The sequence below is a fragment of the Phyllobates terribilis genome, unplaced genomic scaffold (assembly GCF_046119375.1).
Source record: "Phyllobates terribilis strain yellow unplaced genomic scaffold, ASM4611937v1 Scaffold_99__1_contigs__length_5935540, whole genome shotgun sequence".
NCBI classification, from domain to species: Eukaryota; Metazoa; Chordata; class Amphibia; order Anura; family Dendrobatidae; genus Phyllobates; species Phyllobates terribilis.
In genome coordinates this window covers 2554432-2698610 of record NW_027362859.1, presented here as the reverse complement: position 1 = coordinate 2698610, position 144179 = coordinate 2554432, and the positions used below count along the sequence as shown (strand labels likewise).

General features: G+C 45.4%; 2 protein-coding genes across 2 annotated transcripts; one reads left to right on the top strand and one right to left on the bottom strand.

The window, feature by feature from the left end:
• Positions 1–59917: 59917 nt before the first annotated feature.
• Positions 59918–85388, bottom strand: LOC141198706 (uncharacterized). Its single transcript, XM_073663123.1, has 7 exons — positions 84732–85388; positions 81362–81496; positions 81053–81232; positions 80839–80962; positions 80658–80755; positions 80369–80459; positions 59918–61700 (listed from the first exon to the last, which is right to left on the bottom strand). The coding sequence occupies exons 2-7, from the start codon at positions 81437–81439 to the stop codon at positions 61015–61017; spliced, it is 1257 nt and encodes a 418-aa protein (XP_073519224.1). The 5' UTR covers positions 81440–81496; positions 84732–85388; the 3' UTR covers positions 59918–61014.
• A 16938-nt stretch (positions 85389–102326) lies between these two features.
• Positions 102327–122255, top strand: LOC141198701 (uncharacterized). Its single transcript, XM_073663111.1, has 7 exons — positions 102327–102385; positions 107490–107639; positions 107769–107948; positions 108032–108155; positions 108239–108336; positions 108535–108625; positions 119395–122255. Exons 2-7 carry the CDS (start codon positions 107547–107549, stop codon positions 120840–120842), a joined length of 2034 nt encoding a protein of 677 aa, XP_073519212.1. The 5' UTR covers positions 102327–102385; positions 107490–107546; the 3' UTR covers positions 120843–122255.
• The last annotated feature ends 21924 nt before the right edge of the window (positions 122256–144179 follow it).

Genomic DNA, 144179 nt, shown 5'->3' with positions numbered 1-144179 from the left:
CACTGAAGGCATCAAAACTATGAATTACCACATGTGGAATTATATACTTAACAAAAAAGTGTGAAACAACTGAGAATATGTCTTATATTCTAGGTTCTTCAAAGTAGCCACCTTTTTCTTTGATGACTGCTTTGCACACTCTTGGCATTCTCTTGATGAGCTTCAAGAGGTAGTCACCGGAAATGGTTTTCACTTCACAGGTGTGCCCTGTCAGGTTTAATAAGTGGGATTTCTTGCCTTATAAATGGGGTTGGGACCATCAGTTGTGTTGTGCAGAAGTCTGGTGGATACACAGCTGATAGTCTGTCACGGGTGTGTTGCCACGAAGATCGTCACGAGTACACAGCCTGACTTCTCGCAGCTGACTTGTTGGTGCTTTGTGTTTTTTCGGCAGTGAAGGAGTTAATTCTCTCTCTCTCTGGGCTAGCTGAGGTCCAGCCTCGCCCAGCTGCAATCAATGCTTCTTTAGTGAGACTCCTTCATATTCCTGCAGGTCTGTTTGAGAGGTGTCGGTGAAAGCTTTTCATTCAGACTTACAGAGCGGATCGTGGTGTTTGGAGTTGCTGAGATAAGTGTATTTGGAAGTGTTTTTTCCCTTTCCTCGCTTTATCATTTATCTCCTTTCCCGTTGGTGTTCCCTCTGTTGTAGTTGTGTAGAAGTTGTATGCAAGGTGGTTTTGGTTTTTCCCTTGTACTGTCTCGTTCGTCTAAATACTGTGTGTGGGCATATTATTTCTGGTTCCCAATTGTTGTGATCGGGGTCCTTCTCAGGACTAGATTACTGAGGTGCAGGGATCCTCAGGAGGTAGGGGTTACGCTGGCGGCCTGGACCTCTGTACCTTTAACAGTACCTCCAGGTTGAGGGATTAGTCAGGGCCCCAGCTTAGGGTCAGCTTAGGCCCCCTACCTCCAGTATTCTGTGACAGTGTGACATTTTCACCGACCAACTTAGTTTTTCTCCAGCTACCATGGATCCAGTAGCCGGTCTAGCTCGGCAGTTGCAGAGTTTGTCCATGGGGCTGGCGGACGTTAGGTCCAAGGTTTTGCATCCTCTGGAGCAAGCCGGACCAGAACCTAAAGTAGCTCTCCCTGACAGGTTCACTGGGGGGCGGGACAAGTTTTTTGTTTTCCGGGAGGCATGCAAATTGTACTTTCGGCTGCGGCCTCGGTTATCGGGCAGCGAAGAACAAAGGGTGGGAATTGTCATCTCGCTCCTACAAGGGGACCCACAATCTTGGGCGTTCTCTCTTCCCCCAAGCTCCCCGGTTCTCCAGTCAGTGGATAGGTTTTTCGCTGCTCTGGGACTCGTATATGATGACCCAGATCGGATCTCCCTTGCTGAGTCTAAGTTACGTAGGATTCAGCAGGGAGATCGTCCGGCGGAGGAATTCTGTTCGGAGTTCCGTAGGTGGGCCACGGACACCCAGTGGAATGACCCGGCTCTTAGGAGCCAGTTTTGTCATGGTTTATCCGACAAATTACAGGATGTGTTGGCACAGTATGACTCTCCCGCGTCACTGGAAGCCGCTATGGCCCTTGCCATTCGCGTTGACAGACGGCTTCGGGAGAGGTGCGGGATAACTCTACCCCCTGTAATGTCTCCACCTCCTACAAGGTCCCCTCATATGGTGGTTCCCCTGGTCAGTCCAGAGGAGCCTATGCAATTAGGAGGGACATCATTTCGGGGAAGGGGACCGGTGGAGCGCCATAAGACAGGAAGGTGTTTCCTCTGCGGGAAAAAGGGACATTTTATTGGGGGGTGTCCATCCCGTCCCTTGCAGAGTAAAGAGTCGTCGAAAAAACTGTTGATCCCAGGTTGTGTGGTGGACGGCAATCTGGGAGTAGGTATTTCGTCCCTAGGTTCGTCTCAGTTTCTCGTACCGGCGGAGGTGGTGGTGGGTGCGAGAACTGAGAGGATATCTGTTCTTCTGGATAGTGGGGCCGGGGCTAATCTGGTTGATGCTCGGTTTGCCCGGGTTCAAGGTATGCGATTGAGTGAGTTGGCTAAACCCATCCCCATATTCTCGATCGATGCCAGGCCTCTCGGTCAGGGAAGTTTTTTGCAAGCTGTGCATGGCGTAAAACTTCAAGTGGGGGCAATACATAAAGAACTGTTGTCTTGCTACGTGTTGGAGGGTCTTCCCACTCCTATAGTGTTGGGCCTTCCTTGGTTAGCTAAGCATAACCCGGTTATTAATTGGCAAACCAGAGAGATAAGCCAATGGAGTAAATTCTGTAATAAAAACTGCATGAACACGGTCATCGGTGCGGTTACTCCTTGGGTCTTACCTCCATTTCTGGCGGACTTTGAGGATGTATTCTCGGAGAATGGGTGTCAGGAACTACCTCCTCATCGCGAGTATGACTGTTCTGTAAAACTGCTCCCTGAGGCCAAGTTACCTAAAGCTAGGTTGTATAACCTTTCTGGTCCTGAGAGGCAGGCCATGAAGGATTATATTTCTGAAAGTCTGGCTAAGGGGCATATTAGACCTTCATCTTCACCGGTGGCCGCGGGGTTCTTCTTTGTTAAGAAGAAAGATGGAGGCCTACGCCCTTGCCTGGATTTCCGTGAACTTAATCGGATTACGGTCCGAGATCCGTATCCGCTCCCACTTATTCCCGATCTCTTTAATCAGATCGTGGGCGCCAAATGGTTCTCTAAGTTGGATCTCAGGGGGGCGTACAATCTGATTAGGATGAAGGAGGGGGATGAGTGGAAGACGGCTTTTAACACTCCGGAGGGGCATTATGAGAACCTTGTCATGCCATTCGGTCTGACTAATGCCCCGGCGGTGTTTCAACACTTTGTTAATGATATTTTTCGCCACCTGGTGGGACAGTTTGTTGTCATATATCTAGATGATATCTTAATTTACTCGCCGGATCTGGTGTCTCATCAGGAGCACGTTAGACAGGTGTTACAGATCTTGCGGGATAATAAACTGTATGCCAAGTGGGAAAAGTGTGTGTTCGCCGTACAGGAACTCCAGTTTTTAGGCTTCCTGGTTTCAGCGTCCGGTTTTCGTATGGACCCTGGGAAAGTGCGGGCAGTTCTTGAGTGGGATCGGCCGGAGAATCTTAAGGCACTACAACGTTTCCTGGGGTTTGCTAACTATTACCGGAAGTTCATTCGTAATTTCTCGTCCATGGTTAAGCCTCTCACAGACATGACTAAAAAGGGGACGGATTTTTCTAGGTGGTCTGACAAGGCTTGTCAAGCATTCTCCTCCTTGAAAAAATGTTTTGCCTCGGCACCCATACTCATTCAACCTGATACGTCTCAGCCATTCTTTGTAGAGGTAGACGCTTCCGAGGTAGGGGTGGGAGCAGTATTGTCACAGGGTTCGTCCCCTGGTAAGTGGCATCCGTGCGCCTTTTTCTCTAAAAAATTGTCGTCCGCTGAGAGGAATTACGATGTCGGCAATAGGGAACTCTTGGCCATTAAGTTAGCTTTTGAGGAGTGGCGCCATTTTTTGGAGGGGGCAGTTCATCCGGTCACCGTCATCACCGATCACAAGAACCTGCTATATCTGGAGTCCGCTAAACGTCTGAATCCCAGACAAGCTAGGTGGTCATTGTTTTTTACCAGGTTTAATTTCGTCGTTACATATCGTCCTGGGTCTAAAAATGTAAAGGTGGATGCCTTATCTCGTAGTTTCCCTGGGGCCGGGAATACGGACGACCCGATTCCTATTCTTCAGGAGGGGGTGGTGGTTTCGGCAGTATGCTCTGAGCTGGAGGAGGAGATATTGGAGGCTCAGGGGGACGCCCCTGTTGGACCTCCGGGGAGACTGTTCGTTCCAGATCAGTTGCGACAAAAGGTGATCGAGGCACACCATAACTCAGTTTTTGCAGGACACCCGGGGAGTAAAGCAACTGTGGATCTCCTCTCGCGTCGGTTTTGGTGGCCTAACTTACATAAAGAGGTGGTAACTTTTGTCGCGTCCTGTGGGGTTTGTGCGCGCTCTAAGACCTCACATACCCGTCCGTCTGGGGCCCTTTTACCTTTGAAGATCCCGGAGCGTCCTTGGACTCATCTGTCTATGGACTTTATTACGGACCTCCCTCCGTCTTCGGGTAAAACGGTCATACTCGTTGTAGTGGACAGGTTCAGCAAGATGGCACATTTTATCGCTCTTCCGGCTCTCCCTAATGCTAAAACTCTTGCGCAGGTGTTCATTGGGGAGATTGTGAGGCTTCACGGGGTACCCTCCGAGGTGGTGTCTGATCGGGGGTCTCAGTTTGTGTCCAAGTTCTGGAAGGCGTTTTGTGCACGGCGGGGGATGCATTTGTCATTCTCGTTGGCTTTTCATCCTCAGACCAATGGTCAGACGGAACGTATGAACCAGAGCTTGGAGACATATCTTCGGTGTTTTGTGTCAGAGAACCAGGAGGACTGGGCTTCTTTCTTACCTCTGGCAGAGTTTGCTCTCAATAATAGGCGGAGCGAGTCCACTGGTAAGTCCCCGTTTTTTGGGGCATATGGTTTTCACCCCCAGTTTTGTACTTTCAGTAGGGGGGGCTCTTCGGGGGTTCCGGAGGAGGAACGATTTTCCTCATCTCTCGCTTCAGTATGGAGAGGGGTGCTGAAGAATCTGAATACTATGGGGAACCGATACAAACGTATGGCTGATAGGAGGAGAGTGTCTGGTCCGGACCTAAGTGTGAACGATCAGGTATGGTTGTCTACCAGGAATATTAAACTTAAGGTTCCCTCCTGGAAACTGGGTCCCAGGTTCATCGGGCCGTACAGAATCAGTTCTGTTATTAATCCGGTGGCATTCCGTCTTGACCTCCCCCCTACGTTTAAAATTCACAACGTGTTTCACAGATCATTGCTTAAGAGGTATGTGGCGCCGGTGGTACCGTCACCTTTACCTCCCCCTCCTGTGGTTGTCAATGGTAACTTGGAGTTCCAGGTATCGAGGGTCATTGATTCACGCTTTAATCGCCGGTCCCTTCAGTACTTGGTTCATTGGAAGGGGTATGGTCCTGAGGAGAGGATGTGGGTTCCTGCGTCGGATATTAACGCAGACCGATTAGTTCGGGCCTTCCACACGACTCACCCGAATAAACCTGGCCCTGAGGGTCCGGAGGCCCCTCGTAGAAGGGGGGGTACTGTCACGGGTGTGTTGCCACGAAGATCGTCACGAGTACACAGCCTGACTTCTCGCAGCTGACTTGTTGGTGCTTTGTGTTTTTTCGGCAGTGAAGGAGTTAATTCTCTCTCTCTCTGGGCTAGCTGAGGTCCAGCCTCGCCCAGCTGCAATCAATGCTTCTTTAGTGAGACTCCTTCATATTCCTGCAGGTCTGTTTGAGAGGTGTCGGTGAAAGCTTTTCATTCAGACTTACAGAGCGGATCGTGGTGTTTGGAGTTGCTGAGATAAGTGTATTTGGAAGTGTTTTTTCCCTTTCCTCGCTTTATCATTTATCTCCTTTCCCGTTGGTGTTCCCTCTGTTGTAGTTGTGTAGAAGTTGTATGCAAGGTGGTTTTGGTTTTTCCCTTGTACTGTCTCGTTCGTCTAAATACTGTGTGTGGGCATATTATTTCTGGTTCCCAATTGTTGTGATCGGGGTCCTTCTCAGGACTAGATTACTGAGGTGCAGGGATCCTCAGGAGGTAGGGGTTACGCTGGCGGCCTGGACCTCTGTACCTTTAACAGTACCTCCAGGTTGAGGGATTAGTCAGGGCCCCAGCTTAGGGTCAGCTTAGGCCCCCTACCTCCAGTATTCTGTGACAGTGTGACATAGTCCTCCTGAATAGACTGTTAGAATTTGTATTATGGCAAGAAAAAAGCAGCTAAGTAAAGAAAAACGAGAGGCCATCATTACTTTAAGAAATGAAGGTCAGTCAATGCGAAAAATTGGGAAAACTTTGAAAGTGTCCCCAAGTGCAATTGCAAAAACCATAAATCGCTACAAAGAAACTGGCTCACTTGAGGACCGCCCCAGGAAAAGAGGACCAAGAATCACCTCTGCTTCTGAGGATAAGATTATCCGAGTCACCAGCCTCAGAAATCGCAGGTTAAGCGCAGCTCAGATTAGAGACCAGGTCAATGTCACACAGAGTTCTAGCAGCAGACACATCTCTTCAACAACTGTTAAGAGGAGACTTTGTGCAGCAGGCCTTCATGGTAAAATAGCTGCTAGGAAACCACTGCTAAGGACAGGCAACAAGCAGAAGAGACTTGTTTTGGGCTAAAGAACACAAGGAATGGACATTAGACCAGTGGAAATCTGTGCTTTGGTCTGATGAGTCCAAATTTGAGATCTTTGGTTTCAACCACCATGTCTTTGTGCGACGCAGAAAAGGTGAACGGATGGACTCTACATGCCTGGTTTCCACCATGAAGCATGGAGGAGCAGGTGTGATGGTGTGGGGGTGCTTTGCTGGTGACACTGTTGGGGATTTATTCAAAATTGAAGGCATACTGAACCAGCATGGCTACCACAGCATCTTGCAGCGGCATGCTATTCCATCCGGTTTGCATTTAGTTGGACCATCATTTATTTTTCAACAGGACAATGACCCCAAACGCACCTCCAGGCTGTGTAAGGGCTATTTGACCAAGAAGGAGAGTGATGGGGTGCTACGCCAAATTACCTGGCCTCCACAGTCACCAGACCTGAACCCAATTGAGATGGTTTGGGGTGAGCTGGACCTCAGAGTGAAGGCAAAAGGGCCAACAAGTGCTAAGCATCTCTGGGAACTCATTCAAGATTGTTGGAAGACCATTTCCGGTGACTACCTCTTGAAGCTCATCAAGAGAATGCCAAGAGTGTGCAAAGCAGTCATCAAAGCAAAAGGTGGCTACTTTGAAGAACCTAGACTATAAGACATATTTTCAGTTGTTTCACATTTTTTTGTTAAGTATATAATTCCACATGTGTTATTTCATAGTTTTGCTGCCTTCAGTGTGAATGTACAATTTTCATAGTCATGAAAATACAGAAAAATCTTTAAATGAGAAGGTGTGTCCAAACTTTTGGTCTGTACGTGTATATTCCATGCATTATAATCAGAGGTGTATATACCATGGTTTTTTTTCTATATAATATTATACATTATAACCTTTTCTTTTTCTTTTGTTATTTTAATCTCAATTTTTCAATATTATTTGTTTTTATTCTGTTATTTCGACAATCTATAATTTCTTTACTTTGAAAAATTGGGCGTGAGGAACTATCAACACGCCCATATGATGGGGCAGTCGAACATATAAATTGTAACTCCCTACATGTATTTGTATACTAGGATTAAGAACTTTTGGTGTTCGATACGCGTAGGTTTCACAGTGTCTCTTTTTCGTTGAAGAGAAGGTGATTCCTACAGGATGAGATAGAAAAATGCAATGTGCCTAAGAACTAACAGGCAGGTAATTGCTTACTATCTGCCTGTTCTACCCTGTGGCGGCTCTGATCACACGTGAACTGCTCCTAACAGCGATTCTGCTGCTTCACGTCAACAGAACAGCTCTTCCTCTTCCCAGCTGCTCTGTCAATGAGGCGAGACTGCCAACTTCATTCTCATTGACAGATGGCTCCCTGCAGTTAGGCAGCAGGGAGCTAGCTGTCAAGTCAGCATTACATCGGCAGTCACACCCCATCAACAGAGCAGAGAGGGAGCTGCAAAATCACTGGCAGGAGCGATCCGTGACCTCTCTGAAATGGCAGAGATCGGCACCGGGCCCAACAGGCATATAGTTAGCAAATACTTACCTTTTAGTTCTTAGGCCCATGGTAAAAAAAAAATAAAATAGTCGCGGACAACCCCTTTTAATAATTAGGAGCAGGAATTCTCTGAATGATGCTATAATCAAGAAAACATGAAATTCTCTCCTGCCCAGTCAGTCTGCCCGGTCTGTTACACCATGATTACCGAAACCTCGACTCAGTCCACCACCCATTTGTATTACCACTTACCCGGCTCTGCTTGGCCTCTGTTACCAGGCCATTGGCTTGTCTGACTGCACTTACGTTTCGCCCTGGTACCACTTATCTGCATCTCCAGAAGTTTCCCATTTCTCTATTATACTTTTCAAATTACATTTTGAGACTTTCTCCTCCTGTTGTTGCACATATTTTTTTTCCCTTCATCTGCACAGGTATCATTAATCTATCAACTATAATGGCCGTACCAGGTCCTGCAGGTCCTGTATCCCGTACACATGACGTGGGCAGTGCACGGCATGCCGCTAGTTTTTATTCTGAGTGCTCTTATATACGGTGGTAGTTTTACACAATGTTGAGCCTGTGATCTGCAGAGTGAAATGTCTGACTGCTAGAACAGAAGTATACGGCAGATTCTACAGCATGGATACTTAAAGGACGTCCTGGGGGAATATACCTCCCTCCAACACTCGTCCAGTCCCTGCCTCACACTAGAGACATTTACAATAACTCCAGGACTATGGAGCTGGTCATTTTCTCATAATCTGTGGCCATTATTAGTGATCTCGCATTGTACGGTAATATCACCCTGGAGGTTGTGATGTATTTAGTGTAATAACGCCATCTAGAATATACAGTATATATCAGGCGATACCATGCTTTCTATAGTTAGTCGTCTTCTGTGCCCTCTATAGCTATCTATTATACTTTATATTTCTTTATAATAATTTATAATAAATTACTCGACAGTTTTACAGCTTTATGATGTTTATTAATCTGCTGTAATTATAAAAGAAAGTCCAACCTTACAGTGGACACAGGTGGAAGTGTCCTCCATGATGGTATAGGCTGAGGTGGAGCAAGTATATAGTCAGTGGGGGATCAGAATGATCAGTATTCACTAGGGTCCCTTGTAATCAGGGAGGGACGCGGTGTATGCAATCAAAAGATCTTATCCTCTGACCGACTGTGTGCCATCAACAGGTAATGATCCTCTGTCCGGCTGTGTGCCATCAACAGGTAATGACCATCCGGCAGTGCACCATCAACTGGTCATCACCCTCCAGCTGTGTGCCATCAACAGGTAATGACCTTCCGGCAGTGCGCCATCAACAGGTAATGACCCTCTGGCTATGGCCATCAATAGGTCATCACCCTCCGGCTGTGTGCCATCAACAGGTAATGACCATCCGGCAGTGCGCCATGAACAGGTAATGACCATCCGACTGTGTGCCATCAACAGGTAATGATCCTCTGTCCGGCTGTGTGCCATCAACAGGTAATGACCCTCTGGCTATGGCCATCAATAGGTCATCACCCTCCGGCTGTGTGCCATCAACAGGTAATGACCATCCGGCAGTGCGCCATGAACAGGTAATGACCATCCGACTGTGTGCCATCAACAGGTAATGATCCTCTGTCCGGCTGTGTGCCATCAACAGGTAATGATCCTCTGGCTATGGCCATCAATAGGTCATCACCCTCCGGCTGTGTGCCATCAACAGGTAATGACCATCCGGCAGTGCGCCATGAACAGGTAATGACCATCCGACTGTGTGCCATCAACAGGTAATGATCCTCTGTCCGGCTGTGTGCCATCAACAGGTAATGACCCTCTGGCTATGGCCATCAATAGGTCATCACCCTCCGGCTGTGTGCCATCAAATGTTTTAATCTTCTGTCCAGTTTTGTGCCATCAAGAGGTAATGACCCTCCAGCTGTGGGCCATCAACAGGTCATCACCTTTCGGCATTTAGGCTTCTTGTCTTCTGTAAGATGCGATTCTTGAGTCTCCTGATGTTAAAAAATATTTAAAAAATCACCGATTAAACTAATAATCTATCTAGTACATAAGCATCACAATTTATAATCTATCTAGTGCATAAGTATGACAATTTAGCTCACAGAACATACACTATGCTAAAACATTAGACCATACAAGCAGAAATTTGCTAAACTAACATAAATATAACTGACAAATCAGTAGAAAAATCGCTACCAATGGCACAGCTCTCATCACATCAACCTGTAACCATAGTAGATAAGAAATAGAGGACAATGCTCATAGTCAGTTATCAACAATTCGGCATGGGGCATCCCACCAGACATTATAATATCTAGTAGATTATAGATGGCAATAGAATTTACCAACAAGCATATAGTACGCCAAACTCAAGTACATAGTATGCCAAACCTCGACACGTTTTCCTAAAATAGGTTCATCAGAAGCACATACTAGACAGTGATACTTAGCAAAGCGTTCATAGATATATGCGCCATATGATAAGGTGCTAAAGTGCAAGTGTGTGAAGAAATATCCATTCGATTTCAGGTGCAATGCTGCATTGTATGTAGTAAGATGGTGCCCATCAGACAGCATGTATAGGACTAACCTGTGCTGAAAACACGAGCAATGGGAAAGTTCAAGCAGTTGCCTTCTCAATCTTCCTCGCCTCTAAGACATCTAAGGAAATATCTTCTCCTCTTGATTTTGGGTGGAGGTGTTGTAGGCATTTCAGGCTCTGGCATTCTAGGTTCTGACATACTAGGTTCTGACATGGTAGGTTCTGGTGTTCTAGGTTCTGGTGCTCTTGGCTCTGGAATTCTGGGTTGTTGGCTTCTCTGAAAAATCAGCAACCTCTCTTTATGCTCCGTGGAACTTCGAGCTCTTCTTCCTATATTGTTGTGAGGGATCGTTCTGACCCAGACAGTATCACTGAACGCCACTTTATAGTTGCAACTAGGAACCTTTTTCGCATCCTGCGGTGCAGGAGCCATGGATGGAGTAGAACATTTGCCATTGGGCAGGACAGGTGTTCTCCTGGAGTCTTGCTCCTGAATCTGAGGGATGCAAATCGGCTCCTTACAAGCACTTTGTTCCTTCAGAATGGTTTTGTTCTCAGGAGTTTTCTGATTGTTTCACCAGGTTCAGACATTGCCCACTTGCTCAGGACAAGACTTAAGGCCAAATACTCTAGTATTGTCAGTAGTGTCATCACCGCAACAAAAACTGCGTCACGGAAGAGCCAAAGAGGAAGATTGATGGAAGCTTGATAGGTGCTTCTCCTGAGATCCACGGGTAGTGGGTCATCCTATAATAAAAAAAACAAAACATAATAAAGTCCTGTATATTTATACCCAATCCAGTCAAACAGAGAGCCCTTGTTATTATACAGTGATGGATACATTATCAAGCAACTTTCAGAAATATCCCATTGAGAAGATCAGGAAGAAGTTTGGGATTCACCTCCAGGGTCCATGGAATATTATTTACAGTTGGACTTTCATATGACGGACGGTCACGTGTCCAGTATGAGAAGTCCTGCAAGAGGCGATATTCTCATTAGCTGATCCTTGTGACCTCCATATTGATGAGAACATACTCGCCCTCAGTGTACTGTAATGTGGGGGGTAGAGCAACGTAAAGCACAGAAATGATAGGATGATACTCATCATCTCCAGAGGTCTCTCAGCACCAAGGTATGGTCAATGAGATACAAGCTGCAGATGGGCCGAGGCTTCTAATATTCCCAGGGGTGACATCACAAAGCCCTCTGTGACATCATTGCACAGTTCTATCCATCATGTCACTGATACTTTGGACCTAACTAAATGTCTAAAAGAGAACCCTTCCACATGATTTCCAATCACGGAGCAGCTTCAGTTTTTCAAGAAAAGTTTAAAAAATATAATCTGTGCTGTGATTGGTCACAATGGCACATGAAGCAGAACGTCTTTAGATCTTTTAAAGGGAAAGTGTCAGCAATTTTTTTACAATTGTAAAATTGTAAAGTATTTATATTTATATATAAATACACATATATATTTAAAAAGGTTTCAATGGTATAAAATCTGAAAAAAATATTTTAACTCTTTTGATGTTTTCATCTTGTAAACACTAGGGGGAGCAGCTGCTGACATTTCCATGAAAACAGAATACAGCTAGCTCGCATTACGACTGCAGTAAAAGTGGGCGGGATCTGCTCACATGGGTGTGATGTCACTCCTCCCCTTCTGGGCGTTTGCAAAAAGGTAAATGAGACTGTAGTTTAGGATCACAGTGCGGAGCGATCACTGGTGACTGCAAAGTGATATATAAGGGACAACACCAAAGTCATTAATCACTACAAGGACAAGGCAGGAATGTGGGAGTCAGAGGGGTCACCCCACACTTATATCCCCTCTGACTGTCACTTCCTAAGCTCCTTTCCTTGCCATAACCTCTTATTCCCGCAGGTAAATTCTTACAGGACCCCCCTCCCCATCCCCTTCCCCTGCCGCAGCTGATTCTAAACGTCCTCCATATGTAATAATAGACAGGTACTCACCGGCAGCCTATGGTAATTCACAGGGTAGAACAGGGTACAGCACAGAAACAATATGGCGATCCTCATTGTCTCCAGGGGGTATCTCAGCACCAAGATATGGCCAATGAGATATGAGCTCCAGGTGGATGGAGCCCCCTTATATACCCCAAGGGTGACATCACAACGCCCTCTGTGACATCATCACCCACAACATTCCGTCACATGACATCACCCAGCACCAGCATCATGTGACCCAGCATAAATAGAAAGTCCTTGTTGCCTATAGCAACTATTCCAAACTAAGTTTAAACTTTTCCAACAGCTAAAGGCGGCTCTGTGATGGCAGTTTCTTCTTGTGGACGGTTGTGATAAATCTGCAGAACATCTACATAACGCGACATGTAGAAAATCCTGTCTTTTCCCCTCTGTTCTTCCTCTGGTGCTACAGAGACGGATAGAAGGAGCTTTTCCAGACCTTACAGTGCACAATATGGGACCTAATCACTGATATCCCAGATCTCCTCAGTACAAGCATACCGCCAACCTATGAGGACTAGAAAGAGGGCGAAACCATGCGGCACGCGTAGTCTGACCACGCCCCTATCCACACACCAAGCCACGCCCTTTTACCATGTCTTTCTCCCCCGGCAGGAAGAGTTATCAGAGGGGCGGTGGCAGTGAGGGACATTCAGCAGAAACTCGGGACTGCAGGGCATAGACCTAAATCCGGGACTGTCTGCTGTATCCAGGACGGCTGGGACTAGAGATGAGAGGAGCGACTCATGGGACTCAGGTCCAGCATCCAGGTCAGTGGTAATTGGTGGCTGGACGGGAGGCCCTGTCGCGGCTTTAGATTAGCCCGGGCAGCTGCAATATCATCTGTGCGTCCTGCTCTTCTCTAGTTGGGACCTGTGGATTATTTTTTGTTCCCACATTCACAGTCGGACCCTACAGAACTTTCTCTTCTCTGTGTAGTTTCACTATATGACATCTGGCTTTTTTGTGTCTGTAAGGCCGTGTTCACACGTAGCATAAATACTGTGCACCAATCTACACAATAACAATCTCCTCTGGTTATTGCATCTTTGGTGCACTATTTTAGGCTTTTTCCCCCTTATTTGATGCATTTTGGTGCAGATGTGAAGCCGCGTTTTTAATTGTTTTTTACAGTACAGAAAAGCTTTGATTCTGCACTTAAAAAAGTATCAGCAGTTTCTTACAGACGTGTTTTTATGCTCCACATAGAAGTCTATAGAGGAAAAAAATCACCAAAACCGCACAGGGTGGGGGCAGGGTGAGGGACACTGAGGGCAGAATGGAGGCATGGGGGGGTCGAATGGGAAACATGGAGGCAGAATGGGAGACATTGGGGGCAGAATGGAGTCACATTGGGGGAGAATGGAGTCATATTGGAGGCAGAATGGAAACACATTGAGGGCAGAATGGAGACATGGGGGGCAGAATGGAGACGGGGCACAATGGAGACAGGGGAGAAGAATGGAGACAGGGGTGCAGAATGGAGACCGGGCAGAATAGAGACCGGGGGGCAGAATGGAGACAGGGGGCAGAATGGAGACGGGGCAGAATAGAGACCGGGGGGAAGAATGGAGACATGGGGACAGTATGGAGACATTGGGGGCAGAATAGAAACCAGAGGGCAGTATGGATGGAGACAAGGGTGGCAGAATAGAAACATTGGGGAAGAATGGAGACAGGGGGGCAGAATGGAGACAGGGCAGAATAGAGACCGGGGGACAGAATGGAGATAGGGGGCAGAATGGAGACATGGGGACAGTATGGAGACATTGGGGGGCAGAATAGAAACCAGAGGGCAGTATGGATGGAGACAAGGGTGGCAGAATAGAAACATGGGGGAAGAATGGAGACAGGGGGGCAGAATGGAGACGGGGCAGAATAGAGACCGGGGGACAGAATGGAGATAGGGGGCAGAATGGAGACATGGGGACAGTATGGAGACATTGGGGGCAGAATAGAAACCAGAGGGTAGTATGGATGGAGACAAGGGTGGCAGAATAGAAACATGGGTGCAGAATGGAGACAAGGGGGACAGAATGGAGACATGGAGGGAAGAATAGAAACATGGGGGGCAGAATGGAGACGGGGGCAGAATGGAGACATTGGGGGCAGAATAGAAACCAGGGGGTAGTATGGAGACAAGGGGTACAGAATGGAGACAGGGGAGCAGAATGGCGTCACATTGGGGGAGAATGGAGTCATATTGGAGGCAGAATGGAAACACATTGAGGGCAGAATGGAGACATGGGGGGCAGAATGGAGACGGGGCAGAATGGAGACAGGGGAGAAGAATGGAGACAGGGGGGCAGAATGGAGACGGGGCAGAATAGAGTCCGGGGGGCAGAATGGAGATAGGGGGCAGAATGGAGACAGGGGGCAGAATGGAGACGGGGCAGAATAGAGACCGGGGGGCAGAATGGAGATAGGGGGCAGAATGGAGACATGGGGACAGTATGGAGACATTGGGGGCAGAATAGAAACCAAAGGGCAGTATGGATGGAGACAAGGGTGGCAGAATAGAAACATGGGGGAAGAATGGAGACAGGGGGGCAGAATGGAGACGGGGCAGAATAGAGACCGGGGGGCAGAATGGAGATAGGGGGCAGAATGGAGATAGGGGGCAGAATGGTGACGGGGCAGAATAGAGACCGGGGGGCAGAATGGAGATAGGGGGCAGAATGGAGACATGGGGACAGTATTGAGACATGGGGAACAGAATGGAGACATGGAGGGAAGAATAGAAACATGGGGGGCAGAATGGAGACGGGGGCAGAATGGAGACATTGGGGGCAGAATAGAAACCAGGGGTAGTATGGAGACAAGGGGGGCAGAATGGAGACAGGGGGGCAGAATGGAGATAGGGGGGGCAGAATGGAGACAAGGGGGGCAGAATGGAGACATTGGGGCAGAATAGAAACATTGGGGCAGAATGGAGGCAAGGGGGGCAGAATGGAGAAAGGGGAGCAGAATGGAGACATTGGGTGCATAATAGAAACATGGAGGCAGAATAGAAACATGGTGGCAGAATGGAGACGGGGCAGAATGGAGACATCGGAAGCAGAATGGAGAGACATTGGGGGCAGAATGGAGACGGGGCAGAATTGAGACGGGGCAGAATGGAGACATTGGAGGCAGAATGGAGAGACATTGGGGGCAGAATGGAGACATGGGGCAAAATAGACACATGGAGGCAGAATGGAGACGTGGGCAGAATGGAGAGACATTGGCAGAATGGGAAGAAATGGGGACTGAATGGAGAGACATTGGGGCAGAATGGAAAGACATTGGGGCAGAATGGAGAGACATTGGGGACAGAATGGAGAGACATTGGGGGCAGAATGGAGACATGGGGTAAAATAGACACATGGAGGCAGAATGGAGACGTGGGCAGAATGGAGAGACATTGGCAGAATGGAAAGAAATAGGGGCAGAATGGAGAGACATTGGGGCAGAATGGAATGACATTGGGGCAGAATGTAGAGACATTGGGGGCAGGATGGAGAGACATTGGGGGCAGAATGGAGTCACATTGGGGGAGAATGGAGTCATATTGGAGGCAGAATGGAAACACATTGAGGGCAGAATGGAGACATGGGGGTCAGAATGGAGAGACATTGGGGGCAGGATGGAGAGACATTGGGGGCAGGATGGAGACAAATGGAAACATGGGGGCAGGATGGAGACATTGGGGGCAGGATGGAGACAATGGGGGCAGGATGAAGACAATGGGAGTAGGATGTGGGACATTATTACTGTAGGGGCTAATTAAAGGATATTATTACTGCTGTAATGTATTTTATTTTTGAGGATACTGTTTTCTGTGGGGGGTTCATGTTACTGTGCAGGGCGGCACTATATCACTTTTTTTCTTCATCTGGTGTAGTGTAGAAGTTGGGGAAATATTGGGGAATGTGCTCTGTAAGCTGCTCTAGATAACTGTGTTATTTTATGCAGAGACGAGTCCTGGCGAGAAGAAGTGATGGCGGTCTGCGATGGATGAAGAGGAAAAGTGGAGATGAAGGACTTCAACTAGAGACATCACCAGTGAGTCAGTGTGTTATCTGTACACTGACACTATACACTGTATACTATACACAGAGCTCCTGTGAATAATGGCACTATTAGTAATGGTAATATTAGTATTCTGTTTTTGTATTAATGCTCAGTATGGTAGTATTCGGTCACTATGTGGTGGTAATATGTGATCTGGTCATGGTGTGGCGGTATTTGTCCCTTGTCCACTACAGGATATTGGCCCCTCATGCCGTCCACATGGAGTTTGTTTCCATCCTCTTGAGACTGTGCTGCGAGATATAGCAAACCTTCTTGTGACGGCACGTATGGATGCCGTCCTGGCAGAGCCAGACCACCTGTACAACCTGAATGGGCCGCCTCATGTTACCCACAATTACCAAGACACAACAGGAATGGAAAACTACAGAAGTCAGGGAGGAGGAAGAGAGAGGAATTGTCTGTGGCAATGTCATGCTCCAGGATTTGATCCCTTCAGTTTGTGTTCTGTGGTCGGCTTCTCTTTCTGCCGAGCCACAGGACACACACCTTTTCACTGGGTGTTTGGGTTCTGCTTTTCTGGCTGCAGCCTGCTTAGCTTTACACATTTGTAGTCTTCGTTTCCTGCTGGTGATAGATTCATTTGGATATTCTGACATTCTGTTGATATTTGGAGCTAGGGTTTTTCGCTTTGCTGTTTATTTGCTATACTTTGCACTTTTCTTCTTTTTATCATTTGAAAATAGGCAGTATATTTGTTAACAGTACTTGCTGTATTCTTTGTTTGGTATTTTGTTTCTTACTTTACTTGCTTTGGGATTATTCCTTTGTTCAGCACACTTCTCTTCTTTTAGATAATTCACACTCTGCTCTGCCCTCTGGTTCTTTAGGAGGAACGTGAAGCAACTTGTCTGCCTTTTAGGCAGTTTAGGCCATAGTTGCCATCTCCTAGTCTGTGGTTAGGTCTATCTCTTCACCCGCAGGTACCGCTGGGGACTGTGTAGTCAAGGTATCTAGTCTGTACAGGAGCAAGCAAGGTCAGTTGTAGTTTTTAGTGTTTAACCTATTTTCCAAGTAAGTTACTACACAAGCATAGATAAACTAGGAGTTGTTAGGAGCATTCAGGGTGAGCCACCATTGATAGGGGGCGTCATTGCGTTATCTTAGGGTGCCAACCTCCACCATCATGTAGGGACAGACCAGGGTCAGAGTAGTGCTTCTACCAGTCTGAATTTGGATCTGCCAGGTTCAGGTATTTGTTCCCCTTGTTTGTACGCTACCAATGTACATGGGCTTGTGCAGTCATAATAGGCCACTATCTGCACCATTCCCTCTTTCGGGGTGTCTCGCTGTTCCTCTCCCGGGCTCCTGTTGTCACTTTCATCTGCACCAGAAGAGGTGACATTGATTCACAATCACTTCTGCCCCTAACTAGACAGATCGATGTCCCTGACATTTAAGTGACTCGTGGTTATACAGTAAAAGTGTGTGAAGATGTCGGACATCGTCCCAGAAGACTTTTACAGTTTGTGTCATTATAACATGTATAATGGTTGAGCAATGTTTAATGCTGAATTTAATGTAATATCTCCCATCAGAGCTGTAGTAGATTGGACAACTGGGTAAGGAAGACTTAACAGTCAGCTGGCCCTACAGATGGGAGGAGTGTTTGGAAGTAAGAAGAGAGTTTCTTCCTGCTTAGAGAAGTCAGCACTGGAATGAGTAGTGAGGTGACGCCAAATACAGAGAGTGTGACAGATGAGGCCGCATAGTGAGGAGTGTGAGACTGGAAGGAAGCAGAACAGAGATAGCAAGATTCTGTAACTGGATCCAGTGGCAGAGTAATATGGCCAGAGCAGCCTGTACCCTGTGTGGTGAAGTGGACTATAGACAGAAAGAGGTCAGCTGCACTGGATACGACCAGGAGCTTAAGGAGGTAGAGCTGTGGGTTAGCGGGTAACCCTGAGACAGCACAGGCATAGTAACATAGTAACATAGTTTTTAAGGTTGAAGGAAGACTAAGTCCATCTAGTTCAACCCATAGCCTAACATGTTGATCCAGAGGAAGGCAAAAAAAAAAACATGTGGCAAACACTAAGCTCCACATTGGGGAAAAAAATTCCTTCCCGACTCCATACGACAATCAGACTAGTTCCCTGGATCAACGCCCTATCAAGGAATCTAGTATATATAACCTGTAATATTATACTTTTCAAGAAAGGAATCCATGCCCTTCTTAAATTTTATTAGTGAATCACTCATTACAACATCATGCGGCAGAGAGCTCCATAGTCTCACTGCTCTTACAGTAAAGAATCCCCGTCTGTGATTATGATTAAACCTTCTTTCCTCCAGACGTAGAAGATGCCCCCTTGTCCCTGTCTCTGGCCTCAGAGTAAAAAGATCAGTAGACAGGTCTTTGTACTGTCCCCTCATATACTTGTACATAGTAATAAGATCACCCCTAAGCGTTCGTTTTTCCACAGTAAATAACCCCAAGTGTAATAACCTGTCTTGGTATTGCAGACCCCCCAGTCCTCTAATAAGCTTTGTCGCTCTTCTCTGCACCCGCTCTAGTTCAGCTATGTCTTTCTTATACGCCGGAGACCAGAACTGAACACAGTATTTTAAGTGTGGTTGCACTAGTGACTTATATAGTGGTAAAATTATGTTCTACTCATGAGCATCTATGCTTCTTTTAATGCATCCCATTATTTTATTTGCCTTTGCCGCAGCTGCCTGACACTGGCCACTAAACGTGAGCTTGTCGTCCACCAATACACCCAGGTCTTTTTCAGTTACAGTTTTGCCCAGTGTTTTACAATTAAGCATATAATTATACATTTTATTTCCTCAGCCCAAGTGCATTACCTTACATTTATCCCCATTAAAGCTCATTTGCCATTTATCAGCCCAAGCTTCTAGTTTACATAGATCCTCCTGTAATATAAAATTGTCCTCCTCTGTATTGATTACCCTGCAGAGTTTAGTGTCATCTGCAAATATTGAAATATTACTCTGTATGCCCCCTACAAGGTCATTAACCCCTTACTTACCGGGGACATATTAGTACGCATATTTGCGTACCCCCCGTTCAGTGAGGGCTGCTGCGCTGAGCCCTCACTGAACGGAGCACATGTCAGCTGATTCTTACAGCTGACATGTGCCCGCAACAGCCGCGGGTGGAATCGCGATCCACCCGCGGCTGTTAACCAGTTAAATGCTGATGTCAATCTCCGACAGCAGCATTTAACGCGCGCTTCCGGGTAGCGCGTCATAAGCCCCGCCCACCGGCGACCCCGTCACGTGATCGCGGGTCGCCGATGGGCGTGCATGACAACCCAGGGTCTGCAGCAGACGCCTGTGGTTGTCATGATCTTGTCGCTATGAGCGCCACCTAGTGGTTGGCGCTCATAGCACAGGACCATTTCTGCTGCATGCAGGGGACCTGCTCGTCCCCTGTATGTAGCAGAGGCGATCGGATAGTTGCTGCTTCTAGTCTCCTATGGAGACAATAGAAGCATGCAAAAAGTAAAAAAAAAAAGTTTTTAAAAATATAAAAAAAAAAAAAATATATAAAAGTTTAAATCACCCCCCTTTCTCCCCATTCAAAATAAAATATATAAAAAAAAAACCCACATACACATATTTGGTATCGCCGCGTTCAGAATCGCCCGATCTATCAATATAAAAAAAAAATTATTCCGATCGGTAAACGGCGTAGCGAGAAAAAAATTTTAAACGCCAGAATTACGTTTTTTGGTCGCCGCAAAATTGCAATAAAATGCAATAACGGGCGATCAAAACATCGGATCTACCCCAAATGTTATCAATAAAAACGTCAGCCTGGCACGCAAAAATAAACTATCAACCAGCCCCACATCACGAAAAATGGAGACGCTACGGGTCTTAGAAAATGGCGCTATTTTATTTTATTTTTTTTTACCAAATTTTGGAATTTTTTTTCACCACTTAAATATAAAAGAACCTATACATGTTTGGTGTCTATGAACTCGTAATGACCTGTAGAATAAGAAGGGCAGGTCAGTTTTAGCATTCAGTGAACATGGTAAAAAAAATAAATAAAAAACAACTGTGGTATTGCACTTTTTTTCCAATTTTACCGCACTTGGAATTTTTTTCCCGTTTTCCCGTACAGGATATGATAAAACTAGTAATGGCGTTGAAAAGTACAACTCGTCCCGCAAAAAATAAGCCCTCACATGGCCATATTGACCAAAAAATAAAAACGCTATGGCTCTGGGAACAAGGGGAGCAAAAACGAAAATGCAAAAACGAAAAATGCTCCGGGGCTTAAGGGGTTAATAAATATGTTAAAAAGAAGGGGGCCCAATACTGACCCCTGTGGTAACCCACTGTTAACTGAGACCCAGTCTGAGTGTTTTCCATTAATAACCATCCTTTGTTTCCTATCACTGAGCCAATTCTTAACCCACATACATATATTTTCCCCTATCCCCATTGTTCGCATTTAATGTATCAACCTTTTGTGTGGAACCGTATCAAAAGCTTTTGAAAAGTCCATATACACAACATCCACTACATTTCCTCGGTCCAGTCCGGAACTTGCCTTCTCATAAAAGCTGATCAGATTAGTTTGACAGAAACGGTCCCTCGTAAACCCATGTTGATATTGGGTCATGAGGTTATTCTTCTTCAGATACTCTAGTATAGCATCTCTTAGGAAACCCTCCAGGATTTTACCCACAGTAGAGGTTAAGCTTACTGGCCTATAATTTCCAAGTTCAGTTTTTGTCCCTTTTTTGAATATTGGCACCACATTTGCTATATGCCAGTCCTATGGTACAGACCCTGTTATTATGGAATCTTTAAAGATTAAAAATAATGGTCTATCTATGACGTTACTTAATTCCTGCAGTACTCGCGGGTGTATCCCATTCGGGCCCGGGGATTTGTCAACTTTATTGATTTTTAGACGCCGCCGTACTTCCTGCTGGGTTAAGCAAGTGACATTTAATGGAGAATTTTTGTTATCACTGATCATGTTTTCTGTCATGCGATTTTCTTGTGTAAATACGGTTGAAAAAAAATCATTTAGCATATTGGCTTTTTCCTCATCCTCATCCACCATTTCCCCCAGACTATTTTTAAGGGGGCCAACACTATCATTTTTTAGTTTTTTACTATTTATGTAGCTAAAGAATATTTTGGGGTTATTTTTACTTTCTCTGGCAATGATTCTCTCTGCCTCAATCTTTGCTGCCTTGATTTGATTTTTACAGAATTAATTTAATTTTCTATATTTATTTAATGCCTCATCACTATCTACTTGCTTTAGTTCTCTAAATGCTTTATTTTTGTCACATATTGCGCCCCTTACAGCTCTATTTAGCTATAGTGGTTTCCTCCTATTTCTAGCATGTTTATTCCCATAGGGTATATATTGTGCACAGGTCCTATTCAGGATGCTAATAAATGTCTCCCATTTGCTTTGTGTAGCTTTATGTCTCAGGATATCGTCCCAGTTTATTGCACTAAGATCATCTCTCAACCGTTGGAAATTTGCCTTCCTGAAGTTTAGTGTCCTTGAAACCTCTCTACTACACATCTTATTAAAGATTACATGAAAATGTATTATTTTGTGATCACTATTACCCAAGTGACCCCCAACTCGTATATTTGATATGCGGTCTGGCCTTTTGGTTAATATTAGGTCTTGCAGTGCCCCCCTTCTTGTTGGGTCCTGAACCAGTTGTGAAAGGTAATTGTCTCTCATAGTTGTCAAAAACCTATTACCTTTGCTTGAACTACAGGTTTCTGTCCCCCAATGTATTTCAGGGTAGTTGAAGTCCCCCATAATAATGACTTCTCCTTGAGTCGCTGCTTCATCTATTTGCTTTACGAGGATATTCTCCGCTGCTTCCATTATTTTTGGAGACTTATCCCCACCATGTCATAATTATTTTCCAACAAAATTAGTTCTAATTCCTCCATTTTGTTGGTGAGGCTTCTGGCATTAGTGTACATGCATTTTATGTATCTCTCTGTACCACTATTCCTTCTTACTTTATTGACTGTTCTAACCCCACCCCCAATTTCTTTATTTGTGCCCAGGTCACTATCTGCACTATCTTCCCCACCTATAAAATGAATACCCTCCCCCCAATCCCTAGTTTAAACACTCCTCCAACCTTCTAGCCATTTTCTCCCCCAGCACCCATTGAGGTGCAGCCGGTCCCTAGCATAGAGTCTGTAGCCAACTGAGAAGTCAGCCCAGTTCTCCAGGAACCCAAATCCCTTCTTCCTACACCAGTTCTTGAGCCACTTATTTATCTTCCTAATCTCCGGTTGCCTCTTTGGCGTGGCACGTGGTACCGGTAGTATTTCAGAGAATACCACCTTGGAGGTCCTTGCTTTCAGCTTGCAGCCTAATTCCCTGAAATCATCTTCAAGGACCTTCCACCTACCTCTAACTTTGTCATTTGTTCCAATGTGCACCATGACCACTGGGTCCGCACCAGCCCCTCCCAGTAATCTGTCAACCCGATCAGCGATGTGCCGGACTCGAGCGCCAGGTAGGCAGCACACTGTTCGACGATCCCTGTCTTTGTGACAGATTGCCCTATCTGTTTCCCTAATAATTGAGTCCCCCACTACCAGCACCTGCCTGGCGTGCCCTGCTCTCCTATTTCCCTCCTTACTGGAGCTGACACTCCTCTGGCTTTCAGGGGACTTGTCTTGCTGCAGCAGTGCTACCCCTGTACCGTCACCCCCCTCATATACCAACTTTGCAAACTTATAGGGGTGTGCCAGATCAGGACTAGCCTACCTGGTACTCTTCCCTCTACCCCCCCTCACTGTCCTGCAGCTCCCTACTACCACCCTCCCCCACATCTACCCCAGTGAGCAGCTGCTCAGTGAGCAGCAGACTCCTTTCCATATTGTCAATGGACAGTACGACTGAAGAGAAGGTAACGTGTAGGCTACACCTGGGAGTCATAGTGAGTAAATACTGGACTTTCCAGGCTGGGGCAAGGGAATTACTGGAAGAGCAGTGGTCAGTGAAGGGCAGAAAAAAAGGAATGGAGTTTTCAGGCCCAGCAACTGTACTGCTTTAAAGTAATTTACAAGTGAAGCACCACCACCAGGATATAAAATGATTCTGCCTCTATGTAAAACAGATGAAGATGTGAGTAATAAGTGTTGTGGCTGCTATCTCTTGTACAGGTGTTACACCAGTTTCATCAGTGTGAGGAGCTGGCCACGGACTAAAGACTATTGGACCAATGGACGTAGAGCAGAGTGCAGGTCTCTAAGGGATACAGACTTTTTCAAGCACGGAGCACTGGTTATGTCGGTCTTATTGTTGAGTTTTATTGGAGATTTGCTTGCTCATGAGATTGAGGTGCACGGGTCTCTCCTGGAGAGCGTTCAGCATCACGAATCACTGTTTCCATTCAGTAATAGTAAGCAGAGAAAGACATGCAAGCTGGATCTTATGTATCCATAAGGCCAGACACAAAATTGGTAATCAGGTAAATCAATCGTTCCATTACTCTTGTTAGTCTCTCAGAGGCCTCAATTGAGTCATTGTTTCATATGAGACTGTACGTTCACTCTTGTGGTATGTTCATTTGTAAATGCCTGCTGAGTATATATTGCATCAGCCCACTGCAGTTTACTAATTACACAATTTAGGATAAATATGCTGGTTAGTTGAACAGTGAAGTATCACCTCCCCCCAACTTCTCCAATCCTGTGGAGGAATGTCCTGAATGGGAACTGTGGGTATAAAGTCTCCGACTTCCACTCCAGAGGGTCTCTTCAGTAACAGTCCAAAACACCATGGCTCCATCTGGTGGAATACAGGTCTGCTCCTCTGCCCAACACTGAACCCACAAATAAGTTTGGAGAACCCCAGTTGAGACTGTACTATATGTTGCTGGAGTTAGATAGATGTTCTACGGTCATGGTATCCATCGTCTGTATGTGATGAACTATGTATGTGAGGACTGTAGTTGCTGACTGGATACATGTGCAATCGACTCTGTTGTCTGGACTAGCATGAACTGTAACCAGGGCCGGACTGGAGCAATGGGACCATAGGCGGATTATAATGAGGGCAATCCGGGTGACCGCCCGGGGCCCCGAGCCTTCAGGGGGCCCGAGGCTCCGGGCGGGGAGTCTATGGCCAGATTGCCCTCATTATATGTGCGGGCCGCCGTGGCACATACCGGCAGCAGTGGTGGGAGGGGGGGCCCGGACCGCTCCCCCAGCAGCGAGCGGCGCACGGCCGCTACTTCTTCATCGGCCAGGCCAGCACTGCAGTAGTTAACTTCCCTGTGCTGGCCCGGCCGCGTCACTGCTAGGAGACACGGCCCTGTGCGCGGCCGTGTCTCCTAGCTGTGACGTCAACCGGTGCGCGCCCGGCCTGCACTGCTGCCCCGGAGAAGTCAGAGCAGGCAGGAGGAATGGAGCCGGGGGATGGTGAGTCTGTCTGTCTGTCTGTCTGTGTGTGTGTTTGCAGGCAGATATCATTGTGTGATGTCTGTTTATAAGTATTTTTGTGTTTCAAATGTGTTTATGCGTGTATGTATATCTGTATATGTTTGTGTGTGTGTGCGTGACTGCGTGCATGACTGCGTGCGGCCTACTGCTGAGTATAGATGGTGCCATGCGGGCTCCTGCTATCTCTGGGGGGGAGGGGGGCGCTGTGCGGCCTCCCACTGTGTATAGATGGCGCCGTGTGGCCCCCTGCTGTGTATAGATGGTGCCGTGCGGCCCCCTGCTGTGTATAGATGGCGCCGTGCGGCCCCCTGCTGTGTATAGATGGCGCCGTGCGGCCCCCTGCTGTGTATAGATGGCGCCGTGCGGCCCCCTGCTGTGTATAGATGGCGCCGTGCGGCCCCCTGCTGTATATAGATGGCGCCGTGCGGCCCCCTGCTGTGTATAGATGGCGCCGTGCGGCCCCCTGCTGTGTATAGATGGCGCCGTGTGGCCCTCTGCTGTGCATAGATGGCGCCGTGCGGCCCCCTGCTTTGTATAGATGGCGCCGTGCGGCCCCATGCTGTGTATAGATGGCGTCGTGCGGCCCAATGCTGTGTATAGATAGCGCCGTGCAGCCTCCTGCTGTGTATAGATGGCTACGTGCAGCCTCCTGCTGTCTCTGGGGGGGGCGCCGTGCGGCCCCCCGCTGGGTATAGATGGCGCCGTGCGGCCTCCTGCTGTGTATAGATGGCTACGTGCGGCCTCCTGCTGTCTCTGGGGGGGGGCTACGTGCGGCCTCCTGCTGTGTATTGATGGCTACGTGCGGCCTCCTGCTGTCTCTGGGGGGGCGCCGTGCGGCCTCCCGCTGGGTATAGATGGCTACGTGCGGCCTCCCGCTGTGTATAGATGGCACCGTGCTGCCTCCCGCTGTGTATAGATGGCACCGCGCTGCCTCCCGCTGTGTATAGATGGCACCGTGCTGCCTCCCGCTGTGTATAGATGGCACCGTGCTGCCTCCCGCTGTGTATAGATGGCACCATGCTGCCTCCCGCTGTGTATAGATGGCTACGTGTGCTCAATATTGAGTCATACAATTAATGTAAGGCTATGTGCCCACGATACAGAAATGTTCCAGATTTTTTTTGAGCGTTTCTGCATCTCCCTGGCAGAAAAAACGCATGCTCATTGTACATGCGGATTTTACATGCGGATTTTACATTAGTTTTTCCTGCCAGGGACAAGCGGATGTGAAGCGTTCTTCACATGCATTTCCGCATGCAGGTTGACAAGCGCTTTCAAAGCGATTTTAGCATCACTTGGAAAGTGCTTGACAACTTGGTCACACTATATAAATCCATGCAACCGGCATGGATTTATGTAGTGTGCCCGTAAAAGAATTGTAAAAAATTAAAAAATATATACTTACCTTCTGATGGCCTGCCGACGTCAGCGGTCGCGTGCCCCTTCACATGACTAAATGACGTCACGGCAGGTCCTTTTCAGACCATCGCGAGCTGCCGGCAAGCCAGGACTCATCGGATAAAGACACCGGGGGCCATCAGAAGGCAAGTATAATATTTATTTTTTATTTTATTCTTTTTTTACCGGTTCTACGGTACCCGGGTCCGGAGGAGAGTCTCCTGTCCTCCACACCCGGGTACCATCCGCACATTGAAACGCATGGAATCCGCATGTACAGATGCAGTGATGCGGATTCCATGCATTCTAATGCAAGTCAATGGCGGCAAAAACGCAGCGCTTCCACAAAATAATTGGTAATGCTGCGGATTTTTCCGCAATGATAATCCGCAGCGGAAATTTCCGCAGCATGTACACAGCACATGCGGATTATCATTGGGGAACATGGCAGACCTTCTACCAAGCGTTTTTTAAGCGTTTCTGCAGCGGAATTGCCGCTGCGGAAACGCTTAAAAAACGCATAGTGGGCACACAGCCTAAAAAAAAAATATTATAATTAATATTGTGCCAAATTAATTTCACGTGAACTATCACATGATCTATCATAGGGGATCATGTGACATGTCACGTGATAAATCAGGTGTGTGTGTGGGGGGGGCCCGCGCCTTCTAAACTGCCCGGGGCCCTTGCTACTCTTAATCCACCCCTGAATGGGACATCGGACAACTCTTCGATGGGCCCAGATCTTTGGCGTGTCCCCGAGCAGGACATAGAGTGGGCCCACTGGTTTCAACTGAATGTACATCCGAGGACACACATTCAATTGAAATGTATGGGTGTTCCATGGGGGAAACAAAAGGGAGGTCCTGTTACTGTGCACAGCTGCACTACATCGCCTTTTTTCTTCATCTGGCGTAGTGTATAAGTCAGGGAATAAGTGGAGACCGTGCCACCTGACGAAGGCTGGTTTGAAATGCGCGTCAGGGGCGGACGCACTAATAGTTAGAGCTCCTGCATCATTGGTGTCCAAAGTATTTCATAATGCTTCTAGTTTGGTGCATTAGCATAGTTCTAGTGGGATAATTTGTCACATATACCTTGATAACGCTATTTATTGGTATAACGGCAGGATTTCTTTTTTATGACATAGTATTCCTTTATATCTGTTATGATTAGTGTTGAGCGATACCTTCCGATATCGGCAAATATCGGATCGGATTGGATCGGACCGATACCCCAAAAGTATCGGATATCGCCGATTCCGATACCGGAAACCAATGCAAGTCAATGGGACAGAAATATCGGAATGAAAATAAACCCTTTCTTTCCTTGTAGGTTAATTCTACATGAAGGAAAACAACTAAGAATAATGTAGAATGTATTGGGGGAGGTGGGGGAGACAATAAAGGCATAGAGGTTTAGCCCAATCAAATGGAATAGCAGGAATTAATATTTTTGTTAAGAAGTTCTGAGTTACGGAAATATTGACTATGTAAAGTATTTTTATATTTTGTCAGATATTTATGTTTCACTACTTCCATGCTCTTCACCTTCTTTTTTACTTCTCCCACACTTTCTCCTTCATCATCCTCAGCATCAGCATCTTTTTCATCCACTTCTTCTTCACCTTCTTCATCTTCTTCTTATTTGTGACAGGCATTCCTGTAGTTGTTATCTATAAAAGTTTGAACATTACACCTTTCGTTCTGCCCATCACAAAAGATTTACAACAGGATTTGTCCGCGTTCAGTTTGGCCTGCTGCAGCAGGTCTTTTCCAGGGGCACCACGAGGAGGAACGGACTCACCCCCATACACTGCTTAGTCATCTTCTGCTTATAATTTAGATATTATCTTTTGCTCTAATTTTTAGTCTTATGCTTAATGTTCTTCCGCTTTTTGTTCTGCAGCTTCTTGTACTTCTGCTTCTTGGTTTTCTGTCTCTTGTTCTTCTGTATCTTGGTGGTTGTCTTCTCTTCTTTGTCCTCTTGGTCAACTTCTTCAGGGTCATCTTCTTGGTCTTCTTCGGGGTGGCCTTCAGGGTAGTCGTCTTCGGGGTCCTCGTCTCCAGGGTCGTCGTCTTCGGGGTCCTCGTCTTCTTCGGGTTGGTCTTCAGGGTCCTCGTCTTCAGGGTCCTCGTCTTCGGGGTCCTCGTCTTCTTCGGGGTGGTCTTCAGGGTCCTCGTCTTCTTCGGGGTGGTCTTCAGGGTCCTCGTCTTCAGGGTCGCCGTCTTCACGGTCCTCGTCTTCTTCGGGTTGGTCTTCAGGGTCCTCGTCTTCAGGGTCCTCGTCAGGGAGATCCAGAGTGATTACCAAGAACCATTTCAAAAAGCTTGAACTTGGAAATGTAGCAGAAGGTACAAGAAGGCTGAGGAACTACCGAGGACCAGCTGACGGTACTGGAACCCGGATGGGTAGCAGAAGGTACAAGAGCCAATGGAACTACCGAGGACCAGCTGACGGTACTGGAACTCGGTTACTAAGCAGGTGGTACCTGTGCCAGAAAGCACTACCAAGGACCAGCAGACGTTGGTGGAACTTGGATGCCGAGAAGGAGGCACCTAATCCAAAGGCACTGCCGAGAAACAGCTGACGGTACTGGAACCCGGATGGGTAGCAGAAGCTACCCATGTAAAAAAAAGTTTCAAGGCCGCGAGCCGGCCGCAGTTACCAAAACCCACAGTCCTACAGGGGGTGCTTGTCCTATTGGCACTATGGAACCAGCCTTCATTGCCAGATCCCGCAGCCCACATAGGAGTCACCTAAACTGCAGGCACCATAGAGTCGGCTAACCCGACCGCAACACGACAGGACAACGCATTGGAGGCAAAGTGACGTTGACACTACCCGGAAACAGCTGGCGTGCTGGAACCAGGCTGGGCAGGAGGGAGTACCCGTGCCAAAGACACTGCCGAGAACCAGCTGACGGTACTGGAACCCGGATGGGTAGTAGAAGGTACAAGAGCAAATGGAACTACCGAAGACCAGCTGACGGTACTGGAACTCGGTTACCAAGCAGGAGGTACCTGTGCCAGAAAGCACTACCAAGGACCAGCAGACGTTGGTGGAACTTGGATACCGAGGAGGCAACTAATCCAAAGGCACTGCCGAGAACCAGCTGACGGTACTGGAACCCGGATGGGTAGCAGAAGGTACCCATGTAAAAAAAAGTTTCAAGGCCGCGAGCCGGCCGCAGTTACCAAAACCCACAGTCCTACAGGGGGTGCTTGTCCTATTGGTACTATGGAACCAGCCTTCATTGCCAGATCCCGCAGCTCACATAGGAGTCACCTAAACTGCAGGCACCATAGAGTCGGCTAACCCGATCGCAACACGACAGGACAACGCATTGGAGGCAAAGTGACGTTGACACTACCCGGAAACAGCTGGCGTGCTGGAACCAGGCTGGGCAGGAGGGAGTACCCGTGCCAAAGACACTGCTGGGAAACAGCTGGCGGTGCTGGAACCCAGGGTAAATACTTAAAACAGAGTAGAGCCAGAGGCGTAATTGGAGCAACTTTAAAATCTGTAGTAGTGTGAATGTGGACAGAGCAGGAGAATTTGCCGGACACACAGCTGGGGATCAGCTGACGTTACTGAACCCCAATAACACTGGAGCAAGCGTTGACTGTGCAGACGGCACTTCTGAGCAGCAACTAGCGGTATTGGAGCCCAGGGTAAATACTAAAAACAGAGGAACCAGAGGTGTAATTGGAGCAAGTTTTAAATCAGTAGTATAGTGGATGTGGACAAAGCAGGAGAATTTGCCGGACACACAGCAGGGGAACAGCTGACGTTACTGAACCCCAATAACACGGCAGCAAGTGTTGACTGTGCAAACGGCACTTCCGAGCGCCAACTAGCGGTATTGGAGCCAAGGGTAAATACTAAAAACAGAGGAGCCAGAGGTGTAATTGGAGCAACTTTAAAATCTGTAGTAGTGAGAATGTGGACAGAGCAGGAGAAATTGCCGTCCGCACAGCAGGGGAACAGCTGATGTTACTGAACCCCAATAATACGGCAGCAAGTGTTGACTGTGCAAACGGCACTTCCGAGCGCCAACTGGAGGTGTTGGAGCTCAGGGATTACAGTTCAGGTGGTAGAAACATGAACACAACAGGAGACCTGGATACTGTTGCCAACCAATCATTTATTCTGGAAGAGGACTGGCAAATTCATGAGAGATCCAGGCCTTGTTCATTTTGAGAAAAGTAAGCCGGTCAACGTTATCGGAGGATAGTCGCATGCTACGGTCTGTTAGTACACCACATGCGGCACTAAAGACGCGTTCCGATAATACACTAGCAGCAGGGCAAGCTAGCACCTCCAATGCATACTGACTAAGCTCTGGCCATGTATCCAGCTTACAGACCCAAAACTTGAAGGGAGAAGAGCCGTCTGGGAGTACACTAAGAGGGCAAGACATGTAGTCTGTCACCATCTGACGGAAACGTTGCCTCCTGCTGACTGGAGCAGTCTGTGATGGTGTAGACATTTGTGGCGGCGGGGACACAAAACGTTGCCACATTTCGGCCATACTGGTCTTGCCTTGTGCTGAGGCGCTGCTTCTGCTCCCTCTTTGTGCAGAGCTTCCTCCACTGCCTCGACGCACTGAGCTGCTTTGTAAAGCACTAGCAGCACTGCTCTCGGTTGGAATGGAGAACATGATGGAATGCACCAGTGCGTCTTCGTACTCCCGCATTTTACGCTCCCGGTTCAACTGTGTTATGAGGCTTTGTAAGTTGTCCCGGTAGCGAGGATCTAGGAGGGTGGACACCCAATAATCAGCCGTGTTGAGAATGTGGGCGATGCGGCGGTCGTTTCTCAGGCACTGCAGCATGAAATCAACCATGTGCTGCAGACTGCCAACTGGCCAAGAAACGCTGTCCCCTGCTTGAGGAGTGATCTCTGCTTGCTCTGCATCACCCCACCCTCGCTCTAGATACTGACTACTAGAGCATTGTGTACCTCCCTCCTCTGGACAGATGTCTTCCTCATCCATTAACTCCTCCTCATCCTCCTCACAAAGTGTCCCCTGCCTAGGCCTTTGTGAGGAACCACGTTGCGCAGACTGTAGAGAAGCAGATGGCATTTGTGACTCCTCATCCTCAACCTCTTCCAAAACCTCGTCTCTTAGTGCTTGCAGTGTTTTTTCAAGCAGGCAGATAAGGGGGATAGTCATGCTGACTAGTGCATCATCTGCACTCGCCATCCACGTGGAATAATCGAAGGCACGCAAAATGTGGCAAATGTCCTTCATAGAGGCCCACTCAGTGGTGGTGAAGTGTGAACGGCGCGCACTGCGACTTGTTTGCGCCTGCTGCAGCTGGTACTCCATTACTGCTGCCTGCTGCTCACACAACCTCTCCAACATATGTAAAGTTGAATTCCACCTGGTGGGTGGGTCACATATGATGCGATGTTCCGGAAGACATAATCGGCGCTGCAGAGCTGCAATGCGTGATCTTGCGTTGCTGGAACGCCGCAAGTGAGCGCACTCTATGCGGACCTTGTGAAGCAGTGCATCAAGATCCGGATAGTCCCTCAAAAAACTCTGCACAACCAAGTTGAGCACATGTGCCAGACATGGGATGTGAGTGAGGTTGCCTAGGCCCAGAGCTGCCACCAGATTTCGGCCATTGTCACACACTACCATGCCTGGCTGGAGATTCGCTGGCACAAACCACACTTCACTCTGCTGCTTGATGGCATTCCAGAGCTCCTGCGCTGTGTGGCTTCGATTGCCCAAAGAAATTAATTTTAATACGGCCTGTTGATGTTTGGCCACGGCTGTGCTCGTATCGGTCATCATAACAGGTAACCGTTCACGGGTCGATGTGGAGGTAGACCGTGACGGCTCCTGCAGCGCTGATTCAGAGGAACTGGAGTATGAGCAGGAGTCAATGTGTACAGACTGGATTCCTGCAACCCTTGGAGTTGGCAGAACACGTACAGCGCCACTCTCAAGATCTGTACCCGGCTCCACAACATTTACCCAATGGGCAGTGAGGGAAAGGTATCGTCCCTGTCCATGCTTACTGGTCCACGCATCGGTGGTCAGGTGGACCTTGCTACTGACGGCGTTTTGTAGCGCATGTTTAATTTTTCCCTCCACATGATGTTGCAGGGCAGGGACGGCTTGCCTGCTGAAATAAAAGCGGCTGGGCACGTTGTATTGTGGGACTGCCAATGCCATAAAGTTACGGAAGGTGTCAGTCTCCACCAGCCTGAATGATAGCATTTCAAGGGCCAGTAGTTTAGCAATGCCAGCATTCAGAGCCTGTGCTCGGGGGTTTGCCGAGTATGGGCGCCTTTTCTCCCATGACTGTGCTAACGATGGCTGTAGACTGGCCTGGGAGTGTGAGGATGACAGGGAAAGTGGTGCTGTGGGTGGAATTACACTGTGTCTCTGTACAACAGTGCCAGAGATTCTTCCATGGCGATCCTGTGAGGAAGCCGAACCAGCTGTGTGTGAGCTGGAGGAAGAGGCTACAACACGAGCTGAAGAGGTGGTAGGTGGCGCTGTAAGTTGGCCTAGGTCTTCAGTGTGTTTTTGTAACTCCACCACGTGCTTGGTCCGCACATGTTTACACATATTTGTGGTATTGAGGTTGCTGACACTTTTCCCTCTTTTCACCTTCTGATTACACGGCTTGCATTTGATAAAGCAAATGTCATCTACAACTGTGTCAAAAAAGGACCAGGCACTGCAAGTCTTGGGAGCGCCCGCTTTGGATTTTGGAAGAGCCATGCTCCTAATGGGTGCCGAAGTGGAGGCTACAGGCAACCAAGTCTGCCCCCTCCCTCTCCCTCCTTTTTGGGTTGTTCGGGGAATCTCTTCCTCAGAGCTGCTCCCACCACCTTCCTGTCCCTCACGCCATGATGGGTCAAGGACCTCATCATCTACACCACCCTCTTCAAACAACTGCTTCCCCTGGGTAGTCTCGACAGCACAGTACGCACCAGAAAGTGGCACCTGAGTCTCATCATTAGATGCGTACTGAGGTGTGCTGCTGACCATAGGCACTGGCCCACCCGCCTCTTCAGATTCAGAGAGACAAAACGGTTACGCATCACTGCATACTACCTCTTCTTCAAATTCTCGAATTCTGCTTGGCTGGCCCCCTCTTTCCAAGCCAAGAGATTCAGAGAACAGAAGTAGAGATGGCTCCTGTCCAGGGCTCTCTGACTGCCAGGGCAATTTGGCAGGTGGTGAAGAGACAGATGGGTGCTCTTCAGTGCTCAGGACCTGAGAGGATCTGGAACTAATTGAAGTCAATGCGTTAGCTGCCATCCATCCGACAACGGCTTCAATTTGGTCCTCCCGCAGCAGTGGGGTGCGGCTAGCTCCTACAAAGCTGCGCATAAAGGACTGTTCCCTGGTAAAACTGGGGGATGCTGAGTCACTGGTGCCCGCAGCAGGCACAGAATCCCCATGTCCTCTCCCTGCAGGCACAGAATCCTCACGTCCTCTCCCTGCAGAAACTCCACGCCCACGACCACGACCACATGCCTTACTCCCTGCCTTCTTCATCTTGGTAGACTGATAAAGATAGGCAGAAAAGTACTAAGGGCTTAGTGTGCTTATTCCTGAACAGCTGCTAACAGGTATAAGAACACTAATTTTATAAAGTGTGGACTAGACTTTAATATGAGCTAATGTGGCCTACACAACTGTAAAGTGTAGTGTTTGGTGAACTTTATTTAGGTTTTTTTTTGTCACAAAAAGACACTGGATGTGCCCAAAGATGTAATACCGATAGTATCACAAACTTTTTGTAGCTATTACAATGTAGGAAGGTAACCTACAATGCAATAGATGAGGCTACAAAAATTAGGCTAATACTAATCTGGCTGGGGCTGCAGGGCACAATGCTGTAGAAAGGCTCCTCTAACTACTCCTATATAGTGTGTTTGGAACCAATGTAGCTGAATACGGATGGAACCACCACACTAATAGGAGAAATCAGGAAAAATTATGAATTGGCAAAAAAGGACAATGTATGAGGCAGTGACACACACTGAGTGCACTACAACCAGACGTGGCTGAAGCACACACTACAGGGTGAGCTGCACTCACACACACAGACCTTGCAGACAGCGGTGAACAGCACAGAGAACTGTGCACTAGCGCTGCAAGACCAAAAAAATTTCTCTATCTACTCCTATATAGTGTGTTTGGAACCAATTTAGCTGAATACGGATGGAACCACCACACTAATAGGAGATATCAGGAAAAATTATGAATTGGCAAAAAAGGACAATGTATGAGGCAGTGACACACACTGAGTGCACTACAACCAGACGTGGCTGAAGTACACACTACAGGGTGAGCTGCACTCACACACCAGACCTTGCAGACAGCGGTGAACAGTACAGATGCAGAGCACTGTGCACTAGCGCTGCAAGACAAAAAAAATTTCTCTATCTACTCCTATATAGAGTATTTGGAACCAATTTAGCTGAATACGGATGGAACCACCACACTAATAGGAGATATCAGGAAAAATTATAAATTGGCAAAAAAGGACAATGTATGAGGCAGTGACACACACTGAGTTTACTACAACCAGACGTGGTTGAAGCACACACTACAGGGTGAGCTGCACTCACACACAGAGACCTTGCAGACAGCTGTGAACAGCACAGAGAACTGTGCACTAGCGCTGCAAGGCACAGCGATTTATAAAGTAGCTTGGTTAAAGCAGAATAGACCAAATAGGTAGCTAAAACTGTCCCTCAGAACAACAGCATCCTATCCCTAACTGAATTCACAGCAGAGTGAGCTGAAAATGGCAGCGGTGGCTTTTATAGTGCATCATGACATCATTTCAGCAGCCAATCACAGCCATGCCATTAGTTAAGATGCCTACATGCCTAACAGGATGTGCCCACACTTCTTAGGATCCTCATTGGCTGAATAAAATGAAACTGGCTCATTGCATTATGGGAACTTCCGATTCCGGTATACGATATTGCAAAAGTATCGGAATTAAGTATCGGAATTCCGATACCGCGAATATCGGCCGATACCCGATATTTCAGTATCGGAATGCTCAACACTACTCGTGAGTGATCAGCTGATCGCTCACGTGACCTCACCGTGGGAACATTCTCAAGAATCTGTATCAGGAGTGCAGCAGGTAGAGTCTGTATCAGGAGTGCAGCAGGCAGGGTCTGTATCAGGAGTGCAGCAGGCAGTGTCTATATCAGGAGTGCAGCAGGTAGAGTCTGTATCAGGAGTGCAGCAGGCAGAGTCTGTATCAGGAGTCCAGCAGGCAGAGTCTGTATCAGGAGAGCAGCAGGTAGAGTCTGTATCAGGAGTGCAGCAGGCAGAGTCTGTATCAGGAGTGCCGCAGGCACAGTCTGTATCAGGAGTGCAGCAGGCAGAGTCTGTATCAGGAGTCCAGCAGGCAGAGTCTGTATCAGGAGTGCAGCAGGCAGAGTCTGTATCAGGAGTGCAGCAAGGACTAGTACGCAACCTTACACAACTTTGACTGCAGAACAGGAAGGTTTCACTAGAGCCAACAGGAAAAGATGGAGACCCAATCAGGATTCCCCACATTTAAAAAAAATTAGTGGCAGATGCCAGCAAAGTGGCATCAATTTCACTACTGTAGAAATAGTGTAAATAAGACCCACGCCTCTTCCAGTACAGCCAACCACAAAGATGAAGATCTAACCAGGAGTGTTCACATTGCCCTCCCTAACACCACCGAAGTGGCAAAAATGTCATCAGACTACAAGTAGTTTAACGCAGACCCATACCTGTCCCACTACAGCCACCCCAGGAGATGCAGACTCAATCGGCATTATTTACATTTAAAAAAAAGGCCTAAGACCACCATTTCCGTGGCCAACAGATTGGAGATGGTGGAGTTCAACCTCTTAGCTTTGTCATGTGTAGGATGAAACTATCTTTTACGTGACCACAACAGCGGGATTGAGGGCTGGCTGCAGTGCTGAGAGAGGGCAGAGTATGGTGAAATAGACAAACCGATAGACCGTGAGTGAGGTGCAGATGTTAGGGTATGTGCACACGATGCAGAAATGAAGCAGAAAATTTCTGCATCATTTCTGCATCTCCCTGGCAGAAAAAACGCATGCAGATTGTGCATGCGTTTTTCCTGCAGAATACATGCGGATCCACATGCAGATTCACATGCGTTTCCGCATGCAGATTGACAAGCGCTTTCCAGGCGATGTTAGCATCACCTGGAAAGTGCTTGATAACTAGGTCACACTATATAAATCCATGCAAACAGCATGGATTTATACAGTGTGAACCGAGAGAGTGTATATACTTACCTCCGATGGCCCGCGCTGTCCTGCTCAATCTGTTCTCCCTCGCCGGCAACTTTGAATTGAAAGACCTGCCGACGTCAGCGTCACGTGACCCGTCACATGACTCTGACATCACCGCAGGTCCTACAACTCACTGCAAGTGCCGGGAACCAAGCGGGAGCGCTGTGCGGGCCGACAGATGGTAAGAATACATTTATTTTTTATTTTATTCTTCTTTTACAGCTTTTTTAATGGTACCTGGGTGTGAATGAGACTCTCCTCTCCTCCACACCCGGGTACCATCCGCACATTAGAACGCACCAATTACGCAAGTACAAATGCTGTCTTGCGGAATTGGCGCGTTCTAATGCAAGTCAATGGCGGCGAAATCGCCGCGTTTCCGCAAAGTTAATTGACATGCTGCGGATTTTTGACCGCAGCGTTAACGCTGCGGAAAAATCCGCATCATGGGCACAGCACATGCGGATTTCCATTGGGGAACATTGCTTCCCTTCTACCATGCGTTTTTCATGCGTTTCCGCGGCGTTTACGCAACTGCAAAAACGCCGCGGAAACGCATGAAATACGCATCGTGTGAACACAGCCTTAGGGTGGATTGAGAAACGTGTGGTGTGCTCAGAGAAACAAACACAGCAGGCATGTCCGCTTCACTTACAGCTCACGGGCTGTCACTCAGTCTAACTGCAGCGGGTATACAGCTGGTTCTGTCGGACACCTGCGTGACACAACTTGGCATGGTAACAGAGGAGGAGGAAGAAGCAACAGAGGTGTTTGATGGGGCGGCTGATAGTTGTTTATTGAAAATCAATTTAGAGTTTATCATGTTTGTGTACCCATTTGAGGAGAATAATATCTGCACCAAATGCTCAATTTCACTACAGTATAACTATAGAAATGCATGGAGACCAAAACCTCTTCCACTACAGTCAACCCAATGGATGAGACCCATTCAGGATTCCCCACATTTCCAAAAATTAGTGGCAGACGCCAGCAAAGTGTAATCAATTTCACTACAGTAGAAAGAGTGTAAATGAGACCCAGATCTCTTCCAGTACAGACAAGCCAAGAGATGGAGACTTAACCAGGAGTGTTCACATTGCCATAAATGAGGGCCTAAGAAACACCACCGAAGTGGCATCAATTTAACTAGAGTATAAGTATTGCAAAGGAGGCCTAAACCAGTTCCACTACAGCCAACCCAATAGATGGAGACCCAATCAGGATTCCCCACATTTAAAAAAAATTGTGGCAGATGCCAGCAAAGTGGCATCAATTTCACTACTGTACAAATAGTGTAAATAAGACCCACACCTCTTCCAGTACAGCCAACCCAGGAGATGGTGACCTAACCAGGAGTGTTCACATTGCCCTAAATGAGGGCCTAACACCACCGAAGTGGCATCAATGTCATCAGACTACATGTAGTTTAATGCAGACCCAAACATGTCCCACTACAGCCAACCCAATGGATGAAGACACAATCAGAATTCTCCACATTTCCCAAAATTAGGGCCTAAAACCTGCAGCAGCAAGAGCAGGCACAGAAGCCATATCACAGACTGCAATTTCAAGAGATCAATGCAGCACACGCAAAACAACAACATCGCCTACTATGTACAGTCTGCAATTGGGGTGCAAAAGTCCTTGGAGATCAATGATTTGTTCATCTTGGTGAAAGTTAGGCGGTCTACACTTTCAGGGGACAGCCGGGTGCGCTTATCCGTCAAGACACCACCAGCAGCACTGAAGACACGTTCAGAGAGAATGCTAGCTGCCGGGCATGATAAAACCTCCAAGGTGTGAGAGGCGAGCTCAGGCCATTCATCCATTTTTGAAGACCAAAATGTAAAAGGGTCCAAACCCTCCCTGATGGTATTGATATTGAACTCTAGATACTCTTGCACCATCCTCTCCAGTCGTTCACCACGTGTCAGACTTGTACTCTGTTGTGCTGGTGCACCAGCTGGTGCAAAAAATATGTGAAAGGATTCACAGAAATTGCTTCTGCCACTTACTCTGCTGCTGCTAATGTTTTGGCGTTGACAAACTGACGTGCTGGAGGTTGAAAGACTACAGCTGCGATGCACACTGTGTGTCTCACTGTTATCTTGGGGAAAACCTCTATTAAGGTTGCTTAAAAGCTTGTTTCGATACTCCAACATAAGCGGGTCCCTCTCCAGAGCGGGAAGCATCTGGCAAAATTAACTCTTTTAACGTGGATCTAACAGAGTGGCAATATTTAGTATTATTTCAAATCCTAACTATACGGGGATCATGTTGCAGATAGAGCATCAAAAAAGCACTCATAAGTCGGGCTCTTCCAGTAGGTCCAAAGCCAGGCTGTATTGTGGGCTGCGTAACACTGATGCTTGTTTCCTCCATCTCCTCCACATTCAAACGGGAGGGGAGGATTATCCTCTTCATCCTCTGATAGCTGCTCACCCATCACCTCTTCCTCCTCCATTAGTTCCTCGGCTCTTGCACCTTCACTAACAATTTTCCTGGTATCACCAAACCCCCTTGATCGCTATAATCCACCGTCACTTGGCATCCACCTGTGTGACGACAGTCTGGAAATTTGAGACATTGGTATCCCTTCCGCACCCTCCTTTCTTCTGGGGCCACCACCTCCTGCCGCAGATTATTCAAAGTTTGCTCCAACTGGCATCGTCGGTGCTAACCAGTTTAGTAGCCATTTCAAAACCATGCAGAAGGGCACAGAGGTCCTTAATCTGTTCCTACTGCGCAAACGTGATATGCTCCAAGTCCGTACAGCGTTGCCCCAAGCTATATGTCATGACATACTGAGTCAGAGCTCGTTGCTGCTGGCATATTCGCTGCAACATGTGCAGAGTGGAATTCCACCACGTCGGCACATCGCAGATCAACCTGTTAACTGGCACAGACAAACACCTCTGTATCGATGCAAGTCGATGACATGAGGGTTGCAAACGGTGGAAGTGACCAGACAGCTTCTGTACTTTGTGAAGCAGCTCATCCAGGCCAGGATAGTGGCGGAGAAATCGCTGTACCACCAGGTTGAGGACATGAGCCATGCAAGGCACGTGTGCGAGCTTGCCTCGGCCTAGGGCCGCTAACAGGTTCGCACCGTTATCGCACATGGCCTTCCCTGGCTCTAGATTCAGCGGAGACAGCCATTGCTCAAACTGAGCCTGGAGAGCTGCCCACAACTCTTCACCTGTATGACTGCGATTTCCAAGGCATATTAATTTGAAGACTGCCTGATTATGGTGAGCCCTGACTGCGCATTATGGAGGTGTTGTCTATTCGCTCTGCACCCTTGGAATGCGTGTCTCGTTAAGGCAGAGGTTGAGTGTGCAGGTGGAGGCCCTAGAGGAGGTGGAGGACGCAGAAGCAGCGGAGGAAGTGGGAAATGCAGAGGTTTCTTCTGCAAGCCTTGGGGATTCCAAGATTTGTGGATCAGCCCCTTCCCCCACAGCCACCAGAGTCACCCAGTGCCCAGTCAGCGAGATGTAACGCCCTTGGCTATGCTTACTCGTCCAGGTGTCTGTGGTGAAATGCACCCTGGCACACGTAGATTTAGACAAGGAAGGATGCAGTGCTCCTCGTGCTTGCATCACTCCATATCTGTGCCGTAGGGTGAAATGTAACCTCCTCGTCTTCCTCCTCCATCTCCTCTGATGAGCTACTCCGCTGCGTGACTCTGAGTTCACACCAAGTAGGATCTTCAACCTCGTCATCATCCAATGTGTTATCCCATTCCTCGCCCTCAGAGTGACCCCTCTCCTCTTGTTGCCCTGACAGCACAGTACAATCCGCATGAGCCTCAGGTATCTGAGTCTCATCTGGATCACCTCCCTCCCCTGTGGTTAACGTCTGGTGATGAGGTTCAGGAACCTGCTCTTACCCTACTTCGTCCTGCCCCGAATCCAAGCTAAAAAAAATTTGGGCATTGGTGCAGATGCTTTCCTCCCCTTGACTCTGTGACTGTTAAGAGTACACTTCTGATGCCCATGGTGTAGAATGGGTGAATAGTTCTACAGACTCGCCCATCTGTGGTTCGCTACAGTCAGCTGGGCAGTTTTGACGAGGGGAAAACATGAGTAATTGGGGTGCCACCTCTGAGGACTGTACTGCGTGTGATGTTGAGGTGGAGGAAGAGGAGGAGATGCCACTGGAAGCAGAGCTTGCCATCCACTGGTGCACCTGCTCTTTCTGGGCCTTATCAACAAGGCGTATCGCTGTGCAGCTGCCAAAGGACTAACATAAGTTGTCAGTTGTCTTTGGATAGGACCTGTTTGTGTTAGTTCACTAGTGCTTTCACTAACATTACCACATACCCCACGTACACCTTGAACACCAAGCCTATTCCCCCTTCTACCACGTCCTCTCTTTTTCCCACTCATGTTGGTCAGATACAGACGTAGGAGCAAGCAATTAACTAAAGAAAAATATGTTTTTTTCCTGTGCAATAGCTCAGCACACACCTGAATTTCAGTGACACTAAATGACAAGGTAAGATATGGCCTGCCGCATAACATTACTAATACACAAAAGAAATTTGTTAGTGTGCATGAGGCCGATAAAACCTACGAGATATTCTCCAAACAATTTCAAACTGAGATGTCCCCTGCTGTATTACTTTAGGAACAGAAGACTTTTTTTTTTAATGCGGATGAGGCCAGTATGACATAGAATATATGCTCCCAAATATTTCAAACGCAGATCTAGCCAGCAGTATATTTTTGGGTTGCTCTGCATAAGTTCTGCGTCCATCTGAATTTGACCGCCACTGACTTAGTAGCTGGCTTATAGCACTGTATGACTTTTGGCACAGGAAAAAATATTTTTTGGACTGGGCGTAGCAAGAGAAAAATTTTTTTTTTTACTCTGAAGGCTGTGTGCCCACGTAGCATTTTTCAAGCGTATATGCTGCGGAATTTCCGCAGCGTAAACGCTTGAAAAACGCATGTATATCCGCACCCCATGGTCCCCAATGGGATTCCGCAAGTTCTATGCACATGCTGCGGATTTTTCCGCAGCGTTTATGCCGCGTTCAAAAATCGCAGCATGTCATTTAATTTTGCGTTTCCGCAAGCGGAATTGCCTTTGTCCAATGCATAAAAAACGCAAGGCAATTCCGCATGTGGAAAACGCGTGATAAACGCGCGAAAAATGTGCGATAAACGCGTGCGGAATTCCGCATGCGTTTTTCTGGGAGAGGACTTGCATTTATGCAGCAGAAATTTTCTGCTTCATAAATGCAACGTGGGCACATAGCCGAAACCACCTGAAGTTCAACTCCACTAAAATAGTATCTGACACTAAAAAAACTTTAGTGCACACAGCTTTCAATATCACAATAGCAACAGAAAAAAACTGATTTTGTGCTCTGCAATAAGAAGCTCTGCAGACTGTGCACAGCACATTTTCAACCCCACTAAATGAAAAGGTGCACTGCGCTTGCTTGATCACATTAGCAAGTGCAAAAAAAGATTCAAGGTATACTGAGCCATGGAGCTCTATACCAGCGGTGCACAGCACTATTGTATGGCATGGGCCCTCTGTTTCTGTCAGAATCTCAGTACTTGCACAAGAACACCAAAAATGTGCTGCACCAGCGGTTGCAGAGGTACACAGGCCAGGAATTATCTACACTATCTGACTGCCACACAAGCGCCCATCTATCTAGCTAATATCTCTCATTACACAGGAGAACACTGAGCTGCATCTGTCTCCAGCAGTGACATGGATATAATGGTGCTGAGGGAACATGGCCGCTTTTTACATTGAGAGGACATGTGATTTCTGCAGCCAATTGCAGAAGCCCTTATGTCTGGACAGTGTAGATGCTTCCTGCGCTATGATTGGCTGGCTGCGCTTTCCTCAGTTAAAGTTACCGCCCACAGGAAAAAAGAAAAAAAAGTGCGCCGCTGATCTGACCTGTTCTAAGCTCTCCACAGCCCCCACACTCACCTGGCACATATCACCGCCCATCATACACTTGCACTATGCTAACAAATGTGTTCAAAACGCTGTGGTTGCCCTGTATTCATGGTCCCACGCAAATTCTTAAACTTTTCAGATTTTAAGAAAGTTTGCTCGCCTTTGTGATCACGAATCCAAATGTGCCATATTCGTGCTGAATTTGAAACTTTCGCACATTCGCCGAACAAATTCGCTCAACACTAGTGACGACCACAGTTTTAGGCTGTGGCCTTGTAGTGTAGTATTGTTCAGCGACCAAGTGTGAATAAGTTCAACAACACACAGCTGTCTGACTTTAAATCGAGTATATTTGGTATGCTTCACAAAATGTTTGTATTATTATGTCAGTAATATGGGATCAGGTGTGACGACCACGGTTTTAGGCTGGGGCCTTTTAGTATAGTATTGTTCAACCACCAAGTGTGAATAAGTTCAACAACACACAGCAGGCTGACTTTAAATCGAGTATATTTGGCACGCTCAACAAAATGTCTATTATTACGGCAGTAATATGGGATCAGGTGTGATGATGGAAAATTGTCTCTGCTTTACAATACAGCAATGTGAATAAAATTAAAAAAAATGCCTGTATTCTGCTAACAAGCATATGGAGCAGCAAAATGGTGTACTGTATTGCTTTTTAAGCTACTAATCAGGATTAAGATAAAAAAAAAATTAGACCTGGCCCCTGATATCTGTGGCCATGTCTACAGATATCTGTAACAGCAGGAGCAGACAGAACGTGCAATGGACCCTATTGTGCTGTATACAGTGTCCACAAAACCTGCCTGCCTAACTCCTGCTATCACCACTGAATATATGCAGCTGGATTAGTCTTCAGAAGGACTGTTAGTTCAGATGGATATCTATCTTGGTGTGGAATACCTATACCTAACTATTACACTGCCAATTCTGTCCTTCACACAGCAGCACCTCTCCCTACTCTGCCTGTTTCCAGGTTAGACTGTGATAAGCATAGGGGCACCAGGTCTTATATATACCCGATGACGATATGCGGCCAGCCAATCACTCTAATGCCACAACCAAGATGGCTATGGCATTACAGTGAGTGGCAGACAATCTCTGCATGTTCATTGGCTCTCTTAAGAGCACCAAACATGCAGGACGGGGACCCGAGCTCCCGCCCAAGCATCCCGGAAATACTCGCCAAGAATGTCGAGCAGTGAGATGCTTGGGCTAGAACCAAGCAGTGTCGAGCACACTCGCTCATCACTACTTCTGACCTTTGGGCACCACCACATCCACATCCCCGTTCCTCAACGTCACCCTTTCCCATATTGAATGCTTTATGGAAAAAAATTCCCTGGCTTTATTTTTCACAAGTAGCCTCACAGATGTGTTATGTATATGTGGCACCCCAGGGGTCTGGTTTCCACAGTAATGCAATGTTATGTCTGAGAGCAGGTGGGAGGTCTCTTGGTCAGGAATCCTATGCATGCCACACCTCCTGCCCAGTCCTGGGAGGGGAAGGACTTCCCCTATATAAACCTGGGGCTGAGGCAGGGTTAGAGAGTTCAGAGGGAGAGTTCAGCCAGGAGGGCTGACAGGGAGCTGTGGCTCCGGCTGGGCCCAGCTCCTGGGCCATGCCAGAAGTAGAGAAGAGAAGCAGCATAGGAAGAAACAACAGGAGCTCTGTGGGAGCAGTGTTACAAGGAGTCAGGGGCTGGCAGCTGCAGAGCTCGCCCTGACTGAGAAGATTTCTTACCGGACCCGGAGTCCGAGGCTGTGGGGACTAACTCCTACCCAGCAGCAGAATCCGTCAGGCAGGGGATTTCAGGTCCTCTGGCCAAGAAACCCGAAGGCACGGTCACACGCATGGGACCAGCACCGCCGTCGTGGAGCGGAAGCTACTAGAAGGCCCCGAGTCACCGGCCATACGGGTGAGCACCACACGGTACACTCAGGGACGTGGGCTACTTAAACTCGCTTCTAGCAAGGTAGCCAGAAGAGTATCGTTAGTTTGGGAGGCCTACAACTCCGCCTGGCCAGGGGAGATCCCATCTGCTCAAGGACTGACCAGGCCCCAATCGCTAGCCAGTACTCCGGGAGGGTCTATCTTTGTCACCAGTAAAGACCCTGAACTACACCGTACCGTCTCCGAGTGGTTCCTGCTACCCCCATCATCCACGTCGGCTGCCCTGAGGCCATACCCCTCCCGTTGGGGGTTATACCATCCCCGCTGCACCATCCTTCCACCGGCCTCAGCGGTCTGCCCTGCAGCGGCAGCTCCATAGCTGCATTCAACGGGTGGCGTAGTCGTACAACATCTACTATTAAGAACACTGCCGTCCAGTTTGACTCCCTGGGCACGGACCGGGTCACCGCCACGAGACTACTACCCCCATCTGATCCGGCTCCGGGTAAGCTCCCGCATGCGCAACGCAGCGCGACACAGGCCCAGGGGCGCGTCATATAAATTCCCTGTATGTAGCAATGTGTGGGCAATTTTTGTAAGCTATCAGCTTTATTACACACGGCAACAGCAGACTCAGGAAAATTAGTGGTAAATAGTTTAGTTTGCGTATCTCAGAAGGCTTTGCGCTAAATGCACAACTGCTAGATAGATATACGCTTTTTATTTAACCAATAGCAGAGTAATTTTTTCGTTATACTGCCTTTATGACACACGCCAACAGCAGACTCAGGAAAATTACTGGTAAATAGTTTAGTTTGCATAGCTCAGCAGGCATAATGATTCCAGATAAAAAATCAGTTTTATTGTGTATTAAAAATATAAAAAAGGAGGTCCCACGGACACTCCTAAATAGAGCACAACCAATAAAATAGTAGGTCATAGGTGAAAACTACACAAAGGACAGAGAGACAACCATGTGAGTCCACATATATGGGTTCATGAAAAGAAGTGACAATATTATCAATCCAAGTATCAATAAATCCAGTTACCAAGTAATTGGACAACGTAACTTACAAGCACTGTATACAATCATGCATATGTGTTATCCTGGCATCATAACAGTAAAGGTGCCCATAAGACATGTGTAACCTTCTATGATGTTCAGAAATATACTGACATTGCCTGGGAAGAGAAATTGACACTGACATAAAGATGAGTCATAACATACCCATAGTGCTGTATGTACCGGTGTCTCGCTGGGGACCCGACGCGTGTTTCGCGTAAGGCTCTTCGGGGGGCGTTGTGCACAACATTGTGCCAGGATAACACATATGTATGATTGTATACCGTGCTTGTAAGTTACGTTAAACAACCAAAATATCCAGATCAATATATACTAAACGTCTGGACAAAGAAGAGATACCAGCTGTATATAAAAGGTAGGTGGTGACAGATAAGGTAATTAATTTATCTACCCATACCTTATTCACAACTCAACTAACACTCTTAGAGAAGGGCCCTATCTATCCTCCCTCTCATCACCTAGACCAGTTCACTACGGTGAAAGATACACATCTATTTGCAAGGAAACTCATTTACAAAAAATTACATTACAAAACAGCGTTGCATGACCTATTTCCTACCAGAGAAGAAAGGGAAGCATTGGAAACCCTGGAATCTCTGGAGGCAGAAAGTAATTCAGAGGTTAGTGACTTTCCCCGTAATCTATGTAACAAATCTAAGAAATTTCCAGCCCTCAGCCTATGTCCTGCCATTGAGGTATTCACTAAGTTGGTCACTTTGGACATTGAGAATCTTTCCCAATGTACGCCTTGGAAATCTAACCTAAGTAAAATGGAAAAAAAATGTCGCTAAAATATTTACAAAAATTGAAAGATGTTATTTTTAAACCTGCGGATAAATGGGGAAACCTCGTTGTCGGGCCAGTCAGCCTTTACAAAAAGCAAGCATGTAAACTTCTGAATACCCCCCATTGTTATAAAAAAAACTTTCTTATAACCCCCTATCCTCTTTCCAGGATGAATTGGTGTCTATCCTCGAAAGGGCATTCAAACAGGGTGTGATACCAAAAGAGCTGTTGGATACGGTGCGCAAACTACAGCCCCGTTTGGCCACCTTTGACTTAATTCCAAAACATCACAAAAATCTGATTGATCCGCCAGGCAGGCCAATTGTTGCCAGTAACGGCAGTTTGTGTGAAATTATATCTAATGTAATTGATCACTACTTGAAGCCCTTGGTCTCTGGCCTGCCCTCCTACAAGATACCACGGCCGCCCTACAAAGATTGGATCACCTCTGCCTCGGTGACCATATAGTCATGGTCACTGCAGACATAGAGACACTTTATACGTCCATCAAACATGAAGATGGTATTAGGGTGGTTTCGTGGTATCTGAAGTCAAGTGGTCTTAAGCTGTCCCTGGCCGAGCTGCTCGTGGTCCTCCTGGAATTTGTCCTTCGACATGTGTCTACTTACAACAACACGGCTCCGATATGGGGGCCTCCTGTGTCCCCTCCTACGCCAACCTTTTTCTGGGTTTGTGGGAGCGGGATATATTCCAGGCGGATACCACCTGTTGAGATGGACACCGTCCAGGGAAGGATGAGATACATTGATGATATATGGTTTGCGCGGGAGGCTACGGCCAGAGATTTGGAGAGGCTTATGACCAAGCTGAATGATAATTTGAATATTCGGCTAACATATAAATCTGGAAGAAGTCTGGACTTCTTGGATTTAAAAATCAGGGTATCTGAGAATGGTATTATAACTACTGACATATTTAGGAAACCAACTGCGACAAACTCGTTGTTGCACGCAGAATTGGCACACCCACCCTCCACCATAAGAGGAATTCCAATAGGTCAGTTCCTTAGGGCCAAGAGGATATGCTCTAATGAGAAAACATTTGAGGAACAAGTGACAGAACTGGCAAATCGGTTTGAAGAGGGGATATAGCCGTAGGTCAATCAGACGGAGTTACAGGATAGCAGCACGAACCCCAAGAGATCAATAAATTTATGGCAATAAAAAAAACATCAACAAATCGGAGGAGGTATGATTTATTTTGGTATATAACAATCAGTGGCCTGAAGTGAGATCAATAATACAGAAGCACTGGTAAGTTCTATTAACAGATCCTATCCTCTGTCAAATCCTCCCCCCAGCACCCTCAATGGTGGCGAAGCGAAGTCCAAACTTAAAAGATCTGTTGGTTTACAGTCACTATAATCTGGAGAGATGTAGAGATAAACAGGAAAGAAATTAATGTTTTTTTCCCGTGCGGGCTTTGTAAGGCGTGTGGTTATTTGAAGAAGGCAAAGAAGTTTGATAATTTTGGTGGCTCCAAAACATTTGAAATAAGAGCACATTTAAATTGTACCTTGAAGGGCGTAATTTATTATGCCCAATGTCCTTGTAAAAAGATATATGTCGGACTTACTACTAAAGAATTAAAAATTTGAGTAAGAGAGCATGTTAGGGACATTATCAAAACCAAAACGGTGGAAGACCCTAGCACTCTCAAAACTTTACCACGCCATTTTTTACATCACCATCAATGCAGCCCAAGAGAATTCCGCATCATAGATATTGATCAAGTCACCATGGGAGCAAGAGGAGTGGACCTGGGGAAGATTTTAGCACAATTGGAGAGTAAGTGGATCTATCGACTGGGTACCCTAGCACCGGCAGGACTTAATGAAAGCTTTGGGTTCAGTTCCTTCCTATAATAGAGGCTAAAGAGTAGATGGGGGTTTCTTTTAATATCTTATGGTTTTATTGTATATGTATTGGTGCTTGTTTTTAATTGTTTTTATTCATCCTTAGGAAAGCTTTTGCCTGGGTTGATGGGTCATGCGGGATGTCTGTTTCCAGTGGCTGGGGGACCAGCTCAACTGTACGAGCAAGGCAGTTGCACGTCTATCCTCGCGGATGACTCTATACGTGTGGGATAGAAGACTACAGTGACAATATAGTCGGCTATGTGAATTAATGTATCACTATGTTAGATGTGGTTCTTAAATGTATAGTTTTTTTTTATACTAATATATACAGTGGGTACGGAAAGTATTCAGACCCCTTTAAATTTTTCACTCTTTGCTTCATTGCAGCCATTTGGTAAATTCTAAAAAGTTCATTTTTTTCTCATTAAAGTACACTCTGCACCCCATCTTGACTGAAAAAAACAGAAATGTAGAAATTTGTGCAAATTTATTAAAAAAGAAAAATTGATATCACATGGTCATAAGTATTCAGACCCTTTGCTCAGACACTCATATTTAAGGCACATGCTGTCCATTTCCTTGTGATCCTCCTTGAGATGGTTCTACTCCTTCATTGGAGTCCAGCTGTGTTTAATTAAACTGATAGGACTTGATTTGGAAAGGCACACACCTGTCTATATAAGACCCCACAGCTCACAGTGCATGTCAGACCAAATGAGAATCATGAGCTCAAAGGAACTGCCCAAGGAGCTCAGAGACAGAATTGTGGCAAGGCACAGATCTAGCCAAGGTTATAAAAGAATTTCTGCATTACTCAAGGTTCATAAGAGCACAGTGGCCTCCATAATCCTTAAATGGAAGAAGTTTAGGACCACCAGAAGTCTTCCTAGACTTGGCTGTCCTGCCAAACTGAGCAATAGTGGGAGAAGAGCCTTGGTGCGAGAGGGAAAGAAGAACCCCCAAGATCACTGTGACTGATCTCCAGAAATGCAGTAGGGAGATGGGGAGAAAGTTCCACAAAGTCAACTATCACTGCAGCCCTCCACTAGTCGGGCCTTTATGGCAGAGTGATAATAAACACTTCGGCAAGCATAGTGAGGATCACGAGTATGGAGTGCGGAAGAGCCACGACTCACACCCCATAGTCGCACAAAAAACTGCCTACTCAAGATAAATGTAAACACAGGAGAAAACTGAGTGTACAGCATATAGAAAAGACTTTATTAGTAAAAATATAAATACATAATATTACATATATAGTAAATAGATGCAAATAGGGAGACGATACAGAACCACGGAAGCACGTAGCGGCTATCCACAGCTAACAAATGTAGCAGGATAGTATAAAGAGGGGGAGAGGGAAGAGCGACCCAGAGTAGCAAGTGCTAATGATGGACAAAATAGGAGAGGTATGTATAGAAGGATATCAGTACTTCAAGTAATAGTGGATACATATCCCATTTTTCCCCCTAATGGGGCCAGAGTAGGTATAGTCCATAATATAAAATACACTCACCGATGAAATCACCAAGGGACGCTCAAGGAGGGGGCCAGGGGACAGGGCAGGAGCAGACCAGTGTGGGACCTGCGGGCCTCGACGCGCGTTTCGCAAGTTTGCTTTGTCAAGAGGCGTCACAGTGAGGGCACCGGCGTCTTTTTAAATATCCCCCCCCAAAAAAATTAGGTCACATGTGCACGCATGTGACCGGAAGGAAATGGCCGCCAACCGGAAGGCGTGAGCGGCGCATGCGCGGGGATCGTCAAACCGTCCCGCCCCCAGAACGCCCGTCATGACGTCGGCGCGAACCCGGAAGTGCTAAGGAGCAGAGTCCGGGGTAGCGCCGACACCATGGAGACAGACGCCTGGGAAGCCAGGAGGGTGAGTAGCCCCGCGCATGCGCACCGCCAAACCAGGAGGCCAGGTATAGTTACCAAAATACTCTTGTCCACATATGCATTATATCACCATAATCAAATGCAATAAGTCTCACATGGAACATATATAAGTGAGTACAACTACACAAATTGAAATACATAGAGACAATAGGTGCAAATGTAGAAAAAGGGAGGTGGAAATGTCCATGACATAAAGGCAACCTGGGGGCAGTATCTGAAGATGTCAAAAATCAATCCATTTCCTTATCTTCGATCTTGTCAGCGAGAGGGAGGATATCACTGGAAGCAGGCTGCACGATAGGTATAAGGTCCACAGAGAAGGACACTATATATACATACAAAAAGAAAGAAATTAAGAAATGAAAAATAATAAATCCATACTAATAAATATTAAAAACAACATGAGCCACGGAGGCTGACTGCCTATGAGGAAATATGTACAGAAGGGGCCACAGGAGAGCATGCAGTAAATGGCGCATAGGCTGCATAGTAAATAGTATCCAAAAGGAGGATGATCATATGATCATAATGATAAAATTTGTTCCTCCATATTACCCAAAAGGGGATTGTAAGGACCGTCAATCCAATAGAGGCGCAGGACAAAAAAGCACGATATGTGTCACAAAAAAGGTGAGAAGCCCAAACTTTCATTCCAACCCCGCGGTGCCAGAGTGTTAAGGGTGATGATCCATCTAACAAATTTTATCATTATGATCATATGGTGATATAATGCATATGTGGACAAGAGTATTTTGGTAACTATACCTGGCCTCCTGGTTTGGCGGTGCGCATGCGCGGGGCTACTCACCCTCCTGGCTTCCCAGGCATCTGTCTCCATGGTGTCGGCGCTACCCCGGACTCTGCTCCTTAGCACTTCCGGGTTCGCGCCGATGTCATGACGGGCGTTCTGGGGGCGGGACGGTTTGACGATCCCCGCGCATGCGCCGCTCACGCCTTCCGGTTGGCGGCCATTTCCTTCCGGTCACATGCGTGCACATGTGACCTAATTTTTTTTGGGGGTGGTATTTAAAAAGACGCCGGTGCCCTCACTGTGACGCCTCTTGACAAAGCAAACTTGCGAAACGCGCGTCGAGGCCCGCAGGTCCCACACTGGTCTGCTCCTGCCCTGTCCCCTGGCCCCCTCCTTGAGCGTCCCTTGGTGATTTCATCGGTGAGTGTATTTTATATTATGGACTATACCTACTCTGGCCCCATTAGGGGGAAAAATGGGATATGTATCCACTATTACTTGAAGTACTGATATCCTTCTATACATACCTCTCCTATTTTGTCCATCATTAGCACTTGCTACTCTGGGTCGCTCTTCCCTCTCCCCCTCTTTATACTATCCTGCTACATTTGTTAGCTGTGGATAGCCGCTACGTGCTTCCGTGGTTCTGTATCATCTCCCTATTTGCATCTATTTACTATATATGTAATATTATGTATTTATATTTTTACTAATAAAGTCTTTTCTATATGCTGTACACTCAGTTTTCTCCTGTGTTTTTACTTTTAACTTTATGGCAGAGTGGCCCGACGGAAGCCTCTCCTCAGTGCAAGACATATGAAAGTCCACATAGAGTTTGCTCAAAAACACATGAAGGACTCCCAGACTATGAGAAATAAGATTCTCTGTTCTGACGAGACGAAGAGAGAACTTTTTGGTGATAATTGTAAGCGGTATGTGTGGAGAAAACCAGGCACTGCTCATCACCTGCCCAATACAATCCCAACAGTGCAACATGGTGGTGGCAGCATCATGCTATGGGGGTGTTTTTCAGCTGCAGGGACAGGACGACTGGTTGTAATTGAAAGAAACATGAATGCGACCAAGTACAGAGATATCCTGGATGAAAACCTCTTCCAGAGTGCTCTGGACCTCAGACTTGGCCGAAGGTTCACCTTCCAACAAGACAATGACCCTAAGCACACAGCTAAAATAACAAAGGAGTGACTTCAGAACAACTCTGTGACCATTCTTGACTGGCCCAGCCAGAGTCCTAACCTAAACCCAATTGAGCATCTCTGGAGAGACCTGAAAATGGCTGTCCACCAACGTTCACCATCCAACCTGACGGAACTGAAGAGGATCTGCAAGGAAGAATGGCAGAGGATCCCCAAATCCAGGTGTGAAAAACTTGTTGCATCATTCCCAAGAAGACTCATGGGTGTACTAGCTGAAAAGGGAGTTTCTACTCAATACAGAGCAAAGGATCTGAATACTTACCATGTGATATTTCATATTTCAGTTTTTTCTTTTTTAATAAATTTGCAAAAATGTCTACATTTCTGTTTTTTTTTCAGTCAAGATGGGGTGCAGAGTGGACTTTAATGAGAAAAAAAAATGAACCTTTTAGAATTTACCAAATGGCAGCAATGAAACAAAGAGTGAAAAATTGAAAGGGGTCTGAATACTTTCCGTATCCACTGTATTTATGTTATGTATCAACTTTTGCATATTTATTGTAGGTTTTAGGTATTTAAGTTATATTTAATTTTAATGTGTATGGACTATCTAGGGTCACTACCCTTGCCCTCATATTGAGCACTTATGCACTTTATTTATATAAAATTGGAAATATATAGCTATCCTAGCTTGTTTTTATATAGTATGGGTTTCAGAATACTACATACTCTTTGCACTAGGCACATTTTCTTTTTATACTTTGGTCTATTATTCTCATTAAGATAAGTGTTCCATATTGGGTTTTTATTTTATATTTATTTCTATTCGGGAATATTTCATGTATTTCTCTCCTTCTATTCCCTATATTGTATGAGGAATGTCCTATTATATTTTATGTACAGTTAGGTCCATATATATTTGGACAGAGACAACATTTTTTTAATTTTGGTTGTAGACATTACCACAATGAATTTTAAACAAAACAATTCAGATGTAGTTGAAGTTCAGACTTTCAGCTTTCATTTGAGGGGATCCACATTAAAATTGGATGAAGGGTTTAGGAGTTTCAGCTCCTTAACATGTGCCACCCTGTTTTTAAAGGGACCAAAAGTAATTGGACAGATTAAATAATTGTAAATCAAATGTTCATTTCTAGTACTTGGTGGAAAACCCTTTGTTGGCAATGACTGCCTGAAGTCTTGAACTCATGGACATCACCAGACGCTGTGTTTCCTCCTTTTTGATGCTCTGCCAGGCCTTCACTGCGGTGATTTTCAGTTGCTGTTTGTTTGTGGGCCTTTCTGTCTGAAGTTTAGTCTTTAACAAGTGAAATGCATGCTCAATTGGGTTGAGATCAGGTGACTGACTTGGCCATTCAAGAATATTCCACTTCTTTGCTTTAATAAACTCCTAGGTTGCTTTGGCTTTATGTTTTGGGTCATTGTCCATCTGTAGTATGAAACGAAGACCAATCAGTTTGGCTGCATTTGGCTGGATCTGAGCCCACAGTATGGCTCTGAATACATCATAATTCATTCGGCTGCTTCTGTCCTGTGTCACATCATCAATAAACACTAGTGACCCAGTGCCACTGGCAGCCATGCATGCCCAAGCCATCACACTGCTTCCGCCATGTTTTACAGATGATGTAGTATGTTTTGGATCATGAGCTGTACCACGCCTTCACCATACTTCTCTCTTTCCATCATTCTGGTAGAGGTTGATCTTGGTTTCATCTGTCAATAGAATGTTCTTCCAGAACTGTGCTTGCTTTTTTAGATGTTTTTTTTTAGCAAAGTCCAGTCTAGCCTTTTTATTCTTGATGCTTATGAGTGGCTTGCACCGTGCAGTGAACCCTCAGTATTTACTTCCATGCAGTCTTCTCTTTATGGTAGATTTGGATATTGATAAGCCTACCTCCTGGAGAGTGTTATTCACTTGGTTGGCTGTTGTGAAGGGGTTTCTCTTCACCATGGAGATTATTCTGCGATCATCCACCACTGTTGTCTTCCGTGGGCGCCCAGGTCTTTTTGCATTGATGAGTTCACCAGTGCTTTCTTTCTTTCTCAGGATGTACCAAACTGTCGATTTTGCCACTCCTTATATAGTAGCAATTTCTCGGATGGGTTTTCTCTGTTTTTGCAGCTTAAGGATGGCTTGTTTCACCTGCATGGAGAGCTCCTTTGACCGCATGTTTACTTCACAGCAAAACCTTGCAAATGCAAGCACCACACCTCAAATCAACTCCAGGCCTCTTATCTGCTTAATTGAGAATGACATAACGAAGGGATTGCCCACACCTGTCCATGAAATAGCCTTGGAGTCAATTGTCCAATTACTTTTGGTGCCTTTAAAAACAGGGTGTCACATGTTAAGGAGTTGAAACTCCTAAACTCTTCATCCAATTTTAAAGTGGATCCCCTCAAATGAAAGCTGAAAGTCTGAACTTCAACTGCATCTGAATTGTTTTGTTTAAAATTCATTGTGGTAATGTCTAGAACCAAAATTAGAAGAATGTTGTCTCTGTCCAAATATATATGGACCTAACTGTATAGACCTCTATATGTCCTGGGCCCCATATCCCTTGACTGAATCCAAATTGATAGATTGATAGAGCGCACATATCCCTTCAGACTTCCGGAAGTGCTGGCACACGTGACCGCTATGCGTTTCAGCATGCTGGTCACAGCGTGCTTCTCAGGAAGTCCCATTTGCCATAAGGGATGGACCGATGCGTGTTTGCACCACCCACTCCAGGCATGTGACAACAAGCAATAACGCGGACACTCTGACGTGGCAATTTTCTATTGGATGGTACAATATTTATATATCACGGCCCCTATTCCTATAGACAAGCCCCGGAAGAAGCATTGGCGAAACAGTGTCGGGTGGGGACGACACTGCATGTGGTGACAGTGGATTGACTAGGTAACTTTACCCTGTGTATATATGATTGATCCAGTCTGCAGTTTCCCTGTATTCATAGGCCTGTTTTACATCATGACATGGCTATCCATTGCCTGTATGACCATCATAGTCACTGAAGCACTGGCACCTTAAACGTTGGCATTTTAGGCTGTATTTTGTGAATTTTTTCATTAGGACAGTCTCTTCAGTATTGATTTAAATAAATTTTTGTAAATCTATGTTACCATCATGTGTATGATTTATGTCACTTAGTAACAAGTACATTGTATATATACGTATATGGCATTATATTGATTAATTCATTGTTTACTAGTGACATTCAGTTTTTTGGCCTTTTTTGGGGGTTAATTTTCCCTCCCAGCTCATGTATGTGTCGCTCCTTTATACAGGTTGTTGCCCTGTCTTGTTAATTGGTTTTATCAATTTGATTAAATAAAATCTATACCTTTTATATGCAGCTGGTATCTCTTCTTTGTCCAGACGTTTAGTATATATTGATCTGGATATTTTGGTTGTTTATTCATGTTGAAGTGTCCAGGAATGGATTAACATAGGACATTTAATGTAATTAATTGTAAGTTACGTTGCCCATTTACTTGGTAACTTGATTTATTGATACTTGGATTGATAATATTGTCACTTCTTTTCGTGTACATATATTTGTGGAGTCATATTGTTATCTCTCTGTCCTTTGTGTAGTTTTCACCCATGACATACTATTCTATTGGTTGTGCTCTATTTAGGAGGGTCCGTGGGACCTTCTTTTTAGATTTTTGATACACAATCAAACTGATTTTTTATCTGGACTCATTATGATGGTGACCTGACTCTTTTTGGGGCTCAGTCACTCCACTCTTTTTGTAGGTTGTACTTTATTGAGAGCGCCCACATATGAACTATGGTTTATCTATTCCGCCATGTTCTTCGGTTTATATGCTTCTGACTATACACAATGCAACCTAGCAGAGATCTGCAGCATGTACTTGCAATGCTAACACCCTGCCTCCCTTTTCCTCTCCCTCGTATTAAATCTCAGCCTACACTCTCTCAACCTAACAGAGAACTAATCTTGGGTGTGTGTAAAAATCTAAAAATAGGGGCGCTGGTAAGTTAACACAGTGGGTCTGCAGCAAACGGTATGTGTCACCATAAACCACTGAGGGGATAAAACAAAATGTAAAAAGCCATTGCGCTGATATCCTCTTCCGTGTAAGTGAGGATTGTTGGAAGGATAATAATGAATGGATTTTCAAATGTTCAGTGAATTTTATTATTTTATTCGTTCATTACAATACTGTTAGAGATTTCATAGATACATAAATTAGTATAAAACCAAGGAGTCGAGCTATATTAAAAAAGAGACCAATTGGTCAGTCTTCCAGGGATCCAGAGCTGATTAGGACCTGTAATAGGATATATAAAGACTGTGATTACTAGCCTGTATAGGGTAGATGTTTTATGGTAGGACTACTGTACATGTATTTACCTTAAAATGTGAGAAGGTCTCTGTAGATGATGAAGAGGAGGATGAGGAGGGGTGTGGGTCCTCTTGTGAGGTAGGATGTCAGAATTGATGCTGAAATTAGAAATCTCATTAAAGAAGAAGCTCTGTCTTGTTTCGGTTAATTCGATTATTTTGAATTATTAGAGGACTTACATAAAGAGCACAAATCTTGATGTTTAATTATTATCCAGCTGCTACTCCCCGGAAGGGGGCTATCTGCCAGTTACAGATACCCATCGCTTAGGTCGCCAAGTCATCTCTATAGGTGAGCCACACTGTATACGAACTTTCCTAAACAACTTTACTACCCTAGGGCACCATCTTATTGTAGCTGACACCGGGATTCTTGCTTCTTCAGGATAAAAGCAAAACCTTAATAGGGCCCTCAAGGATCACCCATAAGTAACACCCTAGCATAACCAGGTAAACCTTCGAACTACCAGATACAACATACAATAAGCTTTAAACACCATAAAACTGTATATTTTCGGTTTAGGCCACAGGCTCAACCAGCTACATCAATCGGAATCAACCTCCTACAGCCCCACAGGAATATACACCCTTCCACCTGGGGGACACCCCTGGATAATAATTAAACATCAAGATTTGTGCTCTTTATGTAAGTCCTCTAATAATTCAAAATAATCGAATTAACCGAAACAAGACAGAGCTTCTTCTCTTTAATGAGATTTCTAATTTCAGCATCAATTCTGACATCCTACCTCACAAGAGGACCCACACCCCTCCTCATCCTCCTCTTCATCATCTACAGAGACCTTCTCACATTTTAAGGTAAATACATGTACAGTAGTCCTACCATAAAACATCTAACCTATACAGGCTAGTAATCACAGTCTTTATATATCCTATTACAGGTCCTAATCAGCTCTGGATCCCTGGAAGACTGACCAAGTGGTCTCTTTTTTAATATAGCTCGACTCCTTGGTTTTATACTGATTTATATATCTATGAAATCTCTAACAGTATTTTAATGAATTAATAAAATAATAAAATTCACTGAACATTTGAAAACCCATTCATTATTATCCTTCCAACAATCCTCACTTATCCTCCTCAGTGTATCAGCGCAATGGCTTTTTAAATTTAGAGAACTAATCTTCACTCTAAATAGCTCTTAAAAGAGCTTTTTGGACTCAAACACTCCCTATACGCTGCTTTCACTCTCCCTGCTCTCACACTACGTAGATTCCTCATTTACTATGTGCAAAATGGTGCCGGCAGGGCTTAAATATCCCCCTACGATGCTGTAAGGCCAGCCAATCACAGTAATGCCACAACAAAGATGGCAGCGGTATTACTGTGATTGGCAAGCAAGCCCAGCATGTTCATTGGCTGCAAATAAAGCGCCAAACATTCTGGGCGGGTCACTCGAATATACCCAGGTGAATAGGTAATTACTTGCAGAATAGCCTGAATTGTGTACTATTCGTGCGAGTAACGAATAGTGCCGAATGTATTCGCTCATCACTAGTAAAAAGACATAAATCCAAGTGACACATTCATTCCTGCTCCGAGTGTCAAAGGTTGTCATAACGCTGTCTCTCTGAGATTTGAAGTTACCTTTTAATACAAGTAATTTCATGTCCATGATGCTGTGATCAGGGATACAAAAATGTTTGGCCACAGATAGATCTATTCTTTTTTCTTTTATTGTGTGACAATGAGAATTCATCCTTGTTCTAAGTTTTTGCCCTGTCTCCCCTACATACAGACCCCCAGTTGGACATTTGGTACATATAATTAAGTACACTACATTAGTTGTGATGCAGCTGAAAGTACCTGAGATCTTGTGGTCCTGATGTGAGTTGGGAATCTTTATCTTGTCCGTGGTCATTACACATGGACAGGTTTTACATTTACAGTTGGTGAGGATGAATTTTGTAAGTTTCACCACAAAGGTGAAAATATCCTCCCGGTCAGTTTGCTTTCCCTCCCAGTACCTTTTCATTCTAACAATGTTAGGTTTCTGGGAGATTATACTTGTTCCTTTTATTTTTGGTTCTCCTTAGCTTGCCTTCTTTGCCCTACACTCCCTGACAGAAGTTATGTCGCTTATCCATGTTATGTAAATAAAAGCTTATAACCTGACGTTAAATTCATCCATTGGTTTTATAAATTACTCTTTTGAAAGCTGAAACCCTCCCAAATTTGGTTTAGGTTAAGAAAATAAATTGGCATTAATGCTGAAATATTGATCATTTAATGAACACAGAATGGTCAGATTTTGGTAAGACAAAAGTTTTGTCGCCTGGTCATATAATGCACCCAATCCTAATTTACATCCTCACCAGTGCTCAGTAAATGATCGGTTAATTAGTGGGTGTGTATAAAAAGAAACTCAGCACCCCAGACCTTCACTTGAACTGCAACTTGAGCTCTGACAACATGCCAAAAATCCACCCTGCGACCAAAGCCTTGATTATCAAGAGGCTGGAGACCAGATCCACTGCAGAGGCGGCTGGCACCTTTAATGTGTCTCAGCGTCAAGTACAAAGAATTAAAAAAAGATTTGAAGAGACTGAAGATGTGTTTGACAAGCCCAGGTCAGGCAGACCCCGTAAGACAACTGCACAGGATGAACGTTAATTGGTTAGAAATCCAAAGCAAGCCCCTCTTCCACTGCAGCAGAGCTCCAACAGGCCTGGTCACCTCAAGTCCCTGTGTCAACTAGAACAGTTTGTAGGATTCTGTCTCGAAATAGCCTCCATGGTCGAATCAGTGCCCAGAAGCCAGCACTAAACAAAAGACAAATAAAAAACCATGAGGCATTTGCAAAGTCCCACAGCCTGCTAAACAAATGGACGCTGGAAAAGTGGCAGAAGGTGGATTTCTCTGATGAATGTTCAGTGGAATTACACCACAGCCGCCGCAAATACTGCAGGAGCCCTACTTGAGCCCGTATGGATCCAAAATACACCCAGAAAGATCATGGTCTGGGGTTACATTCAGTATGGGGGGGTGCGAAACATGTGCAAGGTGGAAGGCAATATCAATAGCCTAAAATATCAAGAAGTATTAGCTACCTCTTACATTCCAAATCATAAAAGGGGTCAAATTCTGCAGCAGGATGATGCTCCATCTCATACATCCATCTCTACAACAAAGTTCCTCCAGGCAAAAAAGATCAAGGTGCTCAAGGACTGGCCAGCCCAGTCACCAGACATGAACATCATTTAGCAAGTTTGGGGTAGGATAAAAGAGGAAGCTTGGAAGACAAAACCAAAGAATCTAGATGAACTCTGGGAGGCATGTAAGACTGCATTCTCTGCTATTCCTGATGACGTCATTAATAAATTGTATGAATCATTGTTGAACCGCATGGATGCAGTCCTTCAAGCTCATGGAAGTCACACAAAATATTAAATATGACTCTAATAGCACCACAACTTCATTCATCAATGTTATGCAACATATATTTTTATTTTAAGATAATTATTTGCTTGAATATCACATTACTTTCTGTGGGCGACAAAACTTTGGTCTTGCCAAAATCTGACCATTCGGTGTTCATTAAATGATCAATATTTCACCATTGATGCCAATCTATTTTCTTAACCGAAACCAAATTTGGGAGGGTTTCAGCTTTCAAAAGAGTAATTTATAAAACCAATGGATGAATTTAACGTCAGGTTATAATCTTTTATTTACATAACATGGATAAGCGACATAACTTCTGTCAGGGAGTGTATATGAATGTATTTTAGTTTCTCACTCAGGGTTTTCATATTTTACTTTATACTTTCCTTTCCCCTGGTTGACAGCGTGTTGTGGCCTCCCCTCTGGTTCCTCAGGAGGTACAAAAAACTCCTCAATGGCCTATTAAGAGAGTTAGGTCCGTGGCGTTTTTAGTTGTGCAGCTAGGGCCTTTATAATCTGTACAGAGACTAGTTGGGTGTAGTTGCGGCATTCTTCTCTTTGTGGGTTCTCCGGTGGCTATCAAGATTTGCTTTCTGGTTAAAACATTTCCCACATTTTGAACATGAAAATGGCTTCTCCCCTGTGTGAGCTCTCTGATGTTTGATAAGATTTGATTTCTTTGCAAAACATTTCCCACATACTGAACATGAAAATGGCTTCTCTCCTGTGTGAGTTCTCTGATGTTCGATAAGCGTTGATTTCGCTGTAAAACAGTTCCCACATTCTGAACATGAAAATGGCTTCTCCCCTGTGTGAGTTCTCTGATGTTTGAGAAGATTTGATTTCTGTACAAAACATTTCCCACATTCTGAACATGAAAATGGCTTCTCCCCTGTGTGAATTATCTGATGTTTTATAAGATTTGATTTCTTTGCAAAATATTTCCCACATTCTGAACATGAAAATGGCTTCTCCCCTGTGTGAGTTCTCTGATGTTCCATAAGTGTTGATTGCTCTGTAAAACAGTTCCCACATTCTGAACATGAAAAATGCTTCTCCCCTGTGTGAGTTCTCTGATGTGCAATAAGTTTTGATTTCTGTACAAAACATTTCTCACATTCTGAACATGAAAATGGCTTCAACCCTGTGTGGGTTCTCTGGTGTGTAATAAGATTTGATTTCTCTGTAAAGCAGTTCCCACATTCGGAACATGAAAATGGCTTCTCCCCTGTGTGAGTTCTCTGATGGCTGATAAGATTTGATTGATTTGCAAAACATTTCCCACATTCTGAACATGAAAATGGCTTCTCCCCTGTGTGAGTTCTCTGATGTGCAATAAGATATGTTTTCTCTGTAAAGCAGTTCCCACATTATGAACATGAAAATGGCTTCTCCCCTGTGTGAGTTCTCTGATGTCTGATAAAAGTTAATTTCTTTATAAAACATTTCCCACATTCTGAACATGAAAATGGCTTCTCCCCTGTGTGAGTTCTCTGATGTGCAATAAGATTTGATTTCGCTGTAAAGCAGTTTCCACATTCTGAACATGAAAATGGCTTCTCCCCTGTGTGAGTTCTCTGATGTCTGATGAAAGTTGATTTCTTTGTAAAACATTTCCCACATTCTGAACAGGAAAATGGCTTCTCCCCTGTGTGAGTTCTCAGGTGCCTAACAAAATCTGATTTCTGATTAAAACATCTCCCACACTTGGAACAAGAAAATCTATTCTTCGCTTTGTGAATTTTTTCATGTTTAAGAAAAGACTTTTTGAGGGGAAAACTATTTCCATATTCTGAACGTGAAAATGGCTTCTTTGCTTTAGTAGCAATTTGTTTTTTAATGCTTATTTTGCGACTTTGATTTTCCTTAGTAGTCGGTAATGAATCAGAAGACAGGACCTGTTTCATAGGATCAGATGACAGATCTTTGCTGTGAAGGGATGATGGTATATCTGGAGTAATGGCATTCATTTCAATTGTATCCTGTGGGATCTCAAAATTATCTGATTTGAAAATTGAAGATGTCAGGTGTCCCTCTGATCTCCTGGTACAGACATCTGCCAATAATAAAACCAATTATTATTTTTTAATAAAAATCCTTGTAATTATATATTTTTGAACATTTCTACTTAAACTGTCCGTAAAAATGGGAAGTTATGCAAAAAAATCTAATTATTCACCAAGACAATGACAGTTCACAGTCTAATAGAAAACCTCATAGGATGAACCAGAAGAGTGTAGTGTTCAACTGTTTATTCATTCTGCCTCCCAAATATGGAATAAGAAGCCACCAATGTTATGTAGGTGAAAATAATACCAATAAAAACTTCTACTCGCAAAAAAACAAGTCACCACTCAGGTCCATCATCTGTTAATGGAAAAACAGAGGTTTCCACATTATTAGTGGCTCAAAGGCTCTTGAAAAGCAACATGGCTTCCATAAACCAATCCAGCAATATCTTACCTCTCAAAGTGAAATCTCCCCCTCATTCTGAGCCTTGCAGTGTGCCCAAACCACATTTAGCTTCCATGTATTTGGCATTACTATAGTGAGAAGAACCCACTTAATTTACGGTGTGTGTCTCCTGGAGCACAATCTGGTCACTATGTGTTGGGTTATAAAATGACAAATGTGCAATTTTCACTCTACAAGATCCACTGCGTGCTAATTTCAGGAAAGTGGCTTTGGAGTCAAAATAGTCACTTGTCCTATAGATTAATTCACTGAGGAATATAATTTCCAAAATGGAGCCACTTTATGGTGATTTCTACTGCTCTGGTTTTCTGCCATTTTGTCATATAAGGGCTTCTGCAAATGGTGGGTCCCATCTCCTCTGGGATCTCCTACTGCAACATGTGCTTCTGTCACCAGGAGCCATCTTTTTCCTTGGGAGCCCCATGACAGCACCATACGAGAGAGTAGGATCCACCCCTATTACCCGACAGGAAGCCCTGAGCACAAAATAAAAAGGCAACTCCCACTTCCTCCTTCAATGTGGTTTTATATCCTCAAGGATGTAGAAGCCTGGAGCTCACGGCAGGAGCAGCCGTGAATCATGGAACACCAGTGAATCATGGAACATCAGTGAATCATGAAACACCATGCTGTGTTCTATAGCAACCTCTAGTGAGTGGCAATAAGCAGGGGCCCAGTTGGGCGCTGAAATGATAACATCAGTCTGGAAGAATCTAAATTTAATGATTCCGTACCTACCTACGTTTGTTTGGCCTAGGCCTCATGGCTTGCGTATTGAGCTTCACGGCTAGGCCTCATGGCTTGCGTATTGAGCCTCACTGCTAGTGTGTCACCCTGGCCTGGATGCCACAAATATATTAAAGCTGTGTCTGAGAGCAAGGGGGAGGTTCTCTAGGCAGGGGAACATTAGCATGCAATGCCTCCTGTCTCAGGCCAGTAGGGGGAGCTGGCTGCCCCTATAAAAGCTGGTACTGGGGGCAGGGTTAGGGAGAACCGGATGACCTGTCTCAGGACTGAGACGTGTCCCAGAGCAGAGCAGGGACAGAAAGTTGTATTGCACCTAAGAGGAAGTGTGGCAGGAGGAGAGCCACAAGCCAGAGACAAGAGGAGAAGTGAGCCTGTCTTGGCAGATAGAGGACTTAATCTACCAGACTTTGGTGTCTGAGGCTGGGAGGATTCCACATCCCCAGCAGATAACCAGTTCGCACCGGACTGTATATTCCTTGGCCTAAGAAGCCTGGAGGCCCTGCCACAACAGAAGGGACCAGCAAAGCCGTACAAGGCTGGGAGCAGAAAGGAACCCACGTCGCAGGCCATACAGGCGAGAATACACGGAGAGCTCGGAAACGTGGGCTGTTACCCTATAAGGAGGAGATAGCCAGAAGGAGCACAGAAAGCACGGTAGGCCTACACCCTCACCCTGACCAGGGCCAATTTCCCCGTTTCTCTCAGACATCCAGGTCCCCTCCTAGCCGGGACTGTTTGTGGGTCAATTTACCTGTTCTAGTAAAGACCCTGGACTGCAACCTGTTGTCTGTGTGCTCCTTGCTCCTCCAGCACTATCAGCACTGGGACTCTCACTACCATCACTCCCAACATCCACTACACTGCCCTGGGGCCGCACTCTTCCCGTGGGAAGTCACACCATCCCAGCTGCATACATCATCAGCCCCAGCGGTCTGCCTTGCAGCGGCGGTTCCTAATGACCGCAAATCCACGGGTGGCGTAGTCGGATAATATCAACAGCACATAACGGACTACCACTGGCCTGACCACCCTGAGCCACGGAACCGAGTTGCCACTACTACTCCCACCGTTTCCCTATTGTCCGGATCCGAGTGCCCCACGGCCCAGGGGGCGAGTCAGCTTTGGCGTAGTCGGCAGGATTGCAACCAACCCGCCACAAACGGGTATTGCGTGCCTGAAAAAGACTTTGCACTTACCTGAAAAGAGGTTTCCCGCCGTCCTGAGCCGTTTCCCGCCATTTCCAGCCATCTCCCGCCATCTTCCATCGGTTCCCACCATCTTCAGCCGTTTTCCCGCCATCGGACGCCATCTTCTGTACGCCGCACGGGAAGAAGAGGGGCGTGGACGTCCAAACCGCGCGAGATCCGAAGCTCCGCCCCACGCACCGACGCTGCGCAAGGTCCTGGAAGGGAGAGAGAGCGACGCTGACGTCATCAGGATGCGACACAAGGTCCTCGTCCAGAGCAGCAGCAGCGGAGCCGCGGCCTACAGAAGAGGATCGTCGGAAGGTAGGCCACGCTTAACTAGGGGGGAGGAAGATGTCGGACACAGAGGCACCCATTACCACCAACGCGGCTGCAGCAGCGGTGATGACCTTTTCCCTGCCCTACATCCCTGGAGCGACCTGGCTGCCCAAGTACTCAGGGGAGCCCCATGCCCTAACTGACTTTAAGGAAAGGCTGTACAGTTTGTTCCAGGTTTACCCCCTGACAGAGGAACAGAAGGTTAGCATATTAACAGGGCAGTTAACTGGCGCAGCCCAAAGGGAGGTAAAGTCATGGCCCGCTGAGGAGAAAAGAACCGTGAAGGGTATTCTGGCCCGGCTGCGGGGTACCTTTGACACACGTACCTAAGCTGAAATTAAAATGAGGTTCTATGGATGTAAGCAGCGGGCACAGGACAGCATCAGAGACTATGCCCTAAATTTGCAGGAAGCCCTAAGGGCCATCCAACAAACTGACCCTGGCAGTGTGCAGGAAACGGATAGACTACTAACAGAACAATTCATAGAAGGTCTGCTGTCCAGCGCCCACAGGGCCCAACTGCGCCTCATATTCTTTCAGAACCCTGATCTGACCTTTGCCCAATTTAAGGACAGGACCATAAGGGTGCTCCGTGAACCTGCAACCAGTGGCGCTATAAACCCCCGGCCCCCTGCTCTCACCTACCACCAGGAGGGGCGCCCTCCTCTATGGACCCCGTGGGGGCTGATGCACAGGCCCTGAACCAAGCCCCGTCGAAAGACCTGCACCACCAAGTCCAGGAGCTGACCAGGAGCGTCGCGGCATTGACCAGGACCGTCCAGGCGTTGCAAGTGGACCCGTCAAGACCCATCGAGCTGGCTTCAAGTCCGGAGGATGTCCCGTGGCGTCGACAGAGGAGGATCCCGTCGTTCCGAGGGAGGCCCACAGACCCCTACGCAGAGGATGGACAGCCCATTTGCCGTCGATGAAACCAGCCCGGACACATTTCCAGGTACTGTAATTTAAACGGGTCCAACCTGGGGCAGAGGGCCAACCCCCAGGCATAAGATCACCAGGCCCTTATAATTGGCGTGATAAGTACGCTGGGGGGCGCCCGGTTTTACTCGTGGTGCTGGACGGTATCCCCATGAGTGCCTTGCTGGATACTGGGTCACAAGTAACCACTATCCCTTATGTACTTTTTAAGCAGTATTGGACTGATGCTGATATCACACGGTATCCAGACAGTAACTTGAGCATCATCGCCAGTAATGGCTTACCCGTGCCGCAGATGGGGTTCAAGGAGATGACCATTAAAATTGGTAAAGTTGAACTACCGGCACAGGGAGTGATTATTGTGGAAATTGACCGTCGTGAAAGTCACCCTAAAATAACTGTGGGTACTAACGTGATTGAAAATTGTCTTTCAGAGGTAATTGTAATTCTACAACAGGTGGCGGTGAATGCTTGTTCCAGCCAACAGAGAGTCCTCAACAAGGAGATAAAAGCCCTGATGAGACGGCAGCAGGTAGAACTTTCTGGTTGTGAGATCGGTAGCGTAAGACTGAGTGACCCATTCCCCATTTCCATGCCTCCGAAAAGTGAAATGATGATCTGATGTCGGACTGCAATCGGGTTGAGAAGTAGAGACAACCAAGCCATGGTAGAACCCGCATACTCGGACAGCAGGCCCACCATTTTGACAGCCCGGGGGGTGGTTGATGTCCGTCATAGGAGGGTGCCCGTCCGCATCCTCAACATTGGTGAGAGGGAAGTACACTTACCCAGGTACGCTACACTCGCCAAACTGTTTGTTGTCGAACACAAAGCTATCAGGGCCGTGGAACCCTTGCCTCCATCTCCACAGGCGGAGGGTAACGGCTCCCAGAAACAAAAGGAGGACTGGTGCCAGAAACTCCATGTGGGTGCTGACTCCACTCCCCTGCACAAAAAACAAGGAGTCTACCGGGTGGTACAGGAGTACGAGAGAGTCTTTAGTAAACACCCGCTAGACTTTGGCAGAGTAAAGGGGATAGAACACCACATCCCCACAGGGAGCCACCCACCGATAAAAGAAAGACACAGACCTGTACTCCCTGCACATTATCAGAACGCAAAGGGCATGCTAAGAGAAATGAAAGAAGCTGGGGTCATTACAGATAGCTGTAGCCCCTGGGCAGCCCCCTTGGTTCTGGTGAAAAAGAAAGATGGCACCATGAGAATGTGCGTAGACTATAGACAAATCAACCGTATCACCCATAAAGACGCATACCCGCTGCCTTGAATAGAGGAGTCTTTAGCCGCACTAAAATCAGCTAACTTCTTTTCTACTTTGGACCTTACTAGCGGGTACTGGCAGGTTCCTGTGGCAGAGGCTGACAAGGAGAATACCGCCTTCACCACCCCGATGGGACTGAGTGAGTTCAACTGTATGCCCTTCGGGCTCTGCAACGCACCAGGGACCTTCCAGAGGCTGATGGAATGCTGTCTAGGGCACCGAAACTTCGAGACGGTCCTCCTTTACCTGGACGACGTGATCGTCTATTCGAAGACCTACGAGGACCATCTGAAGCACCTGGCCGAGGTGTTCGAAGCCCTGGCAGGCTATGGCCTGAAGGTGAAACCATCGAAGTGTCACCTGCTGAAACCAAAGGTCCAGTACCTAGGGCACGTGGTAAGTGCGGAAGGAGTAGCCCCCGACCCTGACAAGGTCACGGCAATCAAGAGCTGGCCAAGCCCCTCGAACATCAAAGAGGTGAGACAGTTTCTCGGGTTGGTAGGCTACTACCGAAGGTTGATCCCCGGGTTCACTAAGATGGCAGCTCCTATGCAGGACCTCCTGATCGGACAGTCTAAGTCCAGGAGCCAAAAGCCTCCCTTCAAGTGGGATAAACCGGAAGAGGAGTCCTTCCGCCAGTTGAAGATGGCCCTCACGGGGGATGAGATCCTGGCCTACCCTGATTATGGCCAGCCTTTTATTCTCCACACGGACGCCAGTAATGTGGGACTGGGAGCCGTACTGTCCCAAAACCAACAGGGCAGATAAAGGGTGATCGCGTACGCCAGCCGGAAGCTGAGGCCCACCGAGAGGAACCCGGAGAATTACAGTTCCTTCAAGCTAGAATTCTTGGCAGTGGTGTGGGCCGTAACGGAACGCTTCAAGCATTACATGGCCTCCGCAAAGTTCACCGTGTACACGGACAACAACCCGTTGACACACCTGGACAATGTAAGACTGGGTGCCCTAGAACAGCGGTGGATGGCCCGTCTCTCCAACTATGACTTTGTGATCAAGTACTGGGCCGGCAAAACCAATGCCAACGCTGACGCCCTATCGAGGAAGCCTCACTTACCTGAAGGTGACGAAGACCCAGAAGAGCTGGAGGAGATAGAACTCCCCGCGTTTCACCGGTATGGAGCCGCTCAATACTCCCACCGCGTGAAGGAGGAGGATCTAACAACCGTGACGATCAATCCCCTACCTCACCACAGCTGGGCTGAGACCCAAGATAGTGACCCTGCCATCCGCCTGGTGAAAGATCTGCTGACCCAGGAAGACGCCCGCATGGATCCGGATGCTCCAGAGGAAGCTAAGCAGCTATGGAAGGAGAAGAGCAAGCTGTTCCTCTACGAAGGCAAGTTGTGCAGAAGGATTGTCAACCACCGGACGCACGAGCTGACCTGGCAAGTCGTGGTTCCAAGGCGGGATGCAGCTATGGTCCTGGGGGCTTACCATGACAGAGCGGGGCACTTCGGTTGGAAGAAACTGGAGTTCCTGCTAAGAGGACGGTTCCTTTGGGTCAGCATGAGAGGAGCTGTGGAGAAGTGGTGCAGAGACTGTGGCCCTTGTCACCTAAGGAGGAAGGACCGCACCAGCCAGAAGACACCCTTGAGGCCCATCGTCACCACGCAGCCTCTTGAGCTGGTAGCTCTAGACCACGTCAAGTTGGCTCCAAGTCGGTCAGGGTACATCTACGCCCTGACAATCGTGGACCACTATTCCCGTTTTCTCGTGGTGGTCCCGGTAAAAGACTTGACAGCCCAAACAGCGGCCAGAGCCTTCCAGCAATACTTCTGTCGTCCACACGGGTATCCGGAACAGGTCCTGAGAGACCAGGGTCCAGCGTTCGAGGCTGAAATCTTCCAAGAGTTCTGCAACCTCTATGGCTGTAAGAAGATTTGTACAATGCCTTACCACCCCCAAACCAACGGGATGTGTGAGAAGATGAACAATATAGTCATTGATCTGCTGAAGACGTTGCCCCTGGAGGAACGCAGCCTGTGGCCAGAAAAACTGCCGGACCTAGTAGACCTATACAACAATATCCCTGTGAATGCTACAAACTGCACCCCGGCTTACCTGATGCGAGCCAGACCAGGTAAGCTGCCCGTAGACCTGGAGATGGGAGTCCTAACGCCTGAGGACACCTCCCTGGATGCAGACTGGGATACAGAAAGGCAACTGCTGTACAAGAAGGTACAGGAGAGTGTGGAGAGGAGCCTGGCCCAGGTGAGAGAAAGGCAAGAAAGACTCTTCAACCAACACGCCCTTGCTGGTCCCCTAGAACCTGGTGAGCAGGTCCTGAAGTGGAAGAGAAGGCTACATAAGTTGGACGACCAGTGGGAAAGGGAACCCTACACCGTACTGCAGTCTGACCATGACAACCCAAAGGTGTGCGTAATCACCAAGGACGGAGGAGAAACCACTAGTGTTGTCTCCAGGGACCACCTCAAAAGATGCCCCGAGCAACTCCGTAGTGCAGAAGAGGATCAGAGTGACCTTGAACCCGCAGAGGACAAGGAAGAAATGATCAGCACCGTTCTCGGAGAGTTCCCTCAGTCCTGGACTCGCATAAATGATGCCATAGTGGTACCCGTCCTGCATTTCCTGCAACCGGCACAGCAACAACCAACACCAGAGCCGGAAGGTGAAGAGGAGCAAGCAGTTCCAGAGGCAGAAGAGCCTGTACCAGCAGCCCAGGAGAGTCAACGCTCTGCTGACAGTGAGCCTGCCATGCCTGCGGTAAGCCAAAGGACCCGCAGACAGCTGCCTGCCCTACCTGTACACCCAGCTGGTAGCTGTACCCCTAACGCTAGTGGGGAAAGCCAGGTTGGTCCACCACCAGACAGTGGGCTACGTAGGTCAACCAGGAGCACAAAGGGGCAGATACCCGCTCGCTGGAAAATATAGAGCGCGCTAAGATTGTAAATGACCCTGTTGCCAAATATTGAATTGTTTGCAAAGTTACATGCATGTTTGGTAATTCTGTGTTTCAGTTTCTTGCAGCTACCGTAAGGACTCAAAGGTTATGGACTTTTTATAACCGGGACCTTGTATGGACTGCGTTCGGAGCCTAGCCCAGGAATGAACTAAGACTGTAAAGGACTTGGGGTAGGACAGACCCCCACCTGGTTAAGGCTCCCCGTTGTGCTGGTGATATGGACACCCGGTCACAGGCCACACTGTGACCTTAAGAACTCAATCTGTGCGTCGTCTGTCTGTTAATGTTTTATGGTTATGCATATTGTCTTTGTTTATTGTTTAGTCCCAGAGTACTAAATTTCACTAGGGGGGAATGTGTCACCCTGGCCTGGATGCCACAAATATATTAAAGCTGTGTCTGAGAGCAAGGGGGAGGTTCTCTAGTCAGGGGAACATTAGCATGCAATGCATCCTGTCTCAGGCCAGTAGGGGGAGCTGGCTGCCCCTATAAAAGCTGGTACTGGGGGCAGGGTTAGGGAGAACCGAATGACCTGTCTCAGGACTGAGACGTGTCCCAGAGCAGAGCAGGGACAGAAAGTTGTATTGCACCTAAGAGGAAGTGTGGCAGGAGGAGAGCCACAAGCCAGAGACAAGAGGCGAAGTGAGCCTGTCTTGGCAGATAGAGGACTTAATCTACCAGACTTTGGTGTCTGAGGCTGGGAGGATTCCACATCCCCCAGCAGATAACCAGTTCGCAGGGGACTGTATATTCCTTGGCCTAAGAAGCCTGGAGGCCCTGCCACAACAGAAGGGACCAGCAAAGCCGTACAAGGCTGGGAGCAGAAAGGAACCCACGTCGCAGGCCATACAGGCGAGAATACACGGAGAGCTCGGAAACGTGGGCTGTTACCCTATAAGGAGGAGATAGCCAGAAGGAGCACAGAAAGCACGGTAGGCCTACACCCTCACCCTGACCAGGGCCAATTTCCCCGTTGCTCTAAGACATCCAGGTCCCCTCCTAGCCGGGACTGTTTGTGGGTCAATTTACCTGTTCTAGTAAAGACCCTGGACTGCAACCTGTTGTCTGTGTGCTCCTTGCTCCTCCAGCACTATCAGCACTGGGACTCTCACTACCATCACTCCCAACATCCACTACACTGCCCTGGGGCCGCACTCTTCCCGTGGGAAGTCACACCATCCCAGCTGCATACATCATCAGCCCCAGCGGTTAGCCTTGCAGCGGCGGTTCCTAATGACCGCAAATCCACGGGTGGCGTAGTCGGATAAAATCAACAGCACATAACGGACTACCACTGGCCTGACCACCCTGAGCCACGGAACCGGGTTGCCACTACTACTCCCACCGTTTCCCTATTGTCTGGATCCGAGTGCCCCACGGCCCAGGGGGCGAGTCACTAGGCCTCATGGCTTGCGTATTAAGCCTCACGGCTAGGCCTCATGGCTTGCGTATTGAGCCTCACGGCTAGGCCTCATGGCTTGCGTATTGAGCCTCACGGCTAGGCCTCATGGCTTGCGTATTGAGCCTCACGGCTAGGCCTCATGGCTTGCGTATTGAGCCTCACGGCTAGGCCTCATGGCTTGCGTATTGAGCCTCACGGCTAGGCCTCATGGCTTGCGTATTGAGCCTCAAAGCTAGGCCTCATGGCTTGCGTATTGAGCCTCAAAGCTAGGCCTCATGGCTTGCGTATTGAGCCTCAAGGCTAGGCCTCATGGCTTGCGTATTGAGCCTCATGGCTAGGCCTCATGGTTTGCGTATTGAGCCTCACGGCTAGGCCTCATGGCTTGCGTATTGAGCCTCATGGCTAGGCCTCATGGCTTGCGTATTGAGCCTCACGGCTAGGCCTCATGGCTTGCGTATTGAGCCTCACAGCTAGGCCTCATGGCTTGCGTACTGAGCCTCACGGCTAGGCCTCATGGCTTGCGTATTGAGCCTTACGGCTAGGCCTCATGGCTTGCGTATTGAGCCTCACGGCTAGGCCTCGTGGCTTGCGTATTGAGCCTCATGGCTTGCGTATTGAGCCTCATGGCTTGTGTATTGAGCCTCACGGCTAGGCCTGATGGCTTGCGTATTGAGCCTCGTGGCTTGCGTATTGAGCCTCATGGCTTGCGTATTGAGCCTCACGGCTAGGCCTGATGGCTTGCGTATTGAGCCTCGTGGCTTGCGTATTGAGCCTCAGGGCTTGCGTATTGAGCCTCAGGGCTTGCGTATTGAGCCTCACGGCTAGGCCTCGTGGCTTGCGTATTGAGCCTCATGGCTTGTGTATTGAGCCTCACGGCTAGGGCTCGTGGCTTGCGTATTGAGCCTCGTGGCTTGCGTATTGAGCCTCAGGGCTTGCGTATTGAGCCTCAGGGCTAGGCCTCATGCCAATTCAGGTGTGGGTTTATGTCTAACGTTGGCCTGTCTGAAGGTTTTTTCAGACCGCTTCATAGTTGTGGAAAAACCTGCCACGTTAGGTCTAGAATTTTCCTCAGCTGTCTGCCTCACAGGGGGTTGCCCGATTAGCCAGGCAACTTGGGGCCTGTAGATCTGTTTCACTAAGGTCTCAAAGCTTCACTACCCTTTACTAGCAATATTACTGATATTGGTAAGGAAGGTTTCTAGTCGATGCCCTCGGTCTGGGGTGATTCTATTAAATACAGTCCAAAGGATAGCTGCTGAGTCCAGATTCAGTCAATCCCTCATACTTGGATAGCATATTGAAATAGTCTGCATTTAACATTTGTGTCCCAGTGGTCTTCTTGGTAAAGGTGTGAATGGGGGCGCTAAAAGAATAATAACAATTTAAGTCCAGTTGATCTTCACAATCTAGGATCATTAGTAACGTAACATAGGTTGAATAAAGACCTAGGTCCATAAAGTTCAGCCCTTTCCTATTTTAGGTGCTGGAATCGCCTTTCTTCCACCCGTAATGAGTGCCCCTGGTCCTTCGTATGGTTATTGAAGGGAATAAGTCATGTGCTAGTCCTTTGTACTGACCACACATATATTTATAGATGTAAATGAGATCCCCTCTGAGGAGTCGTTTTTCTAAGCTAAACAAGCTCAACTTTTTCAACCTCTCATCATATGAGAGGCCTCAATCTCTTTAGATGAACTGGCTGATAAACATCTACAGCTCAGTCCCCCCCCCTCCTCCTGCGCTAAGCTTAAAAGAAACCACTATAAGTCCACTTAAAACTCCTACCTAGAGTCTTCGAATGACCTTTTGGACGTTAAGTGATTAAACTCTCTATACCAAATAGGAAATGGTAGGAGGAGCTGCGAGTTGTACTCACCGGTGGGGGGCTGAAAATCCAACATTTGCCCCAATCTACCCTCCTGGTTTAGAGTGATAGGAAACTTGATCGTGCCAAGAGGGCGGCACTATACCGGTCTGACCTCTTAAGGGAGGTATGAGTTGGTTGATAGACCACCAATTGCCTCAATCTACCCTCCTGGTATGGAATGGTAAGATGAACTTGATTGTGCCAAGTAAGGCAGCACTATACCGATCGGCCTTCCTAAGGGAAGTGCGAGCTGGACTCACCGGTATCGATGGTTGATAAACAAAACATTGCCTCAATCTACCCTCCTGATTCGGAATGGTAAGATAAACTTGATTGTATTGAGTTGGCCAGCACTACCGGTCTGCCCTACTAAGGGAGGTAGGAGTTGGACTCGCCGTTATGGGACTGACGAACCGGTAAATAACCCAGTCCATCCTCCTAATGGAGTTGCCCGACAGACACGATTATACCGGATCTGGTAAAATTATTTCAAGACCAGTGTATTCTCCCAGTTAGAAGTGCAGATGGACTAATTGGAAACTAAGTCAATGGAGCCATATTACACTATGTATTCTTGGGATTAAAGTCATAAACTGGTAGACTCAACTAAGTGGCGAGTTGGTTAAATATTCAGTCAGTGCGCTCTTGGAGTGATAAGACGGCAGCGCTGCAATAAACCTATAAAAGGAGGAATCAGTGGATGAGTTAAAATGTCCCCGTACCCGTGAGACTCCTGTGGTGAAGGAGAAGCATCTTTGCAAGTTAAGACAAATGCGTTCACACTGAGGTAAGACCGTTCTGATTATTACTCAAGCACAGGATGATACGTACTTATGGTACATGTTTAACGGGACGGGATGCTAATACCTTAGCTTAAGACCATCTGAGATTTGACCAATACCATAAGAGATCTAGATCTCTTTCTGAATGAGTTGCTTTGGAAAAAAAAAAAAAAGTGTATCAGAGGTGATGGTTATCACTCGGTTTACTTAGTTTCTTTGCTTGAAAACTAAACTATTTGGCATTTGAAGTACTTTAATCTAACAATCTCCATGGTTGGATTATAAAGTTGCTGAATTGATGCTATTATAGGAGAATAGCGTAAATACGATCATCCCTGCATGAACGGTGGATTGTGACTTTTCTTTTGGAATAGCTTAGATTTGTGTCTTACCCTTTCTAGGTACTTGGCTAGATTGTGGTAGCCAGAAACTCCCCAGGATGGAAATCTCGAACTATAAGTGTCCGTTCAGCTTAAATACATTTCTTAGGGGAACTTAACGTTACACCTTAAGGGATATAGAGTACTAAATATTTCTGCTGGTTTTGAAATCCCCATTTTGGCAATCTGGGATGCTCTATCTACTCTTGATAGCATAGAGTTGAGTAGTTTTGAACGATTATGTGATCATTGACCCTAAAAAAGATTCTTATGGCCCAGATCTTGGCCTTACGTGGGGCCTTCAATTGAAAATGCCAAAAATATTAAGGTAGAAACCCTAGTCAAAGCCTAGTTAAGGTTACCAGGTTCCCTGAATCGATTAACTTCTGCTTCTATTACACGCCGAGTCTTAGCACCAGTTCTTATATACTTCAGTTGTTGGTTAGTTGATTTAATGAAAACAGAATATCTAATCAAACCTAAATCAAATCAAATCAATATCTAATCAAATCAAAAGATATTCAACCATGTATATAAGTGAGGTCTCTAAATATAGACCTTTCTCTGGGAGATAAAGAGGACAGAGTGTTGTAAAAATCCTGTTTACTCTTTTGGCGCTTTTGGTTTAAGCTCCAAATCGATAGACATTATGTTGATTGTGAATTTTTTAGATATCATTCAATCTTGAAGCACTATCTGTTAAACTAGGATATTCTGGGTATCTTTCTTCAGGTGTAAGATCCTACAGGGGTGCTCCCTCCCTATTGAAGGACTCCGTTGCTATGGTCTCTCGTATGGTGCTGTTATGGCGGAGGGAAAAATGATATTTACTCACCGGTAATTTGATTTTCCTGAAACCCATGACAGCACCCTAATTTTCCCTCCCTCTGACTTTTGGCTGATGGTTCTTAGTCTTCTCTTCTCACAATGAAGAATGTGCTTGAGTGAATGTATAAATAAAAATGATGATGAATTGGGTGACTCTTACTTGACTCCTGGAAACCACATTGAAGGAGGAAGTGGGAGTTGCCTTTTTATTTTGCGCTCATGGCTTCCTGTCCAGTAATAGGGGCGGATACTACTCTCTTGTATGGTGCTGTCATGGGTTTCAGGAAAAAAAAATTACGGGTAAGTAATTACCATTTATTCATTCTGCAAGCAGTGCTGGTGATGGAAGAGACGTCGGAAGAACAAGCTCTGGGTGGCGCTGGCTCTGTCCAGCCAATAATAGCCCCAGCCCCCCGAGGAAGCCAGACATGGCGAAACTTGTTGGGGTGGCTATGTATATATTTTCGGTAGCACTAGGGAACCTGTGTATGTCCTAGTAAATAACGTGATCAACTAATCTATGAACTGCAGACATAAAGGAAAACTATAATGAATATAATGAGCTCATGATATCAGATGTATTCTAATACTATACAGTTTCTAGAGACTTAATATCAGAGTAAGGGCACAGACAAACTAGTGTAGTTTTAATTTACTTCTTTACCACATTTTAGTAAAGCAGTAATAAAAGACATTTTTTTATACACCCCTCAACCAGGGTTTTTTTTACCCTCTCGGTAATTTGTCAATATGCATATGACAGAAAATACCCAAAAGTGACAAAATTCTAAAAACTGCACCCCTCAAGGTGCTCAAAACTACATTCAAGAAGTTTAGTAACCGTCCAGGTGTTTCACAGGAATTAATGGAATGTGGAAGGAAATTTTTAGGCTTCCTCCAAAATTTGTTGTGCATGCTGATACTCCACGTGGGGGAAAACAACAGTTTGGGTGCATGGCAGGGCTCCGAAGAAAAGGATCGCTATTTGACTTTTTAAATGTAAAATTTGCTGGAATAATTAGCGGACGCCATGTCGCGATTGGAGAGCCCCTGATGTGCCTAAACAGTGGAAACACCCTACAAGTAACACCATTTTGGAACCTAGACCCCTCAAGGAACTTATCTAGAAGTATGGTGAGCTCCTTGAACCCCCATGTTCTTCACAGAAGTTTATAATGTTGAGCCGTGAAAATACAAAAAATCTAATTTTTCCCACAAAAATGTTTTTTTGCCACACATTTTGCTTCTTCACAAGGGTAACAAGAAAAATTGCACCACACAATTTCTTCTGCAATTTCTCCTGAGTACGCAGATACCCCATATGTGGGAGAAACTACTGTTTGGGCGTACGACACAGCTCAGAAAGGAAGGAATGACATTTCTTTGATGGAGTGGTCTGCGGGTGTCATGTCGTGTTTGGAGAGCCCCTGATGTGCCTGAACAGAGGAAAACCTCCACAAGTGAACCCATTTTGGAAACTATACCCCTTAAGGAATTTAGTTACCATATTATGTGGACTATATAATGCATTTTTTAACAAGAAAAAAACTCTTGTTTAAAAGTGTGTGCGTCTTATAGTTCGGAGGCGGCTTCCTGTGATGGAGTAGAAAGCGGATACCGCATCCTCCCCAATCACAGAAAGAGGTGTTGTCTATTCTTCTGCTCTGCACTGATCTATGTGACCTGTGAAGAGCAGGAGAGGAAGCTTACCAACAGAACAGAGGCTGCAGGAGCCAAGCAGCTGAAGGACCTTCTGCAACAGTAATTCCAAGACCTTTCAGGTCTGCGAGTGTCATGTCGCTTTTGGAGAACACCTGATTTGCCTAAACAAGTGACCTCTTTTTGGAAACCTGACCCCTCAGGGAACTTATCTAGATGTGTGGTGAGCACCTTGAAACCACAGGTGCTTCACAGAATTTTACAACGTTGATCTGTGAAAATGAAAAAAAGATATTTTTCCCACAAAAATGTTGTTTTAGCCCTAATTTTTTTCATTTTCACAAGGATAGCAGGATAAAATGGACCCCAAAATTTGTTGCGTAATTTCTCCTGAGTATGCTGATACCCCATATGTGGACGAAAACTACTTTTGAGGCACAGTGCAAAGCTCAGAAGGGAAAAAGTGCCATATTGGAGTTCAGATTTTGCTAGACTGGCTTGAGGGTGCCATATCACATTGGCAGAGCCCTTGAGGAGCCAGAACAATAGAACCTCCCCCATAAGAAACCCTATTTTACAAACTAAACCTCTCAATGAATTCATCTAGGGAAGCAGTGATCATATTGACACCACAGGGGGGGTCACAGAATTTTATACTATTGGACAGTGAAGAAAAAATAATAACATTTTTCCCACTAAAAATTTTTTTAGCCCTAGATTTTGCATTTTCACACTGGGAAATGGATAAAAAATGGCACCAAAATTTATCCCACAATTTCTGCTCAATGTAGAAATACCCCATATGTGACTGTACAGTACTGCTTAGCCACACAGCGAGACTCGGGAAGGACGGAGCAGGACTCCATATACAAAGCCCATAAGTGCTAGAAGAGCAGAGTCCCCCCTCAAGTGACCCCATTTTGTAAAATATACCCCTTTGGGAATTTATCTACAGGTGTAGTGTAGATTTTCACTCCATGTTTTTTTTTTCCAGAAACAAGCAGCAGTGGATGTTGCTGAGTGAAAATTGCAAACTACCTTTGTAGTGACCAGTACGTTGTAGTGGCCAGTACGTTGTAGTGCCTGTATATTGTGCCTAGCTCATGCTTCTGGAGACATGCACCCGTTAATTAGGCCGACTCTCATCGCTACACAAATGCCAAACATATGGACGTTAACTGCGGTTTGGGCACACTGTGGTGCTCAGAAGGAAGTGGAGCATTTGCATTTGGGAGAGCAGAATTTGCTGAATTTCTTTTGAGGAGCAAGGAGCCATTTTCACTTTTCCAGAGCCTCTGTGCTACCAGTAACGTGGTTAGTCCCTCATTATATGGGAACTATTGGCAGTGAGACAACGTCGAACTAGTAGGAGACGCCCTCTAGTGGACGTGTTCATTATCAATGAATATAGGTGATACCATGGAAAAGAGAATATAGTTTCTCTTACTGGTGACAAATTAATAAATTAGAACTAGTGATGAGCGAGTATGTTCTGTTAACCCTTTCAGCGAGCATGCTTGGGCGATGGCCACTTGTTTTTCTTTACTTAGCTGCTTTTTTCTTGCCATGATACAAATTCTAACAGTCTATGCAGTAGGACTATCAGCTGTGTATCCATCTGACTTCTGCACAACACAACTGATGGTCCCAACCCCATTTATAAGGCAAGAAATGCCACTTATTAAACCTGAAAGGGCACACCTATGAAGTGAAAACCATTTCCGGTGACTACCTCTTGAAGCTCATCAAGAGAATGCCAAGAGTGTGCAAAGCAGTCATCAAAGCAAAAGGTGGCTACTTTGAAGAACCTAGAATATAAGACATATTTTCAGTTGTTTCACACTTTTTTGTTAAGTATATAATTCCACATGTGTTAATTTATAGTTTTGATGCCTTCAGTGTGAATGTACAATTTTCATAGTCATGAAAATACAGAAAAATCTTTAAATGAGAAGGTGTGTCCAAACTTTTGGTCTGTACTGTATGTGTTTTGAGATACAGTATTTGCATGTCATTTTAGAGAGATTAATTTTCTCTCATTATCATGGTATTTATTTTGTATTCTTTATGTTGCAGAACGGCTTCTCCTTATTTTAATCACTGATCATCATCCTCCACGGCCCACAGGCTGATCCACTTACACCTGTTCACCTCCTGTGATATTTCCAGGCTTATTATTCTTTTGTCCTATAGTCCTGCACGGCGTCCATCCCTCATCCCACAGTGGAACGCAAACTCCCCTGTTCTGTAACGCACTCTACCCACTCAGTACACAGTCTTCTTGCTTGTGGAACGCAGGACGCAGCCTCTGACATGCACGTCCTGCACCGTGGAACGCACGTTCGCCCTCAGTTTCTCCAGTCACGCCTCCTATGCCTTCAGGCAATTGATAGCGGCACTCGACACGGCGTCACTTCCGGTGATGTCACTGCTATCCAGACACCGCCTCCTATCGCTTCAGTCCACTTCCAGGAACGTTACACCAGCGGTTCACTCTGATTGGTCTCCTGGGACATTAGGTCCCGCCCTCTGACCACATATACTAGGCTTTCTCCTCCCTTGACATGGCGACCTTTGGAACCAGCGGCGGATGCCACGTTTCACGCCTGTCATACTTCCTGCTCTCACTACTGGGTAGGTTTCTACATATATCTGCAGGTACCGATTGGATAATTCCCTATGAGGCTGATGTTCTTATAGCTGTTTGTCTCCCTAGATCCTGTCTTTCCACTGAGACACTGTGTCCTTCCTGCTTTCACCTTTAACTATATTCCTAGCAGTCTAGTAGGTCACACTTATTATTATTATGTGCTCTCTATTGTAATGTTATTGATTTTCAGATGATTATATGAATTTCAGAAATACCTTATGACAGTTTGTTTCTACTACCATATTTTTCGGACTTTAAGACGCACTTTTTTCCTCTAAAATTTTGGAGGAGGGGGGGGTGCGTCTTATAGTCCGATATACACTGTGGCTGTGGGTGGTGGGGGATGTGGGGGAAGTGACAGTGGCGGAGTAGCGGTGCGCAGGAGGCAACTGCCGCCTTCTGCAGCCTACATTGTGCCCACTACTAAAGAAAATTAATATTTACGGCTCCCCACGCCCATGGACGTGGGGAGCAGTGAATATTAAATTTTCCTTAATAACCGGCACACTGTGCCTGCAGCTCCTGGTAAGTATGGCACCCTGTATGTATGGCCTCTCTCATCCCGGTATGCATGGCCCCCTTCATCCTTGTATGTATGGCCCCCTCATCCAGGTATGCTTGGCACCCCCTGATCCCCCTCACGCGGCACAAAAAAAAAAATAAACTTTCATACTCACCTCCTCTCTCCTCCAGTGCTGTGTCACGCTATGTGCCTGAATAGTCACTGATCCCCACGCCGGGACTGTGTGCGTGGGGAGCAGTGACCATTCATTCTCCCTAATAGCGCGCACACTGTAGCCGCAGCGCGGCTCCTGCTGCGCTCAGAGTGACCGCTATTAAAGGCAATGAATATTCACCACCACTTAACAGGGCATCATGGCCACATTTTTTGCTTACATTTTTTTTTATTTTCCTCTTCTAAAACCTAAGTGCGTCTTATGGTCCGGTGAGTCTTATAGTCCGAAAAATACGGTGCTTTTTATGCTTTTGTCTGATATATGTAGTTTTTAATTTTTTTGTCTTTATGCTGCAGTACACACTGATGAAGGTTTTAAGGACCAAAACAATAGTATCTGTGTTGGACTGCAATTAAATACATTAAAATTATGCCTGTCTGAGTGCCAAGATTCATTTGCTATTTGAATGGCTTTGACCCTACTTGTTCACCTATTCCAGCAGTGCTGCGGTTTTCTACACTATTATCTGAGATGAATCTGTAACTTCTCTGCATTTAGTGGTCACTACTCACCTGGGTAGTCATATGTAGGAATATCCTCTTTACACCGCTCATCACCCCTCACATATGTCTCTGTAGTATTAATATGAGTCAGATCTTCACCCTGAAACAAATATTGAAAGAGTCACAGACAGATGGAGAAGTCCCATCTATGATCAGCTCTAATCCTGCCATCTCCACCGTTCTCATTACACAAGTATAAAACATATAATACTGGTGGATAAAACAAGACTGAGCACAAGACCTTCACAGCTGTCTACACATCATAGGGGAGATCTCATGACACCTTTTCTCCATCTACCTGATGATCCTGAGGAACATTGGGATCTTCTTGTTTACAGTCCTGTGGAAGAAGAGGACGGGGACATCTCTCTGGTGTTGTCCTCTTACTGGATAGATCTGGAGGAAACACATAGAGGGACTGAATTCATTGTTTAAATACAGATAATTATAGGTCGTGTGTATTTAGTCCTGTCTATTACCTGGTGATGTGAGGGGCTGGGGAACCTCCATCATGACGTCCTTGTACAGATCTTTGTGTCCTTCTAAATACTCCCACTCCTCCATGGAGAAATAGACAGCGACATCCTGACATCTTATAGGAACCTGACACAGAAAATGATACCGTCATCCCCCCGATCCCTTCATAGTGTTACTGTATAATGTCCCAGCATTCCTCATTCCCAGCAGTGTCACCTCTCCAGTCAGCAGCTCAATCATCTTGTAGGTGAGTTCTAGGATCTTTTGATCATTGATGTCCTCATGTATCAGGGGGTGAGGTGGAGGCCCTGTGATTGGGCTCAGGGGTCTCCTCCATTCCTCAGACACAGGGTCCTGACAGCGCTCACTAGAGGTCTTCTTCACTACTGTGTAACCCTAGTTATGGAGAGACACATTAATAAATCTCACTACAGACATTTCCAGAGTCCTCACCTCTCCAGTTCTGTCCATCTGTTATTCCCATAGATAAGAATGATGTAATGTGACATCATCAGAATCTCTCACCTCTCCAGTAAGCTGGAAGAGGATCTCTAGGGTGAGGCGTAATATCCTCTCCGCCATCTTGTCCCTGTCCATATCCATGCTTAATGAATGAATCAGAAAAATTTTCTTATTTAGGGGATCCGATATTGTAGAGACCTGAATGAGAAGAACATGAGCCGATGTAAATTCATAAAAATCCTGAGTAATAATACAATCACTGGAGATAATAAAGGGAAACATATGAGATTTACTATTTTCTACTATTTAGTTTTCTTCTTTACATCTAGTAATAAAACCTATACAGTGCCTACAAGTAGTATTCAACCCCCTGCAGATTTAGCTGGTTTGATAAGATGCAAATAAGTTAGAGCCTTCAAACTGCAAATGAGAGTAGGTTTTATGAACAGAAGCATAAATCTTACAAACCAAAAAGTTATGTTGCTCAGTTGAATTTTTTTAAATTTTAAACATAAAAGTGTGGGTCAATTATTATACAACCCCTATGTTTAATATTTTGTGGAATAACCCTTGTTTGCAATTACAGCTAATAATCTTCTTTCATAAGACCTGATCAGGCCGGCACAGGTCTGTGGAGTTATCTTGGCCCACTCCTCCATGCAGATCTTCTCCAAGTTATCTAGGTTCTTTGGGTGTCTCATGTGGACTTTATTCTTGAGCTCCTTCCACAAGTTTTCAATTGGGTTAAGGTCAGGAGACTGACTAGGCCACTCCAACACCTTGACTTTTCCCTCTTGAACCAGGCCTTGGTTTTCTTGGCTGTGTGCTTTGGGTCGTTGTCTTGTTGGAAGATGAAATTACGACCCATCTTAAGATCCTTGATGGAGGAGCGGAGGTTCTTGGCCAAAATCTCCAGGTAGGCTGTGCTATCCATCTTCCCATGGATGCGGACCAGATGGCCAGGCCCCTTGGCAGAGAAACAGCCCCACAGCATGATGCTGCCACCACCATGCTTGACTGTAGGGATGGTATTCTTGGGGTCGTATGCAGTGCCATCCAGTCTCCAAACGTCACGTGTGTGGTTGGCACCAAAGATCTCGATCTTGGTCTCCTCAGACCATAGAACCTTGAACCAGTCTGTCTCAGAGTCCTCCAAGTGATCATGAGCAAACTGTAGACGAGCCTTGACATGACGCTTTGAAAGTAAAGGTACCTTACGGGCTCGTCTGGAACGGAGACCATTGCGGTGGAGTACGTTACTTATGGTATTGACTGAAACCAATGTCCCCACTGCCATGAGATCTTCCCGGAGCTCCTTCCTTGTTGTCCTTGGGTTAGCCTTGACTCTTCGGACAAGTCTGGCCTCAGCACGGGAGGACACTTTCAAAGGCTGTCCTGGCCGTGGAAGGCTAACAGTAGTTCCATAAGCCTTCCACTTACGGATGATGCTCCCAACAGTGGAGACAGGTAGGCCCAACTCCTTGGAAAGGGTTTTGTACCCCTTGCCAGCCTTGTGACCCTCCACGATCTTGTCTCTGATGGCCTTGGATTGCTCCTTTGTCTTTCCCATGTTGACCATGTCTGAGTGCTGTTCACAAGTTTGGGGAGGGTCTTAAATAGTCAGAAAAGGCTGGCAAAAGAGATCTTTAATCCACACATGTGAAGCTCATTATTCTTGGTGCCTGAACTACTTCTTAATACTTTTGGGGGACCAAACAGAATTCTTGTGGTTTGAGGGGTTGAATAATAAATGACACTCTGAATTAACTTTTAACGTTTTTAAAAAAAAAAAAAAAAAAATTTGCTGCAGTGCATTTCCCACTTCCAGGCTGATCTACAGTACAAATGTCACAATGCCAAGTTAATTCCGCATGTGTCAACCAGCTAAATCTGCAGGGGGTTGAATACTACTTGTAGGCACTGTATATTTTAGGCCACAGACAACAAGCAGTTTCTTCCTTGGAGTCTGTAGCTGAACACGTTTCTCATAGACTCATCTTCCTTATTGCTAATTCTCGTCTCATTTATCGACACTGGAATCGGCATTAACAATACTGCAGGAGATATTCATTACACGTGACATGAGAAATAACTACTTCATGATGAGGATGACATTTTGATCTTCAACTACGGCTCTAGAAACATATTTGGCCAGAGTCCTGTCACCCACTAGATCACTACCGGCCGTCTATATGAATGTTTCCCGTCTTCCCCGGACTGTCATCTTCTAACACGTTAGATCTCATGTCTTATTCACACACAGAAGTTTGAGACATTATAAAAGCTTGTTTGTAAGAACACCAACACAAGAGGTATTTGATGCCAAATTCTCCATATACAATGTATTTTTTTTCTCTGGATAGGATAGGAATTTTTTAGCATTTTCATGTAGGTTTCCATATATTATATGAAAAACACCCCCAAAAAATAAAATTGGGGATGGAGGTACTGTGGGAACATTATACAGTGTGTGGGTGGATGGCGGTACTAGGGGAACAGTATACTGTGTGTGGGGGCCAAGAAAGGGGCACTGTACTATGGGAGCAATACATGATTCATTCACAAAAACACCCTAAACATAACATTTTTAAAACCACCCCACAATTTGTGAATCTTCAGGATAAATCGCTTTCTAACCATTTTATTATTAAGCTAAAGTGTCTAAACAGACTTTCTTTCAAATCCATAAAGGGGCACTTTTCCGCGTTTGTCATTCAAGAACTGTTGGAGGATTATTAAAGATGATAGTTTTCCCACAAATTAGATGGGACACCTGTGGATATTGGTGGATTTTACCTGCTACATTTCTGTTGTGATTTACTCGGTAAAGTGCCCTTGTGTTAAAGGGGTTGTCCACTACTTTATATGATCCCCCAATGTATTCCCCCGGGGCCCATAAGTGTTTCTCAATACTTTGTGGTGCCTTTTCTGCCTGTGAGTGGCGCTATCACTGGCCGCTCACAGGCATCACGTGACCCCTGGCTGCAGTCAGCTCTGACATCCGCTCATGTCACGTCAAGTTCCGGCTGCAGAAGGTGGTACTCACTGATACGTTTCACGGTGGACGCTGGGCTGTGGCGTGGGTTACCCAGCACGTCACACCCGGCATCCACCGCACGCTCTTCCTCTCCTCATTCATTGGGAAAGCGAGCGGGGGATGCTGGGTGTGATGCACGGGGTAACCCCGCCCACAGCCCAGCATCCACCGCGAGGAGCGCGTCACTGATGTTAGTCTCACTTGATGTGACATCAGTGACGGGTCACGTGATGCCTCTGAGTGGCCAGCGGTAGTGCCGCAAGGAGGCAGAAAAGGCACCGCAAGGTATTTACAGAAACATTTCTGGGCTCCGGGGGGGGGTACGTTGGGGGGTTCATATAAAGTAGTGGACAAATTCTTTAAAGTGGACATTGGACAAACGTCACGATCAATTACAATCAGACTGAAGAAACAACACTCCTCTGTTCGGCTCTATGAGTCTAGGATGAAATCCACTGCGGCCGCTGCAAGAAAAGAATGAAGAAGAGCAGAAGTTTGGGGAGACCACCGTGGCCAGACATTTCCCGGAGATGGTGATAAAAGTTTTGATCTCCGATGGTCGGTGTTAGAAGAAACGACCGCAGCGGATTCACAATCACAACGCAGTAAACTTCTACAGAGACGTGTTCTGGATTTACTCCCTGGAATCACTTTCTCCCAAAGAGTTAAATGACGTCTGTAACTTTAATGTCTTTCTATGAAGCTTCTTCTCTGAACTTTATTCCTCTGTTGTCTGTCGGGGAGTTGTTTTCAAAAAAAATATTTTTGGGTGTTTTCTTTCTTTTAGTTTACTGGATTAGTAATGGGGGTGCCTGATAGACTTCTCTGGGCTTCTGTCCTTCATCCTGCAGTCGTCTGAATGGATCTAATGTGGACGGGAACCAGCTAAGCCGCATTCTGTCCACAGCTGTTACCTCACTGTTCACACCACACAGAGACCCCAAAAGAATCTCCGTGCTGAAGGGGTTAATGCCCCCTGCGCCCAGTAATGGGGTCTCCACATACCTCCACCTGCAGAGCCGCCACCACATATATGGCTGTTCTGTGCGCACAGGAGCTGTGATGAGGTCACAGGAGGGGAGGAGTCAGGGGTCACATGATCAGGGGCCTCAGTGGATGCAGGACTCTGCTGTGCTGGTTGTCATGGTGCTGGATGAGCTAAAGTTTATGTGTGGGGTCAGGAGGGGTTTACAGTGTGGATGTAGCAGAGCCACGTGTGTACGAGGTGTACGGAGCAGAGCCGCGTGTGTACGAGGTGTACGGAGCAGAGCCGCGCGTGTACGAGGTGTACGGAGCAGAGCCGCGTGTGTACAGATCGTGTGTGTATGGAGCCGTGTGTGTACAGAGCGGTGTATATATGGAGTTGTGTGTGTACGCTGTATACAGCTGTATACTCCCAGGTTCGGGCGGAGACACCACGGCTCTTTATTAGACGGGAGAAGAACTGACACTGGACATTCAAAAAAACTGCGCTTGTGTGGCACCCTGCTATTCACAGGTACCACAGGACCCAAAAGGGGCATGGATGGACCTCTCCACAAGAGGCCCTCATTACACACAGACACCTCCACCCTTCCACCTCATACCACCAGAGGGAGCCTGTTAGGGATATATACTGGAGGGTGGAGTTAGTTAGTTAGTTAGTTAGTGAGCAGAGATTGTGCTCAGTGAAGAAGCAGCTTCTGTCAGCTGCTGTGCTGAGGGCAAGTGAAGGCCCAAAGCACGTGCTGAAGCCTGGGGCCTCGAGTGTGGCCGGAGGCAAGGAGAGAGAAGTGATAAGGGGGCAGAGGAGCATCTGAGGCTCACCCCAGAATACAAGCCAGACACTGGGTCCGTGCCTACAGGGTCCTCTACGCCCAGTAGGAACAACCGGTATGCCAGGAGGGTTCCAGACCCCTGGTCAACCTGAAGCTACAAAAATCTAAAGAACTAGGAACCACGAAGGCCCCAGCGTCCAGGGATAGTGGAGGAAAGTTCTTACCACCAAGCAGACAGGTGAAAGAGTGAACAGTACAGAAGCTAGGCCCAGTTCCAGGCGGGTCAGAAGCTTCAGAGAGAGGAAGAAACGGATCAGGAGGCCTTATACCCACTCACTGGGGAGAGTCCAGAAGTGAACCCTTCCTACCAAGTACCCTGGACCATACCTGCTGTCTACACCAGTAAAGGTACTGAAGCAAACCCCTGTGTGCGTGTCGATCATTCTCCCCTGACCTGACTGGGCCACCTCTCACCTGCATCCCTTCCATTAACCCTGTCCCGGGGGACCCGCTACGCCTGTGGGGAGCAGAAACAACTCAGCTGCCATCCCATCACCCCCGGCGGTCTGAAGCAGTGCTGGTATCCGTTACCAGGAACCACAGGTGGCGTCCCGAACTCTAAATTCCAAAAACCACCAATTCCCCTATAAATAACTTCCCCCTTTTAAAGAGTGACCCCAGGGTACGGGCCCGGGAGCCGACTGCCGTGACATCCCACAGAAGGTAAAGGCCTGGGTACCGAGTTTCCCCCATATCTTCCCCTGGGCGAGACACTTGGACATCTCTTGTTTCTCGCACAGATATTGATAACATATGATGGAGTCAGACGAACCCTCCTACAAAACCTGATAACAAAGTCATTACTACAGGACTGGATGAGAAAGGGATTTATTGTACAAGAAACGCTGGGGCCACAAATGAGACCCCCAGCGTGTTAGGAGCAGACGGGGTCTTTGTCCCTGGAGCTTCTCTGCTCGGTATAATGAGATTCTGATCTTGTTCTTATAAAGAGGGTTGGAGTAAAATAGAAGCTGCCTGAATATGAGTACTTTGTCTGGTCTCTATGTCCTTGTGTACAGAGCTATGGAGATAGCGCTATTCTCTGTATAATAGATTTGATGTCGCTGGAGCCCTAATATTTCCGTACAGGGGTCTCTGTAGTACAGTGTCCATTTTAGGACATGATCAGATATCAAAATCAAACCTCAGAATGATGTCAGTTTGAGGCTAAATACCCTGTCTGACAAGTGATTCTGACAAGTGACTTTGACAAGTGACTTTTACAACTGTAATAATAATAAAACTCATTGGGACTTATGCACAGACTGCAAGCAAGCCAAATTCAAATGATGTTTGATTTTGATGTGTGAGTCTGATGTGTGATTTTCTTCAAATCAGAATCACAATGACTTTTTGTCACCGTGAGTATTTTCATGGTGAATCTCATAAGACAAGTAAAGCTGCCAGTTACTATCACTTGACTGGATAGCTCAATGGTAAGGCATCAGCCTCTGAAACTGCAGTATTATGGTTCAAATCCCATTAGGAATATTAATATTATTTTAAATTATGCCTGTTTAGAACACAAACTACAGGGGTGTTTTACTTTTAATATCTGACATTTTGATTGTCATCCTGACGTGTTAAGAGTTTCAGACACACTCTCTATTTGCATGGTAAATTATATAGCCAAACTAAATTGGGAGGCACTAATTTACTATATATCTACAGTACAGACCAAAAGTTTGGACACACCTTCTCATTTAAAGATTTTTCGTTATTTTCATGACTATGAAAATTGTACATTCACACTGAAGGCATCAAAACTATGAATTAACACATGTGGAATTATATACTTAACAAAAAAGTGTGAAACAACTGAAAATATGTCTTATATTCTAGGTTCTTCAAAGTAGCCACCTTTTGCTTTGATGACTGCTTTGCACACTCTTGGCATTCTCTTGATGAGCTTCAAGAGGTAGTCACAGGAAATGGTCTTTCAACAATCTTGAAGGAGTTCCCAGAGATGCTTAGCACTTGTTGGCCCTTTTGCCTTCACTCTGCGGTCCAGCCCACCCCAAACCATCTCGATTGGGTTCAGGTCTGGTGACTGTGGAGGCCAGGTCATCTGGAGTAGCACCCCATCACTCTCTTTCTTGGTCAAATAGCCCTTACACAGCCTGGAGGTGTGTTTGGGGTCATTGTCCTGTTGAAAAATAAATGATGGTCCAACTAAACGCAAACCGGATGGAATAGCATGCCACTGCAAGATGCTGTGGTAGCCATGCTGGTTCAGTATGCCTTCAATTATGAATAAATCCCCAATAGTGTCACCAGCAAAGCACCCCTACACCATCATACCTCCTCCTCCATGCTTCACGGTGGGAACCAGGCATGTAGAGTCCATCCGTTCACCTTTTCTGCATCGCACAAAGACACGGTGGTTGGAACCAAAGATCTCAAATTTGGACTCATCAGACCAAAGCACAGATTTCCACTGGTCTAATGTCCATTCCTTGTGTTCTTTAACCCAAACAAGTCTCTTCTGCTTGTTGCCTGTCCTTAGCAGTGGTTTCCTAGCAGCTATTTTACCATGAAGGCCTGCTTCACAAAGTCTCCTCTTAACAGTTGTTGAAGAGATGTGTCTACTGCTAGAACTCTGTGTGGCATTGACCTGGTCTCTAATCTGAGCTGCTGTTAACCTGCGATTTCTGAGGCTGGTGACTCGGATAAACTTATCCTCAGAAGCAGAGGTGACTCTTGGTCTTCCTTTCCTGGTGCGGTCCTCATGTGAGCCAGTTTCTTTGTAGCACTTGATGGTTTTTGCAACTGCACTTGGGAACACTTTCTAAGTTTTCCCAATTTTTCGGACTGACTGACCTTCATTTCTTAAAGTAATGATGGCCACTCGTTTTTCTTTACTTAGCTGATTTTTTCTTGCCATAATACAAATTCTAACAGTCTATTCAGTAGGACTATCAGCTGTGTATCCACCAGACTTCTGCACAACACAACTGATGGTCCCAACCCCATTTATAAGGCAAGAAATCACACTTATTAAACCTGACAGGGCACACCTGTGAAGTGAAAACCATTTCCGGTGACTACCTCTTGAATCTCATCAAGAGAATGCCAAGAGTGTGCAAAGCAGTCATCAAAGCAAAAGGTGGCTACTTTGAAAAACCTAGAGGTCCCGGTCTCAGCATGGTACAGGCCCCAGTCCAGGGCCCCGGGCTCAATCCGGTACAGGCCCCAACCCGAGACCCCGGCCTCAGACTCAGCCAGAGGACTCAGCCCCTTATAGAGGCCTCAGCCCCATATAGAGGCCTCAGCCCCAGCCAGAGGCCTCAGCCCCAGCCAGAGGCCTCAGCCCCATATAGAGGCCTCAGCCCTAGCCAGAGGCATCAGCCCTAGCCAGAGGCCTCAGCCCCAGCCAGGGGCCTCAGCCACAGGCCCCAGCACAGGAACCGGCCAGGCTAAGGGCCTCAGCCAGGCACAGGCCCTGGCCCGGCACCACAGCATCTGACCTCTTCTGCTGCAGCCGTTGACTTCCTGAGGGACCCTGCCTCCTGTGACCCTCTCTCCACTGCCCCCCAGGTAAGATACAATACCTATTCAGACTATAAGATGGACCCCCATCTTATAAAAAATATTTTTTTCTATATTCCACCCTAAAATATGGGGTGCTTCTTATGTTCTGGTGCGTCTTATAGTCCGAAAAATACGGTAGATAGATTTAATTGTCTAAAATAATAATCAAAGCAAAGTATAAATATTTACCATAACAATACGCGGAGTGTTACACACACTGGGATTATTCACAGCACATGATACACTACACATATCTAGATATAGGGCTCAGTGTAGTGTATCACATGATGGAATTAGATACACCAGTCCGGGGCGTATCGCACACGATGACGGAATTAGATACCCCGGTCCGGGGCATAGCGCACACGATGACGAGATTAAATACACCGGTCTGGGGAGTATCGCACATTTTGTTGGTGACCGCCAGCGATACTGACAAGTACAGTGTCACTGAGGACGGCCGGCAGAGCTGATCCTGATAGATGGTGCTGCTCGTTGTATCATAAACTGGGGTTAGATATGTGGACTGCATCACATGCGCGATTAGATACGCTTAGAGTAACACATGCTGCTATTAGATACAGGACTAAGTGTAGTATATCACATTATGGGATTAGATATTGAACTCAGCAGAGTGTATCATACAGGATGGGATTAGATACACAGTTTGTAATGTATGGAGCAGGGCCACACCTTACACCACTGCTCCTATAGAAGTGGACGGAGCGGGGTCACACATTACACCACTGCTCCCATAGAAGTGGACGGAGAGGGGTCACACATTACACCACTGCTCCCATAGAAGTGGACGGAGAGGGATCACACATTACACCACTGCTCCCATAGAAGTGGATGGAGCGGGGTCACACATGACACCACTACTCCCATAGAAGTGGAGGGAGCGGGGTCACACATGACATCACTGCTCAAATAGAAGTGGACGGAGCGGGGTCACACATGACACCACTGCTCCCATAGAAGTGGACTGAGCGGGGTTACACCTTACACCACTGCTCCCATAGAAGTGGACTGAGCGGGGTCACTTCTATGGGGGGAGGAGAGTTTTTGCTAAAAAAAAACACCAAAAACCTGTTGTCCAAGTATCAAGAATTCCACATATTCACAAAGATCAAATGGAATCTACAGGACGGTGAGGAGTGTGTTTCCAAAGCATACAACCACGTGGAGGTCTGCGGAACTCAGAAAAGCCACAAAGGACCATCCATTGACGGTTGAATCAATCCAGGAGGGGAAAAGCCATTCCTTAGGTGAGAAATGGATTTTATTCTTGACTATTCTAAGAAAAGTAACATATAGTTTAAGTTTGTTCATAGTCATACAGATGCACAATTATGGTCTATTTGTATAGCCAATGTGAAGCAGAGAATCTTAGTATTGATAAAAGGTTTCTCTCTGTAAAAAAGTTAGAGAAAACTTCAAAATGTGATGCTTATGGTCCGTGTGTACAATAATTTAGTCTTCGAAAAAACAGGTGGACACACAAGAGACCAGTCATACTGAGACACAAGACGCTGACGGGGATTACTTTGATTGTCCAAATTGTTTGATTTTGGCAGAACATATTGAACAATTGGAGGATCAAATTGATACTCGGACAGAGTTATTGTCCAAATTACACCAAGACATAAAAAAGGTTTCTGTTCATACAAGATCCAATAGTAAAAGTGAAGATAATACCTCCACATCATTTGTACCAGACACACAAAATCCAGATGTTTCAGGAGAAGCTTTACAGGGAAATGAATTACAAAGGAAAAAATTACATGACAGAGCAGCACGGATCAATCTTAAAATACACGATCCATTAATGAAAATTGTAAGACATTCCAAAGTACAATGAGAAGATGGATGATTTTGATAATGCCGACATTTTTGAATCTAATAAAGATAAATTCAATCTTAATGATGAACAAAAAAGACAAGACATTCAGAGTATGGTTACCCTCACATATGGCAAAAAGATTACAGACCACACACAGATTAAATGAGGATAATGAACTGATACATACTACAAAAGAAGACAGACTTAGACAATTGCTATTATTTACCACAGGAGACATGCCCTCTCTTGACATTTTGCATCATTTGAGTGCGAGTATCCATGATGACCCGTTTGCTTTTTTGGTCAAATTTGAACAGGCCTATAGAATGGTGATGCCTGTTGGGTCTAATGAGGAACCAACATTGATGATCAAATTGTATGTAACAAAATTCAAGTACCTAGATCCTGTTTCAGTGCATTTGGCTAGTGTTCAGACATCATTGCAGGAGGCAACAACTTTTATCGACAAAATTAGGAGATCCATGAAGCGGAACCAGGTCAAGGCAAAAATAGCTGTAGTTCATGAGGAAAAAGATAGATAACTGACATCAGAAAAAACTCAACCAAAACCTAAACCCACATTAACATCTAGGAACAGAGATTACACTGAACATAGAGGTAAAAATATCACACAGAGGAGCAATATTAATTGTTATTTTTGTGGTATACCTGGACACTTAAAGTGTCAATGCAGAAAATTTTTGAGAGCAGAATCAGAGGCAGGTACATCGGGAACAGGTAAGCTTGGAAGGGGAAACTGACTTATTCCAAAATCATCCAACAAACCTTCCGCCCCTCCATTCCATTCTCCCACATCCCCTCACACTGACAATACACAAACACAGTCACAGTATGCTCCATTAATCAGACAGATCAGAGAAATGACAGTGAAGGAGTCAAATTGCAGGGACAGTGCTTTTAAAAGACACACTGGTCTGCTCCCATCTCCATCTCTCTGACTAGCAAAGAACGCTCCCACACCCCATCCATTGGAATTTGTGACTAGTGTTACATTGGATGAATGTGGAAGACCATTTCTCAATGTGATTTTGGCAGAACAAAGTGCTGTGTTTTTTATTGATACAGGGGCACAATTAAGTGTTACTATCCTTGAGTTGATGGTAAAACCAGAATCTCCAAGTTGTAATATTATCGGATTCAGCTGAAAAGGAAAAACAAAAGCAAAGCTCGTTCCCAATGTTATGTTGGAAATACTTTGTTCTTTCAAAACAGGAATTGACATTTGGCATTGTCGTGATTCTGAAAATATACTTGCCATAGATTTTATGCAGAAATTTGGATGGGTAATTGATCTAGGGAATCAAGTGATCTGGAAAGATTCTAATGGACGTAAACCTGTAGTCATTGACCCTAGTGAATATAGCCATGTTGGAAGTATTTGCTTGAATGATGTTGTGTCATCAGATCATTTGTGGCCTGAAACTGGTGGTGATGAGGGACTGACTGAAATTGTACAATGTTTTCCTTCTCTTTGGGCTCAGTTCAGGAATGAGGTGGGTACAAAGAAGGATTTTGTTGTGAATGTAGAAGGACGTGATCCTCCTCCACAGCGTCAGTATAAATTGCCTCCAGATTCAATTGGTTCTATGTATAAGATCATACAGGAATTGCTAGCTCAAGGTGTCATACCTAAGGCTAACTCTGTAAGTAGCAATCCTTTATGGTGTGTATTGAAATCTGATGGTAGATATCGAATGATATTGGATTTGGGGATGTTTAATAAACATACTCCCAATGTTGCTCCCATTGTTGCAGATACTCATGACATGATGGCAAGGCTAAATGCAAAGGCAAAATATTTTTCTGTACTAGACATCAGTAATGTTTTTTTCAGTATACCTCTTGAAAAGAGTTGTCAGTACAAGTTTGCATTCACTTTCTTGGATGAACAATATCTGTTTTGCAGGTTACCTCTAGGAGCACATTTGTCACCTAGTGTTTTTCATCAGGCATTGGTGAAGGTATTATCCAGATTTTCTAGGCCTGATTGCATACTGCTATATGTGGATGATATTCTGTTGTCTACTGAGAATAAGGAGTCATGTGTTTCTCTTTTGACAGAATTGTTTGAACTGTTGTATGACGCAGGGTTGAAATTTAACACTAAAAAGGTCAAATTGATGCAGACCGAGGTCAGGTTTCTGGGAGTGTTGTTGAGTCCAGGAAAAAGACAGCCATTGCTGGAAAGAATAGAGGCAATCACTTCTCTCCCAATCCCAACCACACACAAGGCATTGTGACATTTTTTGGGTCTTGTAAACTATTCTAGGAATTTCATTGAGGATTTTGCTGATAAGGCCAGGCCTTTGTACGATCTTTTGAAAGGTGAAAATAATGATTATTTTGGTCCTTGGGATGTTGAACAACAAACCTCATTTGAACAATTGAAAATGAATTTACATAATGCACCTGCTTTGTCCACAGTAGATCCTTCAGCTCCATTTGCTTTGCAAGTTCACACATCAGAGACAGCGGTGTCTGCTGTTCTGTTAAAATTGCAGGGAGAAGAGTGGAGAATTTTGGGCTATTTTTCTAAGCTTCTCTCATCTGTAGAAAGAGGTTTTGACATTTGTGCAAGACACTTGGTAGGCGTCTACTTTGCAGTCAAAGCAACTGAACACATTGTTGGTTTCAACCAAATTATTCTGCAAACTCCTCATTCTACACTAAAGCTTCTCTTTGAGAAAAATATCCCAGGTATCCCACATCAGAGATTTGCCCATTGGTTACTGTCATTGTCTTCCAATCAAATTGAGGTAGATTATAAGGCCAAATATGTTCTTCCTCAGTTGATGCAATATGAAGGGCAAACTCATGATTGTCTCCATTCTTTTCAGGATCCGATTCTATCACTTTTCAGACGGTAGGCCGAGGTAAGAGATGAAGCAGTCTTTGTAGATGGTTCCAGATTCTATTCAGATGGGCACTATTATACAGGATATGCCATTTTTTATCCCACAAGAAGACAGGTGGTAAAACAAAAGTTACTGAGTCATTTTCAGCTCAGAGGGTAGAGCTAGAAGCAGTAAGAATGGTGCTACAGCTGAATGAGGCTGACGATCAGTGTCCCATTGTAATCTACAGTGATAGCTCCTATGTTGTGAGATCATTGACAGATTACCTGTCAGTTTTGGAAAAAAGAGGCTGTAGATTCTTCTAACAAGACTCTTGTACATAGTGACACACTGAAAACAATTTTTGAGATAGCTTCAAAAACCCCTAACGGTTTTGCAATTGTCAAAGTTCATGCCCATAAAAAGTCTGATGATGATGATCTGTTGGAAATGCAACTGCAGATACGTTAGCCAAAGAGGCAGCCCTGATAGAAGTGTTTGAGCCTGAACCTCTCGAGGTTTCAGCAGTTCAAAGAACAGACACGCATATCCCTTCTTTTGCGGAAGAACAAGAAAAAGATACAAGTCTTGTTGCTTCCCGGGTTTTGTGTCATGACCTAAATGGGGACTTGCGTCCTGTTGTACCAAAACATCTACAGGATGAGTTCACGAGATATAATCATGACAGCTTGGGTCATTTGGGCCAACAGAAATTGTTAGGCATTCTCAGAGAGATTTTCTGGGAAAAGATGGAAGAGACTGTATGAAATATTGTTCAATCATGCCTCATTTGTGCCCAAATTAATCCAAGACAAAAAGGACAGAAATCGCCACTACTGCGAACCGCACCTGCAGATGGTCCATGGTCTACGTTACAAATAGACTATATTGGTTCATTACCATCAGGTAAAAATGGTCTCAGGTATGCATTGGTTGTAGTAGATGTTTTTTCTAAATGGGTTGAAATTTTACCTGTCAGGAAAGATGATGCTTTGTCTATAGCTAGAGCATTAGTTAATCGTGTCTTTTGTACTTGGGGGATCCCAAGAAAGATTACCTCTGATCGAGGAAGTCACTTCACAGGAAGAATCATGCGAGCAGTTTGTACTATTCTAGGGGTACAATAGTTTCATGTGCCTTACCATCCACAGTCTGCTGGTATTGTGGAAAGGATGAATAGGACAATAAAATCCAGAATTGCCAAAATGTTATTGGACAAAGGTAATACTTGGGTGGATGCCTTTTGTACTGTTGAGTGTTAGAGGAACAACTTCCTCCACAACTCCATTTACTCCTTTTGAACTATTGACAGGAAGGAAAATGCCATTAATTTTCCCACATGAACCATTTTTGTCCACACCTCAAAAAGATGCTGTTCCAAGGTCCAAATGGTTGCAATTGTTGCAGGAAAACTTGAAAACCTTTCTTCCACATGAATGCAGAGGATGGAGCCACCATATGAATCCAAATTCAAAAAAGGGGCTCTAGTCATGATTAAATCTTTCAGGAAGAGTGGACCTTGGGAAAGTAACTGGGAGGGTCCCTTTGAAATAATCGACACCATGGGACAAGTTATGATCCTAGTGCAACCAGCATCCAACATGGTTAAAAATATCCGCAGACAACAAAAGTTGTGGGTACACGTTGATCAATGCAAATTGTATATTGCAAAATAATGATACTGCATTTCTTTTAGGAAGAAATGGATTCCAATAAGAGCTGGAATACGGAATACCATGTCCTTGATGGAAGGGATTCAACACCAATCCTTCAAGAAAAGAAAAGGTTTCCCAGGAAAAGCTACTATCTGATGGGAACCACATTTCTGCTACTTTGTACTATTTCAATTCTGATCTACACAGAAGACATTTTATATCATGGAACAAATACTAGTGAAGTGAATGGACATATCAAAGGAACTTTACATTCACGGAAACCAAGAGGATCAAGTATACAAAATCTAATAGATGAAGATAAGCCAGACGATGCAGTAGATATTACTGGGAACATTTGCATGGGTTATGATGTAAAATGCTGAATTGAGCTACACTTCATACACGACACTTAATATTACATGCCGCCATAGGATCTAAGTCTAAATTTACACAATTACAAGGAGATTAGATACATTATTAGATACATTATGTATCACATGGCATGACAGGCATATGGGAATGTAATCCTACAGATGTGTTATACTGGAATATAGAGATAAGAGGTGAAGAGAAAGCTGTGTGGTCGGGTGATATTCCTAATGATATGCTTGCAAAAGGGAAAGTTAGAACATCCGAAACAGAGATTATGTTAAAGACACAACTTTTGGGGAAATTTTTTATCCTTCATTACTTTCTATTACAGAAGGAGATGAAGATTGGGTAAAAACATGGAACTTCCAGCTAACCAGAGAATCAGTACAAGTATCTGTAGTTTTTACAGTAACAAATACTATCGCTCCAGAAGTAAGGGTTGCACCACAAGCAGTACATAGTCAAGAAAATATGTCGTCTCTTTTATTGAAATGCAACACCAGGTTAGAGTTACCTCCCGAGTCTTTGTTAACATGGACCAGAAACAAAATATTTTTGGGAAGTTTTTCAAATGGTCCAACAAATGTTATACATAGAAGTCAATATGGGAATGTGAGATGGTTGCATAAGAATTTTGATTTTTCTCTAGATAATCCATCTCCTAAGGATTCGGGACTTTACCAATGTTGTGTTTTAAGTAAAAATAATTACAAACAATGTAAAGATGTAAATGTTTGGTCAGCAGTAGATAATGTATGTACACAGACAAGGTTTCAACCATCTACTCCTTTCCAAATCAATCAATTCCAATCTAAACCTCTATTAAGGGATGGAGTGTTGATGACTATGGTCTGGACTTTTAACATGTGTAGTTGGAAAATCTCATCCAGATATCCCCAGTGTCAATCACATCTCATCAACATGGAGATGGGAATAGAACAATGGTTTGGGAGAAGAACGTCAACACAGGTTAGAAGTAAGAGGGGGATATTAGAAGGTATTTTGGGGGGATTAGGAACAGTGGGAAGTTTAATTAACACTATGGACATCCGACATACATACACTTAAATCAGATTTAGAAAATATTGGGTATATTGGAGGCAAAGGAGTAAAACATTTGAAAAGTTTGCATCAACTCCTTGAGAAGATGGTTTTGAACACTGCTGCTGTGTTGGGATCTTCAGTGTCACATCTACAAGATGCTACTTTAGCTCTAATAGAAAGTGAACAGGAATCCCAAGTGGCCAGAGCATGTCTAGAAATTCAGATTGAATACTCCACCAATCTGAAAATGATTGCACAGGCATTGCAAAGTAGAATTACACCTTTAGGAATAATGTGAAATTTGCCTACAGAATATAATTTTGCGTTAAATCACACAGATTTGTGGGTAAATAAGTGGTTAGGATGTGAACAGAACATTTGTATAGGAACACTAATCCCAATATCGGGAAGAGAAGAAACCATGGTTCCTATTACTGTTCTGGGCATTCCTGTTAGTAATACACATTATCTATTACAGTACACAGATTTTGCATTTGATGGTACCAACACTGGACAATTAGACATTTCTTCATACTTACATTTTGTTTCTAAGGTAATGTGTCTACCTGGACAGGATAAAGTCATTTATAACTTGTGTTTCCATAATCATACCTCATGTCATGCCAGAGTTGAGAATGTGCACACGATACATGACTTGGTGACTCCAATAAGCTCAAACAAAATTTGTTTCCAAGTTATGTCAGAAAAAGAAGTTGTTTCTGTATTCTTCTCATCTTGTGTACATGCTGAAAATCTGACCATAGTTTTCACACTTCCCTCCGTACAATATAAACCTATCTCCAAGAAGGAAGTATTAATATTACGTCAATAGGGACAAGAAATCTGAAAATCCTTCCTATACAGTTCAGTTTGTCACAAATACACTGCTCAAAAAAATAAAGGGAACACTTAAACAACAGAATATAACTCCAAGTAAATCAAACTTCTGTGAAATCAAACTGTCCACTTAGGAAGCAACACTGATTGACAATCAATTTCACATGCTGTTGTGCAAATGGAATAGACAATAGATGAAAATTATGGGCAATTATCAAGACACCCTCAATAAAGGAGTGGTTCTGCAGGTGGGGACCACAGACCACATCTCAGTACCAATGCTTTCTGGCTGATGTTTTGGTCATTTTTGAATGTTGGTTGTGCTTTCACACTCGTGATAGCACGAGACGGACTCTACAATCCACAGAAGTTGCTCAGGTAGTGCAGCTCATCCAGGATGGCACATCAATGCGAGCTGTGGCAAGAAGGTTTGCTCTGTCTGTCAGCTTAGTGTCCAGAGGCTGGAGGCACTACCAGGAGACAGGCCTGTACACCAGGAGATGTGGAAGGGGCCGTAGGAGGGCAACAACCCAGCAGCAGGACTGCTACCTCCGCCTTTGTGCAAGGAGGAACAGGAGGAGCACTGCCAGAACCCTGCAAAATGACCTCCAGCAGGCCACAAATGTGCATGTGTCTGCAAAAACGGTTAGAAACCGACTCCATGAGGGTGGTATGAGGGCCCGATGTCCACAGATGGGTGTTGCACTCACAGCCTAACACCGTGCAGGACGCTTGGCATTTGCCACAGAACACAACACCAGGATTAGCAAAGTATCAACTGGCGCCCTGTGCTCTTCACAGATGAAAGCAGGTTCACACTGAGCACATGTGACAGACGTGACAGAGTCTGGAGACGCTGTAGAGAGTGATCTGCTGCTTGCAACATCCTTCAGCATGACCGGTTTGGCAGTGGGTCAGTAATGCTGTGGGATGGCATTTCTTTGGAAGGACTTACAGCCCTCCATGTGCTCGCCAGAGGTAGCCTGACTGCCATTAGGTACCGAGATGAGATCCTCAGACCCCTTGTGAGACCATATGCTGGTGCGGTTGGCCCTGGCTTCCTCCTAATGCAGGACAATGCCAGACCTCATGTGGCTGGAGGGTTTCAGCAGTTCCTGCAAGATGAAGGCATTGAAGCTATGGACTGGCCCGCCCGTTCCCCACACCTGAATCCAATTGAGCACATCTGGGACATCATGTCTCTCTCCATCCACCAATGTCACGTTGCACCACAGACTGTCCAGGAGTTGGCGGATGCTTTAGTCCAGATCTGGGAGGAGATCCCACAGGAGACCATCCGCAACCTCATCAGGAGCATGCCCACGTGTTGTAGAGAGGTCATACAGGCACGTGGAGGCCACACAGAATACTGAGCCTCATTTTGACTTGTTTTACGGTCGTTACATCAAAGTTGGATCAGCCTGTAGTGTGTTTTACTACTTTAATTTTGGGGGTGACTCCAAATCCAGGCCTCCATTGGTTAATAAATTTGATTTCCATTGATGATTTTTGTGTGATTTTGTTGTCAGCACCTTCAACTTTGTACAGAACAAAGTATTCAATGAGAATATTTCATTCATTCAGATCTAGGATGTGTTATTTGAGTGTTCCCTTTATTTTTTTGAGCAGTGTATATAATTTCCCTTGGGATATGTGGACAAATGAGATAAAGACAAAGGTTTGTTAAATTTGTTAACAAAACAACTAAAAGAAGCTGAAATTGTATTCCGACATGAACAAGGCCATTTAAATGATATTGAACATGAATGGACAAGTATGTCAGGCTCATCTTGGTGGAAAAATCTAGGAAGATCAGTAACTAGTTGGTCACAGTCTTCAGCAAAAATGGCTGCAGGAAGCGTATTAACAAATCCAATCATAATCATATTTATTTTGATCTTGCTGTGCATTTTTTATCAGATTTTTGTGTGTAAAATTAAGAAAATATATTAAAAGATAAAGACAGAAATGAAAAAGGAAGATGGTCTTTATTTTTAATTTAGAAGTTTTTGGGAACTCAGATGACGTTCAATACAGGAGTTGATACAAGGTTTTCAGAATAAAGAATGAATGTGATACGAATGGTGAGAGAATGAGTTTAGGATTGATTATGATATTTCTTAAATCATAATCAGGGGGGACTGTAAAATATTAATCTCTAATGATAAAATAAATACATAATAAGAAACTTTGAAGCTCTGGTTCGAACCATATTCAGTTTTAAACATTTTTAGAGCGAGACTGAGGGGTTATTTTGAAGATCTTGGCAGAGACACCTGTTCTGTATGTCAAACCTATAGGGCTCTTGTCAATATGGGTTATTTGGAGATAACTAATGATCCTTAAAGGTCACTAGCCATATGTTTAAAATATACCAACATAAAGTAATTGTGCACGTAGCCAAAAGGCATATTCCATGAGTTACTAGTTTTGTTCTAACATGGTAGAAGTTACTAATATACCTGAAAGCCGCCATATTGGGTTATGAAACTGTAAAAATAATCTCCAATGTACGTCTATGAGGCGAGATGGTATATAAGGAGAGCCAGACATGAATGGGCAGCTGTCTCATACCTTGAGAATCTCCACCACGGACCATCTCATGCTGTATACTTAAGAACTTATGAATGTTGTTTTCTCTCTTATAACCTGATACTTCTTTCTGTGCTATCAACTATTTTTTTCCTTATTTTGTAACCACTTTTGAATAAACCTTAAACAAGCTTTTGTTTTATCCACACAATTCAATATTGCTTTCCTTCCAATCCTCACTGTACTCTTACTCCAACGTAAGCGTTATATTTGTAACAGTGATGGAAAAGTATCATAGTCTTTAGTAAGTGGGCAGCTCCTCACACATCGTACACACGCGGCTCCGCTCCGTACACACGGCTCCGCTCCATACACCTCAAACACATGGCTCCGCACACCTCGTACATGCGCGCCTCCGCTCCGCACACCTCGTACAAGCGCGCCTCCACTCCGTACACGTGCGCCTCCGCTCCGTACACCTCGTACACACGCGGCTCAGCTCCGTACACCTCGTACACACGCGGCTCCGCTCCGTACACCTCGTACACACGCGGCTCTGCTCCGTACACCTCGTACACACGCGGCTCAGCTCCGTACACCTCGTACACACGCGGCTCCGCACACCTCGTACACACGCGGCTCCGCTCCGTACACCTCGTACACACGCGGCTCTGCTCCGTACACCTCGTACACACACGGCTCTGCTCCGTACACCTCCTACACACGCGACTCTGCTCCGTACACCTCCTACACACGCGACTCTGCTCCGTACACCTTGCACACACACGGCTCTGCTCCGTACACCTCCTACACACGCGGCTCTGCTCCGTACACCTCGTACACACGCGGCTCTGCTCCGTACACCTCGTACACACGCGGCTCTGCTCCGTACACCTCGTACACACGCGGCTCTGCTCCGTACACCTCGTACACACGCGGCTCTGCTCCGTACACCTCGTACATACGCGGCTCTGCTCCGTACACCTCGTACACACGCGGCTCCGCTCCGTACACCTCGTACACACGCGGCTCCGCTCCGTACACCTCGTACACACGTGGCTCCGCTCCGTACACCTCGTACACACGCGGCTCCGCTCCGTACACCTCGTACACACGCGGCTCCGCTCCGTACACCTCGTACACACGTGGCTCCGCTCCGTACACCTCGTACACACGCGGCTCCGCTCCGTACACCTCGTACACACGCGGCTCTGCTCCGTACACCTCGTACACACGCGGCTCTGCTCCGTACACCTCGTACACACGCGGCTCTGCTCCGTACACCTCGTACATACGCGGCTCCGCTCCGTACACCTCGTACACACGCGGCTCTGCTCCGTACACCTCATACACACGCGGCTCTGCTACATCCACACTGTAAACCCCTCCTGACCCCACACATAAACTTCAGCTCATCCAGCACCATGACAACCAGCACAGCAGAGTCCTGCATCCACTGAAGCCCCTGATCATGTGACCCCTGACTCCTCCCCTCCTGTGACCTCATCACAGGTCCTGTGCGCACAGAGCAGCCATATATGTGGTGGCAGCTCTGCAGGTGGAGGTATGTGGAGATTCCCCATTATTGGGCGCAGGGGGCATTAACACCTTCAGCACAGAGACTCTTTTTGGGTCTTGTGTTGCCCCTTTATAAGAATCATAAGGTTTTTGTTCTGTTTCCTGTAATAGATACATATGACCCAACTATGGAGACAAGAAGGGAGGAAACATATTGTTCTCATAGTACAGGGCCCCTTTACTGGCCCCACAGTGTAATGCCCCCATTATGCCCCTTATGCAGGATGTATGATGCCCCCACAAGTGTAATGCCCCCATTATGCTACTTATACAGTATGTATGATGCCCCCACACAGTGTAATGTCCCCATTATGCCCCTTATGCAGTATGTATGATGCCCCCACACAGTGTAATGTCCCCATTATGCCCCTTATGCAGTATGTATGGTGCCCCACACAGTGTAATGCCCCCATTATGCCCCTTATGCAGTGTGTATGATGCCCCACACAGTGTAATGCCCCCATTATGCCCCACACAGTGTAATGCCCCCATTATGCCCCTTATGCAATGTGTATGATGCCCCCCACAGTATAATGTTCCCCCAGTACCACCTGAGGTTTTACATGTGGAATAATCCCTCTGGAGTTGGTTTTCCCTTTTCCTGCTCCCCTCCATGTATACCCTCGAGCATGTATACAGGCATGTAGGGGAGCAAGCCTTACTAGATATCGAGGCTTTGTACAGTAATATACCGCATGAGGATGGTATCAGAGGAGCAAGACGTTTCTTGAAATCGAGATCAATAGAGTGTAGCAGACATAATGACTTCATGGAGGATCTTCTAAAATTCACTCTTACTCATAACTTCTTTCTTTTTGACAGGAAGTACTTCCACCAGCTCAGGGGTACTGCGATGGGGAGCCCCTGTGCCCCCTCGTATGCTAATCTATTCCTGTGCTGGTGGGAGGAAACCACAATATTCAGGGATGATCATAAGTGGTGGCATCCATATATTGGGGTATGGTATAGATATATTCACAAAATTTTTCTAATCTGGTCAGGGACGAGTGAAAAGTTTATTGAATTTGTTAGGGAACTCAACGTCAATAGAGTGGGCCTGAGATTTATATCAGAATTCAACTATTACCAGTTGCCTTTCCTGAATGTACCAATCAAGAAAGTACGGGATAAGACCATAGGGACACTCATCTATCAAAAACCTGCAAGCACTAATAAACTATTGAAGTGGGATAGTCACCACCCCATCCTCCTTAAAAAAAAGCAATATCCAAGGGCCAATTTTTACGGTTGAGAAGAGACTGCTCTAATGTCACAGATTTTAATATACAGGCAATAGACATGAACACCAGATTCATGAAAAAAGGGTACCAACAGTACATTTTGGATTCCGTACCATTGTTTGCAGAAAATCGGGAGAGACAGACATTCCTCTATAGCTAACCAAGAGAGCAAGAAAAAGATGGGATAACACGAGTAATAGGAACTTAAAAGAATCAGAGTGACCATATCTTTAATATCCTCAGAAAACCCTGGCCGACCTGGACCTGAGGGTGCTGTGGGATCTACTCCCACAATAAGTTTCAGAAAGGGTTGGTCAATTAGGGACTGTTTAGTGCATATTTTCGATAAAAACCTGCACCCAAGTGGACTTGGCTGGATAGAAGAACCCCGAGAAAGTTGTATATGTAATTGGATGAGACCATGTAAATATTTCTCGAGTTCCTCTACAGGTAAAATCTTTTTCCAGAGGGATTATTCCAACTGTAAAACCTCAGGACTTTTATATGTGGCCACATGCACCTGTCCCCTAGATTATGTATGCACGACCAAGAGTTAGTATAGGAGGAAGGTGGGGGGCATTTGGGCAAAATACACCATGGTTGGGACACCCCATTAGTGAGACACATGAACAGTGCACATTGAGGTGAAACAAGAGACATCTCCTTTTGCATCATTGAGATGGTTAAACCCAATGTGAGAGGAGGTGATCTCAATACATGTATAGTCAAAAAGGAAAGTGAGTGGATTTCCAGACTGGATTCACTAGCCCCTAAGGGACTGAATGAACAAATTTCCTATGCCTGTTTTGTATGAATACAGCCCCATTCTGGATTACATTTTTGGATTTTATACTCTACCCATTTCTACTCAAGTCCCTGTGAATATGGTTCACATATTGTTTTACTTCATCAAGAGATCTGAGCTTCTATATCAGAATTATTTCTTATCAGTTATATCCCACTTATACTATTAAGTAACTAACAAGTGTGGTGTTCCTTGTGTATGTCTAATTATGTAATGGGGGTTAAATTTGACCATTTAGGAATTTACTGTGGGCCACCATCCCATATTTTCTGTAGTGATAAAGTAGATCTACATGCCTATTACATGATGGGAGGATGTGGAATACCTGTTTTTAGTCTCCCATGACGCTGATCTCAGAGATAGGATTTTTCTGTTGGTGGAATGCAATCCAATATCATATGTGCTCCGGTGTGGAGTGCAGACATCTGGGCATGCGCAATCGTGGACAATGATCCTAGATGCACTCCGGTGTGGAATGATAACTACGGCCATGCGCAGTCACAGGTATGAGTGGAGCGGCCGCAATCAGTTTATCTGGCATTTCAGTGTAAAGCACGTCACTTCCCAACATGCACACTAGGGGATGGACATTATCGGTCCTCTAGCTCATGAGAAGTAGCGTAGGTGCAGTACATTATTGTAGACAGACTCCATTCTGTATATCCTGTGACAATTCACCTCTAGGAATGGGAATGGGCCTCCTAGTCTGGGAAGGGTTTTGGATGAATTGGGCTATTTAAACATGGACACCTGGCTATTAGGCACACTATGCTGAACATCATGAATTATCATCCCAGTATCAAGCCTCCTGATGAACCTGTTGGGGGAAATGCGTTGAGGTGGATTATTGAAACATTTTCTGCGTACCATACCCTTTTCTTTATACATATAGTAGGGGTTTTACTCACTTGGATGCGACGGGAGGAAAATATGAGGCATGTTCCTTTAAAAGTTCATGTGGGTTTATTGCTTCATAAACCCAGAAGCCAAACAGAAAAGCAAATAGCCTTTAGATCAGGCAAACAAAGTAAATGTCCTTAGCATGTGTCTGCTCAGCCAGGCCTGTGTGGCACAAGCTGGGGTAGCGTCCAGTGTCCTGGCTTGGTCTGAAGACAAACATACACAGGAGGCCTTCTCCCTCCAAACACACAGACCATGTGCCAAACAACAACCTTCATTTTATAGGCTGTTAACCACACCCAGAGGTGAGGTATGTGGGTAGCTGGACCCGCCCATTCTCTCCTAGCTACCCGTAACCCGACTCCTAGGTGCACCGAACAATCCTCTTAGTGCTTATGTGCCCTAGAGAAACACTCCGGGTTACATCACAGAGACCAGCCATTTCTGTGACACATGCCTCCCATCGACTATGCGACCACTAGCCACCTTACAATACCTTGATATGTATCTGGTTTTATGACTACCCCACAGCTGATTAAAGGGAATCTGTCACCCCCTGGGACTTATCTGACCTCTACTATGGGCATACAGGTGATAGCAATGTGAATCTATACATCTATGCCTCATATTAGAGGTCTGTTTGCTGTGACATGGCTCTTAATTCAGTGAAGATTCCAATGCTTGCTGGCCGGGGGACGGGAAGAAATCCTCGCCTACTGTGTTAATTAAAATATTTCCCACCTCCCCTGCACGTCACAGTGCCCTGTGACGTGCAGTCACCATGTCCAGATCCCACGACTGCGCGCTTTTTACGGTAGTGACGAACTTGTACTGTGTACTAAGCAGTTATAGTACTGAAGGGATCTTGTGCCCAGGCGCCGGGAAGTCACCATGACTCGCCAGTGCCTGTGCACAAGATCCCTGCAGCACTATGATTGCCTAGTACACAGTACCACTGTGCCTTCCGCAAGAAGTGAAGTGCGCGGGACCTGGACATGGTGACTACACGTCACAGGGCATTTCTTCCCGGCCCGCAAGCATCGGAATCTTCACTGAATAAAAAGCCTTTTCACAGCAAACAGACCTCTAATATGGGCCATACAGGTAAGTATAGATTCACATTTCTATCACCTGTATGCCCATATTAGAGGTCAGATAAGTCCCAGTGAGTGACAGATTCCCTTTAATCAGCCGTGGGGTAGTCGTTTAAGTGGATTCCCTTTAATAAATACTCACTTAGCCCCATTCTTGGTGCAGGTACTAATGAATCCAGGACCTATGAGATTTTTACCAAATGATAGTTGGATAGTTAGGGGGTGTATCATCCATAGCGTCGGCCCATACGGCCACTATGGTGCCCGTGAAAAAACACAGATTTTGAGCTTGGTTTAAATTGATATCCATGCAGCACATAGACGCATGTTTACTATGGCCATAAATCAGAAAAAAACTATAAAGAAAAATTATCATAAACCCTACTGTAAATAAATAAATAAATAAAAAGCAAAAGTGCATTTAAATAAATTAGGGTTCTTATCAACACTGTTTTTGATCAAAAATAGCATGAAAGCTATCCCACCATAGCAAGGTGCACCCATTCGAGATAGTCCTACTCTGTATAATATTAAAAACCTTACCATGTGTGAAAGCCTCAAACTTCTGTGTGTGAATCAGACATGAGATCTAACGTGATAGAACATTACAGTCCGGGGAAGACAGAAAACATTCATATAGACGACCGGTGGAGATGTAGTCAGTAAAGCACTCTAGCCAAATATCTTTCTACAGCCGTAGTAGAAGATGAAGATGTCGTCCTATTCATGAAGTAATTATTTCTCATGTCACGTGTAATGAATATCTCCTGCAGTATTGCTAATGTCGACTGCAGTGTCGGTAAATGAGATGAGAATTAGCATTATGGAAGATGAGTCTTTGAGAAACGAGTTCAGCTACAGACTCCAAGGAAGAAACTGCTTGTTGTCTGTGGCCTAAAATATATAGGTTTTATTACTAGATGTAAAGAAGAAAACTAAATACTGTAAAATGATATATCTCCTCATATGTTTTCCCTTATTATCTCCAGTAATTGTGTAATTACACAGTATTTTTATGATGTTACATTGGCTTATCATCTTCTCATTCAGGTCCCTACAATATCGGATGCTCTCAGTGAAGATCTTCTATTTAAGAGAATTTTCCTTATGGACCCATCAAAGATGGGTATGGACAGAGACAAGATGGCGGAGAGGATATTGTGCCTCACCCTAGAGATCCTCTTCCGACTTACTGGAGAGGTGAGAGATTCTGATGACGTCACATTACCTCATTCTTATCTATGGGAGTTACAGATGGACAGAACTTGAGAGGTGAGGACTCTGGAAATGTCTGTAGTGAGATTTAATAATTTGTCTCTCCATAACCAGCATTACACAATAGTGAAGAAGACCTCTAGTGGGCGCTGTCAGGCCCCTGTGTCTGAGGGATGGGGAAGACCACAGAGCCCAATCACCGGGGCTCCATCTCACCCCCTGATACATGAGGACATCAATGACCAGAAGATCCTAGAACTCACCTACAAGATGATTGAGCTGCTGACTGGAGAGGTGACACAGCTGGGAATGCTGGGACATTATACAGTAACGCTATGAAGGGATCGGGGGGATGACGGTATCATTGTATGTGTCAGGTTCCTATAAGATGTCAGGATGTCGCTGTCTATTTCTCCATGGAGGAGTGGGAGTATTTAGAAGGACACAAAGATTTGTACAAAGACATCATGATGGAGGTTCCCCAGCCCCTCACATCTCCACGTAAGAGACAGGACTAAATACACACGGCCTATAATTATCTGTATGTAAAGAATTAATTCAGTCCCTGTATGTGTTTCCTCCAGATCTATCCAGTAAGAGGACAACACCAGACAGATGTCCCCGTCCTCTTCTTCAACATGCCTGTAAACAAGAAGATCCCAATGTTCCTCAGGATCATCAGGTAGATGGAGAGAAGGTGTCATGAGATCTCCCCTATGATGTGTAGATGGCTGTGAAGGTCTTGTGTTCAGTCTTGTTTTATCCACCAGTATTATATGTTTTATACTTGTGTAATGAGAACGGTGGAGATGGCAGGATTAGAGCTGATCATAGATGGGACTTCTCCATCTGTCTGTGACTTTTACAATATTTGTTTCAGGGTGAAGATCAGACCCATATTAATACTACAGAGACATATGTATGGGGTGATGAGTGGTGTAAGGAGGAGATTCCTACATATGACTACCCAGGTGAGTAGTAACCACTAGTAACGAGCGAGTGTATTTGTTAATATTCGCTTTTCACACTGATAGTACGGTATTCGGGTTACTCGTTATTCTGCGAGTATTTGTGTACTCGCCTCGCTATATTCGGATGTCCCGCCCTGCAGTTTTGGCGCCTTCTCTGCTGCCACTAAACATGCTGGGCTTCTTAACCAATCACAGTAATGCCGCAGACATCTTGGTTGTGGCATTACTGTGATTGGCTGGCTGCCCAGCGTCATGGGGTCCATTTAAGCCCTACCGCCGCCATTTTGTGCACATTGCATCTGGAGCCTATGTTGTAATAGCCTATGGTAAGATCGCTGAGCTGCTAGGGAGAGTGTTTAGGCCTCTTGATAAAACAAAAGCCCTTTTAAGGGCTGCCTGCAGTGTATACTAGTTTTGTGTTTAAAGGAGCCGCTCACTAGCTCCATAATACCACCAAAAAATAGCTCTTTTCAGAGCTGAAGGCACACAACAAAATCAGAGAACAGGGAGGGAGAGATTGTGTATTAGGTAGGGAGTGTATTAGCTAGTGTTCTTTCAGTGTCCATCTTAAAACAGCTCTTGTCAGAGGCAAAGCAATATTTTTCCAGCACACACAGAACTAGCATTTTGTGCTGCCTTTTTTTTTTAGCACCGGTCTATTTTCCCTGCTGTTTTAGGGGTCAGAGCCTGGCTTCTGCAGTCCACATTAGTCCACTTAAAAAGGTGTTTTGTGCCCTACGCAAAGCAGTAGTCCAAACATTTCCTACTGCCTGCTACAAAAGAAGCATGCACCAGCCCATTTTAACCACTATTTTGGGGTGTCAGCCTGCCTTCTGTCCATATTAGTCCACTTAAAAAAGCATTTTGTGCCCTACACAAAGCAGTAGTCCAAACTTTTCCTACCGCCTGCTATAAAGCACGCACCAGGCCATTTTAACCACTATTTTGGAAGCCACCATCCCAAGGGCCACCAATCACAAATAGTAGTTAGGCTGGAGTAGGAATACTGTCCTGGTTTGTCCACTGCACATTCTGCATAGGGTTTGTAAAAATTAGCCCTATGGGCTGAATCATGGTTGACGCAGGAAGCCGTCATCCCAAGGGCCTCCAATCACAAATAGTAGTTAGGCTGGAGTAGGAATACTGTCCTGGTTTGTCCACTGCACAATCTGCATAGAGTTTGTAAAAATTAGCCCTATGGGCTGAGTCATGGTTGACGAAGGAAGGAAACGGTTTCTTATGGGAAGGGGTTGACGTTAACAGCAGTAGCATGAATCTGCATTTTTGGTAAATTTAGGTTGGCTTGCTCTCATCTGGAGGGATTACAAACTGTGGAGATATCCAGTCCTTTTTGAATTTAATCAGAGTAAGTCTGTCTGCATTCTCCGTGGTGAGGCGTGTGCGCCTATCAGTGATGATTGCCCCAGCGGCACTGAAAACACGCTCAGACACCACACTAGCAGCCGGGCAGGCCAGCACCTCCAAGGCATATAAGGAGAGGTCGGCCAAGTGTTTAGCTTAGACACCCAATAATTAAAGGGAACTGAAGTGTCAGAAAGGACGCACGGATGGTCACTTAAGTACCCCTTGACCATGTTCTGCAACTTATTCCTCTTTGGCATTGTTACAGGCACAGATAGCCTTTACTGTTGTGCTGGTCTATATAAATAAAAATTATTATTATTATTATTATTACTGTTGGATAAAATGTGTATCACGCGAGGGTCTTGCCACAGATACTTATACATGAACTGTGCCATGTGGGTCAAGCTGCAAAAAGGCAAATGTTCTGTGTCCCCAACAGTAGAAACAGTACCCACCCTCTCCTCACGCTGACTCGCCTCCTCCTCCTCCACCACCTCCTCCTCTCCAGCCCATCCAGGCTGGGCAGACATGAAGCTTGGGTTGGGTGTCCCCTCTGTAGCATTACCCCTCGGTAGCACAGAAAAACAAGTCCTCTCCCTCCTCATCCTCCCCCTCTTCACCAAATGTTGCCTCAGAATATTGGCTGGGCTGGGTAGTATCACCCATTGGGAAATCTGGCTCCATATCAACATTCTGGGCACTTAAAGCTTTCTCTTTGAGATTATGCAGTGATTGTTTCAAGAGACACAGTAGCGGGATGGTTACGCTGATAATAGCCTGATCGCTGCTCACAAGGCTGGTGCAGTACTCAAAGTTCTCAACAACCTCACAAATGTCAGCGATCCACACCCACTCAACAGATGTTATGTGTCGTGGCTGACTCTCAGTCTGACCTGTATACTGAAGCTGGTATTCAGCTACTGCCCTCTGCTGTTCACTAATCCTCGCAAACCTAAGATAGGTGGAGTTCCACCGCGTGGGCAGGCCGCAAATGAGTCGGTGACTTGGCAAATTCAACCGCTTATGCAGCACTGTAAAAGCAGCAAAAGCAGTAGAGGAATGGCGGAAATGGGCGCTAATATGGCTCACCTTCTCAAGTAGGTACAGGAAGTCACGGAAAGTTTTCAGAAATTTCTGAACAACTATGTCCAGCACGTGAGCCATGCATGGCACGTGTACCAGCTTGCCGATCTTTAAAGCCGCCACCAGGTTACGCCCATTATCGCAGACGACCGGAGGCCACTGATTGGTCTGTTGTTTTACAGCTTGTCGCAGCTCTGTTGCAGTGTGTGCTTTCTGACCTAAACAGATCAGCTTCAGCAGAGCGTCTTGCCACTTTGCCGATGCACTACTGCACAGGTCCCAGCTTGGCAGTGATGGGGAGAATAATTCAGCAGAGGATTAGGAGCAGGAGAAGGGGAGAGAGGAAGTGGAATTTGAATAGGTGGAGACCCTGACAGAAGTTGGAACCGCTATTCTTAGCGTGGGTGGGATGTGTGATGTTCCAGTTTGCGCCTTTGTCCCACCCTCCACCAGGTTCCCCCAGTGTGGCATGACAGAAATGTATCATCCCTGTACACAACAATTTGTCCAGGTGTCTGTTATTAGGTGGACCTTCCCGGTTACGGTGTTGGTGAGAGCATGGTTCAGATTGTTTAACACGTGCTTGTGTAACGCAGGGACGACACATCGGGCAAAATAGTGGCGGCTGGGAACACTGTATCGTGGGGCAGCCACAGCCAAGAGATCATGGAAGACTGTGTTCCCACAAGCCCAACATCTCCATAGCTAGCAATTTGGCAATGTGCGAGTTTAGTATTTGTACCTGTGGGTGCGTGGCTGGGCATTTACGCATTCTTTCCAAGCTCTCAGGCACGGACAATTGGACACTTTGCTGGAACAAGGAAGTGGATGTGGTTGATGTTTGTTGCGTGTGAGCAACTGCAGCTTGTGGGCAGGAGGTATGAGCGCCTGCTTCTTGAACAGCAGATTCTGAAGGACATAGCCCAGGCGACATGGCATAAGTTTCCACGGAACCCAAAAGCACTACAGATACTGGCTGGTGATCAGCTTATGCAACCTTTGTCTATCCCTCATCCCCTCAAGATGACTGGACCATCATTGTAAATAAGTCCCTGTCCTTTGTGTCACCCCCCACCTCATTGTACATCGTAAGCTCTTATGAGCAGGGTCATCATTATTTTTCCTTTAATTATTATATTATCTTTAGCTATGTTACTTATGACTGTTGAATATGAACCTCTGAATTGTAAAGCGCTGCGGAATAGGTTGTTGCTATATAAATAAAGAGTATTATTATTATTGGTTTGACCCGCAGGCGCAGATTTGGTACCTTGGTGTTCCGTCCACCTACTCGGCTGCTTGGCTGCCATGTGGTTTCTCATACTCTTTGTGCTCAGGTTGCCTTTGCCCTGGCCTCTGCTCAACTTGGTATTGCAGATGTTACAGACAACAATGTTTTTCTCTGAAGGACTTTTAGAAAAAAAAATTCCACACAGCAGCTGAACGCCCTCTTGCCCTGACTTGGCGCACAGCGGGGGTGCTCTTGGGAACAGTTGACCCAGTTTTTACTCACTCTGGGCAAACCACGACCCCTTGGTGCCTGTGTTGGTCCATCTTCCTCTGTGTTGCTGCCAACGGTCCAGGTCGGATCAGTGGACTCATCATCGACCACCTCGTCTTCTATCTCATCCTCCTTCCCAGTTGATATTGTAGGCTGACCTGATGGCAACTGTGTCTCATCATCATCAGCCTCCGCCTCTGGAGACAGTAAATGACGTTCCTCCAAGTGGCTTTCTTCTGGTTGTAGGTCCTAAAATACTTGAGCATCAACGCACGCCGCCACCTCTTGTCCCTCTTCAATGCTGCATGGTGATAGGCCAGAGCCAACCAAAGGATACGTACCAAACAGATCCTCGGAGTGGCCAAGCTTGGGGTCATATGTCTCCTGTGACTGATAATGGTGGGAGGAAGGAGAACCAGCTTCAGGATTGGAAGGGCCAGCCTTCTGTGTATCCACAGTAGACTGTGTGGTCGTGGAAGTTTTGGTGCTGCTTGACAAATGCGTAGAGGCCTTGTCTGCTATCCAAGACAGAATCTGCTCTCGCTCTTGTGGCTTCCACACATGTTTACGTTCCAGACCGGGAACTTTTTCCAGGAACATTGTGGATGCATCAAGCTTCTTCTGACCTGACACAGACTGAGTGGCTTCTCGCGCACCACTGACAACACCACGTCCACGTCCCTTAACAACAGGCTTTTTTGGCATTTTGGGTTTTGTTGACAGATTTTCAGATGTTGATGGCACAAGCCAAGCTAGCTGTCAAAGGCACAGCCAAAATAATGAGTCAACCGGGACACAGCCAATAGGGCTAATTTTTACAAATCCTATGTACATTGTGCCGTGGACAAACCAGGACAGTATTCCTACTCCAACCTAACTACTATTTGTGATTGGAGGCCCTTGGGATGGTGGCTTCCTGCGTCAACCATGACTTAGCCAATAGGCCTAATTTTCACAAACCATATGCACATTGTGCAGTGGACAAATCTGGAATGTACAGTAGTCCTTCCAAACTAATATTTGTCATTGGAGGCCCTTCTCACAGGTTGTGTCACATTGTGAGATAGGGGATACATATTCAATAGAAATTTACACTGATTGTTGATGACCGACTGATGGCCCTCTGAAAACTTAAATTGAGGATCACAACTACTACAATACTCCATCGTAGGTAATGTTTGTCAAGGGAGGCCCTTGTCATGCAATCTTCCTGCACCTATGACACAGCCCCCAGCCCCAGGAGTAATTTTTGGAAATACGATGCACATTCTACTGGACCAAGTAGTACAGTATCAATAAGTCTTCTCCTGCTATATAATCTGGGGAATATTGACAATCAAAATCTCTAAGCCAATCTCTAAGAAGCTTCACCAACCCATCCTGGAGGGGGGGCACCATAAATACTTTGTCCAGTGACTTGCACAAGTGATATATTTGAGCTTGTCATCGAGTTGACTAGTGCAGTTTTATTTTTACGGTTCACTGAGTTCAGCCATACCTGAGGGTCGTAGTCCGCACTCACTGCTACCTTCTAGTACTCCATGTATCTTGGCCATTTTCTCTGTAGTCTCTGCCCTTAAATTAGTTAAATAATAATGAGGGCCCTACAGTATGAATAAGTGAGGGCACTCTCAAGTGTACACAAGAGGCAACTCCAAAATTTCTAGAGGAGGGCACTTCAAAATGTTTGTTACAGGGCCACACAAGGGCTCTCACAAAACTCAGCTTTCCTGCTTTCTGCAGGCGATCTGAACATTTGAATTTAGGGCCCGAGTCTCACATGGTGGTGGAGGAGGAGGGTCAAGCCCAATGCTGCAATGAGCATATTGTAAACTGCTATGGAATGTGTATTCCACTATCTGATTGTCAATGATGGAGGGACCGCCCAAATGTCTAAGTAATAGCTGTCCCTCCAAAACGCATGTTACAGAGCCACCTGAGGCCTCTCAGGTCAAAGATCTACATACATACTGATACTTTCTAGCTGTGCTTGTAAAGTGCTGGGGAATAGCGCACTAAAGATGATGTATGACAGACGGACCTACAAAATGTATAAGTCAGGGCCCTCCCAATTATAAAAGGCGAAAAAAAAAGCCACAACAGTATGTGTGAACAAACGCTAAAAGGGGTATTTTTTGGTTTCTCTGATTTATTTAGCCTTATTTAGGTTAAGTTTGGTAGTTGTTCTTGTGTGTCTGTAAAAGTGGTGTAACACTGCGACAAACTTATCCCCAGAAACCATATGTGAGTCAGAAATGCATTCAGGCACATTCAGGCTCTTCCCATTCTGTTTCATCACTTTCCCATCCATTTCACTTTCCCATCATCTTCTCCTCAGGCCCCTTTGTAGGGTCCAGCAGAAAATTATTCGCATTTCCCATTGACTTACATTGTACTCGCTATTCTGAACGAATACGCAATTATTACAAAGTACTATATATATAGCGAGTATAGCGATTACGAATATTACGGTACTCGCTCATCACTAGTAAACACTAAATGCAGAGAAGTCACAGATTCTTCTTAGTCACCGGCTGTGGCTGCTTTATCGGTGGTGTAGTCCGGCTGTATCACAATCGTGTGATCACCATTTTGCCTCTAGACCACAACATTCTCCTCCACCCAAAACTGTTCAGATGATTTTGGGCACTGAAAGCCCTTTTCTATAGAACTTACAACCTGGAGGATCCACCTCCCCCCTGGGATTAGAAGATGCTGACCGTTACCTGATGACAAGTTAGAAAATCACTTGAAGTAAAATATTATGATGGATCTGTAAGAGAAAGCGGAGGGTAATGATGTTGTTGGCTTCCTAGATCCCTGATATCTTATTGGATGAATCTACCTTCTCTCCCTTCTGTGCTGATGAATGTGCTCATATGGTCCCTACAAGACCAGGTCCAGTCTTTCTGGCCAAACTTCACTTTTATGATCGACAACATTAAATGTGCGGTGAGGCCAAGTGTGAATTTCTGTACAATAACAGCAGAGTTTCCCTTTATCCTGACTTATCAATTTTTTTTAAAACTAACTTCAAACAGGATTGTGACAAACTAAGCAAAAAAACATTACACCTGTGCCATGATATATCTCTAAGCTAAATTTAAGACGCCTCAGCTCTGCACTATTATAAAAAGTTCTCTTTGAGTGTCTAATATTTCTTCTTGAAACTCATCTGACAGAAAATAATGTCCCTTACAAGAGTTTAGATTCTCAAGAGCCACCGAGCCCCATACTCCAATTACCAGAGAGAGGTTTCACCGCTAGTTACTCACTACTTACTGATGGAAACTGTTGAGTTTGATCATTTCAGTAGATGTGTTATTGTCTATAGTCACAGTTTTGACTACAGTAGTTAGTGCCCAAAATACTCTGATTTAACCCCTTCTTGTAGCCAGTTTTGTGTTCCTATCTGGGCCCATTTTTCAAATCTGACATGTGTCACTTTATCTGGTGATAACTTTGGAATTCTTCACAAAGAATAATAGGAAACAAATGGACCTTACAAATTATTTTCCAACTTCTCTTGAATCCGACAATCCCCTATATACGGTTACACACTACTGTCTGGGCACATGGCAGGTTAAGAAGGGAAGGAGCGACATTTAGCTATTTGAATATAGATCTTGCTCGAATAGTTTGCAGACACAATATATTGGGGACACTGTTCATGGTCACCTGGCAGCGCAAAAGATGGCTACCACAAACAGGCTTGGCGTCATCTACTCCATTTTCCAGATCTCAGGGTTTGCCTTGCTCATCACCCTTTAACCCCTCTACATGGATTTGGACTTAGACAGAGACCCCTAGGCTTGGGCCACAGTGTTTCCTGCTGTTCTATTGAGTGAAATGGCAAGAAGAATAGTCACTTAACCGGGTCACAACATGGAGGTCAATGAAAATAGAAAATCACACAAGAGTAGTCAGTAAATGGGCCGAGGTCACAACAGGAAACAAATACACAAGCCGGGAGCTGAGCACAGAGGACTGAACCAGAGGAGAACAGGGCTGTATCTGGCAGCTTCTGGTAATATGCACAAAAAGCAAAGCCACACTAAGAAGAATTAAAATTCCCCCAATATTCAGGAAGAAACACAGCAAAAAAGGGCAGCAATGTTTACCTGCCCAGATGTTCAGAACTAAATGCACTACCAGGGTGCAGTATACCCACATACAGATGGCGGCTACACGGGTGCAAAATACTGATGAGACAATCATTCACAACCAACCTACAATCACTCACAACCAACCTACAATCACTCACAACCTACCATTTCATGGAGGGGTGACTGCTTAGTATTTGAATTACTCACAAAAAGGTTTGTATAGGGTGCTGTTCACACTTGGGTAGTGCACAGTATCGGCTTACAGCCTATTAGTTACGCCCATACTATTAGATTATGCGGGCTGCCCGGTACTATCCATATATTATATATATGCATTTTTGCACTTTTTTATCCCAGGGTGCAGCCAGGCCCATCAGTGCGGGCATTGTAAACTGTGTCTGTTCTCATGGAGTGCACTTGGATAGTACCGGGCAGCCCACCTAATCTAATAGTATGGCCGTAACTAATAGGCTGTAAGTCGGATACTGTGCATTATCCAAGTGTGAACAGCTCCATATACAAGCCTTTTCTTGTGCAATTCAAATACTACGCAGTCACCCCCTCCATGAAATGGTAGGTTGTGAGTGATTGTCTCATTAGTATTCTGCACCTGTGTAGCCGCCATCTTTATGTGGGTTTGCAGCACCCTGGTAGTGCATTTAGTTCTGAAGATCTGGGCAGGTACACACTGCTGCCCTATTTGGCTGTGTTTTAGCTTCCGGCAATATGCTTTGAGCTTTAGCAGGGTGTGGTGCTTTCCAATTGGCTAAAGCACGGAGCAGATTACTCCAGCTGGACAGCACACACACCCATACTGCCAGACTGGATGGTACTACAGGTCCCAGATACCCTAATCTTAGTGGCTGGACAGAAGCTGTACCGCCTAGTAGCTTCTGGTTCTGACGTCTCCTCCATGACCAGCGCCACCTGCAGGATGAATAAGGCGGCTCTTGGTGAGAGAAGCAGACGTCGCTGGAGCAGATCCCAGAGGAGATGGGACCCACCATTTACAGAAACCCTAATGTGACCAAATTGCAGAAAACCAGAACAGTACAAATTCCCATAAAGTGACTCCATTTTGGAAATTATAACCTTCAGTGAAATAATCTATAGGAGTAGTGACTATTTTGATTCCACAGGCACTTTCCGGAAATTAGCACGCAGTGGATGATGGAGAGTGAAAATTACAAATATATAATTTCATTACCGAACACATAGTGCCCAGATTGTGCTCCAGGAGACACACACCGTAAATTAAGTGGGTTCTTCTCACTATAGAAATGCCAAATACATGGAGGCTAAATGTGGTTTGGGCGCACTGCAAGGCTCAGAAACGAGGGGGAGATTTGACTTTGGGATAGTGGATATTGCTGGATTGGTTTATGGAAGCCATGTTGCTTTTCAAAAGCCTTTGAGCCACTAATAATGTGGAAACCTCTGGTTTTCCATTGACAGATGGACAGATTGACAGTCCTTGAGTGGGGACTTGTTTTTTGTGAGATGAGTAGAAGTTTTTATTGATATTATTTCACCTACATAACATTGTTTGGTGGCTTTTTATATTTGGGAGACAGAATGAACAAACAGTTGAACACCACGGCTCTACTGGTTCATCCTATGAGGTTTTCTATTAGACTGTGAACTGTTATTGTCCTGGTGAATAATGACGGCTAACATAAGGCAAAATATAACAAAAATCACAGAAAAAGATACAGCCTTACCAACACCAAATCATATAACAGATGCACTAGCAGGATGCCACAGACCCCCATGATAAAGGGGTGTGGGGGGCAGCACAGGTGCAAAATACTTTATGGAGCAACTACTCACAAACCTACCAATTCATGGAGAGGGTGATTACTTAGTATTAAAGATGCACACAGATGAAGCTTGCATAGGACGCCAGTCACACAGGCAGGTTTGATGCACAGTGTCTGGCTTAGCCTATATGCAAATTGCCTCTTCAGAGAAAAAGAGGACTAGAACTCAATAGCGCCACCTATTGAAAGCAGCAATCCTTCAAGTCACAATCAACCCTTTAACACGTCATGCAATATGACTTAGGATAAAAGCCAAATCAGAATCTCAATTTGCAGACATGGTGTTTCAGGCTGTTGGCCCTCGTCAGTGCAAAGTATGAGAACTGATTTGGCTAGGTGAGAGGCTCTGGACTGAGGTCTAAGGGGTAATGTTTCTCCTTGCAGAGAGTGAGATACCAGCTCTGGCACGTCAAGGTAAGGAGGCTTATTCACCAAGCAATGCTCTTATGGGAAATTTAATATGCAAATTGCCTCTTCAGAGAAAAAGAGGACTTGAACTCTATAGCGCCACCTATTGGAAGCAGCAATCTTACAAGTCGCAATCAACCCTTTAACGAGTCGTGCAATATGACTTAGGATAAAAGCCAAATCAGAATCTTAATTTGCAGACGCGGAGTTTCAGGCTGTTGGCCCTCGTCAGTGCAAAGTATGAGAACTGATTTGGATAGATGAGAGGCTCTGGACTGAGGTCTAAGGGGTAACATTTCTCCTTGTGGAGAGTGACTAGTGATGTTGCCCATACTATTAGATCAGGAGGGCTGCCTAGCACTATATAAGTGCACCCCACATAGACAGACACCCCAGTACACGCAAGAAACACTAAAATGCTAGTGCATTTGTTATCTGATTTGGTGTTAGTAAGGCTGATTTTTTTCTTGGTTTTCTTCTTGGCAGATGACTGTACCAGGAGATCAGAGGAACAGCTGACATCTTCAATTTTTAAATCAGATGACCTTGAGATCACACAGGATACAATTGAAGTGAATGCCATTTCTCCAGATATACCATCATCCCTTCACAGCAAAGATCAGTCATCTGATACTTTGAAACAGGTCCTGTCTTCTGATTCATTACCGAACACTAAGGAAAATCAAAGTCACGAAATAAGTATTAAAAAACAAACTGCTCCTAAAGCTAAGAAGCCATTTTTCTGTTCAGAATATGGAAATAGTTTTTTCCTTGAAAAGTCTTTTCTTACACATCAAAACATTCACACAGCAGAGAATAGATTTTTTTGTTTCAAGTGTGGGAAATGTTTTAACCAGAAATCAAATCTTGTTAATCACCAGAGAAGTCACACACAGAAGAAGCCATTTTCTTGTTCAGAATGTGGAAAATGTTTTACAGATAATTCAAGTTTAATCAGACATCAGAGAACTCACACAGGGGAGAAGCCTTTTTCATGCTCAGAATGTGGGAAATGTTTTACAGATAATTCAAGTTTAATCAGACATCAGAGAACTCACACAGGGGAGAAGCCTTTTTCCTGTTCAGAATGTGGGAAATGTTTTAAACAGAAAGTGCATCTTGATAACCATCAGACAACTCACACAGGAGAGAAGCCATTTTTTTGTTCAGAATGTGGAAAATGTTTTACAGATAATTCAAGTTTTATTAGACATCAGATGACTCACACAGGGGAGAAGCATTTTTCCTGTTCAGAATGTGGAAAATGTTTTATCCAGAAATCAGCTTTGGTTAATCACCAGAGAACTCATACAGGAGAGAAGCCTTTTTCCTGTTCAGAATGTGGGAAATGTTTTAGCCAGAAATCAGATTTGCTTAAGCACCAGAGAACTCACACAGGAGAGAAGCCTTTTTCCTGTTCAGAATGTGGGAAATGTTTTAAACAGAAATCAGATTTGATTAATCACCAGAGAACTCACACAGGGGAGAAGCCTTTTTCCTGTTCAGAATGTGGAAAATGTTTTATCCAGAAATCAGATTTGGTTAGTCACCAGAGAACCCACACAGGGGAGAAGCCTTTTTCCTGTTCAGAATGTGGAAATTGTTATAACCAGAAAACAAATCTTGTTAATCACCAGAGAAGTCACACAGGGGAGAAGCCTTTTTCTTGTTCAGAATGTGGAAAATGTTTTACAAATAAATCAAGTTTAATCAGACATCAGAGAACTCACACAGGGGAGAAGCCTTTTTCTTGCTCAGAATGTGGGAAATGTTTTAAACAGAAAGTGCATCTTGATAACCACCAGACAACCCACACAGGAGAGAAGCCTTTTTCTTGTTCAGAATGTGGAAAATGTTTTAAATTGAAATCACGTTTTATCAGACATCAGAGAAATCACACAGGGGAGAAGTCTTTTTCCTGTTTCGAATGTTGAAACTGTTTTAGCCAGAAATCAGATTTGGTTAAGCACCAGAGAATTCACTCAGAGGAGAAGCCTTTTTCGTGTTCAGAATGTGGGAAATGTTTTGTGAAGAAATCATCACTTCTTAGTCACCAGAGAACTCACACAGGGGAGAAGTCATTTTCATGTTCTTAATGTGGGAAATGTTTTACACGGAAATCAACTCTTATTAAACTTCCGAGAACTCACACAGGGGAGAAGCCTTTTTCATTTTTAACCGAAAATTGTATCTTCTTAAAGGGTTTGTCTACTACTAGGACAACTATTTCTCATTCCTCATGTTTGGCCTTGTTAAAATAAAAACACTCATATACAGGTCCCGATCTGGCACTGTTCCATTGGTGCCACAACTTGCGTTCCGGGGGCACACATAAGGATAGGGCATCAATGTATTATTGGTTGGGGTCCCGTACGTGCCTCCCCTGACGATCAGCTGTTATCTGTGCAGGTGGCGGCTGCTGCCGGCTGGAAGTCCTTATCTGCAGTGCTTGGCCATCAAGTTGTAGTGGCCGCCGCTTGTAACTGCACATCAGCCTCCCGTTCAATTGAATGGAAGGCGGATGCGAAGTACCCCACGGCGGCCACTACAGATGGACGGCCAAGCGGCACAGGTAAGGACTTCTGGAGGGCGGTAGCCGCTGCCGGCACCGATAACAGCTGATCGGCGGGGGTGCCGCGTGCAATGACTCATCCTCAAAATGAAATGTATAAAATATGTAGAAGATTTCATATATGTTACAAGCCATATCAGATGATTCAAAAGTCAATTTCTTCAGAAAGAGTTAAAAATTCAAAACTATGACTTCTCTCTAAAAAACAAAATGGCCGAAATAAACAGACAGAGGCAGGTGAGACGACCAGATCACAATGACATCATGGAATGTAGACTGAAGAACAGGCAATTATCTGAGCTTTTAAAAGATAGAAAAATGTCTTTTCTAAATAGAGCTTTTCTGGAGATTTTTGACAAGAGACATAATTGGTTTAGGGAGTGGCTAAGGAAAAACCGTAATTATATGTTGTATAAAAGTATTACAATGTATCATTAGTTATTTATTATTTTATACAGTAAAATTGTGAAGTTATATAGATTTTTGTATATATATATATATATACACTTGTATACAGTAGAGATTGTATATAATTGTATTTATATATATTTATTGTAATAATTAAAAATAAATTAATAAATTAGAACGTCATATATAAATTAAAGCGGCAATATTTTGGATTACATTAGAATCAATATATGCATAAGATATTTAAATAATTATGTTTCTGCATGAATTTGATATTTAATATTATCTTATATGTACCCTTAGAGTTTTCATTCCAAAGCAGGATTTTGATCAAACAACTCTAAAATTGGTTTATTTCTTTATTCACACAGGAAGTTGGAAAAAATTGCATGATTTTATGTGTATAACATTTTAAAATAATAACATAACTAGTTGAACTATATTATATGTAACACTTATTAATTAGATCTTTTGTGCTGCTAATATTTTTTGTGCATGAATTATTTGTGCTTTATAACTAAAGTAACTTTACAGTATGACGTGTGTGACAGCTGCAGCCTTTGAACTTTGAGCAAATAATATGGATTTCCATTCATCCTATTTTTAGTTGGTGTAGTTTAAACCTGGTAGCCAGTAAAAAAAAATAATCTAAGGCATTTCTATTTTAGCAAGTCAAGAGCAATTTTTTTTTTCAAGTGTCCTAAATTTCAGAAAAATATTATATCATATTATATGTACTTAGGGAATATTCAAAGAAATATTAAGATATTACATTTAATAGTTTACAATGCGCATTGATAATTAGGATACAAAAAAATTTGGGTTAAATAAATATATATATATATGTTCATACCTTTGTATGTGGAATGTATGGTTCAACAAATTTGTGAATGTCAGTGAAATAGCAGCTGCTCATTTACTTCATCTGCTAAGTGTGACAGAGGCCTCATTTCATGTATGTTTGAAAAAAAATGTTTCTTTATTGAAGGTACACAAATATATTTAATTCTGAGAAAATTATGATACATAAATAAGTATTATCTATATAATATACAGTACAGACCAAAAGTTTGGACACACCTTCTCATTTAAAGATTTTTCTGTATTTTCATGACTATGAAAATTGTACATTCACACTGAAGGCATCAAAACTATGAATTAGCACATGTGGAGTTATATACTTAACAAAAAAGTGTGAAACAACTGAAAATATGTCTTATATTGTAGGTTCTTCAAAGTAGCCACCTTTTGCTTTGATGACTGCTTTGCACACTCTTGGCATTCTCTTGATGAGCTTCAAGAGGTAGTCACCGGAAATGGTCTTCCAACAATCTTGAAGGAGTTCCTAGAGATGCTTAGCACTTGTTTCCCCTTTTGCCTTCACTCTGCGGTCCTGCTCACCCCAAACCATCTCGATTGGGTTCAGGTCTGCTGACTGTGTTGGCTAGGTCATCTGGCGTAGCACCCTATCTCTCTTTCTTGGTCAAATAGCCCTTACACAGCCTGGAGGTGTGTTTGAGGTCATTGTCCTGTTGAAAAATAAATGATCGTCCAACTAAACGCAAACCGGATGGAATAGCATGCCGCTGCAAGGTGCTGTGGTAGCCATGCTGGTTCAGTATGCCTTCAATTTTGAATAAATCCCCAACAGTGTCACCAGAAAAGCACCCCCACACCATCACACCTCCTCCTCCATGCTTCACGGTGGGAACCAGGCATGTAGAGTCCATCCGTTCACCTTTTCTGCATTGCACAAAGACACGGTGGTTGGAACCAAAGATCTCAAATTTGGACTCATCAGACCAAAGCACAGATTTCCACTGGTCTACTGTCCATTACTTGTGTTCTTTAGCCCAAACAAGCCTCTTCTGCTTGTTGCCTGTCCTTAGCAGTGGTTTCCTAGCAGCTATTTTACCATGAAGGCCTGCTGCACAAAGTCTCCTCTTAACAGGTGTTGAAGAGATGTATCTGCTGCTAGAACTCTGTGTGGCATTGACCTGGTCTCTAATCTGAGCTGCTGTTAACCTGCGATTTCTGAGGCTGGTGACTCGGATAAACTTATCCTCAGAAGCAGAGGTGACTCTTGGTCTTCCTTTCCTGGGGCGGTCCTCATGTGAGACAGTTTCTTTGTAGTGCTTGATGGTTTTTGCAACTGCACTTGGGGACACTCAAAGTTTTCTCAATTTTTCGGACTGACTGACCTTCATTTCTTAAAGTAATGATGGCCACTCGTTTTTCTTTACTTAGCTGCTTTTTTTCTCACCATAATACAAATTCTAACAGTCTATTCAGTAGGACTATCAGCTGTGTATCCACCAGACTTCTGCACAGCACAACTGATGGTCCTAACCCCATTTATAAGGCAAGAAATCCCACTTATTAAACCTGACAGGGCACACCTGTGAAGTGAAAACCATTTCCGGTGACTACCTCTTGAAGCTCATCAAGAGAATGCCAAGAGTGTGCAAAGCAGTCATCAAAGCAAAAGGTGGCTACTTTGAAGAACCTAGAATATAAGACATATTTTCAGTTGTTTCACACTTTTTTGTTAAGTATATAATTCCACATGTGTTAATTCATAGTTTTGATGCCTTCAGTGTGAAAGTACAATTTTCATAGTCATGAAAATACAGAAAAATCTTTAAATGAGCAGGTGTGTCCAAACTTTTGGTCTGTACTGTATATATATCCATTTCTATATTTCTTTGGTAATTATTATTTCTTGATTTAGCTAATAGTGGATAAGGGCAACCACACATCAAAATGGTTTATAAAGCAAATTTACATTTACAATAATTTTTCCAAATGATAATTTTATAGTATTCAAGGTTATTATTTTTTAATGGTTACCTAAATATGTACACATCTCTTCAGACAAATATATGCTACACATTGATATGAAATTTATGAAAAATATTTATAGAAGAATAATTATTTTTAATTTGGTTCTGATATATAAATTATTTTCTAAAATAATATTTTTTGGCCTTAAGGGGGAATGTGTTTTTGATCCTGATTACATAATCACATTTGATCGATACTTATTTTTCACACATTTTTAATAAAGGAAAAATAGTAATAAGGTACAATGGTATAACAAAGAAGGGGTTATATGCAAAGTTGCATATTTTAATCATTTTTGGTAATACAAGGTTATGACAAATATGAAATCATCCAGATAATTGAAATATAAGAGTATTTTTATGAAGAATATAATTACTCTGCATTTGTAATTAACATAAAAGGCATTATTATTATTATTATTATTATTATTATTTTTAGTCTTAATTTTAATCTTCATTTTTAAATTTTATTCTTACTTTCTTATTTTTCTATTTTTCATTTTTAATTCTCATTTTTTGATTTTATTTCAGCTCAAAATCTCAATTGAGAAAGCACATTAATATTTAATAAAGTAATGCCTACTACAAGAATATTGCTTCATTAAATACAATGATATGGTTCCAATATAAGAAGAAAAAATGTTTCAATTTTCTGAGTAAACACAACAAGTCATTCTTTCATTCATATATTTATTCATTTTGGCTCATGAGTATATATTCTTTGGTATTATTGGTTTAATAAAGATATAAACACTTGTTGTTTCAAAACACACTGACACCTATGGGTTGTAAAAGGTAATTACACCTATGACACAAAAATATTCCATCACATGAAGAACTTGATTAATAATGAATTACTATCTATTATTGTTTTATTATTCCTAACATAATTAATTTTAATATTTTGATAATAATTAGATGGATATTCTTGATTGCTATGGTACGCTGTGATATTATAGGTTAGGAAAATTGCGAGATTTGGTATCAGATTAGGGAATGAAGACTTCAATCAAGACATCGCAATTATGAATTCTATCTTAATAAAGACTTTCATATTTAAAAATCATAGAGACTCTCAAAAGTTACAAGAAGAAGCAACCGATATCCGGAAGTCTCAGAAGTTAAAGATGTTGTGAATGCTGAGTGTTATAATAGACTGTGTCAAATACATTCACACAGTGGCGTTCCCCAAGCAGCCTGGGAACGAGGAGGATAGGTGAGTAGGAGGTTGCGGCGGCAGAGGAGCGGGTTGCGGCAGTGGAGGAGCAGGGCACACGCATTAGCCCCTGCCGCAGCTACTACATGTGCCCGCTGTTAAAGGAACATGAATATTCCCTCTTCTCCACGCCCATGGGCGTGGAGAAGAGGGAATATTCATTCTCTTCAGCAGTGGGCACGGAGGAGCGCTGAGCCGCGGCTCCTGTCAGTGCCCGCTGCTAAAGAGGAAGCATATTCACGCTTCTTCACGCACATAGTCCCGGCGTGGAGAGGAGTGAATGTGCTGGCAGCAGCAGCAGCTCACCTCAGCAACTGAGAGCGCGCGCTGCTCAGATGCCGACATGAGCTGCTGCAGACAGGACTGTGCAGTGATTGGGGATTGAGGAGGCCACACATACCAGGATACTTGCATTGAGGAGGCCACACATACCAGGATTGGGGGATTGAGGAGGCCACACTTACCAGGATTGAGGAGGCCACATTTACCAGGATTGGGGGATTGAGGAGGCCACACTTACAAGGATTGGGGGATTGAGGAGGCCACACATACCAGGACTGGGGGATTGAGGAGGCCACACATACCAGGGATTGTGGGGGCCACACATACCAAGGATTGTGGGATTGAGGGGGCCACACATACCAGGATGGGGAAATTTACCAGTAGCTGCTGCATTTCCCATCCTAGGCTTATACTCAAGTCAATAGGTTTTCCCATTTTTATGTGGTAAAATTAGGGGCCTCAGCTTATTTTCGGGTCGGCTTATTTAAAATATACAGTATTTTAAAATCAGTGAGTACGTGGTGCCCATAATACTGCAGGACTGTGGCATTATACTATATGGGCTGCATTTTACCCTATGGGGTGTGTAATATACTGTATGGAGGACTATGGGCAGTGCATTATATTCTATGGAGGACAATATGAAGTTCATTATACTATATGGAGGATTATGGGGGGCACATTATACTATATGGGGGGAGCATTATACTATATGGAAGATTATGGGGGAGCCTTATACTATATGGAGGATTATGGGGGCGCATTATACTATATGGAAGATTATCGGTGGTGTATTATACTATATGGAAGGCTATGTTGGGCCATTATAATATTTGAGGGCTATGTGGGGGGCCATTATACTGTATGAAAGCAATTATACAGTGTGAAGGTGTGTGTGGGGTCCATTATACTGTTTGGAGGGCTGTGTGGGGGCCATGAGAGCGTATGAAGGCTAATGTGGAGGAATGCACCATAGGGGTATCATACTGTTTGGGGGGCACTTTTGTTGGCATCATACTTTATGGGGCAATGAAAGAGGAATCTACGACTTCAGAAGGAGGAAAATTACTATGTAAAGGCTGGAAAGTTATGAGATCTGCTCTTCTGTGACGCAGACAAATATTTTTTTTTTTTTTTTTTGGGGAGGGGGGGGGGCCCAATTAGACCTTCTGCTATGGGGCCCCATGACTTCTATGTACGCCCCTGCATTCATACCACTGATAACCACGACTACAGAGGACGATGATCCTATATGAACTGGGTTGTGTTCAAGTTTTCATCACGTTCCAGTGGTTTCCTATCACATGAAAGCTGCTGAATAATGAAGGAGTGTCAGAAAGCTGCCAGCCTGACATATGTGCCCTGTACATTAAGGACTGAGTACTGGTTATGGTGCTATATAAAGCTGGGAAGTGTCAAGCTAACCCTTGCTTTGCTGACCAAAGATGTCACATCTGTTCCAAAAGTGACACGAGACCAGTGCGGATGACACGGAGGATTCCAGAATTATCCAAAGACAATCCAACGTAAGTCCAGGTGACACTGCACAGATATTAAAGCTACATTTCATCCATGGACTTTGTTTTCTTATCAATTGACACATGATCTTTCTAATAAAGAGAACAGTTTATGGACTGCACAATAATGAATACAATTATGGACTGTACAATAGCTACACGCTATAATTTATTTCAAAGGAGTTTTCATCTAAAGACTGTGTTATAAAAGAACCAAGAAGAAGACGAGACGAAGACCCGATGACATCAGATGATGACGATGGGACCCGTGATTGCTTCGATTTAAATTTAGGGAAGTATAATTATACATATTAAATGAATATTAGTCACGGCTTACCATAACATGAATTCATATCATTATGCTATTGAATACATATAACAATAAACTGATATTGATATTAATATTATTATTATGAACATTAAATTATATTGCCAAGGAAGAAGAAAAGAAAAATGATCCTGTTATCCTAATGATGAACCTATCTACTTTGAGGATTTCAGTTGATGTCTGTCATCCTCAAAAAGGGGGAATTGTTAAATATTAATTACGGATATTCATTTTATTCTGAATTCTGTACCATATACTGCATAAGATTCCATCAGCCATCGTGCTAGGGTTTCTAGATGACATGTGCTATTTGTGTATTTTTAGTTCAGTGCCATATGCAGAAGAACAGGTGTTACATGACCAGCTATAAAAGCCCATGTTAGAGAGAGGGGGGATCTTGCCATTTCACAGGACAAGAATCTATGTGTGAAGAAAACAGCTGCTGATGTAGGCCTAAGGAGACACCCGGACACATGGTGTCATCCGGACACATGTGCTGGACACAGACAGACGCAATCTACCATCCAGGATCCCAGGGAAAGATGGGTGACTCTCAACAATTAAGCTAATTATGGACAAATGGACAATCACTTTGTAACTATTTCAATCATTCTTTTTAATGGAGAATCCGAGAATAAATCAATACATTTTTTTCATAATAATATTGTGATATAGTTTTTGATCAATCACATCTAATAAGAAGTCCTCGATAGAAAATTATACGAAAATAAGTATTTTTTACAGATTACCGTGAGAACTGGGGTGAGTATATAATTTAAATGATTAAAGAACGTGTCTGTTGTATTTCAAATAAACTGTTTACTCTGTGTGTTTTATTTAACTTTACTTTAATTAGGTTTGGTCATGAAAGGGTCTGTTTGACACCTTGTCAACACCAAACAAAAGAGCTAGGTGTCAGCTAATTCCATTTCAATCTTCATTAGCATTTCTATTCATGTAGTTTCTGGGGCAGCTGCGAGCTGCTATTTTTAGCCTGGGAAAGTGCTATTTGCAAACATGGTCCCTGGCTGTTATTAACAGCTCACAGCTGTTAATCACAGCCGCTACGTCCCCACGAACAGCAAGAAGCAGCGCTTTGGATGCAGCATATTCTTGCTGCGTCCAAAATGAGGTGTTCTAAAGCCGCACTTTTGTTGTCGGTACATGTCAATCCACCGCATATAATAACACTTCAATCGGTCAAAATCTGCAGCATAGACCAGCGTGTCCGCTACAGAAATTTACATGCTGCGGGTGAGTTTGGGTACATGGCCACGATCAGGAGCCGCTGCAGGTTTGATGCTGCATGTTTATACAGCGTCAAACCTGCAGCATCCAGATGTTACCCTACACATAATGGATGGGATCTCTAGAAATCCCATGTTCACTATGCATGCATCACAGGCTGCGGATCATCCGTGGAGACTGACAACTTTATTCACACAGATACAGAGGACTTTATTCACACAGATACAGAGGACTTTATTCACACAGACACAGAGGACGTTATTCACACAGATACTGATGACTTTATTCACACGGATACAGAGGACTTTATTCAGACAGATACAGAGGACTTTATTCACATACATATAGAGGACTTTATTCACACAGATACATAGGACTTTATTCACACGGATACAGAGGACTTTATTCACACAGATACATAGGACTTTATTCACACTGATACAGAGGACTTTATTCACACTGATACAGAGGACTTTATTCACACAGATACATAGGACTTTATTCACACTGATACAGAGGACTTTATTCACACTGATACAGAGGACTTTATTCACACAGATACAGAGGACTTTATTCACACGGATACAGAGGACTTTATTCACACGGATACAGAGGACTTTATTCACACAGATACAGAGGACTCAACCCGAGCAATGAGCCCAATGTCAGTCTATGGGAAACTCGAGCATTTTTCAGGCGGATCCCCCGGGGGTCTGCAGAGTTTCGATGGGAACAGTGCTCAAATAACATGGGAACAGCATGGGGAAGACCCCTGGAAGTATTTCTGACTCCCAGGTCACTTGTGTCAACAACGTGGTCAGAGGTATTACGCCACTATTGCGGACTCACAATAAAACATACAAAAACTAAACCAAAATGGATTTTCCTGGGAAATATGTTAAGGAATTTCCTTTCCAGGGTAATAACTTGTATGTAAAGCAAAATAAATAACCAAAAACAAAAATATTCCTCCACACCTTGGGCTATGTTCACACTAAGCATTTTTGATGCATTTTTGCACTTTTGCATTGCTTTCAACCGTGACAAATGCATTCACCAGGTAATGTCATTTTAACATTTTACAACCTTATCGGGCCATGTGGTGTGTGACACATCATCAGACACATCCTATTTTATTTATGATGGAGGAACTCTGAAAGTCACAAAGCCTATTTTTATAGGGCCATCAGGCGGCCTTTACTATTCTTAAAGGACCAGCAGTCGGCCCTCACTATTCTTAGAGAGCCATCACCCGGCTATGCTTTATTGTTCCCATTACTAAATAGTGGGTCTCCTATACTGTTATTGCGTATGCAGTTAGTGGCAGGGCTGCCCAAAATTTGGACACACCCCAATACTCCTTTTGAAGAGACTTAGAGGAGGGCCTCCTGAAACCAATGTTCCCATTATTAGGAAGTAGGTCTACCATTGTGTTTGCCTATGCAGTGAATGCAAGGGTTGCCAAAAAATTGGAGGCACTCCAATGCCCCTTGGAAGAGACGTAGAGGTCAGAGGGCCTCCTGAAAACAATGTTCCCATTATTAGGAAGTGGGTCTCCCATTGTGTTTGCCTATGCAGTGAATGCTAGGGCTGCCAAAAATTGGGAGGCACTCCAATGCCCCTTGGAAGAGACGTGGAGGAGGGCCTCATAAAAAAATGTTCCCATTAGAAAGGAGCGGGCCTCCTATACTTGAAATGCCCATGCACTAAGTGTATGGGCTGACAAACATTTACCCCTGGGGGGTATACATGAACATACTGTATACATTTTTTTTTTACGGGCATCATAAACAACACCCTTTAAAAAAATTAGGTGGATGTTGCATCACAGACCACGGTCACCCTGGTGATATGGTGGTGGAGGATGAGGAGAAAGAGGAGGACAAGAGCAAATAGCCAAAATCAGGAAGCGTATACCCATGTGTGGGTGTGAGGAGATGCATGGGAATACACCTCACGAAAAAAGACACTGGATTTGAGTTTATGTTACACTGCTATCATTCGGAGGTGTTGAGAAGTCTGGCCCAATCAAGCCCTTGTTCATTTTTATAAGAGTCAGCCTGTCAGCATTTTCAGTTGACAGGCGGATGACCTTATCAGTTATAATTCCACCAGCGGCACTAAAAACCCGCTCTGATAAAACGCTGGTGGCAGGGCAGGCCAAGACCTCCAAGGCGTAGAGAGCCAGTTCATTCCACATATCCAGCTTGGATACCCAATAATTATAAGGCACAGAGGAATCACGGAGGACGTTGGTACGGTCGGTAAAGCACTCCCTCAGCATCTTCCCAAACTTTGCACTCCTTGTGAGAGTACCCTGCATCTCAGGGCCTGTGCGATGGGAGGGGCTGAGAAAATTCTCCCAGAACTTTGACAGTGTTTCCCTGCCTCTGCTGGATTGAAGTTGTGTCTCTCCTGTAGTCCTTGGTTGTCCAGCGAACTGTGACCTCTGCCGCCAGCGTTTTCAGATGGGAATTTTTTTAATAGTTCTGCAACAAGGGCCTTCTGGTACAGCCCCATTTTTGTAGACCTGTCCGCCTCAGGAATAAGAGATATAAAGTTCTCCTTGTAGCGTGGGTCTAGAAGTGTCACCAACCAGTAATGACTGTCACCCAAAATTTTGAAAACGCGAGGGTCATGGGAAAGGCAGCGTAACATAAACTTAGCCATGTGTGCCAGACTGCTAACAGGCAAGACTTCCGAGTCCTCACCAAAAGGATGACTGACCATGCTCTCCTCCTCCTCCTCTCTGTCCTCTGGCCATCCACGCTGAACAGACGGTATTACAGCTGTGCAGGTAGTACCGTCTATAGCGGTACTACTAGCTCCTGTTCTTCCTCCTCCTCCTCTTCCTCATTGTCACCCAATCCACATTGGGATGAGATGAGGCTGGGCTGTGTGTAATCACCCTGTATGATTCCTTGATCCATATTATCGTGCTCCGCCTGCAATGCATCCTCTTTGATTGTGAGCAGAGGTCATTTCAGAAGGCAGAGAAGAGGGATGGTGACGCTAATTATGGCATCATCATCGCTCACCATCTTAGTGGAGTCCTCAAAGTTTTGGAGGATGGTACATATGTCTGACATCCATGTCCACTCCTGAGGTCTTATGTGTGGAGTCTGAACTGAATACCGACGGCCTTGTTGATGCTGGTAATCAACAACGGCCCTCTTCTGCTCACAAATCCTCCCAACATCTGCAGTGTAGAGTTCCAATGCGTGGGGACATCACACACCAGTCTGTGAGCCGGAAGCTGAAAATACTGCTGAAACACGGCATGGGCGGAAGCTGTAGGTGAGTCTCTAAAATGGGCACACAGGCGGCGTACTTTAACAAGCAGATCCAGCAGCTCCAGGTAGGATTTGAGAAACCACTGAACCACGAGGTTAAGCACATGGGCCAGGCATGGTACGTGTGTGAGCTCGCCTCGCCTCGGAGCCGCCACCAGGTTCCGGCCATTGTCTTACATGACCATGCCTGGCTGTAGGTTCTGTCCACAACTCTTCAGGATTGTGCGGTTTGTCACCTAAGCATATTAGCTTCAGCACAGCCTGTTTCCTCTTGGCCGAGGCAGTGCTGCAGTGCTTCTAGCTTGTGACCGATGTGGTCATTTCGGAGATGGAGGCTGAAGAGGAGGCTGATGTGCAGGAGCTGTAGACTGTGGGGGCAACCCTGATTGACCTAGGGCCCGCAATACTTGGCATCGGGAGGACATGTTCTGTCCCAAGGTCCAACTGGGTCCCGGCTTCCACTTTATTAGCCCAGTGTGCCGTCAGCGAGATGTACCGTCCCTGCCCACAAGCACTTGTCCATGTGTCCGTGGTTAGGTGGACTTTCCCGGTAACTGCGTTGTTGAGGGCAAAGCTAATGTTTTGGGACACGTGCTTGTGTAATGTGGGGATGGCACACCGGGAGAAATAGTGGTGGCTGGGGACCGGGTACCGAGGGACGGCTGCCGCCATCAGGTTGCTGAATCCTTCTGTCTCCACGAGCATAAAAGGCAACATTTCGAGCGCAAGCAGTCGTGTAATGTGGGAATTTAGTATTGTGGCCTGTGGGGCGTTGGCTGCATATTTGCGCTTGCGTTCCAAGGACTGAGGTATGGACAACTGAACGCTGCGCTGGGACAAGGACGTGCTTCCTGATGCTGCTACTTGAGAGTGTGCAACGACAGGTGCAGGGCAGGAGGCATCTTCGCATGCACCATGGACAGGGGATTGGCTTGCAAGCACAACAGCGGAAGAGTCAATGGTGCCACCCGCTGACACTGTTCCTTGTCCCGGGGGTTCGGCCCACAAAGTCGGGTACTTTGCTGCCATGTGCCTGATCATGCTGGTGGTGGTCAGGCTGCTAGTTTTGCCAACCCTGCTGATGCTGGCCTGGCAGGTGGTGCAAATAGCCTTTTGGGGGTTGTCGGCGGAGTCTTTAAAAAACAACCAGACTCGGGAAGACCTAACAGTTGTACTGGCAACTTGCTTCGTGCTGGTGTTATGGGGAGCGGTTGCCTGCCTTCTGTCTGCGGCCACCACACTGCTTCTTCCTGCCTGTTGGGGTACTCTGCCTCCCTCCACCTGTATGCTCCTGTCCTCCTGCCATGTTGGGTCAGTTACTATATCATCCACCACCTCATCTTCCACTTCCGCACCCTGTTCCTCCTCCTGACTTTCTGGCAATTGTGTCTCATTATCGTCCACCTCTTGTGACACTTTCCCACCGTAACCTTCATGTGACCGTGGCTGCTCAAATATTTGGGTATCGCTACCTGCGATCTCCTCTTGCCCCACTTCAAGTCGACGGGGCGAGAGGCCTGAATCTATAAATGGAAAAGTGAACAGCTCTTCAGAGTGTCCAAGTGTGGGATCATTTGTCTCTGGGCACTCGGCCTGGTGGGAGGAAGGAGGATCAGGGTGAATATGCGGTCCAGACTCATGGCTACTGAGACTTGACCGTGTGGAAGACATGATGGTGGTGGTGGCTAAGTGACTGAAAGCATTATCCGCTATCCAACCAACAACCTTTTGACACTGCTCTGGGTTCAATAGTGGTGTGCTGCGGTCCCCTAGGAATTGGGACAGGAAGGTCAGGCGATAAGATTTGGGTGTTTGTTGTGGCACAATTTCAGCTTGCCCACTGCCTCGGCATGCACCATCACCATCACGTCCAGTTCCCCGTCCCTTGCCACGCGCCTTGCCCATTTTAAATGGAGGACAATATCTTCCACGCTCACTACAAATGGCTGAATTTGGAGCGAAGTTATAAGTAATCCATGTGATGGAGAAACCACAGTTTTAAATACCTGGCCTGTAGGTAACTATTTTAAACAGCAAACCGATGCCAATAACTTTGCTGACACACTGAAAAAAAATTTGAATGGAGACCAAAAATGGCAGTATTTTCAGCGCAATTATATGTAATCCGTATGACGGACAAACCACAGTTTTAAATAGCTGGATTTTTAGCGCAGTAAAGGATCTGGCTGTATTCTGCAGTGCTAACAAGCAAATGGCACAAAAAAGTGTTCTCTGGATTGCTTTTTAAGCAAATAATAAGGATTAAGATCCCCAAAAAAATATTCCTGGCCTCTGAGACCTGGGCCTTTGTCTAGAAATATCTAACATCCGCAGAAGGCAGAACTGGAATGGAGCCTCTTGTGCTATATGCACTGCTGTCTGCAATATATCCTGCCTGCCTATATACGCTGCCTGTCTGATATCTCTGCAGATGGATTAGTCCTCAGAAGGACTGTTTGTTGAGATGGATATGTGTAATGTACTTGTTTTCTCCCTACACTACCTAATACACAACCAAATCTCTCCCTAGCTCTGCAGCACCTCTCCCTACACTGCCTGATTGCGGAGTAGACTGACGAGCACAGCGGCGCCAGGTCTGATATAGACCTGATAACGCTGTGCGGCCAGCTAATCACTGTAATGCCACAACCAACATGGCTGCGGCATTACAGTGAGTGGCAGGCAATCCCTGCATGTTCATTGGCTCTGTAAAGAGCGCCAAAAATGCAGGGAGGCGACCCGAGCATCCGCCCGAGCATCTCGCAAGTACGTGGCGAGCTCCGAGCATCTTGAGCACTGAGATGCTCGGGCGAGTACCGAGAACTTGCGAGTATGCTCGATCATCACTAATACAGAGGACTTTATTCACACAGACACAGAGGACTTTATTCACACAGACACATAGGACTTTATTCACACAGACACAGAGGACTTTATTCACACAGATACTGAGGACTTTATTCACACAGATATAGAGGACTTTATTCACACAGATACAGAGGACTTTATTCACACAGACACAGTGGACTTTATTCACACAGACACAGAGGACTTTATTAACACAGACACATAGGACTTTATTCACACAAGGACTTTATTCACACAGATACAGTAGACTTTATTCACACAGATACATAGGACTTTATTCACACAGACACAGAGGACTTTATTCACACAGATACAGAGGGCTTTATTCACACAAATACAGATGACTTTATTCACACAGACACAGAGGACTTTATTCGCACAGATACAGAGGACTTTATTCGCACAGACACAGAGGACTTTATTCACACACATACAGTAGACTTTATTCACACAGATACATAGGACTTTATTCACACAGACACAGAGGACTTTATTCACACAGATACAGAGGACTTTATTCACACAGACACAGAGGACTTTATTCACACACAGAGGACTTTATTCACACAGATACAGTAGACTTTATTCACACAGACACATAGGACTTTATTCACACAGACACAGAGGACTTTATTCACACAGATACAGAGGACTTTATTCACACAGACACAGAGGACTTTATTCACACAGACACAGAGGACTTTATTCACACAGACACAGAGGACTTTATTCACACAGACACAGAGGACTTTATTCACAGACACAGAGGACTTTATTCACACAGACACATAGGACTTTATTCACAGATACAGTAGACTTTATTCACACAGACACAAAGGACTTTATTCACACAGACACATAGGACTTTATTCACACAGATACAGTAGACTTTATTCACACAGATACATAGGACTTTATTCACACAGACACAGAGGACTTTATTCACACAGATACAGAGGGCTTTATTCACACAGATACAGAGGGCTTTATTCACACAGATACAGAGGACTTTATTCACACAGACACAGAGGACTTTATTCGCACAGATACAGAGGACTTTATTCGCACAGACACAGAGGACTTTATTCACACACATACAGTAGACTTTATTCACACAGATACATAGGACTTTATTCACACAGACACAGAGGACTTTATTCACACAGACACAGAGGACTTTATTCACACAGACACAGAGGACTTTATTCACACAGACACAGAGGACTTTATTCACACAGACACATAGGACTTTATTCACACAGATACAGTAGACTTTATTCACACAGACACAGAGGACTTTATTCACACAGACACAGAGGACTTTATTCACACAGACACATAGGACTTTATTCACACAGATACATAGGACTTTATTCACACAGATACAGAGGACTTTATTCACACAGACACAGAGGACTTTATTCGCACAGATACAGAGGACTTTATTCACACAGACACAGAGGACTTTATTCACACAGACACAGAGGACTTTATTCACACAGACACAGAGGACTTTATTCACACAGACACATAGGACTTTATTCACACAGATACAGTAGACTTTATTCACACAGATACATAGGACTTTATTCACACAGATACAGTAGACTTTATTCACACAGATACATAGGACTTTATTCACACAGATACAGAGGACTTTAGTCACACAGATACAGAGGACTTTATTCACACAGACACAGAGGACTTTATTCGCACAGACACAGAGGACTTTATTCACACACATACAGTAGACTTTATTCACACAGATACATAGGACTTTATTCACACAGACACAGAGGACTTTATTCACACAGATACAGAGGACTTTATTCACACAGACACAGGGGACTTTATTCACACAGATACATAGGACTTTATTCACACAGACACAGAGGACTTTATTCACACAGATACAGAGGACTTTATTCACACAGACACAGAGGACTTTATTCACACAGACACAGAGGACTTTATTCACACAGACACATAGGACTTTATTCACACAGATACAGTAGACTTTATTCACACAGATACATAGGACTTTATTCACACAGACACAGAGGACTTTATTCACACAGACACAGAGGACTTTATTCACACAGATACATAGGACTTTATTCACACAGACACAGAGGACTTTATTCACACAGACACAGAGGACTTTATTCACACAGACACATAGGACTTTATTCACACAGATACAGTGGACTTTATTCACACAGATACAGAGGACTTTATTCACACAGATACAGAGGACTTTATTCACACAGATACATAGGACTTTATTCACACAGATGCAGAGGACTTTATTCACACAGACAGAGGACTTTATTCACACAGACACAGAGGACTTTATTCACACAGACACAGAGGACTTTATTCACACAGACACAGAGGACTTTATTCACACAGATACAGAGGACTCTATTCACACAGATACAGAGGACTTTATTCACACAGATACAGAGGACTTTATTCACACAGATACAGAGGACTTTATTCACACAGATACAGAGGACTCTATTCACACAGATACAGAGGACTTTTCAGGTTCTTATTTGAGGCATTGTTATCAGAGACTAGGTGTTGTAGCTAATCAGAAGTGCAGATACAGAACACGATGCCCAGGAGACACAGTGACTCCATCTCATCCGTATAACAAGGAGCCGTCAGCGAACAGGACAGATTCTCGCTTTTCCTGCTTTCAGACAGCTATCCATATATCTATTATCTATCTATCTATCTATCTATCTATCTATCTATCTATCTATCTATCTATCATTTATCTATTATCTATCTATCAGACTATGTATCTATCTATTATCTATCTATCTATTATCTGTATATCTATCTATCCATGTATCTATTTATCTATCTATCAGTCTATGTATCTATCTATCTATTATCTGTATATCTATCTATCCATGTATCTACTCCAAAAATAAAGGACAGCATTCCTTGTAGAAAACATAATGTGGTTTCATGGCCCATAAGGGCTAGTGGCGATGTTTTGGCTCTGATTTGAGCCTTTCTCAAGCAGTGAATAAGTGAAGTTACATCATATAAATAGAGTCATCCGTCAGATAATCAATGATATAAATAAAGTGCATAAGTGCTTTACAGAACCAAAATGCCTAGTACAAAAGACATGTGCAAACCTCATTGTATATTTATAAATAAAGTGCTGGTGATACACGGATTGCAGATTTACACAAAACATATATTACATTTAATTGCAATCAAGTACCAGATGCGTAGCTTTCAATAATCTAAGATAACATGACTCACCCCATTGGATCATATAATCCAGCGCCAAAACTCGGCATCTATCAAATGCTACCGCGCATGTCAGAGTCAGCGGGGTGTCCTGGCCGGGCAGGTGCTCTAAGCACCTGTGTGCATCCTGCGCCATGATTGTTGAAGTAATACTCTCAAATCGTACTGCGCATGTCACAGGCTGCTTCAGCACCACAGGAAGTGCTGCGCCTGACATAGACTGTCAAAAAATTGCCACGCAGCAGTAGTGCCGTAAGTGAGGTCACGCTCCTGTCAGTGTATCGCGGCTGCAGAATAGAGACGTCACATTTTCTGATGTGGCCGTTATATTCATGAGATCGATGTGGGACACTCACAATATGGACTACGGTGGACAGTGAAGATTATGGTCGTTTATTATTTTATCTTTATTTCAGGAGACAATGGCTTCAGGGAGTAGGTGTAAGGTGAGTATATGGCGTGTTTTTATTTTTTGTAGGGGACGAAGGCATCGGGGACAAGGTGTAGGTGAGTATAATCTGTTTTTTTTATTTGAATATTTTTTTGTTCATTTCGACATTTGTTTTTTTTACTTTCAGCACAGGCGCCGCTGACAAGAGACTGCTGCATCAATCCAGCGGCGCCTGTGCTCCCTATTTTCTATGACAGCAGGCGCCGGCTGATGGGGATAGTAGTTCCATCAGCCGTCACCTATGACCTGCAGTAAGCTTTTTACCGCAGATCACTGTCACAACTGTGGGATCATGCTGATCAGCATGATCCCACAGCGCTCTGACCATGGTAACTATGTTACCGCCAATCAGAGCCTGAGTTTCCTGCGCTGTCACGCAGATGACAGCCCGTGAAACACCCGAACCTGGACCCGAACAGTAACACGGACTTCCCGAGAAAGTCCGTGTTCAGGGTCCGTGACCGAACAGAAGTTGTTCGGTACGGACCCCAAACATTACTGTTCGGAATTGCCCATCACTATTCATAATCTCTATCTACGTAACACCACCATATTCCAGGAGAATCATACATACAATTCTCACTATTATTGCCGGCTTCTCGTAAATCCCCTATATTGTAATAAGGTACTTTAAAGCACATGTCAGCAGGATTGTGCTAATTAAACTACATACACTGTCTGATGGGCGACATTACACTGATTAACACGATACCTTGGTTGATGAAATCCGTCCTGTGGTTCTTGTGTAATCTTTACTTTTAGTTTGGAGATAATGATATGCTCGTGCTCCAGGGCGGCCTGTGGAGGGCACTCTATCTGGTGCTCTGCTTACATATTAATCATATTAATCTGTATGCTCTTATGGCAGATCACTGACCTGCCTTCTATTTTACATACTACTAGATGCATTATGTAGAACAGGAGCAGACATAAAACACTCTTCCAATTTTTCACAAGCCCTAATAGCATCCAGTGGCCAAACCTTGAGATCCGCCCCCTTATGTGTGATGACAATAAGAGGTTCAGCAATCTGAGAAAAAACCCTAATAAATTCCCTATAATAGTTGGCGAATCCTACAAAATGTGGCAACATTTTCAGGTCACTAGGTCAGACCCAATCTATTATGGCTTTCACCTTCCCAGGATCCATCGTAAACCCATCAGCCGATAAAATGATCCCCAGGAATGAAACTTCCTGAGCAGAAAAAAACATTTCTCAATTTTAGCAAAGAAAGAAAGAATTCTCCCTCAATCCTTATCATACAACACGGACATGTTCCTGGTGAGAATCCAAATCAGCTGAGAAAATTCTATATCATCAAGGAAAATCACAAGAAATCTCCCAATGTAATCAGAGAAATATCATTCAGAGAGTTGTGAAATCCTGTTGGTGCATTGGAGAATCCAATTAATAGAGAGAAGTTGTGTCAATAGTTTATAGCACCCCGAAAACAATATATGTATAAACATCTGTCTATGAATCTACCACTTGGGTACTTCAAACCACCATGGAAGTGGTAAGTGGTTCCGTACAGAAAACACTCATCATATAGGAAATGTACTCATGAACCAAGATACATAAAATACTTATAGATTGTAAGCTCTTACGAGCAGGATCGTCATTACACGCGGCTCCGATCCATACATTTCGTACACACGCGGCTCTGCTCCGTACACCTCGTACACACACGGCTCCGCTCCGTACACTTCGTACACACACGGCTCCTCTGCGTACACCTCGTTCAAACACGGCTCCACTCCGTACACCTCGTACACGCGCGGCTCCGCTCCGTACACCTCGCACACACACGGCTCCGCTCCGTACACCTCGTGCACGCGTGGCTCCGCTCCGTACACCTCGTGCACGCGTGGCTCCGCTCCGTACACCTCGTACACGCACGGCTCCGCTCCGTACACCTCGTACACGCGCGGCTCCGCTCCGTACACCTCGCACACACACGGCTCCGCTCCGTACACCTCGTGCACGCGCGGCTCCGCTCCGTACACCTCGTGCACGCGCGGCTCCGCTCCGTACACCTCGTACACACGACTCCAATCCCTACACCTCGTACACACGGTTCTGCTCCGTACACGCGCGGCTCTGCTCCGTACACCTCGTACACTCGGCTCCGATCCATACATTTCGTACACACGCGGCTCAGCTCCGTACACCTCATACACACGCGGCTCCGCTCCGTACGCCTCGTACACACGCGGCTCCGATCCGTACGCCTCGTACACACGCGGCTCCGCTCCGTACGCCTCGTACACACGCGGCTCCGCTCCGTACGCCTCGTACACACGCGGCTCCGCTCCGTACGCCTCGTACACACGCGGCTCCGCTCCGTACGCCTCGTACACACGCGGCTCCGCTCCGTACACCTCGTACACGCGCGGCTCCGCAAGCCTCGTACACGCGCGGCTCCGCTCCGTACACCTCGTACACGCGCGGCTCCGCTCCGTACGCCTCGTACACGCGCGGCTCCGCTCCGTACGCCTCGTACAAGCGCGGCTCCGCTCCGTACGCCTCGTACACACGCGGCTCCGCTCCGTACGCCTCGTACACACACACGGCTCCGCTCCGTACGCCTCGTACACACACACGGCTCCGCTCCGTACGCCTCGTACACACGCGGCTCCACTCCGTACGCCTCGTACACGCGCGGCTCCGCTCCGTACGCCTCGTACACGCGCGGCTCCGCTCCGTACGCCTCGTACACGCGCGGCTCCGCTCCGTACGCCTCGTACACGCGCGGCTCCGCTCCGTACGCCTCGTACACGCGCGGCTCCGCTCCGTACGCCTCGTACACGCGCGGCTCCGCTCCGTACGCCTCGTACACACGCGGCTCCGCTCCGTACGCCTCCTACACACACGGCTCCGCTCCGTACGCCTCGTACACACACACGGCTCCGCTCCGTACGCCTCGTACACACACGGCTCCGCTCCGTACGCCTCGTACACACACGGCTCCGCTCCGTACGCCTCGTACACACACAGCTCCGCTCCGTACACCTCGTACACACACGGCTCCGCTCCGTACACCTCGTACACACACGGCTCCGCTCCGTACACCTCGTACACACGCGGCTCCGCTCCGTACACCTCGTACACACGCGGCTCTGCTCCGTACACCTCGTAAACACGCGGCTCTGCTCCGTACAACTCGTACACACGCGGCTCTGCTCCGTACACACGCGGCTCCGCTCCGTACACCTCGTACACACGGCTCTGCTCCGTACACCTCGTACACACGCGGCTCCGCTCCGTACACCTCGTACACACACGGCTCTGCTCTGTACACCTCGTACACACGCGGCTCTGCTCCGTACACCTCGTACACACGCGGCTCCGCTCCCTACACCTCGTACACACGCGGCTCTGCTCCGTACACCTCGTACACACGCGGCTCTGCTCCGTACACCTCGTACACACGCGGCTCCGCTCCGTACACCTCGTACACACGCGGCTCCGCTCCGTACACCTCGTACACGCGCGGCTCTGCTCTGTACACCTCGCACACGCACGGCTCCGCTCCGTACACCTCGTACACAAGACTCCAATCCCTACACCTCGTACACACGGTTCTGCTCCGTACACGCGCGGCTCTGCTCCGTACACCTCGTACACTCGGCTCCGATCCATACATTTCGTACACACGCGGCTCAGCTCCGTACGCCTCGTACACACGCGGCTCAGCTCCGTACGCCTCGTACACACGCGGCTCCGCTCCGTACGCCTCGTACACACGCGGCTCCGCTCCGTACGCCTCGTACACACGCGGCTCCGCTCCGTACGCCTCGTACACACGCGGCTCCGCTCCGTACGCCTCGTACACACGCGGCTCCGCTCCGTACGCCTCGTACACACGCGGCTCAGCTCCGTACGCCTCGTACACACGCGGCTCAGCTCCGTACGCCTCGTACACACGCGGCTCCGCTCCGTACGCCTCGTACACACGCGGCTCAGCTCCGTACGCCTCGTACACACGCGGCTCAGCTCCGTACGCCTCGTACACACGCGGCTCCGCTCCGTACGCCTCGTACACACGCGGCTCCGCTCCGTACGCCTCGTACACACGCGGCTCCGCTCCGTACGCCTCGTACACACGCGGCTCCGCTCCGTACGCCTCGTACACACGCGGCTCCGCTGCGTACGCCTCGTACACACGCGGCTCCGCTCCGTACGCCTCGTACACACGCGGCTCCGCTCCGTACGCCTCGTACACACGCGGCTCCGCTCCGTACACCTCGTACACACGCGGCTCCGCTCCGTACACCTCGCACACACGCGGCTCCGCTCCGTACACCTCGCACACACGCGGCTCTGCTCCGTACACCTCGTACACACGCGGCTCTGCTCCGTACACCTCGTACACACGCGGCTCCGCTCCGTACACCTCGTACACACGCGGCTCCGCTCCGTACACCTCGTACACACGCGGCTCTGCTCCGTACACCTCGTACACACGGTTCCGCACACCTCGTACACACGGCTCCGCTCCGTACACCTCGTACACACGCGGCTCTGCTCCGTACGCCTCGTACACGCGCGGCTCTGCTCCGTACACCTCGTACACACGCGGCTCCGCTCCGTACACCTCGTACACGCACGGCTCCGCTCCGTACACCTCGTACACGCACGGCTCTGCTCCGTACACCTCGTACACACTCGGCTCCGCTCCGTACACCTCGTACACACGCGGCTCTGCTCCGTACACCTCGTACACATGCGGCTCTGCTCCGTACACCTCGTACACACGTGGCTCCGCTCCGTACACCTCGTACACACGCGGCTCTGCTCCGTACACCTCGTACACACGCGGCTCCGCTCCGTACACCTCGTACACACACGGCTCTGCTCCGTACGACTCGTACACGCGCGGCTCTGCTCCGTACACCTCGTACACACATGGCTCCGCTCCGTACACCTCATACACACACGGCTCTGCTCCGTACACCTCGTACACAC

Coding starts and splice junctions, on each gene's coding strand:
- LOC141198706 (XM_073663123.1), bottom strand. CDS start 81,439: ATGGATATGGACAGGGACAAGATGGCGGAGAGGATATTACGCCTCACC. Junction 81,233..81,361: donor TCTTCCAGCTTACTGGAGAG/GTGAGAGATTCT, acceptor CTCCATAACTAG/GGTTACACAGTAGTGAAGAA. Junction 80,963..81,052: donor TTGAGCTGCTGACTGGAGAG/GTGACACTGCTG, acceptor TTTCTGTGTCAG/GTTCCTATAAGATGTCAGGA.
- LOC141198701 (XM_073663111.1), top strand. CDS start 107,547: ATGGACCCATCAAAGATGGGTATGGACAGAGACAAGATGGCGGAGAGG. Junction 107,640..107,768: donor TCTTCCGACTTACTGGAGAG/GTGAGAGATTCT, acceptor CTCCATAACCAG/CATTACACAATAGTGAAGAA. Junction 108,626..119,394: donor TCCTACATATGACTACCCAG/GTGAGTAGTAAC, acceptor TCTTCTTGGCAG/ATGACTGTACCAGGAGATCA.